Below are 144179 nucleotides of genomic sequence, written 5' to 3'. Positions count from 1 at the left end.
GTATGCCGGTGGGTGGGGGTGCAGGGAGACATGAGTGGGGGCCTGGTGGAGGGTGCCCCACAGTGCTGGGGGGTGGGGGTGCTGGGAGACATGTATTGGTGATCAGTAGTGCAGGGTGACATGTGGGTTGGCTGGGGGGCATGGCCATGGTGGATGGGTTGCCTGTGGGACATGAGCAGGGGTGCAGGGTAGTCCCCTGTGGTGTGGGCTGCCTGCAGGGGCCGTTGAGGGTGTAGCAGGAACACCTGGAAGGACCCACAAGGCCAAATCACGTGTAGCATTCCCCGGCACCACCGAAATACACGTACCCTGCTGAAATCGTGTGTGAATCTTCCAGCGCACCTCGGAATACACGTACCCTGCTGAAATCGCGTGTGGGACTTCCCGAGCACCCCGAAGTACACGTACCCAGGCCAATCGCGTGTGGAACTTCCCACGCATCCCGAAACACACGTACCCAGGCCAATCGCGTGTGTGGAACTTCCCACGCACCCGAAGTACACGTACCCAGGCCAATTGCGTGTAGAACTTCCTGCGCATCCCGAAACACATGTACCCAGGCCAATCGCGTGTGGAACTTTCCGCGCACCCCGAAACACACGTACCCAGGCTAATTGAGTGTGGAACTTCCCGTGCACCCCGAAGTACACGTACCCAGGCCAATCGCGTGTGGAACTTCCCGCGCACCCAGAAACACACGCACATGCTATTTTTCACACAGCGGGTGTCCGTGTTTGTCGGTACCCCTTTGCACCTCATTTGTCCTAGAGGGCCACTGTATGGACCATTCATCATGGCTGTATATGGGTGCTTTTTGTTAGCGCACATTTTGGCGCACATTTATTTCAGGCGCAGGGACGCTACCGCCTGCTTTCTTGTGGCGTACTTGTTTGGCCCTGTGCGCGTCTTTCACCGTGCGCTGGTTTGCCCTATTTGATTCCATGAATACGGGTTGTAGGCGAGCGTGTGGGCGTTATGCGCACTTGCCTCCTGTACTTCCCCGTGATGCCCATATTTTCACGCGTTGTTCCCCATTCGAGTGTTACGCCCCGTGTTCCGCCTACTTTTGTGATGTGCGCTGCGCTATGTGCGATTTCGCAGTGGCCGTGGCGCACGCTGTTGGATGACCTGTGCGCCGGCGTGCGCGGCGCACTTTTTCAGCGCACATCCAATGTTTTTCTCGCGCACGGACTTCCATGAATCGATGTGTGCTGGTTTCCCTGCGATTTTCGCACTTTTACTGCGATTCGGCCGTTTTGGCACCTCTGCGCGTGAATTTTCGGCACACATTAATTCCATTAATCGACACCTAACTGTTTGCCATTTTTCACTAATTAAGTTCAGATTACTCTTCTTATTTTATAAACAATTCAAACAACCCAGTTGATACTATATAAGAAAATGATATTTTTTCTTCTCTTCAAGCCCTCACAGCAACAAACAATTATGAAGAAATCTATTCAGATTCAAATGGAATGTTGTTGTTAAAAAACTGTTTAGATTAAGGATTCAAAGTTTACCTGGAAAAAGTTTACCGGGAAAATATACTTATATGCATGACATTATATAGCATGACATCTTTGTCGATATAAATGGTTTTGTACATTTTGTTATGGACATTGTTTTTCATCTGCTTTCTGTGAACACTTATTGGCAAATATACTGTAAATAGGCTTAACATCTTCATTATCTATTGTTCCTTGTCATTGATGGCATAGGAACCGTTTCAAATATGCATTAGAAATATGTTTGTTATCACAAAAAGGAATTGGTTTACTTTCAATAACAGACAATCCAGTAAGGAGACTCATGTTTATTTTTCAGTGGGAGCGTTAATCTCACTAGCAGAGTAGCAATAATTTGGGTTCACTGAGCGGAGCACACTACAATTCTCTATTGTTTTTAAAGTATGTTAAATCCATTCAAGTTTTATATCATGATTATAGTTTAGTAATAATAATATTCAGTATCCAAGATCCTTGAGATAGAGCGTATCCTACTTCCATAGTCTCTATTATGAAAAATGACAAACAACAAGGACTAAGGGCTATACACCTGAGCCAGCATTGATAAAACATTATCCATTGGCGATCCAATTACGCTACAGGTATGCATCTCCATTCCTTGAGTACAACAAAAAGACCAGGTTGTCAAGATAACCAAGTATTCAGCATAACAGTTGATTATGTAAATAATTCGCGATTCTATTGGCTTATGGTTGTACTTAGTATTGGGAAGATATGCTGAAACTCTGAACTAGCCCGTATAGGAGACCAACCAGAGGCAGACTATGAAGAAGCTACACAGGTGCTACACGTGGCACAGCAGCACAAGAGATATAAACAGCAGGGACCTCAGGCTATTCAGAAGATGCTTCAGTTGGAGGCCATGAACTAAAGTAACTGCACAAATCCCAGTCAGCACTGGAGTGTATGCAGTTGGAGACAGTAATTACCAGGATGCAAAGACTGAATAGATCCGGTTCACATAGAAGAGACTGCATTGGGAGCCATCATGTTATAGGATACTGTAGATGCTGCAGAGCCTCCAGCCAGAACATAGGAGCCCGCCGTGCAAATTCACTATTCAAACCCGTCCAAGTTCCCTATTCAGAGGAGCTCAAGAATGTATAATCACCTAAACACACTAGAGACACAGGCATGGTTTCTCAACATGTGCGCTAACTCTGCAAAACACTGAGATTCAACGCCAAGTAGATATCATATGTGGTCCTTCTCTTACATCATCATGTCCGAATAAATAGAAGGCCTCATTATCAATATGGGGTAACAGTAAAAATGCATGTTTTTTTTAGATACCTCCTATTTTTAAAACACCACTTTATTATGAGTTGAGATTGCATGAGATATTTTGGAGGTAAATCATAGAATTCGGCGCACAAGTGGTGCGCGCGGCTGGCGCACAGTGTGCGCGTGCGGCAGTCTGCGCCAGCTGCGTGCCCCAAAACCAATTTCAGCGCACAGCGTATTCATGGATCCTAACACCCATAACCAGCCGTGACGCAGAGTGGCGCAGCGACCCTGCATCAGCGCCAGTTACGCCCCCAACCCCACCCCATGCGCCATGAACAGCGCACAAATCCAGTACATGGGGCAAAAGTCAGTGGACCAGCATACAGCCCCCAACCACGAAATTGCATGTAAAACTCCCTGCGCACCCCTCGGAATACACGTACCCCGCTCGCGCTAGCGAAATCGCATGTAAAACTCCCCGCGCACCCTTAGGAATACATGTACCCCGTTTGCGCTAGAGTAATTGCCTGTAAAACTCCCCTCGCACCCCTCGGAATATACGTACCCCGCTCGCGCTAGCGAAATTGGCTGTAAATCTCCCCACGCACCCCTCGGAATACACGTACCCCGCTCGTGCTAGTGAAATCGTGTGTAAAACTCCCTGCGCACCCCTCGGAATACACGTACCCTGCTCGTGCTAGCGAAATCGCGTGTAAAATTCCCTGCGCACCCCTCGGAATACACGTACCCCACTCGCGCTAGCGAAATCGCGTGTAAAACTCCCCGCGCAGCCCTTGGAATACACGTCCCCCACTCGCGCCAGGTAAATAGCTTGTAAAAAGTCCCCCCTGTGGTGTGGGCTGCCTGTGGGGCATGGCCAGGGTGGATGGGCTGCCTGTGGTGCATGGTGAGGGTGGATGGGCAGCCTGCACAATTTTTGGGGGTGCGCAGGAGGTTTCACATGCAATAGGCCCTGTGCGAGCAGGGTACGTGTATTTGTGGGGTACGTGGGGAGTTTCACATGTGATAGGCCCTGTGCGAGCAGGGTATGTGTATTTGTGGGGTACGCGGGGAGTTTCACATGCGATAGGCCCCGTGCGAGCAGGGTACATGTATTTGTGGGGTACACAGGGAGTTTCACACGCGATAGGCCCTGTGCGAGCAGGGTACGTGTATTTGTGGGGTAAGCGGGGAGTTTCACACACGATTTGGCATTGTGGGCCCTCCCGGGCGTGCGGTTTCCCCCCTCCCCATGCCCTGCAGGCAGCCCACACCACAGGGGACTACCCTACAACCCCCACCATGCCCTGCAGTCAGCCCACATGGCACCATGCACTTGTGAGCACACTTGTGAGCCCCCGACTTATGTCCCCCACCCAGCTTTGATGGGCACCTGCCAGAAGGCCCCAACTCATATCCCCCTGCACCCCCACCCACCCTGCATTGACGGGAACCTGCCAGCAGGCCCCGACTCATGTCCCCCTGGACCCCCACCCACCCAGCATTGACTGGCACCTGCCAGCAGGCCCCGACTCATGTCCCCCTGCACCCCCACCCACCATTGACGGGCACCTGCCATCAGGCCCGACTCATGTCCCTCTGCACCCCCACCCACCCAGCATTGACAGGCACCTGCCAGCAGGCCCCGACTCATGTCCCCCTGCAACCCCACCCACCATTGACGGGCACCTGCCAGCAGGCCCTGACTCATGTCCCCCTGCATCCCCACCCACCATTGACGGGCACCTGCCATCAGTCCCGACTCATGTCCCCCTGCACCCCCACCCACCCAGCATTGACAGGCACCTGCCAGCAGGCCCCGACTCATGTCCCCCTGCACCCCCACCCACCATTGGCGGACACCTGCCATCAGGCCCGACTCATGTCCCCCTGCAGCCCCACCCACCCAGCATTGACAGTAACCTGCCAGCAGGCCCCAACTCATGTTCCCCTGCAACCCCACCCACCCAGCATTGACGAGCACCTGCCAGAAGGCCCTGACTCATGTCCCCCTGCACCCCCACCCAACCAGCAGTGACGGGCACGACTCATGTCACCCCCCCCAACACATCATCACGATCCACACTCATGGCCCTTATGGCCACCCAAATCCCACTACATGCCACCCCAGTCCAAACACCCAACCAAGTATTCCATCCACCCCACATTGAAATCCCAATCACATGATACATCCCAAATGGCAAGTGTGCACATTAATACATGTCTGTCACACACACACAATGGGTGTAAGTGAACGAGGAAACCCACATCGTGTCATGCATGAAACCAATGAGAGAATAACACACAAATGAAGTATGAAACCAAAACATATTAAATATAAAAGCAAGGCAATGAAAGAAAATCACACAATAGAAATAATAAACAAAAGGCTGCATGTCCAAAATAAATAAAAAAAATATATGAATGCAGAATCAAAATAAATCCAAATTAAAATGGCTCCAAAGGGTTTGTCCATCAAACCAAATCCAAAGAGAAAAAAAGATGAAAATCCATTGCTTGATGGTAAAAAAAGAAAATATTGAAGTCGAATCCAGTTTTCAACTATATACAATGTACAAATCCAGGGTCCATGATCCCAACAATCCAAATGAAACCTACGAAAAACCCTACCTAATAAACAACTATATACAAAAAGGTGGGGCATAGTCCATGCACCCCAAATGAAAGAAAAATAGAAAGGAAACCTAACACTAATTAACTATATACAATGGCGGTGGGCAAGTCCTACGGCTCACTTGTTGATTTCCCAGGCCAGGGCTTCATCAAACTCCTGTTCTACGGCCTAGAGGCGGGCCTGTTCCATGGCCCTGAGGTTTTGCAGGGATAAAGCCATGTCCACCTCCAACTCCCTGCAAATTTCCTCGAGGCACTCAGCCCGCCTCAGTGCCCTGCGCATGGAGTTCTCCGCCCTGACCATAGTGAGCCGTGCCTCTTCCGCCCGACGCTGCTCTGCATCTATCTGCTGGCTCAACTGCTGCCACACGGTAGACACTCCCAATCCAGGGTCATCCTGCCCTCTGGCCGATGCCTGCCCCTCTGATGTTGATGGCCCGAGCCATCATCGCTCCCACCTTGAGCCTGCTGCTGCCGTGCATGTGCCCTGCCGGTTGTTGCCTGCATGTCCTCCTCCTGCTGGGGTTCAGTGGTTGGGGTGGCCACCCCTGCTGGACCTCCGACTCCCGACTGTAGCAGGGATGTGTCCTCCACCAGCCTGGCCACTGGGTCAGGGGCAGCTCCACAGGGTGCCCAGGTGATACTTGGGCAGGAAGATGGCACGGAGGATGACTGGAGCATAGGGGGTTCAGTTGAGGAGGGGGTCGCTAGAAGCTCCAGCACACAGAAGAACCCAGCACTGGTGAACCTTCCCAGTAGGTTGACGCGGTCTGCAAGGCATCCAAAATGACGTGCATTGTCCTCACGAGAACCCTGCACGTCATCCCGAATGCCACATACACGCAACGCCACCCCAGCCAGGGCAGGCTCAACATGGTCCCGGATTTCCACGTCTGCAGGGAGAGGAAGGCCAGTTGTTGTGCGCGCATCCCCTCCCTGAAAACAGGTCTGGACGAAGGCATCCCTGCTGGTGCCGGATGATGCAGTCACAGGATCGGGGACAGGATTACACACAGGCACCTCCGCGGCCGCCTGTGCTGCCTCCTGTCCCTGCCCCTGGACTGCACCACCAGCACCAGTGGAATCCCCCCTCCAGACCCCATTCATGGGCCTTCCACAGCCTCCTGCTCAACCAAAGCCCCCACCAACCTGGATGACTCCATGCCATGTTCATCCATAGGCCCCTGTGGGGTCTCAGCTGCCCCTTCGGCTGCCGAGGAGTCCACCTCCGACCTCCGCCTCTTGGACTTACCCCCGGCAGCTGCGGCCGTGGACGCGGCACAAGACGCCTCACTCCCCGACGAGATGACAACATGGGAGGGGAGCTGGGCCTTGCGTCTCCGGCTGGCGGTGGGATCCCTGCTGTTGTGCTCCACAGCACCGTCTCCGTCCTCTTCATCAGTTGACGCTGCAGACAGGGAGAGATAGACCACAGGCATCAGGGCACTGTACAATGGTCTGATACACACATGACAGTTGCACATGAGTGGCAGTGTCAAACTTCCTACATGGCATCACACTCCCCAACACACATATCATTTGAACCCACACACATGCGCAAATTAACAGGAATGTTGTAGCAAGCAATACCAGCCATACACAGACAACAGCATGAGCATCCAAAGAACAGCCTGACGTCACATGCAACAGGGGGAGTGCCGAACACATGTACACACGCCACCAGACATACATGCATCTGTACATCTACCCCACCTGTCGCAGTGAAATCATCAACATCCATATCACAACTGCTAATCGGCCTATTACATGTTGCCATCACATGCATCCATGGTGTAACACAGTGGCACACATGTCTAATACACACACGCACATGTACATTGTGCACATACATGAAGGTGGAACCAGCATCCATGTGTCACACCACAACCATGTCACAGAACATACACAGAAATTCAAACATGTTGCCACCCACACATGCATTTGTGCACCATGCATTTCGAGACATACGCCACAGATGTGCCTCACACATGACTGGACTCACATGCGACAGGCTCATATCCCTGTACATACACATCCATACATGGGCCTTCCAAGACATATGTCCAACCTGCACACTCCTGCCACACCTCAACATGCACAGCATCCAATCAGTACGCATGAACACTTACCGCTCGACTCCGGATGGGTCTGCCTCTCAAGGATCTGGAAGTGGAGCGCTGGGCGTATGCGTTCGAGGACCCTCATCTGGATGTTGGTAAGGCGGACCCGGCACCCCTCTGCATGCACTGCCTTCAAGAGTCGCCGGGCCTTGCTGAGGGTCCTGGACCTGAAGTCCTCCCAGCGCTTCCGAACGTGTTGAATGTCACGGGCTGCCACCCCCTCCACGTTGATGGCAGCCACGGTGTCCATCCAGATCCTCTTCCGTCCTTCATTGTCGGCGCGTGAACTTCCAAAGAGGGCATCATACTGCCCCAGGACTTGCTCCACCAAAATGCCAACTTCATTGGCAGAGAAGCTGCCAGCCCTCGGCCTCTCTGCTGGGGGGTTGCCACTGGTGCCAGATGGTGTTGGGTCGGACATGGCAACCCCTGAGGCAGGTGTGGGTGGGCATCTGGGTCCTGGGTCTGGGCTGTGGAGCAATGGCATCCCAGTCGGGACTCTTCTGTTCCGGCAGGGGTGGTCACAGCAACTGGACCCCTGCAGATGGCTGACATGCAGGCACCAAATAACAGGGCACGTGGCCAGCAGGCAGGCAGGCAGGCAGCAGCAGATGGCAGGTGGGAGCATGCTCGGGGCTCTGGGGGGCAGGAAAATGGCCTTCTGGGCAGGAGCATGGTCTTCCGTGTGTTGTTGCGTGGCCAGCTTGATACGGAGTGAATTGGCACATGAAAAAATAGCACGTCAGCGTGTAATTTGAGGAAAGGCGGGTGTTCCCCTCATCACGGGTGCATAGTGATTCAGCACGTGAGAAAACAGCACGTCTGCGTGTGAAAGCGTGCAATCCGAGGAAAGGCCCTAAGTGCGAGAGAGAAGTCACTCATGCGGGCGTTTCCCTCAGCACGGGTTAAAGGTGAGCGGGGCCAGCAGTTCGCTGTACGTGCCTTTCATGGAGACCGATGTGTGTGTTGCTACTTAGTGTTGTTTCGAGCGCCATCACAACTTCACAGCAGATCAAGGACGTATGTCTTCTTTTGGCGGGGGTATTGGCTACGCGTGTTTTTCATTATCATGCTAGTCAGACGGTGAGTCGCGCACGCTATTTTTCCCCCTGCGGGCCCCCCTGTGTATCATGCACCGTTTTCGAGGTCATAGTAGCCTGCGTATCCCACGCGTATGCGTTTTTCGTGTTCCTGGGTGCCACCGCATGCTGTGGGAGGTTAATTCCACACACGTGGGCTACCGGGGGTTGCATGCACGGTTTTACAGCAGTTTTGGGGTGCCTGAGCGTTGCGTGACCCGTCACTTCATCACCGGGGTCACATACAGCCTTGCAGGTGCAGGGGTGCTGTTAACATCTTGTATCCCACCCATTCACCCCAATTGCCAAGGACAATTGGCGTGTACACCTCCCATTGGCACTACTACATCTGTGCCGGCACTACTCCATCTGTGCCATGGCTGGGAGGCCACGAAAGGGGAGGGGCTCCTCAGCTGGGTGTACTCCCTGTGACGGGCGTGGTCGGGGACGTGGGCGGGGTGACCAGGGAGTAGGGGGACTCCAGGGTGTCCAGGGTGGCTGCAGAGGGGGAAGAGGCAGGGGTGCGCCACTTCGGCACGATGTTGTGCCACGTGTTGGTGCAGTCATGCCACCACCCCCTGCGGCTCCGGAAGATGCAGTTCTTGCATCTGCCACTGGTGCCCATGTGACCCGGCAGTCCGTTTCATCAACTGCCACGGGCCCAAGGGTAGTGGTAGCTGCAGGTGCAGCTGTGGACACCACCACCCAGGCTCAGGGTCTGCCAGCGCAGGCTGCGTTGGCACCTGAAGAGTCCATGGAAGATTTCCAGGAGGTCAGGAGGCACACCGTAGGTGTACGCAGGGCTGCCCTGACCGAGGCACGTGTCCCTGGGGCAGTAATGTCATCTGCTGCCCCGACCAGCCGGGTGTTGGCAAGTGCATGGGCAGATGCAGCCGACACGACCCCGGTTGTGAGTCTACCATCCAGGACAGTCCCGGTCAATGACCCTGGAACAGCAAATGTTGCTGCAGAGGGTCCATTCCAGGGCACCCAACAGCCACTGACGCAAGTCAGGGCTTCCGTCCTTGTTCCACCTGCCACTCCCTCTGTTCAATCCACCAGCACCACTACCCATACTGATAAGGGAGGCATTTGCCAGCCAGGGTCCGCAGCACTGTCCAAGAGGAGGAAGGTTGCACCTGCAGTCGAGGCTGGGACCCCAGACAGAGCTCTGGCCTCCGGCATGTCGAGGAAGAAGCCTTTCTGCATGCAGGAACTGGACTTCCTTGTGGACTACGTGTGGGACCACAACCGTGATATGCTAGTGGGGTCGAATTGTCAAACTACGGCTGCCCATCGTATGTCCCCCTGGAAGCAAGTTGCGGATCATGTGAGTGCATTTGGCCATGAGGTGCGCACAGCACAAGAGTGCAAAAAGTGTTGGGATGACCTCAAACGCAGTATTAAGGCGAAGCATGCCTCTAATTACAACATGACTCTGGTGACGGGCAGTGGGCCACCACCTGAGAAGGAATACCTCACTTTGCATGAGTCAGTCGCTGCGGAGTTCATACCAGCAGGAATGGTCGAAGGAGTGGGAGAGATGCTGGACTTTGATGCCCCGTCCAGTGAGTGTTGTTGCATGTTTGTCGAGGACATGTGTGGTTTGTTTGTGTGATGTGTTGTGCTTGACTGCCACTATATGTCATGTGTACATGGTTCCCATGTGCAAGTCATGCAATGCTTCAATGATGCGTGCCTGCTGTGCAGGATGCTGGACATGTAGAGCAGACGGGGACTGTCCTCATGGCCACACTTGCACCCTACTCACATGCTACTCACCCGGCTGCCCCTCGGGTCCATGTTCCAGCTCACTGGCACTTTTACATGTAGCCTGGGGTGTCTTTCCTCTCAGCACTGGGACTATGCCATTGCATGACTGACGTGCATGTGTCTTCGGCCTGCATGCGGGTACTCCACGTAGCCATGCTCCCTTTCCCCTCCACCCCCCCTGCACCACAATTTCACCATGGCACTGTTGTGCATCATGTTGGCGTACTGCAATGGCCAGTTCAAGGCTCCTGTGTACATGCAAACTTCCACCAGCCAACCTGCCCAACACATGCAGTGGGGTACATCCTCTGTCCTTGATGCAGGGTGTCTCACTTGGACTCTGCAGATGGAAGATGCTCTGCAGGGACAAGAGTGCTCATTCATGCTCCATGTGCATTCCATGCATGCCCCTATGTGTCCTTGACAGGATGATCATAGTAGTACGTGTCCAGGTGGACCTACATTTCATGGCATTTGATCATCAATTCCATCCCCACTCTGGCTCAGGGCAGCATCACACACAGGTTTAGGGTGTCACAGTCTGTGTGGGGCACAGGCCTCACCCTGTTTCTGGCCCACTGACTCTGTTCAACTGGTGTAGTGGCTTCTGCACACATGGGTGTACTACTGAGGGTTCATCATCTGATGATGCAATTGACACTAGTCAACACTGTCTGGCAATACACAGGTCTCTGGTCACCCTTTCACTGCCATGTAATGCCTCCTACATTTTCACTTGGGGGGTTTGCCTGTAACCATGCAACCAATTGCATGCACATTGCACGTGATGCCTGAACTTGCCCTTGCACTTTCTACACGTGTATTGGTAGACTTCATAATGTACTTGTTCATGTGGATAGTGGGGCATGTACACATGTTCTGCACTGCATCAAGCCACTTCTGAGCCGGGTTACACCCTTCTACATAACTTCTCACTGATGCTATGTCAAAGTCACCTGGCAGTTATGAATGACTGTTTTGCATCCCTTCTCTCTCATGTATGCGACGGGCACAGGTGCATCCTGCGACACATGTACTCAGTGTTAGGACTACCTAGTGGGTGTTTAGATGAGTTTATTGGTCAATGTGCGGCCTATACCAACTGGCATAGGGAACTGATTGGATGTAGCCTGCCAATTGGGTTGTGATGACTGTGGATCATCCTTCAGGTGTGTATGTGTGCACTTCCACATACATCAAAGCAAGCAGCGTTATAGCTGCTTGCTTTGGTGTATTGGATGCTGGTCATGTTCACAATACAGGTGTATGGGGAAATGTGTGTTTTTGAACGCTTTCATGTGTACATATGTAAGCAGGTTCAACGTTGTGTGGTGCAACATTGCGAGTACTCACTTATGTGTTTGTGAAAGTGTCTATTTACACATGTGTCTTCCGCAGCTTAATTGTTGACTGACTAATATGATAGACGTTTATGCTGGTGAGATTTCTGCATTGCGCACGTTATGTGGAACTGGCATGATCCCAAAGATTCACTGTTGTGCAGTATGTGTATGCCCAGGCCCACTTAGCTACTATGGTGGGTCCTGGGCGTGTACATTTCCACAGGGAATGATGTAATAGGGCACATTCATAGCCCAATGTGGACAATCAGGCCCTGAGGGGTGTTGTGGAGGCCTCATGTCCTGCAGCTCGGATGGTACCGGGCGTTGTGGCCCCTCATGCCTGGTTGCAGGCCCTTGCTTTGCTTGTGACATTCACTATTTCTACATGGCCCATGCCACCCAGTACGGGGCGAGCTGCAGATGGATGTAGCTATATTGATGATGAAGCTTCAGTGATGCATGGCTACATGCATGTTACCTGTGTCATTGTGTGTTTGGATTCACTTGCAGCAGTGGTCAATTTGCAGTTCAGGCATGCTTATGGTGTGTTGCATCTCTTAGTTGCCATCTGTCTTTTCTGCCTGTGACATGTGCCAGACAGAGGTGGTGTCTGATGGAGTTCATATAGTACTTTTTGTAATAGTGTAGGCTTTGCTATTTACACACAACCATTTCTGCTTTTGGGATGTGTTTGCATATCATGGCCACTGGATGCATGCCAGGTTCTCATTTGTGTGTGACATGTCTGCTTCATGTGTTGGCTGTGTATGTGATGTCTATGTGTGTGTGTTTCATGTGCTTATGACATGTGTACTAATATTCATCTTTGTGTTCCAGACCATCTTGTCTAGGGCTGGCAATGAGTCTAGCTCGGATGATCACTCTGACGACAATGTCGAGTTGGATGTGCATCAGGTCCATTCGTCAGGGGTTAGTGATTCTGATGTGGACGCTCCTCTGTCCGTGACACCTGCACTGAGCGACCAGACGGTGGTGGGACCTCCGTCTGTGGTGGATGGGGACGCAGGGTCACCATCCACTCAAGTTGCTGATGTGCCTGGGGCATCAGGTCGATGGAGGAATGTAGTCCTGCAGCCATGGGCGGTGCCAACCCAACAAGGACGTCGGCTCCTTGGGCCCCGCAGGTGTCAAGCCCAGCAACGTGGTGGCCGTGCGCCACTGGGGTATACTGAGTGGGAGCAAGCCATGGTTGCCAATTCAGAACACCAGGGGGCAGCAATTGATAACATCGCTGAGAGCATGGAGCGTGTGGCTCAATCCGTGCTACCCCCTGCTAGGCAGGTGGAACTCCAGCAGCGGGCGGCACAGTCCACGGCCCGCTCGCTCAGCCTGGGCATGGAGGCCTCAGACAGGGCACGCTGGGCTGAAATGGTGTCTTTGCGTCATGCAAAGGCCATGAGGGTTGAGTATGATTCCCTCACTCAGATCTACTCTGGGTGTGCTCTTGATGTCCCAGAGGAAGCGGTCAGAGGAGAGGTTGGAACAGCTAGAGAGTACCATCTCGGCTGAGCTAAGTGCCTGCCGGGAGGTATACCAGTTGTCCAGCCAGGCCATGGGGGAAGAACTCTGTGTTACACGTGCTACCTTGCAAGAGAAAGCACGCGTATCTCGCGAGGTTCTACATGCTGACCTACATGTCATCGCCGCACAGAACCAGGCTCACCCGTCCCGCAGACTTGATGCCGACGAGGGGCAAGCTGCGCCTAGGCGTGGTCAGAGTACTGTGCCACGCCAACCTTTTCAGCCAGAGGTTGATTCGGACGACGAGATATCTCCCACACAGGTCGAGCTGTGCAGGCGTTGAGCCCATGGAGTATTTTTTTTGTCTCAACATCATTGCATGTGGGTCTTGAGGTGCACCCTGTACCTTCCCCCTCCTGGGTGCCTTCCGCCCGCCCCCAGGTCGTATGTAGGCATTTTAAATTTTTCTTCTTAGTTTAGTTAGTTAATATGGTTTTTGATAGTTAGTTTAATTAGGTAATGTAGGTTTTTTATAGTTAGTTTAATTAGTTAATATAGTTTAAAATTGTTTGTCTATTGTGAATTCATGTGACGGTCTGGTGCGTTGTGGCTTTTGAAAGCATCCACTGTCTGTTCCAGCTGGGTCCTTCAAGCTTTTCTCGTGTATGTGTTTGCAGCTTGGGGTCCTGACTCACATAGGCCACTCCTGCTTCCCTTATCCATGGGCTCGCAAGGATGGTTTGGTGTAACAAACATTTACACAAGGGCTTTGGACTGTCAATATCTGTGGCCTGTCTGCTGCTGTACTACTTGTGTTAACACCCCTAGTGGAGATGGTGGGTGTTTTATCAACGGCATGTCTGTAATCAATTTGTGTGGGTTCATGATTGATTTGTCCATTAATTGATCTAGATTGTGATGTATGTTTTTTTCTTTGCTGTATATATGCTTGATGCACTTCATGCTGTAGACAGTAGCCTGCACCCTTTGCTTGTCAAAGTCACACTGATGGTGGGAGGAGTTCTGATGTAGGTCTCTAACATGGCCCAGTGACAACCAGCATGAAGACACACACAGAGCAAACTTTCCAGCGTTAATTATATGTTTTATGCCCTTTCTGCAGGAGAATGAGCCTCCAGACCACCTTTGCCAGCAGACACAGGGCATAGTAGTACAGAAACCTGGCCACATTCAGTGGTGAAGACATGCAAATGTGTACGCAAGCAGTAGCACAGCGCTTGTGCTCAGACGTCCAATAGAAGCAGGCATGTTTCCAGGAGCTCCAAGGAAGGTGAGCAGCACAAGGAGGCCACACCACAGCCAACCTTCCACCAGGCCACTTGCACATGCATGCTAAGTAGCGCCACTGATGGGGAGCTTGGGCAGATATTGTTGTAGAAGCGCACAGTACAGCTAAAATGCGTTGGGGGACAAATGGCAAGTTGCTTTACAAGTTGTCAGGAGCACACACAGGGGCCGTCGCACATATCCTCCGGTCCCCCCTGCTCCATAGAAGCTGAGTTATTAGCGCAGTAGCGTTCCTATACAGATACTTATACAGCGCACAGGGACACCTAGTGAGGCACAGACTTGGGTGCAGTGCATATCATTTGCATGTGCTAATTGCCACTTGCACTGCATATTGTAATCCATGGCTGGCAGTACACAACTTCTACTGAAGTCGCACCTCGCTATACGTGTCTAGCAGCTCACCCAGGGACCATTCTATCATGTGTGATTCTTGAGGCATTGGTCTTCCATTTACCGCGCGCCCACGTGCGCCGGCCTTACTGCATTGACAGTGTATGAACCATCATGAGGGCAAGCTAACGTATACGTACATAGCACCAGACAAGAGTGTTTGTTTGTGTAGAAGTCGCTCACTTTGGGGCATGAATGGTGTTGTGTGTGTGTTGCAAACACACACAGATTAGTGATTCACGCTCTCTTTGCAGCATGGAACTGATCCTGTTACCGGACCTGAGAGTGCGCAGGCAGGAGGCCAGCACTCACCCCAGACATAAGTCTCTCTTTGTCTTGCATTTGACTCATTTAGTACAATGTGCATGTAGAACATGGTTTCTCTGATTGAGTATGTGTTATTGTCAATAGTTTTATTTTGTATTTTGCCTACTTTCCCTTGCCAATCCAACTCCCCTCTCCTGCCCCTCTTTCCGGTTATCCTGAATACCAATGCCTGTCCAACCAACGGATCCCTGACCCTCTTTCACCGCCGGGGTCTCGGAGGCCTGTATAAGTTTTACCTTGCAGGCGCCCAGACCACAGAGGGGGTGGTTGGTTCGTGCCACTCCTGCGCCAGTAGACCAGAGCTGTGACACTACCCATCAGTTGTTGCATCCTCATTGTACGTTGTTTCCAGAAAAAGGTACCCATCCTGTTGAACCATTGTTCAACTGTGCTACCTAGGTAGTTGTATCATTCTGCTTTTACATGTGCATGGTCTTATTTTTACACTTCAAGTAATCTACTGGAGACTCTTCCAGGGTTTTTTGGTGCCTAGAGCATTTTTCCATGGTTTTGGGGTTTGGGTCCTTTGATTTCTCTGCGATTTGGTATTTTTACCAGTCATGGAGGCCTCTGAGGGGGCTGCACCCTATTTACACGCAAGGTAGGACATGAAGACCAAGGGGTAGGGGGATCCTGTAGCCAGGTAGACTAAAAGGGAGAAGGCTACATACCCCAGACACAGTTGTTCAGAAGGTCATGGTGGTGTGTAAATGAGGGAGGGCCTTTTGTTGTTGGACAGTAAGCCTGGCCTACAGTGTTTGAGCACTCTCTGACAATGTCATTGTGGGGTACTATGTACATGATGTGTTGTGCTGGTCAATGGCTGTTCCTGTGTTGTATTTACTTTTCTGGTGTCAGGGGATTGTTGTGCTTTGACATGCTGGGGTGTACACATGGGCAGTGTTCACATGTGATGTGTACAGGACACTGAGGGTCACTTGATTTCACATGCATATATTGAGTGCATGTCTCTAATGACACACACAGTTGCACAATGCTCCACCACACTTACAACCACCCTTCCATGCCCACAGGTGCACACATATTGCTTCTTGGGCACGCTGTGTCCCTACAGCTCATGATCAATTACCATTTGGGAATCCTGTACATGCGTCAATAGGTTATTTTTTTTCTTTGTCCTTTTCATGTGATGCTCAAGGTGTACCCAACACAATGGATGCTCACTGTGCTCTGTGCTGATCAGTGTGTAGCAGGAGAGACACACAGAACATGGGTTGGGGAGTATCGATTTTGCCTTGCCTAATGTGAATGTGAACAGGCATTCAGTGCTGTGTTGGAGCTACCACTGGTGGAAAGCATTTGTGTATGACTTGGTATGTGTGGGAGGTTGTTGGTCAGTCATTTCATCTGATTCCGTGTCAGGCGTCATTTCCATTTCTCACATGTCACTCTGCATCTTGTTGGTCATGTGTTTGGCTTTTGCTGTTGCATGCCATGTCATGGTGTGGCAGACAAAGGTGATGTTGTTTGGGAGGGTTTGGGTGACATACCAGGGATCGTCATGGCCTGTTTTGTGTGGGGTGTGATACACATCTTGCATGTGTTCCTTTTGATCACACGGTATTGGGTATGTTTAAGTAGCTAGGGATGCACACAATGTAGCACTTCCATGGAAACATCCTCAGGATAGTAAGGTTGACTGTCTCTTTGTCATCATCGGTTGTGACCTGGTATGTGCCAGGCCTGTGTGCACTCCGCAGTGGTGGGAGTTTAGGTGAAAAATGGGGCCACAAGCTGGGTCCGGGCTGCCTCGCCACTTGCCCTTTCCCATCCCATGGGCACCACCTGTGCGTGTGGTTGGGGATGTGGGGGCACCACCATGTCCACCGGTATGCCCTGCCGTGTTACAACATTGTGCAGGACACATGCTGTCCTGCACACTACTGGGGGTGCATATAGTAGCTGGCCGCTAGAGCGGTCAACGGAGCGGAAGCGTGACTTGAGCACTCCCAATGTGCGCTCCACTATGCCTCTGGTTGCAATATGAGCAGCGTTGTATCTTACCTGGGGTGGTGTGGTGGGGTTCCGGATTGGCGTCATCATGTGATTGCTCAGAGGATAGGCACTGTCCCCTGGGAAGCTGATAATGGTTGTGATTAGTTGGGTTTGTGTATTTTTCTGTATGTGACATGCATGCATGTACACAGGCATTTGTATTCATCTAGGAGCCATGTGTCGCCATGCTTCCCAGCTGCCAGGGCCCGGCTCAGGGCGGACATTCTGTATATGAAACTGTCATGGGCTGAGCCAGGGTATTTTGCATAGACAGAGGTGATGATTCCCTTTGCATCGCATACAACCTGCACGTTGATGGAATGCCAGTGCTTGCGGTTTCAATAGATGTGCTCAGTGGCCCTAAGTGGACGTAGGGCCACATGGGTGCAATATATGGCACCAAGCACTTTGGGGAAGTGTGCCACCCTGTAGAAGCCCTGGACCATGGCCTGCCTTTCTGCGGGTGTTCTGGGCATGTATATGTGCCTGCGGACTGAGGGGCGCGCAGTCATGATTGCCAACACCTGGTGTAGGCAGCGTAACTGTGTGGGCTGTGAGACCACCCCACTATGGCAGTTGTCCGCTGAAATGACCAAGTGGCCAAAAAATGCAGGACATTGAGCACCTTCTCCAAGGGGCTCAATGCTTGGGAGTACAGGGTGGGTTATTTAAGTTCATCTTCCCACTCCCTGACCAGCTCTAGGATGATATGAGGTGGGAACCTATACCTGCCATAGACCTGGTTGTTATGCATCCCAAAAAGGCTGGTCCAGGGCAATAAAATGCAGGGCCTGGCTATTCTCCTCCTCCTGTGGTGTCCCACGATCAGTGCTGCAACAAATGGGGCATTCATCATAGCTGTGTATACGTCTTTGTTGTTGCGTGCACTTTTATACTGTGTGCGGGGACACTTCCACCTGCCTTCTTGTGGTGGACGTGTTCACGCCTGTGCGTGTCTTTTAGTGTGCGCGGGTTTCCTGTATTCGATTCCATGAATACGTGTTGTTCGCGTGCGTGTGGGTGTTCCGTGTATTTCCCTGCAGTACTTCCCCAGTTACGCCTTCTTTTTCACACGTTGTTCCCCATTCCGCGTGTTACGCCCCGTGTCCCTCCCCCTTTTTGGTGTGTGCGCTGACGTTGTGTGCTTTCGCTGTGCACGTAGCGCACGGCGTTGAGGGTGTTGCTGTGACGTGTGTGCCCGTGCGTGCCACGCACAGATTTGGCACACATCCTGCTGTAAACACGTGCAGGCCCTTCCATGAATCACATGCGTGCGCTTGCTTTTTCACGCTTGCGCCTAGATTTGCATGTTTATATTGAAAGTACTCTATTGGAAAATAAGGTTTATTTTGCCGGATGCAGTACTTTCTATGCTTCACATGCTGTAAACACCCCATGGAATTCCCAAATGTTAATTAAGTTGTGTTTTACAAATGGGAAGCATTTAAAGTAGCATGTTTTTATTGTGATTGACATACTCATATGCGGCCGGGTACAGTCTAATTCTGCAAGAGACCTCATAACCCGCAAAACCCTGTCATAAACCACTGACAGAGAAACCACTATAAACTTTTGGTCTGCAGTGCAGGAAAAAATAAAAGTAGATAGTAACATCCTGAGGTTGAAAACCTAAAATGAATCCAGCTAGCAGCAGGGGCATCGACCAGGTTATCGCCCCTTGCCAGGATTTTGGGCACAGGTTAGCACTGGTGAACACTGCAAATGCTCCCTGCAGTAGCTGGAGGCTGTTTCATTTTGCTTGTGTTGACGTCTTTTGGGTACCCAGGTGTCTGTGTTTTGTGAATGCTTGTTTTCTCTGTTTGTTGGTGTTTCTTCTTGTAGCTTGTCAATTATAGATAGTTCTTAAAGTTGTCATGTCACATGGTATCTTCTAAATATATTCTCAGGTGTTAAATTGCGTTGGGCTTGCAGATGCAATTTCTGGTACTGCTCAGTGGTAACCCATTTAGTGATTAGAGCAGTGATGTTTGCTGTTTCTTGGCTTTTATTTTTCTCGAAAATTGTTATGTCTACGTAAATAGATCTTTGTGTTTTTTGTTTCTTTATAATTCTTAATTGTTCTCCTGATATAGCAAAGGTAATCTCTTATCAAATGGCTAGTGCAGCAGTGCATGTGCTCGCATACGCATTCCCTTTCTTGGCGTTAGATGGCATGCTGCTGGTGCTCTCCATGACATGGGTGCCATCCACCAGCATTATTTGAATTCTGCTGCTTTTCCTGCATGAGGAATGACTAGATGTGCCCCCTTTCAGTGACTGGCGGTTCTGGTGGATCCAGCGGTCAGGGTGTTTACATTCTCCCATTCTCAGTGCCAGTGGCAATGGCCCTGGTAATAGTTTCAGTTTGCAGCCAGCAATGGTCAGGTCATTGCTGTAGCCAGCCTTCTAATCATAGACATTATTTGGCTTTTCTGACATTTGTTCTCTTGATGTCAGCAGGGGCATCTTAAGGAATTTTGGGGCCCTGGGCACAGACTCCATTGGAGCCTGCTCTGAACCATGAAAATCATGACATCCAGAATCTTTGCCCCCTCACCTCCATAACAACCACAACCCATAGATTGATATTCTGTCCTGCAGCAGTGACAATATGCATAGTGTGAGATACCAGAAGGTGTCTCACCCACTAGTCCCCAGAGATCTTTCATCAGGTGGCCAAGACACAGCCATCGCTTTTGGATCCAGTTTCAGGGGGTGGTCCAGTGCGGGAGGATCACCTGGGTGAGGGGTCTTCGGGGAGTGGGCGTCGGACGCTGGATGGTGAGACACAGTATTCCCTTCCCTGTAACACATTTACCCCATCCTAGTGTTAGGAAAGATTTACTTTATGACCAATTTTCCCTTCATTGATGCCCCCCCCAAACATTTTGCTTTTGATTGGCTATCCTATCCTGACTTTTTCCAGTGGAGCCCAGCCTTCAGCTAAACTCCCCAGGGCTTTCACTCACTTCTTATGCAGAAACAGACACATCCTTCAGACTGTCAGTACTGGGAAACAATGTTTCCCTTAGTCGTTGACTATATTGCCATTTCTTGGAAAATTTTGAACAGTGCACAATGTACCTTCCAGTACCGTGCGATGGGGTCCATTTTTGTTTTATGGCCCTAGACACCATCAAAGGATATTTTGTTGATTGTATGAGTGTGCTTGGGCCAAACTGGTGGCAGCAGTTACTTTTTATAATGTTTTACTTCTTTTTTACTGAATCTCACTGTGTTTACTGCGTTTGCTTCAAGACTGTGGCCAGGTCTGAAAATGGGCGAGCCACACAGTCTTTTGTTTTGTCCCATGGCCATTTTGTCCCTTGCCTTCACCCAGGTCGAGTTGGACATGCAGCCTCCCGAGAAAAAACAATCTCTTTCACTGGCTTCTGCCTGTCACGTGTGTGTGCGCCCAGGAAGCTAGTTGGGACTGTCTGGTTCCAATCCACCCTACTGGTGCCAGGATGTCTGGAGTGCCTGAATGACTGAGATCACTGTGGACTGTGATTGGTCCACAAATAGGATGCCTGCAAGAGAGCAGATCTTCGGTTGGAAGTCCTTGGTTTTGGCACAAAGCTAATCTTGGATAAGAGAAGGGGCTCTACATCCATTCCAGGTCGATCATGTGAGTTCTCACTGAACTATAGAAGGAGCCAAGTCTCCTGCATGAAGAAACTGACTTGTGAAATCACCAGAGATGCTTTGGAAGGTTTTCGCACCCTTCGCCCTCTGCTGTTCCGTTGGACACCTGCTTTATTCTTCGATCCAGAAGGCCTGGCAAGGCTCTTCACCCCTTTGGAGTAGTGGGAACAACTACTCGCTGAACCCCCTGCTTACCCACCGAATGAGCCTCTTCGGAAGTGTTTCTAGGCCATCCAGTGAACTGTCCAGCACTACCTCAGGGTATCCCGCAGAATCGCTGCCATCTCGAGTACAAATCCGAGACTTGGGAAATTGTTTGTTTGTGGTCCCATGCATGCTCTCATCAAATTCCCTAGTTTCTCTGGACCCCGAATTAGGAGAGTGAGTAATCTGTTTGTTATGATCACTGTAGATCGCTTGCTGTTCTGCTCCCCTGTGTCCTGACGATTGCTGATACAGAACATTCTTCATACCTCCTTTGTAAACTGAGAAAAGGCAACTGTTCCATCACAGACGATCGTTCTCCGCCTTAGCTGCAGCTGGAGCGCCGCGAAACTGCATGACCAGAACCTACTAGCAACCTTGACTAAACTGGCAAAGTTTGGTCCGGACTGTGCTGAGGGTCGGTGAGTACTTGCATCACTTACCGGTGGCCCCCTGGCACAACTGAACACTTTTTACGCACAAGTATTCCTTAAAGGTATTCGAACTTGGCTGGGTTAGCATGAGCTCCCTAGCTATTCTCGCCTTTTGAACACTGTTTTGCCACCAAGGCCAGGGCCTACTCGAATAGTGGGAACCAATTCCACATCACCTCAAGCCCCTTCCTGACTTGCTACAGCCCTCCCAAGAAGACACACTTTTTGCTTCACCTGCGCGATCGTGTGTTTTTACACACAACTGTACTGTTGAGCACAAGGCTTCACTCTTCTTAGGGCTGAACATAGTGTATATATTTTGTATAGTATAAGGATTTTGTGTGATAACTGCTTTCACATTACTAAAGTTACTTGTGTCTATTGGTCCGGCCGACAATAAATGTATAATTTTGATATACACTTGTCTAAGAGTAATTTGTGGTTCATTGCTGTGTGTGCTCATTGTGGGCTTCCGATCACTCTCACCCCTCCTGACACTTAGACTTGACCACCTGCCAAGCTTCCTAGATTGGTATGGCTTGTCAGATGTTTCCCCGTTTTCACTAAACCAAGGGTGGCCTCCTAAACTTCTGCCCACCAGGTCAGGGTTTAGAAATCCATCTTAAAACCTAACAAGTAGGATATTTAGGAACTCTACCCCCTGTCCCCTTTTACAACACAAACACTTTCACAAGGGCAGCCTGCTATGAGAGAAAACAGACTAACATCCGAGCAATATACCTGACGTGTCCCAATACTAGGGTCAGGCGAGGTCAAGCAAGTATTGACCATCACAGACCACAAGAGCACACTCTGAGTGAGGCAAAGCACACGAGGAACCAGCAGTCTTGAGACGGCAGCCCAACAAGAGAAGAAAGATGGCAAACCAGAAGGTGATTGCAGGGAGGGAGGTTCCCTTGACCTTTTCGACAAGGAACCATTACTTTCCAGAAACCTCGAGAATAGAAAGTGTAAGACCAGGAAAACAGATTGAAGGATACTGCATTGTGTATTGGATATACTCGGGGCCCTCCCGCATCAATAATCAAGGCGGAGAGAAGCACCAGCCAACGTGGTACCATAATTGGCTCCAAGAACAAAGCAACATCAGTGAAATCAACACAGCCGGTGAGTTGGGGATACCGATACAAGACCGGTCTGTGTTTAAGCCAAGGCTACAAGCAGCAACATTGTATTGCAAGCACTGGAATGAAGAGACGCAAGTAAAGTTGAACTGCAGATGAGTGATTGAACTTTAAAAGCAAGATACAATACCTTTGACAGGGTGGTCCGGCACTGCGTGGCTGCTCAATTGAAAGTCTCTGTAAGGTATCCAGATGAGAAGGGACAAAAGTGAAAGTGAGAAAAAGATTATTTCATGAAAAGAATGAGTAATTGTGAATCGAAGTGGTCCTACTACGGGTCAAGCAAAATCCTGTGCACAGTCGAAAGTCTTTGATTTTGATGAAGTAGAGAAAGCTTGGAAAAGTAGATAAATTTGGTCCGAGCCCAGCTGAGGGAGACCAATTGAAGGTTCTGTGTTAAAGTGGGTCTGAGCTTGACAAAGAGGGACCCGGGGTGAACAGCAAGTTGTATAAGTGAAATCCTTAGAAGAAAGGAACTTTAATGTTTGTCGTGTTGCATCAGGCCCTCTGAAATAAGAGACTTTGAATGGCAAAGGGACTTTGGCACAGAAGGCCCTGATGTTGAGGTTTGGAAATGCATCCTCGTGCTAGAGAAGCCAGAGAGTGTGCTAAAGGTTGAGTGTGCCGCCTTGTCCCGTGCTGAGAACGTGGAGAAGGGAAGCCAACAGCTCTAATATCCTGACATATAATTTCTTGAACACTTTTCTTTTGATATGATAAGATAGTTTATTTATATAGCACCTATACACAATGTGTTTCAAAGCGCTTCAAGGCAGGGGAGGGAACAAGGGAAAATACAATGACATTCTTACAGGCCATGAACACTAAGGATGTGAAATTAACTATCGTACTTGGCCTGACGACATTTCTGATAGTGCAAGAGCTAAGACATAGATAAGGAAGGGAGGGGGAGAGTGGGAAAGAAATGGAAACAGACAGGCGACTACCGTACTAGGCCTGACGACATTTCTGGTAAAGCTGGAGAAAAACAAAAGGTGAGAGAGAGGGGTGCAGAAAGGGAGGGGAGGAACAAAACAAGCGACTATCGTACTAGGCCTGACAACATTTCAGATAGTGCTGGGGGAGAACAAGTAAGGGGAAGGGGAAAGAGACAGATGATGTTACTATCATACTAGGTCCAGGGACAATTCTGATAGAGTAAGTGCATAGAAGAAAGTAAGGGGACGAGGGGAGGAGATAGGAGAAGGGAGAAAGGGAGAGGAGGAGAGAACAGAGAGTAAGCAGTCAAAAAGAGTGGAGAAGCAAGAGGGGAGAGCGAATACAATTGCAGAGGTCAGTAGTGACACATAATGTTGCGGGCCAGGATACAAGATGAAGATGGGAACAGGATGATTCAGAGCACCAAGAGTACAAGATACAAAGAAAGTCCAGCATGAGAGTTGAGAAAGGGTGAGCACTGTGAATCAATCAAGTACATAAAAGCCAAATCCAGTATTGGCCACAAGACGGTGATGGTTAAACCAGAATGTATCAGGACAGACTCCTGAAGAAGTAGGCTGGAGGGGTGAGGAGCAGGGTATCATAACTTTATATTCCACACTATTTGTATTTAGAAGTAAATATTTGCAATAGGTTTATTGGTTTAGGCCCTTTTATTTTTGACAGGCTCAACTAGGACTGCGTTATTAGCATTTGATGGTCGTGGCTTGCTCCCATCTTTAGATTTAGGATTATATAGGTGTTTTTCAAACCCAATTGAAGTTCAATAAACGTCCTTGAACTGTGATCACTTGTGTCTGTCTTACTGTTTGATACCATGCCTCCCTTACAATAGGTACTCCCTTCTGGTCACCTTACTCTTTTCAGACTTGCTGGAATCAGAATAATAAACAAGCAGCTTTTGAAGAGAAAAATGTTCAGTACACGACAGAAAGACTGTGTTCAAGAAAAGGTACACGAAACATTAGCAATAGCAGTCACATCAAAGGTGTATTAACAATAGCAGTCACAACAAAGGTGTAGTAACAATAGCAGTCACAACAAAGGTGTAGTTCAGATGCATGGAACAGATAAGTAGTCGTATGAAAAAAGGCACACATCCCAGCATTGGGAGAAGAGCGAAGATTCAGATAAGCACTCTCACTAAATGTAAAAGTGCTACAGCAGGTACACAGATTGCAAAGATTGTGGATATACATTAGAAGCTATGGTTTGCAAGTGGCATTGTTATTAGCCAATTACTTTGTGGTGTGTAATATATCAATGGTCACTATTAGTTTACACAATGCAACACTTTAGCCTGTTAAACCATGATTGAGACTTTTCTGAAGAGCATACCCTAAGAACTAAATTATTCTTAGGGGCTGACAATTTTCAAAGGTGCACAGGATGGCAATTTTGATAGGTTAGGAAAAAAAGAGATTAAATGAGTTGCCAGGACCACATATGTTGGTTAAGAGGTGAAGCTGAGATTTCAGCACAATCTGCAATATCTGCACTTGACCACATTGTTTCCCACATGTAGAAGCATGTTATGCAAAATGACAATGATTCGAGCTTCATTTTGACTATCACAAAGCACCACAATATTAAGTGATGATGGTGTCATCTGGGATTGTCGATTTTGTTCTGCAGTTTCAATATACCGAACTGGGTCAGGTGTGAGCCTGTGTCACACTGGTGCTAGATCGGTTGTGACATTTTTCTTAGTAACATTTTTCATTTTCCCCTGATTACGTGCCCACCAGAAGGATGTTCCCTAGACCACCATGGGCCCAGCCCGCAGCCTTTCACCATCTACTTATTGGCATGCAACATCGTCAATAATGGCCGCCAGCTTTTCCATCTGATTCCAGCCTCCTGTGATATTGAGTGAAAAGAGGCACGTCGCCTTATTTAGCCTCCCAATTGGGTGAGCACCTCAGCAAATACAGTGACCCGGCCGAGCCGTGAGGTGAAGCCGGGCCCGGTACTAAAGGCCAGCGTTTTCAAGGCCCTGTGTTTTCCCTGTCCTTACCCATTACCCGGGCCTTGCCTATGGCCACGACTGGCCTGCTGTGTTTCCTGCTGCCTAACCAGCATCTGCTTTGGGGCGCCTTGCTGTCTTCACAGGTAAGAGGCGTGTTCATTCTGTCCGCTCTTCTCTTTTGCCCACTGCGCTCTGATGAAGCGTGTCTCAATGCCCATGCTACTTACCTGCAAAGGTTTTCCTTCCATATGCCTTCATTCACCTCTGAGCTTACATCGCACCTTGCCTCCTGCGGTACACGACTCTGCTGCTACTGGCCTTACTGCCTCCCTCTCCGCACTCGCCTGAAACATTTCCTAAACTAAACGCGGATCGTCACGCATCCATGACTCTAACTTTGGCCGCTTTGCCGATCTGCAACTCACTCCCCTCGTATTGACAATGCTCTGTTTCCTTTGCCTGGCCGTCATTAGGAATGCCGAGATCTTCCGACGTATGTCTTTGACCACATCTAACGTTATATCCCGCCTGCTTGTAAGTTCCCCTTATGTTCTCTTACCTAGTTACTTGTTATACGAGGTCAGCTCGCTTAAGTATGGAGCACATGCTCTGCATCTACCGTGTCTACCATTTATACTCTGCTGCTCGTCCCCAATGCGAGAGGCGACCTTTCCTAAGCCTCTATCCTACTCACCTACTATGTCCCCCATATGTATCCTGATCTAGTTCCCCATAACAAGAGGGGAGCTTTCCCAAATATGCATATGATGCACTTATTATGTCCTTATATATACTCTGATGCAGTTCCCTGCAACAAGAGGTGAGCTTTCCCAAGTAGGTACTTTATGCCCCTATGCTGTTCTTCTTATGTACTCTGATGTAGTTCCACACAAAAAAGAGGAGAGGTTTCCCAAGTATGTATTTTATGCACCAACTATGCCCTTCTTATGTACTCTGTCGTAGTTGCTCACAAGAGGTGAGCTTTCCTACGTATGTATTCTCTCTGTATTATCCAGGCCTAATGTACGTCTGAACTGTAATTATTGTAACTTGGACAGCTCTTACTGTAACCATATTCTTAAGTTAAGCGCCTAGATGCCCCCGGCTTTGCACGCTATATAAATAAACAAACAAACAAACATTTACTATGTATACAGAGATTGGCATAGGTTTCTTTTTGTTTCATAGCATGATGATTGTATTAGTGAAGTTCAGCCTTTTATCAGTACAGTCACCCAACACATGTTTGGACCAAACAGGGGTCTTTTTCAAGGCTGTGGTGGGTGTACATGTAGTGCATCATCATCAATAATAGGATGATAACAAACCGTTAAGTATGAGTCAAAGCAAGTGATAAATACATCTAAGTTAAAAGTATCCAGTTGAGTGGTTTGGTGATATGTGAGAGATCGTACACCATGGTGGTATGTGAAGTAATGTGTGAGCATGTCATGCACATTGATTGTTTTGCACCAACATGCGTTATGGTGATTGCACGTGACATGGTGTATAGAGGACAAGTTTAAATATTCAGTTTGGTTATACATGTTTGTTTTGTGATTGTAGATTTACAAACATCGTTTATCAAAGCGTATTTCACTCATAACAATGACCGGTTGCACCAAGGAGAAGGTAAGAGGCTGGGAAAGAAGAGAGTGCTTTGTTAGAAACAAGTGGTAAGTCAATCAGGTCAGTGTGATATTGTGGGAATTGTAACATGGTCCTTACCGTGTGGGACTTTTGAGAGAGCGTAATCAATATTGAGACGGTGCTCCTGAATAGGGCATCTGGTTTAATGAAAGCCTGTAGGGTAAGCATATAATGTGTGTTGTTACCTGCAATAAATGGCATCATAATAAGCGACTCTTTGGTGGCCTGGCATGTCTGGTTTGAACTAAGGTGTGTGGTTGTTAGTCAGGGTGAGCACCAGGTGCTTTTTTTCAGGGTGGCTGTATCTAAGGATGTCATATCACAGGGGCTTGGGTTTGGTGATGACTTTCTAGTAGCAAGTGTGGGCGATTGCAAGGTATTGATGTGGTGGGCTGCTGGGCAGGTGGCCGAGCCGTGGTGAGCAGGATGGTTGGGATGGGGGTCTGCTGATGAATTAAAAGCCCTCAACAATCTGAAAGCAAACAGAAGCATCGTCATTAAGGAAGCTGACAAAGGTGGTAACATAGTTATCCTAGATAGAGACGACTATATCAAGATGGCGTTGAAGCACTTTGAAACACCAGGACACTATGAACAAATAGCTTTCAATCCTTCTAATACCACCATGACAAAAGCTAAGGAAATGATCAACAAATGGCACCATCGTGGTCTACTGACAGATGAGGAACTCAAATTCCTGAAACAGACCACCCTTGCATGCATATCATTTACTTTCTGCCCAAAGTGCATACAGAATTTACATTCATTCCAGAGGGAAAACCAATTCTGAGCGGGATTAGTTGGGTGTCTGAACACATTGCTAAATATATCAATAGCATCATCGAAACAGAGGTGCCCAACGCAGACAGTTACAGCCATGATAGTATTGATTTTCTGGACATCTAAATCATGGTTGATCAGGAAGGAATACACACAAGGATATAGCGGAAACCGACAGAGTTAAACTCGGTCCTCTTCGCTACCAGCTGCCACAGGAAATCCATTATACACAACATCCCAAAATGGGAATTCATATGAGCAAGACAGAACTGTAGAGAAGATCGTGCATACCAATCTGGATGCTCTTTGTAAAAATTAAGATTTAGAAACAGAAGGTACAAAGAAGAGACTATAGACAATGCATTAAGGACAGCTACTAGCCTCACTAGGGTATCACTCTTTACCCCTAAAATAAACCAAATAGAAAGGGACAACACAAGAAGAAATGTTACCCAATACAGCCGCCATAGCCAGGAACTCAAGAAAATCACATACTGGCCATAGATGGAGACATCCACAAATGTATAACCGACAAACCTGAATTCTCATTCACAAAGGCATCTCAGCAGCGCACTATAAAACATCCCGCTATGGGTTATTTTAGTATTGTAAAGAAAAGGGGAGTGACCGCTTTCAATCAGGCTGTCATGTCCCACCCCCCATTAGCCCTTCACACGGTGGGGCCCTGGGGCACATACCCCTTTTGCCCTACCTTAAATACATCTCTGGATGTCAGACCGTCCCAAGTAGAGAGGTGCTGGGTGGATGCTGTATTGAAAAGATAGAATGAAGCCAGTTGATGCGCATGAATTATTAGTATTCAGGACTTCATGACACTTGGACAACAGACAAGGACATATAAGTTAAGTTATTTTAGGGCTGTTTGGGGGAATTAAAAAAAAGTCATGTGGCTTAGTACTATTGCCTTGTTGACGTGTTAACCTATAGCTTTTGTGTATTATTATTAATTGTGTTTGCTTACTGGATATGATATGATACCTGATATAAATCTATATTATGTTGACTGATGATGATGGCTTGTTTAGAATCCACCTGTTCACTTACGCTGACTGTTTCACCATCTTGGCGATTGGCTATCAGAATCTTGGAAACCCATGTGGTTGGGCCTTGTACATTTGTAATCCTGGATGGCATGCAATGTCAACTGTGCTGCAATACAAGGCACACAAGCGAAAGAGAAAGATATAGGGAGGGAGAGAGAGAGATAGGAGTAAACCCTGGCAAAAGGGGCTCGGATGTGGAAAGAAGAGCAGGGCAGGGTGAGAAACCAACAGAGGACAAGGAGGAGAAAGTAGGTGCAATGGCAGAGAACAGAGTGGACATGGGAGAAAGTAGAGACGAGGTGGAGTTGAAAAGTGTGGTGTGAAGGAACGAGATACAAGAGAGGGTAGAGCAGAGGAACTAGAAGCTGAAGAGAGGGAGAACACAGGAGAAGGCGAAAAGAAGCAGATACATACTGTATATCAGGGGTGTTGCTATGTCTGGAAAAGATCCGGGTCTACGCTAATGTTGGGTCTGTCGGGACTCTGGGCTAGCTACACGGGTGTAGGAGACACATAAAATCTGGGGGGAGGGAGGGAGTTGACACCTTGGGGACTTTGCTTTCTTTTTTATTTATTGTGTTTTAGTCAAAGAACTCGACTTTTCATAAAATCACAATAGCAGTACACATTAAATTACATATATCACCAGTGTATAAAACAAGAGAAAAGAGGAAAAGAAAACAGAAGTGAATACCAGAGGCCATGAACAGCATGTACTTCAGTTAGAATCAAACTATTGGGGTAGGACTGAAGGCATCCCCTCGCCTGGCACAGTGTCTATTGGGTGTGGCACCAGGACATGCAGAGTGTACACTGTGTGTGTACAGATGTCTCAATGTACATCTTGCCTGACCTCGGGGAGGCCTTGCATCAGAATATTGAAGACTCTTCAGAGCTCTCACAATTCACATATTGCCTGGCCTGCAATATGTACTTGTCGCCTACTGGGCAATCCACCTCTGTCTTGACCTATATCAAATACTAGTATATATGTATTGAGACAGCCACCAGGCTCCCTCAATTTGCTTCTTTCCACACCTGTCTCCCAGTATAGAGACGTCTGCAGAGCTTTTGCAATACCGTTGTGTCCTGCCTTCAAGTGCATTCTGTTATCACAGTCGTGAGAGATCCACAGGGCTTACACAAAGGACCTCTTGGCTAACCTGCAGTATGCACTGGTGATCTGGTTGCTGACACATCAATAGAGCTCTGCCAATGCCCCTCTACCATGATTTCAAATACACCCAGTCATCCCAATGCTTTTCATTTTATTAGAGCGTTGCTGCTACACCAGCACGGGGCAACATTTGAAAGGCCCTGTGCTGGTGTGGCTATGCAACCCCAAATTTGGTGCCCCCTGCCGCCTTGAGGAGGGGGGAGTGTACACACATTCTGTTTTGCCCCCGGGCGCTGCCAGGGCTGAGGCCGTCCCTTGGCTACAGGATGTGTGGGGGTTTGTGTGGGTGTGTGCGTCTGAGTGCGTATGTGGTTCCAACCCCAGTAAGATAGTGGAAGGGTTCTTCTTTCCAGTATTCATATATTGGGACACATCAGTATGTTTTACCTGCTCTCAGCACTTCACATTTAAACAGCAACAACTGAGGGTTGAAAGGCACAATTAAAATGACTTGGTTAGAATGGCCTTTTCAGTGGATGCCAGAAGTAAAATGCCTTTAAATGGGCCAATCATTGGCTTGAAAATTAAGAATGGCTATACCTGAGCTCTGTTGGCTGTTGAGGAGCCCTGGGTTGTCATAAAAATTCCCAAGTGCTGATTTTAATGTCATGTTATCACCCTCTCAGCCACTTCTCCCCTCCTTCTTTCCCGCACTTGCACGATATGAATGACACAAGGCCCAGTAAGACTCTGGTTTTGTCCTCCCTCTGTCTTCCTTAACTTCTCTTGTTGTGCTAGTAGAAACACTTGGGTACAGGTGGGTAATAAATGACATATCAAATCCTATCATATCATACTTTAAAAGTATGAAAGCCTGAGCAATTTAAATCCTTACACGTGGCAGACTCCTCCCCAGCCCTTCCAGAGTTGTAGAGGTTCTGACTTGTAATATTAAATCCCACCTTTTATTATTTACCCATCTCAATTTTACTCACGTCCTCATCCTTAGAAGGAGGAAAATCGCAGTCAGGTATGCCCGATATGTGAATGATCCTGCCCCACACATACCGCTTTTAAAAGGTTGTGTCCTTTTATGAAATCTCCCGTATTTGACCCCTAGAGTTACACTTTCTAATTAATGAACTTCATTGTTAATGGAAAACAAAACCTCAGGCTCTACCTGCACCTCTCCCATGGCAAAACAGGTAATACCGACTTTTCACTTAAAAAAAGTGGCCTGGTGTATAACAATTACCACGCTTGGAGGATGTATAAAAGCTTTGTTCAAAACATTTGCCATGTTAACAGACTCACTTGTCCTTAGAAAATGAAAAAATGAAACCTTTAATATAACTTAATTTGGCCGTTACAGATGCCACAGCGTTGTTTAAGTCCTAATTGTCCGCATGAAAACTTTCATAGGATCTCTCCAGATTAGTCGAAGTGAAATTCAGGGCATACGACACTGGAGGGCTGTGTTTGCGGCAGCAGGAGAAGGGGGGGGGGGGCAGCTGCTTCTCTGTGCATGGGTACGTGGTGAGAATGTCTGAAGCATTTAATGGTGGGGAGTGGGACAGTCTTGTGGGTGGAATAATAGACAATGGAATTGGACCCAATGGTACATAATGAAATGAATTGTTGCTTGCTAATTTTATGTGGGCAGTAAGAGAAAGAATGCGATTATGCGACAGCAGGTTTACGTTCTTTATCCAAACAATTATGGTTCATAAATGAAACGGAGGCAGGGAGGGGCTGAGGCAGCCGTGGACACACCACACCGTACTGTGCCTACCCGAACAATCCCAAGAGGGAGATGCTGAACGCGCAGAAGTGCACTCACGTATCTTCTCCTTGAATGCAGCGCTGCGCTGCATCAACAACAAGATACATACACTGCATACAATACCAATGCAAACGGCTAATGGTTGCCTCCACTGAGGTTCCAAGGGAACCCTTAACCTATATACCATCACACCCTTACGCTATCCCCCCACACAATATTCATCACACACTAGTACTCACAACTCACTTACCTTAAATTAGCTCGAGTCGAGTCTTCCAGTCTCCCTCTGTTAGGGAGAATTCTCAGAAATGTGCTAATTCCCTTCTACCTTAGAGACCCCCAGCTCTTTTGCTGGACTTTAGGATTTTTTATTTTTATCTTGGAGAGAGTGAGACCTTTTCCCCACACTCTCATGTATTTTTCTGTGTTTTGAACACTGTGCTTCTTTTGGTTTTGGAGTCTGACAAACTCCATAGGCATCATCTTTTTACATTGTGACACACAACACCTTCAGTGCAGTGGCACGGGGAATTCTTTCAGATTTCCCAAAGGTTTAAATACCTTCTCTTGGTTAAAACTACTGTTTCCAAGAGCAGTGAAGTGAAATTGACTTTACTTTTGTATCTTTCTAGACCCAGCACACACTATTTTACAATAGGGTGCTGGAGGGGTTACTTAGTATCCTCTCTGTCTAATTTCTCATGTAACATTTTTATGTTACCCTTTCTACAGTGAATGGCTGATGGCAGTGGTTTATTTTTTAATACCATTAAGTGTTTCTACCACAGGCTGCAATTGTAGCTGCAGTAAAACACCCAAGGGTGCCCATTGTCACACCCTTCTTTCTTTCTCACCTGTTTTTCCTTGCTTGTGGTCTTCTTGGGAGCACCTTCCTTCTTCCTCACTGTTCGAGACTTGTACAGGTAGGGGCACGAGTCTTTGGATTCCAGCGTGAGGTAAGTCAACTGCCTTAAGCACGATAGCATTCAGTATCCAGGAATGTTCAGCGACGGGATCCAGGAAGGAGGAGGGGCAGGTGTCCTATGCTCAGAGAGTCCCCGGAAGACCGCGGCACCGAGCACAAGACAGGACCTGGGATAAGGGTTGATAAGGCTAGCAGAAGCAATGCAGGAATCAGGAGGGGGTTCCAGGAAGGAGAAAAAAGGGGTAAGGAACTGGAAAATAGTACGGGTCAAGGACACGATACACACACCTAACAACTCCAAGCAGTTGCGTTGAGACGCGCAGAGCCGCGGGGGGCATGTCTGTTTTCTAGGAAGCAGAGCGTTGCGCTTAAAGACTAGAGCGCAGCGTTTCTGGGCCGTCGGCCATGTTGGAAGAATCACTGACCCGATGTAGCGGTGCATCATGGACCACGAAGTCCAGAAGGGCCGGAATCGGTGGTTCATGACACCCATTTTAACAAAATGGCCCTGGTCTTCTTTTTTTGCCATTTCCTATTGGAAATGTCCTTCTTGAGATTCACTCTGCATGCCAAACCAGGTTTAGTCCCTGTTTCATTTTGTCTGTGGCGGGTTTCACTGGTGAATCCGGCCTCTGGCTCCAGCGTGTCTGGCAGGGTAGGAAGCGAGGGAGGTTCCTGAAATTCCCTGTGCTTAATCCCCTTGGTTACAGGAATGCACCCAAAGGTGATTGGGTGGCTGGCTGTCCTTGGAGGACAGCCACCCTGCTGTGTGAGTGACAGCTAGGCTACAAATGAATGGGAGAAACCTGCATAAAAGGCGAGGTCTTTTGCTTGGAAGGCAGACTCGACGACTGAACGAAGGAACCTGAAGAAGAACTTGGAAGAGACACCTTCTGAAACTCCTGGGCCGTTGGTTTGCCTGGTGAAGCCCTGCCGCAGTGCTGAAGCTCCGAATCTGCCTCGAGTAGAGAAGCCCTGCAAGGGCAACTTCTCCCCTTGGATTTGTGGGACCAATCAACCCCAAAGCGAACTTGTCTGGGCATCCTCTCGGAGCTGACTGTACTATCATTGATGCTGCAGGAACTGATTGCCAGGGAGAGGAACAGCAGAATCAAGTGTCTCATTTTTAAGTCAGACCCAAGCTAAAGGAAGTTCCTCTGGGCTCCCATGAAGCAGGAATGACCAAGCCTGAGCTACCTGAACAGAGTAGTGGACCCTAGATGCAAGGAAAGTCCTTAAGGTATCCGAGAACCAAAGTGGTGCTATTCGTGAGAAGTTGAAACCGTGAAGTGCGCTGATCTGAAGTTTGCCCATTGGTGCCGCTGACCTTCAAACCGTAGTGCAGGAGTCCCCAGATGTCCTCCCTATTGTCCCCATGACTGAGGCCAAGGAACAACAGGATCTGCCATACTAAAACAGGAACAGAAGTCAGCTGGAACCAATTTCTTCAGACCTAAGGTACTGTAACCTAAGAGGTACATACATCTTGTCGTGCAGCCTTACTAGCTCTCAGTTGAGACTTGTCTTGGTTGCTTTTTGCAGAGTTGGCTTGCAGCTTTGCCCTTCACAAGCCTCCCAGCTTGTGGCCCAACAGTGATTTGATTTTCTACAAAGATTTCTAAAACATTGTGAAAGACTTTTCACTTACCTTCAAGAAGTGCTTCAGCTCCCCAATACTTTCTGCTCAATTGACATTGGCTGTCCTGGCCCTTACCTCTGACTTTGTGCTTTAACTATCCCTCACACATTCTATAGCTTGTGTCGCTGGGAAAGGTTTCATTTACTTTGCATTGGGGGTTCAAAAGTACTTACCTGCTGAAGAAAATGTGTTAACCATTGTTTTATTACCTAATCTTTTGCCTTTTGACATCAAACTCAGTATTGCTCTAAATGTGCCAGTGACATATTTATGTCTACAGTGTCCTAGTTATTTAAGTCACCTCAGGGTGTAGGAAGTGTCAGTGTGCCATCCCAAATGGGTATCTACTGATTTAAAGTAACCGAGAGTGTGTATTTTGAAGTATATTTAAGTGTTACATATTTTTGCTCCTTTCTAAAGAAGGCTTATTCAACTGACTGTTAAATTAATAAATAATTGTTTAATCAAGAAACCTTGAGTGTAAGTGTTTATTTGGATAGTTGTCACTGTGAATCTCTATGTTACAACCCCACAGCTCATATTGACCCCTCTTGAGATAAACCTGGATGCTCAGTCACTCTACCAACTTGTGTAGTAAATGTTTATACCAAACGATGGGTTAACTATTGCCAAGAGGACAAGGCTGGTGCAGTCTCCCACAGGGTACGGCATACAATCTTGCCTAACACCCTCGCAAATCAGTCAAATGCCGTTGTCGCAGAGGCCGGCTCAGTCGCAGCATGCGTCGCTGCCTGGGTGCTCCACTTCGAGTTGACGATGATTAAGGCTGACTGGACAAACACAGGCTGCACAGCAGTGCACTGCACAGGGGCAAGTGCAGTTTTTTCCCCTGCCCGTGCACCAAATGTGCAGGTGTAATCATAATGTGAGCGTTTGTGCATATGGCAGCTTGATGTTTGATATACTTACACTTACAAAGCTTTAATGAACTATAACTTTTAATTAGCATTGAAGGGTGGATTTAATTTTCGCTTCTGTAAACACGTCCTACTGCAACTAGAGAAATCAGATTCCAGACTGGTTCATAGAACCTACCAACTCTTGTATCACAGGAAAATGCACAAAACATAGTTCCCAGTAAAAGGCTGTAGCAACTCATATGTCGGGAACTTGGCCATGTAAACACGCTGTGGGGTGTACCACACACATTCATGAAATGCCACTCACAGTCAAAAGTAGCAGAGTATTTGTTGTATCTCAGAAGTCTATACAGCCCCGCATACAATCATTGTGCGGAGAACATATATAGGCAGCAACTCAAGTCAGGTTACGTAAATATGTTTGAAAGACGGTTTACTTTGCACAGTGAATGCAGGTTCTTTCCAACATCACGTTAAATGCCTGTGCATCCCCATTGGTGTATTTGTTTCTCTCTTACGTTAAATTCCATGTTCCCCTGCTCAGGTGGCCATGCTGTGGGTGGTGGCCGTGAAATGTATGTGACTGAGACTGGCTGCAATTGTGTGAGGCCAGGAGAGAACAGAAATATAAAGAAGGAAACTCTGCGTTGAAACTGGCCAACGTTGTTGCTATGCTGCGCAGTGTTTCTTTACCAAACTCCATCGAAAAATAGAAAGAAAAAACTCCTTGTGAGGGTGTAGAAAGAGCATATCAGTTTGGTTGTATAGTTTCATGGAGCTGTTATGATGGGCTCTCATGCGAACGGAAACAACTGCTAATGGCTTCCAAAGCTGCTGGAAGATCGCTGCTAAGGCGCTAACCACGTCACCGACACCTGATAGAGAAGTGAGATTCATTGGTGCGCCGCAGTGAAGGGCAGAGTCTCAAGGTCATGTCAAAGAGAGACACTTTACAACATTTCCAACAGGTTGCACCAAGGAGTGGGAATATTCCAATGTGTGATTTCCATGCAGGATGCGTGTGGCTGAAGCTGTCATCTCTGAAGGAGAGAATTCCAATTTAGCAAAGCTGCACCGTCCGTGGAGGCAAGTCTGAGCTCTCTGCTCATACGGAACTTACCTTCTGGGGTCATCCAAGGATTTTTACACACTGCATGATGCAACTGGAATGACCGGACAGTGGCAGAGACACAGTGCACTGTGCATGACACAGACATATTCTGGGGGGGATAAATGCCATTAAATGCCCCCACTTAAAATTGTGGGGGGATTTGTCCCTCCTGCCCCCCCCCATGCCCTACGCCCATGGCTAGCTAGCCTTTTGGTTGTATCCCCTGAGCTTCTATCCAGGGCTACAACCAAAAGACCTGGGGCTATGGACCCCTCCTCCCAGCCACTCCCTAGCAATGCCTCTGCTTTATATTCAACTGCATGAGCGCTAGTACGCACATTGTAGCCAGATATTTGATAGTGTAGAGATTTCTGACTAAACAAAAGGGAGAAAGCAAGTGAAACTGCTTAGTTGATTAACTATTTAATCTGTAATTAGTTGATGCTTGGATAAGAAGTAATATTTTCAATATAAACCAGGAATGGGTGCACTTTAAAATATTAATGTAAAGAATTTGAGTGTATGAATTTACAACCAATCAAATATAAAACAATATAATAAATATTATAAGATACAACGATTTGATCAATATTAATGGATTTTATTACTTTACAATTATCACCTTAATTGGAATTCATCAATTTGGGAAACAATAATACACTCAATAACATAATTCTAACAGTCTTAACATCACATTTGCAACACACATTACACATAATTAAAAACATGTTGACAGCAAATTTACAAATGATAATTATGTATGATTCATTACATGTCCCTAAATATAATTGTGCATGATTAAAAAAAAATAACAATTGTGCACAATCCTTATAACACATTTTCGACACCAGCAACCCATTAATGAAAAATGGATTAATATTATGTAAACACACTACTAAGGTTATTCGAAATTGAGTTAATTTCAGAAATGTGTTTTTCTGCATTTGACTACTTATCAATTACTAATTGGATGATCAGTAAAAATCCTGTTTGTGTTCTTAATTACTAAGCGACAAACAAAACATAATGGCCCTCATTACGAGTTTGGGGGTAGCCATGCCCTTAATAAGGGCATGGCTACCCCCAAACTCGGTCCGGGTCCCGCAAAAGGGGACTTACAGGCCCATTCCGACCTCGGAGGGCCCGGTAATTCCCTTTCGCGGGACCGGACCCAGTACATCCCCATTCTTATTTGAGCCCCATAGGGCTCAATGGGAACGGGGAGGATGGTAACAATGGTCCCGTTAATAATGGGGCCGTTGCTGCCATCCGGTACTGCTCGCGGTTGCCGCTCTGCATGCCTGGTCTGACCAGGCGTTCCAGAGCGGCATCTGTGAGCATACTCTGAATGTTGCGGCGAGGTAACAACGACGCTGGTAGCACTACCGGCACCGTTGTTGCCTTACCGCAACACTCCTAATGAGGCCAATGAGTTATAGATGTGTAGCTATCAACAAAAGGGATACATTCCACCAAGGAATACCAAATGACATCTGATAGACAGCAAGAGAAAAGCTTGAGTTGTCTATAATGTCACTCTGAACCCCATTCTAACATGCCCCCCTTAGTTGAAAGCTACACATCTATCGTTTTAGGTATCCAGTGATTATAACAAATACAAAATAAAGAATGCATTTTTAACGAATAAAAACAATGAAAAATACTGAATTTCTTTTAAATATATGTGGGGGTGGGTAAGGGGTTAAATCGGGTGGGGAGGGGCTGGGTGGGTTTTAAACATGGGGAAATGGGGGAACAGGGGGCAAAAAAAACATTGTGTATTTTTCGTTGTTTTGGGTTCAGTAAAAATTCATTTTTCATTCATTCATTATAATCGCATGTAACCATTATTGTATGTTATGTATGGCCCCTTTGCACCCATTTTCTGACCACTGTGCTGTCCCTTATGGGCCAGCATTGCAGGGGTGCAGGCTGGAGGCATGAGGAACTATATACAACATTAGGGCTTCATTACGAGTAATTGCATTACTGCTCCTTTACCACCAACTTCCTGCCCTGCTAAATTCCAAGTTTGGGGGTAAAGTTGAGTAGGTACCTCCATCGCTTGCTGGAGGTTTTTCCTCCACTCAACCTTAACAAAATTGAGGATTTACTACAGGCACAATTACCGAAAGCAGTACAGTCTCCAAATCCCCACTGGAGTCCTGCGAACTCAAGGAATGATTTGATTTGATTTATTTATTTATAGAGCGCTTTACACCAAGGCGCTGTACAATGGAACAACAAAATACAAAGAACCAATGAGGATCAACAATGCCCTTCCACCGCTCATAATCAGGCAGTTTCACTGGACTTGCCAGTAGTGGAAATGATAACAACGTTTGGCAGTATTTTCATAGGAAATACAGTCAAACTTTTAATGAGGCCCCAGGTTCCCTCTTCCCAAAAAAAACATAAAAAGTTCAAATAAATGTCTGGTACAGGAAATACTGCATCGTTGTCCTCTTACTTCGGAACAGTTGATTATGACTTCCATAATGATATGCTATAACATCAGAGCCGGAGGATACAGCATTTGGACATTGAAATAGTTTGTAATGGCTACCTGTGAAAGCCATACACAAGAAAGGAATACATTCATCAATATATACAATCCTGAGTCAATCATTTTCATTGACATGTTTCTATGACCTCACAGACAAGCCTTCTTGTATCCCTTCCTTTTTTAAGACGCTTGCTGATGTGTCTTACTGTGGTGAGTGACCCAAAACTACAAAAACAAAATACATAAATCTGGCATATTGCCCTCATGGCCCCAACAGCTATAAACACATCGAAAGCCTAGTGCAGGTCTTCTGTAATTAAAATATGGAAGTGGTCCACAAACTTCCTTGAGATGCCAAGGAAACCCTCACTGACAGTGCTTTGCGTGGGCGTGAGCTGCATTAAAGCATTAACTGGTGTTGACACATCTCTTCCAACCAGGAGGTGTATAGAGTTGTGTGCCGCCGTTTGCGCGGGACATCCTTCTTGCACATCAGGGTGTGTTGGCATTCTGTGGCAGGGTATTGCTGGGACTATTAATTTGTCAGGAGTCTGGTCCACCTATGCCTATGGCTGTCCATTTCCACAACAAGATGTTTCAACATCAGCCTCAGTGGGTTTGCTGCAAAAGCACTTGGACCTCCTTCTGGTCTTCATCACCCTAAAGTGCTGTGATGTCAGGGATGTCTGATTCAATAGTGGCTGTCTGCTGTGCAGCATCTGTTTTGAAAATGGAATGGTAATTGTTTGGAGCCTTTGAGTTCGGGGGTGAACCATGAGTTTAGGTTTGCTTTAGGTTTGCCTTTTCACATTTTTAGAGGGACAATCATATCTAGTGCCGTGGTTAGGGTTTTATTGTAAAGGTCCACAAGATCTGATGGGTTGGATGAGGCTAGTGATGGATTGAGTAAGGGTTGGAGGAAGGGCAGGAGTTTGGCCATAGTGATATTCTTTTTGTTCCTAGTGGGCATGGGTGGAGCAATCACTGAAGGGTACAGTCTTGAAGATTAAAGGACAGTAAGGAGTGGTTGGTCCAGGATTGTGGTTCAATGGAAGTGATAGTCGTGGTACAGTTCATGTCCGCTACCCAATCAAGGATTCTTCCTTTGTCATGAATAGGGAGCAAGACTCTTTGAGTGAGGCCGAGTTCCATTAGGGAATTGGCTACAGCCACTGCAGGTTGGTCTGTGGGGTCACTGAAGCCTTAGTTGAAGTCGCCTAGTATGAGGATTTGGGACAAGGGTTTCGTGTTGGTTGCGAGAAGTGAGTTGATTTCCTCTTCAAATGAACCCAGGGGTCAGGGGGGTCTATATATAAGGTGCATTTTGATAGTTTGTGCATCTGTGAGGGGACGTTTCGCAGACATAAGTTTGCAGGATTTAATAGGGGTGCGTGAGACAGTTCTAAGTCCCAAAGTGGTTTTGGCTATGAGCGCCAACCCGCCTCCTCTGAAGGATTTTCGATCCGATCTGAGGACTGTGTAGTTGTTAGGGGTAGCTAAAAGGAGGGAAGGTCCAGCTGCAGCACATGTTACCATGTCTCTGTGATTGCAAGGAAGTCTAGGTTTTTTTCTAAAATTAGGTAGGGTTATTAATGAGAGCGGAGAGTTTAGGTTTGGCTGAGACCAGTCTGGTCTTCTTTGCATATTTGGTTTTAGTTTGAGCTACAAGTTGCAGGGGATTGTGGGATGGCGATGGGTCAGACGGTAGCTTGTAGCTTGTAGGATTTCCCGAGTCTGTTGTCGAGCCTAGCATTGCGGCTTGTAGTAGGACAAGGAAGAACGGGCCACGGAGGAGTAGGGGTTGTCGGGGGATAGGGAGCGATATCTGGATTGGAGGTCAAGGTGGTATGTGGAATATTAGTAGGCAGGTCAGGGTCATTGTTGGTAATGGTTGCTGTGGGCAATGTAGAAAATCTGGGCGGTAGCACGGAATACTTTGGATTGATAGTGGGCTTTTCAGAGGGGGAAGGAATGGGGTGGGTTTGATCTGTGTTCTCAGGCTCAAAGGGGGGAGGAAGTAGGTGGGTATGATGGGGTGATCAAACTTGGATTGCTTGGCCATGGTGGTACGGCACCTAGGTGTAGTTATATGCCAGTTGCCCCTAGAGGATGGACTTTCAGGTAAAGAGGAGCTGATACAAATGATAGTGACTAGGGTTAAAAGGCTAGCCAAGACTAGGTTTCTGTTAGAGACATGCATAGTCACAGGTGAGCCCTAAGTAGTCAGATAGTGGGATAATAGCCAAGTGGGCATGGGGTGACCACGTGCAGGTAGCTGCTATTGATTGTAGGAAGATACGGCAATGCAGAATTGGAGTGATTCAATTTAACAGTGGGCTAAAAAATCGAAAGGTGTAAACACAATCAGCAGAGTACAGTGTTAAAGTGAGCACCTAGAACATTCAATAATGTGCTTTATGGTAAAGGGCAGCAATAATCATCAGTAATCAGTCAACAATGATAATAACAATAGTACAAATAGAGGTTATAGTTAGCAATCTGCAACAGGGTAAGCCGGGTCTGAGCCGTGTTAGCTAGATACCAGCAGGAGAGAGATAGATGGCCGTGCCGTTTTGGAAGTTGGCCCGGTGTGACATGAAAGGCATGCCTACCATGGATCAGTAGATATAGACTATTTAGGCAGATACTGACAATGGTGACCCTTACTAGGCATCAACTGTAAGTAGGGTACAACATTTAAGGTGCGCAAGACTATTGTGTCAGATGCGGGGTCAGGCAGCGGCGTGGTGACTGTTGCCATTAAATACGTAGCTAAATAATTCTATGGAATATTTGCTCCAAAAATGTGACCCTCTGGAATCCTTTTCACTGGACATTGGCTCACATTGTCCCTTGGGCTACGATTACCGATGTATGCATGCATAGCTACTGAGTATCACTTTGCATTGCCCTATCGAAGTTGATGTCCATATGGCAATACATGCATGTAGGCTGATACATGACCACACGTGATGGACATGACTACAGGTTGTCATAGGGTCTGGGTCTGTGAGGTTTGTGGACTTCACATGAAGGGACAAAAAGTGGACTTCGTGGTTTTTACATGCTATGACATATGTGATATGGGGCAAACACATTGCATATGCCATGTGGCTGTCCAATCCTCTACACTTTGCCTTTACACATTATATACATATACAGAGAGAGAGAGAGACATGGTATTTTTGAAAGTCTCACCTCATGCAGTTTTTGATGTATCTGGTCCCTCATATTCCCTCTACAGCAATAGTGTGCAGTTGCTCATTAATGTCTCCTCTACCAGTGTTAGGTTGTTATCAGCTGGTGAGCTTCCCCTGTGCTAATGGCATGGGCATGGTGGTCTGCACAATTTTCTTTGGCCGACATCATTGTGTCGCCCACCACATTTCCTTGGGAGTGTTTGTAGCTAATTCGAGGACATTTATATTGGTGCTGGCTTTAGCCCACAATGCATTTCTGATGGATGTATAGCCTTTGGCCTTGCAGGCCGAAGAGTTTCTCTTTATGGTACATTATATAATGTATGGTACTGTCCAGCTCATCCTGATTGAAGTTCCTTGCCCTTGACCCATTGCCCCTTCCTGGCGACCCTTATTGTCTTGGATGCCTTCTATGTTGTGAGGATGCCTTTGGACAGTGATTTCTGCCTACTAACTTGGTGTGCGGGTGCAGTATGCTGTTTGGATGGTACTTCCTGCTTTGCATTCGTTTTTTAGGGTAGTTGTACTATTATGTGGTGCATCTGCTGTGATGGGCACATTTTGTATGTCAATGTATGTATGTAACTGCATTTGCGATTCTTTTATGCACAGCTGACAGATGTACATGGAACATGAGCATCACGAAAGATGCCCCAGTATTTGCCTGATTGTGCTGTGTACTTTGCATTTTTGTGTTTTTCTTTGATGCAGTGCAATCAGTGCATTTTCATGCTTTTGTATTTCTTGTTCAGATGCACAAGCTTTGGGAAATCTGTCTCATCAGGTTTTGAAAGTTCCTCCTCCAAAGTTCCATCAGTTAAAGTGCACCTGACAAAGGTTCTCAGGGGAATCGGGTACCACCCCATCACATACATTTTCTAACATACTGTCTATGAGATTCATCCTGCTTATTTCCTGCTGGTGGTCGGATATGACCACCTCCAAGTCTGCTTGTAGTTCCTGTAGATGCTTGTATGTCTCTGCGATGAACTATAGATAGACCTGTAGCTTTTGCCCTGACTTTAAGACAGAGCCACCTTGGGTTTGCAACCCAGTTTCCACAAGTGAGGCTAAGAACGCTTTATCACTTCTGACTGTTAGGGTCCTGATTTCCACCCTCTCTCCACAACTTCTCTTCTCTGCCTCTGGTCCTCCTTGATGCCGCACCACATGCTTGATCACCCTCCCACCATGGGTTAAACACCTTCAGTTCAGGGTCTGAACACAGGCCTGTACTTTAGGCCCAACCCGCCCTCTTGTTCACTCCTGCTCTTGCTGGCTTTCACCTTGCTAGTCTCCTGCATTGACTCTTGCCTTCTCGCTTCCACCTTCTCCTGATCTTCTGGTCCAACTTCCTCCTCATAGCCTTCAACCTCAATGTGATGACATCAAATTTTTGCAGATATTCACATTGACATGCTGACATTTTCTAAATAGTATTTTTTTATTAAACCACACACTATATTAGTCAAAAATAAAATTGAATAGGTCCATAAGGATATTTCGGCCAATAACACAATTGCATATTTGTATTGAAAAGGAACATTCCTAATGCCCACAAACTCCATATGTGTAAGGAAACAAATGTATATGAGTTGGGGTATTTCTTGTCCCATCTAATCTTGTAGATTTAAACTGAGTACAATCAAAATAATTTTAAATTGTTTGTATAGGAAGAAGCCATCATTCATTACAGCAGCATATTTCAGTAGGGTTTTAGTCAGAGGGATACGTTAGATTATGAAATTCAATGAGATATAGATACAGTGCATACCTTGAAATGTAGTTCTTTATCTTGTGCCCAATAAACATCCCTTACTTTTATTCTGTTGGGCTATTGTCCTAGATTTCCAGATTAGTATCAGGCATCACTTTTAATAGCAGCACTGTAAGTACATATACTTGTCAAGGAGAATGTCTCGCTTGTACTATGTATTTGTACATCTTAGAGTTGGTCTTCATGATGATTCCCGTTTGGTCCTGGTTGCTGATTGGTAACCGGTGTGTACTGAGTGCCAACTCCCCAATTTCCCAGAGGAATGAGAACTCAAGACCTAATTGGATCAACTGCCCATACCACAAAATGGCTTCCCCTGATTAATGTGGTACAGGCACAGTGCATACTGCTGGCTTTTGAAGCCTGAGATGATGGAACTGGATTCCAGCTGCAGGATGTGATTAATCGGACAGAAGCAGACAGACACTCAACTTGATTCAGGTAAGATAGGTGGCAGCTGAAGTAGGCCAGACTGGCTGGTCTGTAGAAAATAAGAAGGCTGTGAATTGTGGCCTGATCAGAATTTCACCAAAAATGAAAACTGACCCCATTTGCCAACAAGAGTGTGAGACTTGGGTGTGAGACTCTGGACTGAATCTGGTGTGAGTCAGTATTGTAAGTGCATAGAAACATACAAGACAAAAAGGGGGTCTGAATGTGTCATTACATAATAGCTGGTATTTTCAGTACCACCACACCATGGGAATATGAACTGTATTGCAGTGAAGCATAAACAAACAATGTACTAATCCTACTAATATTCCTAACCTATCCCATTACTAATATTAAAGGCAGGTCAGCCCATAGCCATGTGGTGCAAAATATTGATGACAAGCCGGCTCATTTTTAAAGAGAATAAATGTGCAGAATGGAAACTGCTTTCTTGCAAGGAATGTGGAGCCTGTTATCCTCAAAGCAAGCAAGCAAGCTCATTGGTCATTTTCAGAGCAGGAAACCAGCGTAGATATGTAACTTTTTCTTGCATCTGTATGCTGCTGCCCGATCATGCGCTTTCTGGAACATTCTAGTGGGTTGGTTACTGAACAAAGGGGGAGGGGGTTGATTGACATATGACATCACTGTCAGAGACAGTCATTCCTTATAATTTCTGTAGGCAAACATATTCATGGCTGGTCAAAGAAGGAGTGTAAAAGAGCTGTCTATCCGAGGGAAGGGTCTCTCTGGCTCTCTGGCTTTGGGTCAGTGTATGCTGCATTTGCTGAGAGTGTCTGCGCAGGCTGGCTTCATTGAGTTCATCCATGCCGAGTGGGGAGAGTGGCAGGTAAAGAAATTTCTGTGCGATGCATTGAACAGCTGAGCTGAGTGGGAGTCCGGGCTTTGCTGTATGGAGGGCACACAGAACCAAGCATATTGGTAAGATTCCAGTAAACTGAGGTCCGAGGTGAATGAAAGATTTTTTTTTAAAAGAATATTTTACAGGCAATTACAGTCTGAAGAATTTGAGCTAAACAAACAAATGTGGGTAGCTCATTTTCAGATGCCACGCAGATCAATTGCTATATTTCAGGGGCTTTTGATAAGTGCATTTTACAGACAGTCACAGCATAGAAAAGTGCGTTCACATTCTTTAAGGCAGGCAGCTATTATTCATGTGTTTTTCACCATTCATGTAATAAGCTACAGATGTAACAGAAGGTTTATTTAGTGCCACATTTGTGACAAATGTCAAGGTCAGTTATAGCAGTGTTCTGGTCATTTTGTTGCAAAGAAGGGTGTTTGAAGTTCATTGTGGAGGAAAGCTAATTTATCACAGAGGAAGCAATTGCAATTGAAATGTAATTGTGGCTATTTTATTTTCATTTTTGAATCACAGGGAATGTCAAGTGAAAACCCAGTGCATTGCACATGTTTTTGTACTTTGCATACATTCTAATTCCTTATAAAGCACAAGAAAAAAGGAAGTAAGTCAGCCTTATTCTGTTTATTATGTGTCCTAATTACTTCTGATAGCATACAGACATATGTGAAGCAGTTGGTAATTGCATCTTAACGCGGGTGATATTTTCCTTTTACTGCATGTGGTAAAATGCAAAACCACACTGGTCACTGTGAATGGGCTCATGTCCTAATGGGCTTGTTACATAGATGACAGTATTCAGGTGACATGGTAAGTATGTTCTGATATACCGACAAAGTGGTATTGTAAATAAAATACCACATAATACTGAAATTGTGCTCTAGTGTGCATCAGATCTGGTTGTTGGCTTACCCTTTATGTTTCCGATACAAGAATATTACCAGGTAGTCCTATATATTTTGGTCTCAGCAAAAATACCATGAAATACCCCAACATGCTCACCAAAATACCATGAAATACCCTAACAGGTCTCAGAGCCAGAAAAGGTACTGCAAGGCCAGAGAGGACAGCCGAAAAGGAAACTGGGAGGAGGTAGGCTGGGGCAGGTGGAAAGTTTCTAACAGGGACTGCAGGACTCAAGAAAAAGGAATAAAAGCAGGAGTGCTTCATGGACTAATAATGAAAGCTGCAGTCAACTAGATAAGAGAACAAAATAAACTATACATTGGAAGCTTTATTAACTGTAGTACTATACATTGTGCTTATGTTATCTATAGTGTTTGTAAAGAAAACATGTGGTTATTACCACTCGATAGAAAATCACATCAATGACAAACACAAAGAAATTACATTTCAGGGCCTGCTAGAAAAAAAAACACAAGAAAGAAGAGACTATCTAGAATGCACACACAGGCAGTGCGAAACAAATTGGATCTTTAAAATGCATGTCACGGAAGAAGGTCTAAATGATGGAAATGAGATGCCTGATTTTATATGATATTGACCACTTGATAACACTAAGAGATAGATTTTCAAAAATAAGCGAAAATGGAACAAGTGCAGATGATGTGCTTTTTTTAATTTACCCTCATTGCTTAAATGTAGAGGTCATCTTATTCTCAAAGATGACTGTGCATTTCAGGAGAGGCTGGATAATGGTGCAAAGATGCAGTGTCCAGCTCCCTTGCATACATTAATGTTGGGAGCGTGTAACCATGTGGTTACTGGGAGTGCATTTCACTAAGGCTGGCCATTAAATGGTTCACCTCAGTGAAATGCTAAAATAAAATAAAGAAGCATATCCATCTCTGTTCGGGGTATAGAAATGCAAGTGTGACAGCCGCCGTTTATACCTCAGCTGGCAAACTTTACAAAAAATCAGACATGACCCTGCCATGATTTGTGACTCCCCCTGCGTCTGCTTCAAAAGGCGCAGGGGGATGACTTCATTTTTGACTATTTAAAAGCACATCCCGGGTGGCCACCAGGGGGCGCACGGATGAGCAATACCTCCATGTGAGCTCTCGCCCTATGGGTCCATGAAGTGAATTGAGCCCCCACTTATGACTCCCCCCGTACATACCAACCAGTGGATGGCTGTGTGAAGTGCCCCCCCCATCAAGCGAAAACCCGACCAAAAACAGATGAGATTTCACAGAGAAAAGACCGACTGTCTGCAGTCACCCCTTCCGCCACGCACGCAGGAACGAGAGGCAAGCAGCTCATCAAAGGAACACTGAGGAGCCCAGTTCCCGGCCACAAGCCCTGGCAGACGTGCGGGCTGCCCAGCAACAGCCCCAATGGAGGAGATGCTGGTGACACCTGAGGAGGCTCCGTGGGAGTGGGGCCCGGCGTCCCACCCAGATGCAAAGATGACTCGAGTAAGTTAGCGAAACCCCCTCCCAAGTAACACCCGATAGCGCAACGATAGCAGGACCCACATTTGGGCCGTAAACAAAGAGCGCTCTCTCTTCCAAAAAATAAATAGACCCGCAGCGGGGCCACCCCGCCCTTTCACCGAACAAGTGCGCACGGGCCCACGAGAAGGTCTCTCTGCACGCTCCACATCCCCAACAAGGCAGAACACACACAGCCCTGGAACAAGGTAGCGGCGCTCTGGGAACCGACCCTGTCCCCAAGTAAAACGAGCAGAGGGCTGCCACGGACATGACGAGGGTGATCTAACACCCTTAAGGAGCACCTCATCCCTGCTCGCAATCCCACAATCTACGGGCCCCTGATTATGAAAGCGTGCCCTGCTAGGAACCCACACATTCCGAAAAGGCCTCTGAACTCAAGAGGCCCACCGAAATAAAACAAACCCATGCACAACGCGAGAAGGCACTGGAACAGTAAGCACCACAAGCCTCGGAAAGCCGTATAGTGAAAAGAACATTACCCAGGGACGCCCGCACACCAGGAACCACCAATAAAGTTGCTGGCCCCCCTCAGCCCCCGGCATAAGGTGCCAACAACAGACTGACGACCCCCGCAATTCCTGCCGGGCACCAGAACACTCGAGGACATAGAAACACCCTCCTTACCTACCGGGCTGGGCACCTCTCCACAAGGGTACTCCACAACGATGCCTGCCCTCACCCAGTCAGCCTAAACACCACAACAGGCAGCCCTGAACCCCGGCACACATATAACCAGTGGGCCGCCAATACTACCTCCGCAAAGTGAGTCAACAAAGTTCACGATGAACAAGGAAGGTAGATCACTACCGCATTTAAGGTTATTTTGAGGGTTGGGCCCCCAAACACGGGGCGTGTGCCCTCCTCTGAAAGAAATACAGTGTCAGGATCCTCCCATGCTGGAAAGGTAGTCCATTGGCCTCCGGCTAGACCAAGATAAGCAGTAGCAGACTGCAGCGATGAAGAGCAGCAGAGCAACCACGTGCTCCCTGTGAAATTGAGATCACGCTGAACACAACAAAGATACCAGTCACACGCAAACTCATCAGTGGCCTCGCACAAGACACCTTAAACATCGGTGCACTCCTGGAATCACACTGAAGCCATCAACAAGTAAATAATCACACAGAGGGTAGGGCCCCTGGAACAGGGCGAGTGTCTCCTCCAGTCCCATAGATGCAACATGCACACTTACAACCAGAGGCCCGCCATTACTGCCTCTGCAAAGTGCGCCAACGAGGTCCACGGTAAACAAGGAAGAGAGATCACCACGGCACTAAAGGATATTTAGATGGTTGGGTACCCAAACACAGGGCATGAAACCCTCCTCTGAAAGGAATACAGCGTCAGGATCTGCCCGTTGTGGAAAGGTAGTTCAGCGGCCTCCAACTAGACTAAGACAAGCAGCAGCAAACAGCAGTGATGAAGAGCACAAGAGTATCCATGTGCTCTCTGCGAAATTGGGACCGTGCTGAACACACCAGAGACATCAGTCAAACACACATTCACCAGCGGCTCCGTACAAGGCACCTTAAACACTGATACTCTCCTGGAACCACACTCGGGCCATCAATAGTGAATATTCACCAAAAACGAATGGCACAAATAAAGGGACCATGGACACCTCTCGGCTGGATGAAGCAGCAACAAAGGGAGACATTGCTGCCCTCCTAAACAAGATAAAGACCATGTGAACCAACTTATGTGGAAATATAGACAAGATAACGATGGACAACATCGAAGAAAGACTAGAAGAACAATCAAGCCTCCATAAATACCCTCAAAGCGCAAATGGACCTCAGGATATGAGAGATTGAGAAGCGAGAGGAGGAATTCTGACTAAAAATTGACGACTTGGAAAATTGGGAGAGGCGAAACAATTTATGGTTTTTTGGCATTCCGGAACACGAAGGAGAAACCGAAGAAGACCTCAAAAAAACAATTCATGACATCATCAAAATTCTGACGGCAGACGAAGACATCGATGAGCCTAAAATGGAGAGAATACACAGAGCTGGGGCCCCCCCTGGTGGCACGAGATCGGTCCTTGCCAGATTCCACCGATATGAGGACAGAACCAGGGTACTAGAGAAAGCCAGATCGGAGGCCCCCCTCACCCTTGGTGGAGCCCAGATAACCATCTTCTAGGACCTATCCTCGCTCACCCTAGCACTGAGACACCTCTGTAACCCACTAAGGAAATGGCTTAAAGACCTGGGCACAAGATATAGGTGGGGATACCCTTTCTCCCTCACCTTTGAGCACGGAAGCAGAAAGGTAATACTACGGTCGGAAGAAGAAATCCACGACTGCATTGCAGATCTTCTCAGAACGTGACCAAAGGAAGGAGATCGAGAGGGACCCAAACAGAATAGTATGCAATGGGAACTCCAGGGACCGAGAAGAAAAAGAGTGAAGGGCCCGAGAAAGTACAGACGTGACAATAATACACCAGACCGTGACAAATGAAAGACCACCCCGGCGATCTGAAACCAAAAGACAGGAAACCAAGTACTGCACCGGGGATGACCGTCGGGACCCAGGCAACCCACACATTCTCAACCTGGGGCCAGTCCCATAGACGAGCTCCCCATCTAGGGGAGAGAAGGAACAGTCAGCTGATGACGAACCCCGCTAACCGCATGTATCAATACATTTCCTTACCTTGAAAGTTAATGTTGAATTATAAGTGTTGCGGGGGATGAGGGGGGTCAGGCGAGGGGCTCAAAATGTTAGATCGATTATTTGTATGAATAGGACCATGCGGTAACGGTCCCCACCGGTGGTCCGACACAGGACTGACAGCATCTACCCAGTCCGGATCGGACGCCACCAAGTCAATATGCACGCCCTTGACGATATGTGGAAAGATGAATAAAGGGGACAAAGGGCAGGGGGCATTGTGTTACCTCAGAAGCGGGGAGGGAAGGGGAGGGGAAAAAACACCAAAGCTCAAGACGGCTAGGCGCTTTCGACAGGACACTCCAAGTTCGTTGGCATCCTGTGACAAAAGAAGGAACCCAGTAGACAAACCAAGAAAACATGTGAATGGATGTTAATCGCAACACATAAAGCAACAGGCCTGCTACAATTAAAATGGGGACACTGAACACCAAGGGACTGAATTACCCCACCAAAAGGTCACTAGTGACTAGAGAATTCAAGAGGGCAATGCTCGACATACTCTTCCTGCAAGAAACTAGATACATTAAAGGGGAAGAAAGAAGAGTCCTGTACGCCATGACAGACTCTTCTGAATACTGGGGCTCAAGCCCCCTTAGGAAAGTAGGCGTTGGTATCCTCATTAGCAAAGGACTACAATTCGAAGTCCAGAAAACTTGGGCAGACGTAACCGGAAGAGCACTCGTACCGGTCGGCAAGATACAAGGCACCACCATCACCCTTGCAAGCATATATTCCCCCAATTCTGGCCAGTCCCGGTTCCTACAACATATAGTGCCCAAAGTCATGATTGAAGCAGAGGGCGAAGTGATCATAGGAGGCGACCTCAACATGTGGGTTGACCCCACCCTAGACAGACAAGCCGGAAACCCACAGGTGAGCATCCCACCAGAAGCCGGCCACACAGCAACAGTCGAAATGATGGACACTTACAAACTCAAAGATGCCTGGCGCCACATGAATCCGCACCAAACGAGATTCACATTCTACTCAGCACCACATGCCAAATACACCAGAATCAACTACATATACCTCACAACAGAGCTAACTGAGGCGATGTTGAAAATATCCCCTATAACATAGTCAGACATGGTCAGACCACGACATGGTCACGGTCACCCTCAGTCGGTTAGCGCTCCCTCGCAGAAGTTCGAAATGGCATTGCAATGAAACACTCTGGAAGGATCCGCTATTCCGAGAGCACCTTGAGAAGGAGATCAACCGATACTTTGAACAGAATAACACAGGCGAGATCTCAGTTAACACGGTGTGGGACGCCGGGAAAGCCACGTGGAGAGGAATACTAATCAGAGAAGGAGCAGCACGAAAAAGAGAGCGCCAGCTCATCGAAAATAACCTCAGAACCGAAATAACCCAACTGGACCGTAGTGCCCAATCAACGGCACAGATAGAAACCAAAAGATAGAGCAGGCCGCTAGCAAGAGAGAGGAACTGTGGCAACTGGAAACAGACCAAATTGTGCACAAACTCCAATATCTCAAATAGAAACAATATGAGAAAGGGGACAAAGCAGACGCTCTGCTCGCAGCAAGGCTTTGTGGGCAACGCAAAGCGAGATGGGTGTCAACCATAGAAAACGAGAAAGACCTCCACACAGCCCACCCCGCCGATATCCCCGAAGCATTCGCCAACTTCTACGAGAAACTGTACACCTCAGACAAACCTTCATCGTAACACTCCTCCCATTTATGGTAGAACTCTTCAACCACATACTCCAAACGGGTCTCGCCCCTGAAACCTTTTATCCGAGGCACTGATAACGGTCATCCCCAAAGAAGGAAAAGACCCCAATCAATGGACATCCTACTGCCCCACATCCCTCCTCAATACAGACGCCAAGATCTACATGGGTCCTCACAGCCGGATTGGAGACGCATATGCCTGCCATAATCCACAATGACCAGGTGGGATCCATACTTGGCAGACAAGGAGCAGGCTCCCCCCGTAAAACCCTCCACCTCATACATGAAGCCAAGAAAATGCCTAACACACCTGCACTATTCTCGATCGATGCAGAGAAGGCGTTCGATAGAGTTGAATGGCACTTCCTAGAAGCAACCCTGAGGAAAATAGGTCTCGGCCCTGCTCTCCGTCGTGGAATCAAGACCGTATACACATCGCCCCGAGCATCGGTCGCAGTAAACTCCCATTACTCCCGCTGGTTCCCTCTGCGCAGAGGAACGAGACAGGGATGCCCCCTCTCTGCAATATTATTCGCGCTATCACTGGAACCACTGGCGCAAACGCTCAGAACAAATGAAGGAGTGAAGGGGCTTCATGTGAACGGAAGGGAGTACAAGTTGGCCCTGTATGCAGATGATATCCTACTTCATGTGCAAAATCATGTGTAAACTCTGATGAAAACAATCCCCGAAGCAATTTGACTTATCGAACAATATGGCGCACTGTCTGGCTTTAAAATTGACAGAACCAAATCCATCCTCTTTCCCCTACGAGAACCCACCACGAGCCAAAAAGCAGAACTCGAACAACTTGGCCTCATCATTGGAGGACCCACACTCCGATATCTGGGCGTCAATCTGACGAGGGACATCGCAGACATATACGAAGCCAACCTCCCCCAACTTCTCACTGCCTTCAAAGCAGACCTCGCTAAATGGCGATCCCTCACTATCTCCTGGATGGGATGCTTAAACGCCATCCACGCTTCTCGTACCCCTTCCAAGTGCTTCCAGTAACAATCCCATCCAATACTGGGGACGATATAGAACATATGGAAGGAGGGAAAAGGGATGAAGGGTGTAACTACATGGCCATCCCCTCTGAGTCACCTCGGGGCCCCAGGGATCAGGGAGGAAATCCCTGAACACTCTAGGTACCAAACCTGGTTCGACGCAGGACTTGAAAGGGTCGGACAACTATGGAGAGAAGACAAATTCATAGCAATCGCAGACCTGGATGACGCCCTCCAACTACACCCAATCCTGATTTTTCTCTACCTACGCTTGAAGGGCGTATTATCAAAGCGGGAATGGAAAACCAGGAAACTCATCCCCTTCGAACACATCCTCGATACGACTTACGCGAATAAAGCCCTGATTGCACGTATGTGCGGTGCCCTGATCAGTACAGACCAAAAATCGAACCTCTGCCTCAAAGAGAAATGGGAAAAAGATTTCAACAGAGAATTTGACCAACAAGCATGGGCCACAATCTGCAAAACACCATCACGAATATCGATTGCCGCACATTACAAACTACATGCAATTAAATGATTCCACAGATGGGAGTACGACCCCCACAGACTATCGAAAATGTATCAGACCAACAGCCCAAAATGCTGGAGACAATGTGGAATGGAAGCCAACTATTGGCACATGTGGTGGGACTGCCCCAAAGTCCGTATATATCGGAACAAAGTGCTTAGCTGGATCAAACAAATAGACGGCATTGAGAGGGAACCATCCCCCCTCCTGACCCTATTTGGACTAGAAAGAGAAGACAACAAACTAAGCAGGATAAAGGGACTGGCGTCCCCACTGTTACTAGCTGCGAGAGCCGCTTTAGTCATCAAATGGAAATCCACACGTCTTCCAGTCAAAAAAGAATGGACCTCCATTGTGGTAAACATATATACGATGGAGAAAATCACGGCGACCCTCCATGGAAAGGCGGCGCGCCATGAAGAAATCTGGTGTGACTTTGCTAACGTACACATCCCAAGCCAAAGACGACAACCACCCAGCGACCCAGAACCCTTGTAAAGAATACACAAAGATGAGAAACCGACCCCAGCTAGCAAACCACAAGTTAAAAGGCCTGTCGCATGACATGAACACACACAACTCAACTGAACTAAGCGTCCCCACATGCACCAACTAGAGACTAGGTTCTTGTCAACGAACCGAATAAATACGCCAGACCGTCTTGGGGAGGGAGGGAGGTAAAGGGATCAACATTAACCTCAGTCGAAGGGGAAGGGGAAATTACTCTTGTTCATACTAATGTTCTTGTTTAACTTCAATAACATAAGTGTATCATTGTGAATGTAACATGAACGTACACATGTATATCACCCTTATTCAGTAAAATCAATAAAATTTGAATTTAATAAAAACAAAAAAAAAAGCACATCCGATTTGTGAATTCAAAATGCATTTTTAAATTCCCAGAAACACCCCTGTATTTGTGAAAATGTGCAAAGAGGGGGAGAGGGCATATAAAAGAGCACATCGAACAGCTGTTAGAGTATCAATTTGATGTTATAGGGTGTAATGGTTTAATACACTCTTTTTTCACATTTCACATTTATTCCTCAAAGTGCTGTTTTAATATGTATGTATGTATGTCAGCCGTTTTCGATTGGAAATGTTTGGAAGTTTGTAGTGCTTTCACAGGTGGAATGGGGGCACGGACTCGGGTTGCCATTGCATCCTCTGCAACCAGGCTGGCAGAAAAACTTTGGATTCTTGCCGAATAGCAGGTCGGTACCACAGGAATCCATCATAAATTCCTCCCACATGCGCAACCTGCAGGCTTTTACATTTCTCTGGGCTGCAAAGTGCAAAAAGGCGCGTTGACCTGCTTGAACGAGGCTCACCACTGTTTGTGCACTTCATAGTGTACGAAAATTGCCCATGCGGATGTGGTCTCAATACTTGAAATGAAATGAGACCTTTTGTGCGTGTGCATATTTCTCATGTGAATTTCATTAAATCTGTGAATATCAGTGTTCCATTCTGGCCTCCCACTGCATGTTACAGTCTGTACCCTGACCCTATGTTTCCTCCTCCCTGTATCCCTGCGGGTGCGACAGAAGGGCCCCACCTTAGGCACACATTTAGTCTGATTTAACAAAGCAAAGAAAATACTACACTCACGTCATTGATGCTTATGAATAATACATCTATTCAGAGGGAAAGTAGGTGGAATACGAGGTTATCTAGTCCATGAATGATGCTTAAAAAGGCTGTGTCTGGGTGTGAATAATGCAAGGAAGGCGGAGCTGCCCCAGTGTCTGTCCCGGCAAGTGACTGAAACCCGGGGCTGAAACCCGGGGCTGTGCAGGCATCTTCCATTGCTAAACACTGACAGAGGAGCACCTATTTCGTGAGAGTTTACAGGTAAATAGGTCACCTATTGCTGCTTTATTATCTGGAGGGTTAATGGTTAAATATTAAGAGATGGAAGAGGGCTGCTTTTCGTGCATTTACAAAAGGGTGCATTGATTAATCCAAGTGGGTCATTTAGTTTAAGGTGTAAAGTGAATTGCACTGAAGTTGACACGAATTCTTTGGACTTCATAAGGGAAAAAAATGAAATGCCTCCCTCCATATGATAGGTTATTTATAACGCGCTTAATACCCAGAGGTTTTAAAGCGCGACCCAGTTGCTTTGTATCGTTTTGCTTCCAACACGAGCACGTTGCTGCTGAGCTAGCCTCCCGAGACGAGATGCACTCCGAGAGGCATTTGCTAAACCCAGTGGTGTTCCACTGGGCATGTAAGGGCCCAGGACTGACAAGGCACACGGCAGTATGACCTGTCTGCACTTCTGTAGTTCTGCCGCTTCCTTTCTGATCTTCTGATGTCATCTTCCTTTGCCGGTTGGCACTCGACTTTATTGCCAGAGATACACATTTTAAAAAACGGTGGACATTCCGAAACACTGGCGATGAGCAATCCCTGAAGGGGACCACACATGACAGATAGACTGACCAACAATTACAGTGGGTCACAACCAGTGCCGCTGCTACTTGAATGTGTTTCCAAAGGGTATTATGTTCAATATAGATATATGCAAATTGCTGAATACAGGTTTTGCAGATAAGTAGTAGTTTCCACCTTTTGTCTAAATCTGCGGTGAGTGGCATGCGTGTGCTGGTACGAAGTTGTATTGAGTGCACACCAAAGTTAATTGTATAATGAGGCGATCATTCTGTGGGGTAACTCCCAATAATCAGACCAAGAAAATACAACCCGCTAGGGAAGAAGACTAGGTGCACCTGCTTTTGAGAAAGACGAGAGTTCTGTTTTTGTGTTTGTTTCCTTATTCTAATATATTTTCCGCAATCTGAATCATTTAGGAGGGGTGGTGGTCGGGATATGCATCCCAACATTTTCTGCCATGGTGGGCGGACTCTGGCAGTAACGACCTGGCTGTCTGAGTATGCTCCGTCCCTAGTAAGGGTAGTAGAAGACCAATACCACCATGGCCAGCCTTCCCTGGCATGTATTATCACTTTAAAAGGAAGAATGATGAGGTACAAGAAAACATTAAGATGCTAAAGAAAGAAAGTTTTGAGCCTGGAATGGAAAATAGTCAGGGAAGAGCATTGGACGAGGTGGGTGGGAGCAGGGGGGAGCATTGCTCCTCTACTTTTTTATTTAAGTTTTACAGTTCCTATACTATTATTTTAAAAAGAAACCGTTCTGGAATTGTTTTGTTTTAAAATAAAAATGTAGGAATAACTTGACCCTTAAACAGCAGGCGCATTCGCCTCTGCGTTTGCCTTACTGCGATTGGAGCCTGGGACCTGCTGGATCTTAGAACTGTGGGGTTGCTGGTATTTTTCCGGTGGCCTGCTTGGAACAAAGCCCATTCCCAAACCCCATCCTAACCCTGCTCCCTCAGTAATCACTTTTTTATTTTCCATTTAAGCAACTTAAAGTGAAAATATTGCAGGCATGGCTGTATGTGTAGTTAATGGGTAGGTGGGAGGTTGGCATTAATCTTTTTGTGGGTGATTAGACATGATTAGAAAGGGGAGGTTGCATGAAGCTGCATGCTGTGGTGAACAATGAAAAAGGTAATGGCGGTCATTTCAAATGTATTTTACATTATCTTTCACTGTGTTTCTTTCAGCCTTTACACATTGGCGGGGGTGTAATGGAGGCAAGGAGGGACCCAGGTAGGGGATTTGTATTGCGCGCGGGAGATGGTAGTTGTGGGGAGCGTGGGCGGGCCTGCAGGGAATATAGTGCTACTACTTCTTTTTGTGCATTTCGACCACTTGGGCAGAGAGTTCTAGTACTTGGAACCAAGAGTGAAAAAGATTGAAAACGGGACGGGGAGCAGGTAGGCTTGAGACAGCTCGGATAAAGAGGGATTGAGAGCGGAGAGAATAAGGAGGGGGAGTAAAACAAGTATATTAGAGATAAGGAGGTTAGAGGCCACGAAGATATTTGAGAATGACTTAGAGAAAATTAAAGAGGCGGCGAGATTCGGACGTGTGGGCTTTGTAAAATTCCTCATATTTAGGGGAGCCGACTTATGAATTTTACAGGGGTCGGGGGGGCGGGTGTATGTTTGTGCCAAATATATGGCAAATATAGAGAGAAGTGACATCACAGGCAGTTATATGACCGCATTTGCACATAGTAGCCAAGAGAAGAGAGCCTAATACATGGATGCTGCAAACATATGACTTCATATGCTGGAGCTGGTGCCTCCCGCGCAGACAATCCATGCCTCTGCACAGCCCTGCTGGTAACCCCCACCCCCACATAAATGATGCTATAGCACTGAGTGTAGGTAATGTCATTTGATAACAAAAATTATGGGATGGAGAGTTGGCTCCCCTAAAGGCAGTGTGCCACGCTGCAGCACATCTTATTACGGGTGGGTGGAAATTTGACTAAATCCTGCACAAACTACATTGGCTTCCCCCCAGGCCAGGATATTGTTAAAGACTGCCTGTATCATCTACAAAGCAGTCACAAATGGCGCACCAGGGTACCCAGCATCTTAGCGCCACATACATGGTGGCACGCGTTTCTCGTGCAGCAAATCGAGCAACCGTCTTGAATCATAACTCATCGTCAAAGAGTTGACCCACAAACCATTCTTCTCTTGTCAGACTCAGCCTATGGAACTCAATCCCAGTAGTGACTCGGATGCCTGCACAATTCTCGAATTTGTGGAAATCTCTAAAAATGTTGCTTTTTCAACAGCACCTGGCCAAGGACAAATCCCAATGGACGCACATGCAGATGCACAAAACCGCACTACTGTTAACACACTGTAGATTTCTCTGCTGCTCTCAAGCTAGGTCCACACTTTAACAAATACAATAAAGAAAATAAAAATAAATGAATGCACCTATGACTGTGAAATACACTCCTCTACCTGGGCGCTAAAGGACCGATTTATACATTAGAGTCAGGAATGCGCTCGTGACTTATGTATCTAAGCGGGCTGTCCAAAACATTTTGAGCCACTGCACAGTCCTCAAGAAAAGTGCAGGCCATCTTAGTTTCTTAAAGTGGCGCAAGGAAAAAGGCACCTCCTCTGCACTTTTTACTTGCACCACTTTATGAAAATCTGGCCCAAAGTCTTTTGAGGTCAGAGATTTCAACACTTATTTTTACTTAATAAAACACAGAAGAAAGCTGAGATTAATCTTTTCCTCATCAGATAATACATTATTATTCATGCTGCATACAGATCTGTATGTAACAAAGTAAAATGGAAAGAAATAGAAGTATATGCATTGAACATACAATATTGCAAAGTGTGTTTTCTATTGAAAGAAACATGCCAAAGGCTAATCCCATTAATAGACAAAGTGCATACATGAAATAGTTCAGGCTAACAGAAAAACATACAGTTACACGAGGTACTGTTTTGTGTTTGGGCTAAGTTCAAAAAAGTATGAACGTTTTTTAGAGATCCAGAAAAGCAATTTTAACTGTGAGAGAATAATGTATATTGTTAAATGATTTATATCTCTCAAGTGCTGTACAGAGAACATATTTACATACAATTATCACCCAACCGTAGATGGTACTCATTTATTGTCAACCTCTGAAGAATTAAAGGCTGAGTTGCCCTTACCAGGATTCAAACCTGCAAATCACACTCCGATTGCAGCCGAGAGCGCTCAACCAGCTGAGCCATTTTATGTGGACACCACAGTCCAAACTATATGCTGTTTAGCCAACCTGCACTCTTTCAGCCGCTGCAAAGAAGCCCCTTGTCTAACACCCCCTCCTTTACCCTTCACAAAGATAGTAGGATGCAACTGTCAGGGCAGCAGATGGATCGCCTGTTTTTTAAAGGCTGGGAACGACATGGTGACTTAACCTGTGGCTCTAGGATGCACTTAAAAATGAAAATTGCCAACAGTTACCCATGCTGGCAATCTACCTGTAAGTCACAGCTCTGATATGTGTGGGGGGACACATCCTAATGTATCCCCCCACTCAGAAATGTGGAGGGGATATGGCCCCCTCATCCCCCCTGGTTCCTACGCCCATGTGGAGAACCACTTGTCCCAGTTATCCCTATGATGGTCAGTAGTAAAAAAAGTATAACGGGGGATATGTACCTCTTCCTCGTCATACATTTCTGGCTATAGGGTCATCAGAAATGACTGCCACCACCACCCTGGGGGGCAATAAAGCCACATGCTAACATGAAAAATCCTTTTAGCAGCATGTTAAGCCAAAGAATATAATTGTGGCTTTAATTTTTACATCCCAAATGGTAAACTGTAAATCCCAGAATGCAAGATAATGTCAATCTGAAAAATCTAATTAAGCCCACTATACTTTCAGTGGTTTTAAGGCATGTAATAAAAGAAGTTGTCTAATAAACTATTAGGGAGAATTCTCATAAACGGCTGATTTCCCTTACCTAAAGAGTCCCTGTGGGATTTATTTTTTTCACCTGGTAAGAGTGTGAGCCTTTTTTCCCACTCTTACATTTGTTTTGCTGTGTGTGTTTTCACTTTTTGTGTGATCTTGGGCACTGGAGCCTCACCTACTCCATGTCTCATATTTTTTATGTGTGTTACATAGCACCTTCAGTGCAGTGACACAGGGTTGTCTTTAAGACTTCCCCCTGACTCCATTTTCTGGGGCTGACTACTGTCCCTCAGAAAAGGTAAAGTTGCCATTAACTTTATTTTAGTCACTTTAAAACACAGACCCAGTACACCCCATCTTACATGGAGTATTGGAAAGGGTTAACTCTTATCCCTTTTTGTCTGTGTCTCTTGGAGCCTTGTTTTGCTCCCTTTACATTAAGACTTGGCTGGTGGCAGTGGTAACTACCCTATCTTTTCTACCGTGATTATCTTATATAAACCTGGTATTGTTTTAGGCTATTATATTAGCCTCCAACATGAACCCGCTTGACCGAATACATTTTATTTTGGCTCAGACTGGGTTTATTTGCCATTTCTTTTTGTTAAAGTCTTCCTTGTGTTTTTCTCTGCCTGCCAAACTGGGGATGATTCCTTTGTTCGCTGTCTTTTTGCAGGCTTCTGCACAGAAGCCCTCCTTAAGGCGCCTGAAAGTCTAGGTAGGCAGGATGTGAGGGAGGGATCTTTGGACCCCTGCCATGGCTTCCCTTGGTAACGCAAGTCGCACTCCTGTTTCATTGGCTGAGGGGACTGTCCTTGCCAGGACAGCCACCCTGATCTGTGATTGACAGCCAGGCTCTATGAATGGGGGAACACTGCATAAAAAGCAGGTCTCTGGGACTGGAAAGGCAGAGTCTCCACTGGAATGAAAGAACCAATGAGGAGCTGGTAGAAGAGAACCCCTACAATGACTGAACCGCCTGGTGAATCCCTGCTGCAGGTCCGAATCTTAAGCATCCGACGACAGAGAAGATTCTCCAGGAAACTTCTTCCCTTGAGCTGGTGGGACCAACCAGTTCACCCACAAGCCAGGACCCCTCCTCTGATTGAATTCACTGTACAGAGCTACAGTGGGCTGGATAGCCAGGAAGGTCGGACCCTGCTTTCATTTTAAGGAGTGTACCTTTTATTTGTTGTTTTGCTCTGCTGCTGGCTTCTTCCCTCGGTGACGCATGACCCTCCAGTCTTCCTACTTCATGTCAGTCCGACAGTCCCTTCAGGAACCGTGAGCCTGCAGGAACCACCAGGAACGTCCACCTCAGCTACAGCTCCCTCTCCGTTTTAAGGTACTGTGCAAATCTGGTTGTCCGTTTCGTTCAACCGCGGTGAAAGTGTTTGAAATCTTTCTCCAATCCGAGGGTTTGTCCTTCTCTTCTCCTTGACCTAACTTTTATATCAACCAACCTCATCCGGAATCTGTTCCAAGAACTTTACCGCAAACTACCCTGAACTGTGTGATCTTGAGCAAAAGACTTTTGACCCATTGACTTTGGCCATAAGCCTTTCTATATGATGCTATCACTGTAGTTCCTCTTGTTCAATTGTCCTGAGTACTTACCTGTTGGCGTGACTTAATTTCTATTAACTTTGTCTATCCCTCCCTTTTAAATTGCTGGAGTGACATTTTGCTCCCACTTCATTTTGTGAGCTTAACTTGTCTGGAATTTATGGGAAGTGGTGTGGTGTATTAAAAGTGTGATTTTTAAACTGCTTATAATAGTGTAATGTTATACAACTGAAGAGTGAAATAAATGTATATTATTTTACTTGAAAACCTTGAGTCAGTGTTTGCCTGAATCATAGTAATGGCTGTCCTTTGAGTAACTATTTGATACTGCTCACTTACTCTTGAGATAAGTCTGGCTGCTTCGCTACTGCTACCACTTTAACTGTGTAGTATAGGCTTGTACCAAACGTGACATTGTATTATCACTTGTAGTCTTAATTGTATGTGGTGTTCCCAAAGGGTACTGCATATAATTCTGCCTAACATAAACAAAGATATGCAGATTCTTTGCAACAAACCTCCTGCTCGTTCTTAATCATGATGTTCAAAACATTTCATTAGTGACATAAAGCGACTTTATTTTTGCGCATCTCAAGATTGTCTTTAAATGGGTGTTTTGTGTTGCTCACTTTAGCTAAGGTTACGTATACAGTTATGAAGCACTTTACTAAATGTCCAAATGGTAAAAAAAATACACACAAGCTACTAATGGACAAAGAGACAAGAAAATAGAGAGAGGCTGGCCGCATCTGGAGGGCAAGAGGGGGGTGAAAATGATTCCAGTGCATGAGGAGTTAAGCAACCGTGCGAGGGTTACAGGTATGGAATGGGCAGGGGTTGAAAATATGGCTTGTTGACTGTGATGGACCCATCACCCTGGAGTGATGATACCACCTACACAAGAAGGGCAAACAACATTAATGAAGCAAGCAGGAGGAGAGACGAGAGAAGAGAAAAAATAGGAAAAAGAAAGAGTGAGGGCGAGAGACAGAGAGGGAGCTCTAGCTATGGGGGAACTCACAAGGCAACCTGAATGGAGCAGTGGTGGTAGTAACAAAGGACACTGCAGAGAGGTGAGGCTCGGTCCCAACCAGATTCCGAATCTAGAATCTAGGGCAGTGGCACCAATTTCAGAGTGGCAAAGGGCCGATCATTGGAGCCAACCAACACCCGCCTGTCGTAGCGCAGGACTCAAGAGCTCCGTATAATCCGGGCCGTGAATGGTTCAGGCTGGCTGGGCTGAGCACGCTGTCTGTCACTGTCTCTGACATCACATGTGCGTCGGGACTCGGAAATATTCTAGCAGTAGCAGCTTGGGCCAGAGCAAACTCTGCCTCCAGTCCCAGGATCGCCTACTGCAGAAGTCAGCCCAAGACCTCATAGCCTTGCTGCGCTCGCATTGCAATTTGCAAAGTCAGTGCACTGCACATGTGCACTACAAAAACCTCCTTATACCATTCAAACAAGGTATTGGACCATTCACAGTGTCTTCAGAGCATGTTCAAACGTCTTATTGAGCATATGGCAGTGGCACCGAGGATCTCTTCTTATATGAGGGACTGCTTTGCTATTTCCTTTTAACTCTGCCTGTGCCAAAGTCACTGTTATTTGTGTGCGCAAGTGTATAGCTAGCTATTGCCCCAAAATTCTAAATACCTAATACATTGGATCAGACATAAATAACGGTGTGCTGTGAGGGTCAGGATGGCTGCCTCACCATTTTGGACAATGCTCGTACAGTGCGTGATACACTTTATCTGCCAGTGGTTATTACATTATGCATGCAAGTTGCTGCTAGAGCATAAGCAGAATTCTTAAATTCCAGACGCTCCTCAAGACCTTCCTCTTCACCTCCTCCTTCCCTTCTCACTTTTCTGCTAATCGCACAGTTGCTGTGATTGGTGTCTGGGACCGTTATGCATCCTCGGGCCCCTGACCTCCCACACCCAATCGCCCCAGCTCCTATCTTTGCTCAGCACTTGCCCTGGCCCTTGCCCTGGCACTCCCTCTGCCCTGAGGATTGCACTTATTGTTCCATGTAGCACTCAACAACCAAGCACTTCATCTGTGGCTCACCCATGAGCCCGGACCCCCCCAGCACTTACTCCTTCTGCCCTTTTCCTTGCTGCACTTGCACGTTCTGAATACTCACAAGGCATAGTCCTTACCTCCTTTTACCTCCATTGCTCTTAATTATTGTGTTTTGATATGTTTTTCACTCCCTTGTCCCCCCCTCGCCCTGTGAAACAGTATATTACTTGCTGTATAAGCACCTAACAAGCAAACAATAAACACATTTGTTGTACTGCTCTTAACTGGGCCTCATACACACCCAAAGACATATCACACTGGAGCCAGGGTTGTTTATGACCTTCACTTTATTCCTCCTTCCAGTAACTGACTTCCCTCTTCCCTTGCCCCTCCCTTTCCTCCCGCTTCCCGCTCCCTCTCATAGTCTCGGGCTTCCATCTTAAAGGGGCTCTGTCCTTTTCCACTCACAACACCTCCCCCTTGCTTAACATGAGACTTCCCGGGTTACATTTGCTCGATAAACCGTTGGGATCTCTTTGTGGTTCGATGGGGCCTGCCTGGTTGCTCGTGGGTCTCCTCTGCACTCTCTCGTTGTGGTGTTTCATGAATCTCTGCTCTCTCTTGTTCCTCCATCTCAATCGATTCCCCTTTCGTTGGTTCATGCTCTTCAAAGTATAACTCGTGTAGGAGGGAGTCCTTTGGTGTCATTTTGCCATAGTTCCTTGTCATGGTTGTCACTTGTTCTTCGTCCCTTGTTGCTAGGATAGGATCTGTTCGATTAGTCTGTCCTTTGGCTTTGCTTGCCTCTCCTGCGTCTTGCTCATGTACGTGGTCCTTTTTGTGGGTCACTTCGAATGGCCTATAGTGAATGCTGATGAGTGCGTACTGTAGTGCTGTCCGGTAGCTGAGACGGCTCTGCCCTATGGCAGGACTCGGTATCATGCGGATGGCGTCAGGCACTCTGCGGTCTCCTTGGGTTGGGTAGCGTTGTGACTGTCCTTTTTGCTGTACTGTCTGTGCTGGCCTCCATTGGACAGCATGGCTTTGGGGTTTGTCTAGGGGTTGTTCTTCTGCCCCTGTATGTTGTAGTTGCCTTGTGCCGACGTTTCCTGTGGTTTCCACATTCCCCTGCCCGGTACGACGTCCCGAAGGGTACTGGGTGCGAGTGAGGCTCATAGTCCTCTCGCAGGGCGGGTGAGGTTTGTGTGCCAAGTGCCAGTCCATCCTCTTTTGGATGGGTCAACTCAGGGTGTAGGGGGTGTCCATGCCTGTGACGTCTAGGTGGGCTGGTGTTCACGACCTCTGTGTCTTTCCTAATGTCTGACCTTGCCATTGGTGGACTCGAGTATCTTGCCTGGGCTGGTGGTGTGGGTTGGCATGCAGCGCTTGTGGGTGTTCCTGTTCTGCATTTTGCTTGAAGGTGACCTTCCTGACCACAGCGCCAGCATATTCGTCCAAGGGCTGAGTATGGTTGTCTGTGCGCGTGTTTCCAGCCCCTCCTGTGGCATTGCTCTCTGCTCGGGCTTTGTTGCCGGTGTCTTCTGAGTTTTTGCCGTGTCCAGGGTCGAGTGGCCTTTGAGTGTTGCGGTTGTCCTTCTGTGAGGGCCGCGATGGCGTTGCGTTCAACTTTATTTTCAATGGCGGCTGCCTGTGCATCAACTCTCTCATATGTTTTTGCCAGATTGAGTATTTTCGCAAGTGTTAGGGGCTTTTTGAGAAGGAGTTTTCTGAGCGTTGGCGAGGTGCACCCTTCTATGATCCTCAGTCTTATAGCTTCTTCATCATTGAAGTTGGCAAAGTCGCAGTTCACTATCTTCTGCTGGAGACGTAAGACAAACCCTCCAATGGATTTGTGTGGACGCTGCCTGTGTTGGTTGAATTCAAGGCGTTCGTAGTCTTTATTGGAGCCTACTATCAGCTTGTCGTTGACTGCATTGAGAAGGCGTGGGTATGTGGTCTTGTCTGTTGCTGGAATTGTCTTGATGATATCCTTTACTTCTTTTCCTGCCAGGTTCTTGAATATGCTGAATTTGTTTGGGGGTCTTGGTTCCCGATTGCACCTAGAAAGTCTTCAAACTCTTCGACCCAGTCTTCCACCTTGTTCCTTGGTCATGGTGCAGGTTCAGGGCGAATGGGCTGGTCCGTCTCATGAGGCTGGCGAGGAGTGTGGTGCTTGAATTTTCTAAGGTGTGTGTTCCTGGGTCAGGTGCTTGCGATTGGTCGTCCATGTTGGCCGGTGTTCGTGGTGTCTCTCTCCTCGAGATTGTAGGAGCTGTGTCTAGGCGTGGTGTGGCTGCGTTTTGTTGCTTCGATTTATTTCTGAGGTCTGGTGAGGCCAAGGTGCCGTGGTGGTGTTGCTAGTGGTGGTAGGCCACGAGTCTTGGGCTTCTGCAAGTTGGCAGGGGGTCTTGTCTTGGAGTGCCACTCTGCTAGTCTTTGTGGTGGAGGGGGCCTTTGTGTTGCCAATTGCTGGAGTGCGCACCGAGTTAGTTTTCCGTATGGCGGATGAGCTTATCCGCCTTTGCTGGCCTGGTTTGTGGGCATTTGGGGTAGGAGTAGTGGCTGAGGGCTTCTGTGGCACGCTGCTCCGTGGCAGTGATCATGGGTCCTTTGAAGTGGCCAATGTGTGCTGGCGCCCTCATGGGGTGTTGGCAGCTTCCAACATGGGGACACACTGTGTCTTTGCGGCGGTGTCTGGGACGTGCTGGGTTGGTATTGTTCCGCTTTGTGGGAGTACTTGCAATGTCACTCGCTTCAGTTGACCCGAGCAGCGTGGGGTCACCGTAGTGGTGGTCTGTGGTTATCCCTCTGTAGGCCTGAGGATTGGTGCCACCTGGTCTTTGCCCAATGTTTATGTGGCCTTTATCCGGTGGGCTCGAGGGGTGGGTAGCTCTACTGGTCTTCGTGGTGAAAGGGTTACCTCTTGTGCAGCGGGATACCTATCTAGTGATGTCAGGTTTGTGCACATATTCTTCAGTTTCCATATGCTCGCATGCAAGCGTGTTGTGCATGTGGGTTGCTTCAAGGCCGTGGCAGTGGGGGAGGGGGTCCTTACCGGCTCCCAGCCGTGCTGCTCATTGCTCCCATCGTCAGGGTGGCCTCCGTCACTTGCAGCATCTGGCCTCAGCTCATCGGGTCCTTCCGTGGGTCGCGGGGTTCGTTGGGCACTTCGTCTCCTTGGCGGAGTCCTCCTGCTCACTGGATCTTCCCGCGTGCAGCTGTGCACCGCTGGGCTCCTTCACTGCTGCCCGGGTCACAGGCACTCTTTTCTGTGAGTCTCCTAAAGTCCTCTTCTGCCGGGCACACCAGTGCTTCTCCGTCGGGGCACATCTCCTTTCGCTGCTGGGCTGGGCCTGTCAGCCGCTCCTCGCCCTCCTTCGCGGCACCATTGCACACCGTGTCACATCCACACAAGAGCTGGGCTCTTCCGTGCTCTGGCACGAACTGCTGGGCGCTTCGCTGCCGGACACCCCGCCGGTTTCCTTGTTGCTGGGCTTGCCTCTATGTCCCTCTTCATTCACGGCACATCTCCTATGGCCGGTCCGCTGGGTCCTTCTGCTTTCTTCTCTCCTTATTGTTGCTGGGCTCACGGGCCCTCTTCATGGGTTCTTCTTCACTGCGGGGCACACAGGCCCTCCTCCGGAGCTCCTCACAGGTCTTCTTCTGTTGTGGGCGCACTGGCCCTCCGTCGCCTCTGTTGCTGGGCGCACGGGCCCCTCCTCACTGCGGGCGCGCAGGCCCTTGGTAGCTGCTGGGCACACGGGCCCCTCGTTGCTGCTGGACGCTCAGGCCCTCTGCTGGGCTCACAGGCCCTCCTTCGTTGCTGGGCGCACGGGCCCCTCTTCATTGCGGGCGCAGGCCCTTGGTCACTGCTGGGCACAGGGGCCCCTCGTTACTGCTGGGCACACGGGCCCCTCACCACTGCTGGGCACACAGGCCCTGCCTGGTGCAGAGCATGGGCTCTCATCGGCCTCGTCACCAGTTATTGTACTCCTCTTAACTGGGCCTCATGCACACCCAAAGACATATCACACCGGAGCCAGGGTTGTTCATGACCTTCACTTTATTGCACCTTACAGTGACTGTGTTTCCTCTTCCCTTGCCCCTCCCTTTCCTCCCGCTTCCCGCTCCCTCTCACAGTCTTGGGCTTCCCTCTTAAAGGGGCTCTGTCCTTTTCCACTCGCAACAACATTAATTAATGATTTAATTAATTAAACACAAGGAGCAGAACAGCCAATCGCTTGGCTGGGAATGCAGCCCTGAACTATGGATGCAGGGGCTCTTTCAAAACAGACAATGGAGCGGGGAAGGGACGGGAGGTGAGATTACGGTTCGAGAACTTCGAGCTCTGCCACAAAATGATGCTGCAATAACTAGCTGGACCCAGTCATCAAAGAAACCCCCCGTGGCCTGCTGTGGGTGTCTCAAAAACGCATGGGGCTGGCTGTGCGAAATGTGCATATGGCATTCTAGCTACACATGTGGGGCGACAAGTAGGCAATCCTGCCGTGTATTATAAACCCCAACCTCCATATTGCAATACTGAAGCCCTCCTCCACCCCCACACCTCCACACTCCCCTGCCCCCTTTGTCAGGCAGGCCCTCACTGGTAACTAAGGTGAGGAAGGGCGTCTGCGTCGCTGCGCTTTTATCTGCCGGTTTAGTTCTTGGAAGGTGGACGGGATGAATTTGATCGTGCCATTTTGATTGGCCTTTACTTCCTTGACATCGGAACAGAAGGGAAACACATCTCCCTTTTGCGGTGGGCTAATTTCATTTGTATCTGACATGTTTGCCTGCTTTCTGTTCTCACGCGAAACCCTATTGGGCCGAAGGCCGGAGTTTGTTCTGCCCTCTAACTAGTAGCAATTCAATTTCCATTCTGCTCCCAGACACCCATAGCCTCTGCAGCTCCAGAAGAGACACAGTGAGTTAGCATTCCCCCTGGCCCCCAGTCCCTGCTATCGTTCAATGCCCCTTTTTGTGAATTATTTGCATTCTGGAGCCAAGATTTTTATTACACATCTTATACACTTTAGTAAGAAAGACCATCCTTTATCTTACTTTGTTTGAAACGGCAGACCTCCTTAAATATGTATGCCCACTTCCAGAGTGTGACCCACCTCAAACACGGGTGTGCTTTTTCATATTGAGTCCAATACTCTGCGGCTTTCTTTGAAAACTTTATTTTCAGTAGGCAGCAAACGGACGCGTTCATAGTTAGCGAAACTATTCTCACTCTAATAGTTGATCCTGCTTTGCACAATTACTCTGGTGCGTCTTTACAGTATAGCGTTTGCCATACATTGCAGACAACAAATAAAGACATATTTCTTTCTAAATAATACATGTATTTATTGCGGTCTTGGAAAGCGTTTAGAGCAACACAGAAACCAGAGGAAAACATCTTACCACCCGCACAAGAAGAGACAACAAGGTTAATGAAGCAAGCAGGTGGAGAGACGAGAGAGGAAAAAAGATGGGAGAAAGATGAACGAGCGAGGGAGAGAGAGAGAGAGAGAGAGAGAGAGAGAGAGAGAGAGAGAGAGAGAAGGCTCTAGGCTAGCTGTGACGGGGAACCCACGATGAAGGATACCTGAATGGAGTAGTGACGTGGCGGTCACACATGACCATGCAGAGAGGTGAGGCTCGGTCCCAACCAGATTCCGAATCCAGTCCAGGTCAGTGGCACCAATTTCAGAGTGCCAACCAACACCCGCCTGGCTGTCACAGCGCAGGACTCAGAGCACCAAATAATCCGGCCCGTGAATGGCTGGCTGGGCCAACTAACTGTCTACGACTGTATCTGTCTCCGATTTACCACGTACGTCATCCGGACTCGGGAATGTTCTAGCAGTAGCAGCCTGGGCCCGGGAAAACTCTGCCCAGGCTCGCCGACTTCAGAAGCCAGCCAGCCCAATACCTCACAGCCTTGCTGCGCTCGCATTGCAATTTGCAAAGTCAGTGCACTGCACTGCACACTTGCAAAAGCCTCTCGATACCGCCCGCAAACAAGGTAACGGACGCTTAATGATGCCGATTATCATGAAATAGTTCATGAGCGGAGCTACTATGTCACGGACCGGGCCCAAGAGAGACATACTGCGTATTCTCTCCAGCGTAGCCCTGCAGGGGGCTCACCCCCGAACTAATTCTCCTGGCGGATGCCCGGGCCCCAGAGCACCCGCCTACTCTGTGCCCCTGATAAGAACACAATGCAAACAATAATAGTCTTAATGACAAACTCCTGAAAGATGTCCTACCAATCTACAGATGACACAGCAATCAGACATTAAATCATGACTCATGGAAAGCAAAGCATTTCACATCATTGCAAATGATAATCATAAGATCGAACACATACAAGGCACATAGTTCAAAGAAGAAATAAGACACACACATGCACTGATCTGAAAAGCATTGAACATCTGCACACGTTCCGTTACATTCACAGCGGAGGCAAACCAATTACAACAAAGCTATACACATGTACTCCTCTTAACAAAGCACAAGCCAGACACATACAAAAAGACAGAATAGTGATGCATAAGGCAAATAGTGTTTTACTGCACCAGTAAACGTTTAAGTGCCACGAATGAGCCAAAAGCAACAGACGGATGCCACATACCCCTTCCCAACAGCCCTGAGAATTTCTCACATGAAGCTGCTGTCGTTCAACCCTCGGTGTCTTTGGGAGACTGGAGTTTAAGAGGACATAGAAGGGCAGCTCAGGAGCTTAGTCCAAGGGAGCAGCCAGTGTGCCCTGCCCAGCAGAAGACCTTCAGTCTGACATGAAGGGTCTGCTTCAGGTGATAACGTTTCAGTCATCATCCAGTGATTTTAACAAATGAAAAATAACGAATTGAATTTTTTTAATGAATTTGTTAAAACGACAAATATGTGGTTGGGAATGGGAATAGTAGTTTTTTGGGTGGGGGAAAAGTATTTATAAAAAAAAAACAGGCAGGTTTAGGGGGTAGCCCCCCCAAAAATAATGAAATAAAATGTATTTTTGTACGTGTTTTGGGTTTGTTAAAAATTAATTTGTTGTTTTGTGATTCGTTATAATCACACGTGACCGTTTCTGGCATCAGGACTCTCCACACAGTAGATTTCCACTACAACCTGAATGAGTGTATATCTCCCTTGAAGGTCTGCACAGGCGGGCATCAGCAGCCCAAGAGACAGGCGCCATCTATGAGCTTTGCTGTGAGCTTGCTCTTTTCCACTGTCATTGAAAGGATGGTTTGCTTGAGGCAACTGGAAGATATGTGATTGCTCATTTGCATCGGGCTTTCCTTCTGCTAATTGTCACATGAAATTTATTTGGCAAGTCACTTTAAAGAAAATAAAAATGCAAACATGGTGTGGGTCAGACTTTTTGTCCGACATGCAAGGAGACAGCCATAGTTCTGCTTCTCCTATTCAGCATCAACAAGTTTCATTAATGTCTGAACTCTTCGCCGTAGCAGTTTAGGATCTCTTCACCATAGACCAGCACTTCAGAGTCTGGCAAGTCATTTACCAAAATAAATTTCTTCACTAAACTAGAGAAGACAGCTTCTTTGTTTGTTTGTTTATTGATTTGTAGGGTGCACCGAACCCTTCGGTAACTGGGCGCAACAAGGTACAAAGGATACTTAAAAGCTTAGTTACACAGTACAAAAAATGCAAGCAGGTACAGAGAGGTAGAGCAGTAGGTTACATAGGCAGATACATAATAGGCAGAGCAGTATTTTACATAGGCAGATACATAATAGTTACACAGAGGTAGAACAGTAGATTGCATGGGATGATGTAGCAGGGTTTAGTCCGAGGGGGTTATACATCATTGGAGCGTAGCCAGTTAAGGGTGTTGTGCCTAAAGCTGAGGTAGGACTGGTCAGTTCCGAGGTTTAGTGGTAGTGCGTTCCAGGACTGAGTGGCTTTTACCAGGAAGCTGCTTCCACCAGATTTTTTAAGCTAAAATCTGGGTATCTCTAGGCAGTGGGAATTGGCTGCTCTGACTGGGCAGGTCGAGGTTCTCTTAACCATTCTCTCAGTTAGGTAGGGGGAGCTGCGTTGTTGAGACACTTGAATGTCAGTGAGACTGTTTTGAGTACATTCCTGTCGCTTATCTTTAGCCAGAGGTGTTCTCTTCTCACTATGGATACCTGTTCTCTGTTAGATATGTTCAGGGGGATTCTGAGGGCATTATTCTGTAGCATTTGAATTTTGTCAGTGATATATTTGTTGGCTCCTAGGTAAAGGACGTTGCAGTAATCCAATTTTGACAGTATTAGGGCATTGGCGAGGATGATGCAGCGTGCTTTTGTTAGAAAGGGTCTGCAGGCCCTGATGAGCTTACAGATGCCATGGAATTTACCTGTTTCCTTCGGGTTAAGGTGGAATCAAGGTAGAAACCTAGCGTTTTCACCTCTTTAACTACTTTAATTATGTTGCCATCTATGTTGAATGCAGAATAGTTGAAGTTAAGTTTTTTTAGGTTGGCATCGGATCCCAGAATCAGGATCTCTGTTTTGTCGTCATTCAGGCAGAGGCCATGAGATAACATCCATGCCTGAATGAGGAGGTATATCTCATTTACCAAGGCCGTATCAGTGTCAAAATGGCCCAAAAGGGGAATGAAGATCTGGGTGTCATCTGCATAATTAGTGTAGGTGATGCCCAGTCTGTCCAATTTGTCAAATAGGGCCCTGGTAAATATGTTATACATGGTTGGCCAGACGCATGAGCCTTGCGGAATGCCACAAGTGGTCTGGGTTGGGTCCTCCGAAGCCAATGTGGAGAAAACTCTCATAGTTCTATTATCTAAGAAGGACTGGACCCAGGCAATTGCATCTCTCGAGAAGTGGGCTGCCGACGCTAAGTGTTTGCAAAGGACTGCATGGTCCACTAGGTCGAAGGCCGCCGACAAGTCAAGGAGGAGCAGCATAGCAGTTTTTCCTTTGTCCTTGAGCTCATCAATTTAAGTTTTTAGGTCGATTAATGCCATTTCTGTGCCATGTTGTGGCCTAAATCTGGATTGGCGGGAGCCTAGAAGGTGGTTTTCTTCAAGATAATTCTGAATTTGTAGATAGACTACTCTGTCTATTATTTAGAGGAGGAAAGGTACCGCAGTAATGGGCCTGTAATTTGTGGGAATGGAAGGGTCTAGGGTCTATTTCTTAAGCAGAGGTAGAACCCATGACTGTTTTAAGTTGCTCCGGACAGTGTTGGTCATGAAGGAGGCATTCATTAGCTTAAAGATGAAAGGCACTAAGTCTCTTGCAGCATCTTTGATTAGTTGGGCGGGACAGTTATCGCCCTGGCAGTTGGATGGCTTCAGGGATGCAATCATTTTCTCTGTTTCCTGAATGGGAACTTTGTAGAATCTGAAATGGGCTGGAGTGCTGGTGGCTGTAGTGGGACTGGTAGGTTGCGTCTCAGTGGTGGTCATGGAGGCAATTTTTTTTGGCAATTTTGTTTTGAAGTGAAGTTATTTTGTTAGATAGGGCATTCGGAATGCTAGTGCACCATTGTTTGTCTTTAGGTACATTGTCAAGTGCGGGTATGAGGGATTCTAATTCCCGAAGGATCACAAAAAGTTCCTTGGTGTTGGAGCTGGCATAGGAAATTCTTTCATTGAAGAGATTTTTTTGGTACGAATAATTTCTTTTTTGTAGCTGCTAGCAAAGTGAGTTAGTTGCAGTTTGTTTTCGTCCGAGGGTGTGTGTCACCACCGTGATTCTAATTTTCTTTTTTGAAGTCTTAGTTCTTTGAGGTGGGGGGAAACTAGGCATTGAGGGGTGCCTTCTGTTTGCTTTTGCATAGTTTGAGTGGCGCAATGATGTCGAGGGCCCTAGTCATAGTGTTATTGTATGCCTCAACAAGGAAGTTGGGGTCAGAGTTGCTTGGGAGAGCGTTAAGGGACGGGAGGAGATGAGGTAGAAGTTTGTCAGGCATAATGTTTTTTTTTTTATCTGGTGGGGAGAGCCAGGACTTTGACTTTGGATACTTGTTTATCTATTGCTATGGAGAAGTCAATTAGGTGGTGGTCAGTCCACAGTTGTGGGGTTATTTTAGTGATAGTGGTTGTACAGTTTAGGTCGGCTACCCAGTCTAGGGTCCTTCCTTTAACGTGCGTCGGGGTGAGGACTTTTTGTGTAAGTCCATGTTCTGAGAGCATGGCTGCTATGGCATTGGGCCTGTTTATCCACTGGGTCGTTAAATCCCAGGATGAAGTCACCCAGGATTAATATTTGCGAGGAGTCTTTCGTGTTGTTGGCCAAGAGACTGGATAAATCCTCCTCAAAGCCACTGTGTTGAAAAATAATATCAGATCCATTTTAGTGCCTCTCAGCTAAGAGACATGCTCATTGCAACTAGTGGGCTGTGATGCAAGTGGGTGTGGTGCACTCGACAGGAAATAAACACAGCTTGGACGTGCACTTTCCTGCATTTGGATCGTGCGTCCAGGCTGTGTTTTTTTTCCTTCCCACCAGACCCTGCCGACCAGCGTGGAGCCTGGCCCAGGTCATTGATTACTTTTCCCCTAAATGGGGACTAGAGTTTTGCTGGGCCACCACATCCACCAAGGTGGCTAGGTGGGGGAGGGAGCAGGAGATGGGAAAGCTCCGGATCATGGCTTTACCGGTCACCCTGCAACCCTCTCCCCTGTGTATCCATCTTGAAGGCTGCAGAAGCGTGGACCAGAGCACTGCTTTGCTGGTCCCACTGCATTCCTTTCCCCCCATGAATCCATCTTGAAGTCTGCGGGGGAGAAAAGGGAGAGCACAGACCATACCACCACTTTGCTGGTCCTCCTACGCCCATCTTTCCCCATTGACCCATGTTGTAGGCCACGGGGGGAGAAGAGAGTCAGCAGGGACTGGAATATTGCATTTATTTTGACTTTTTTCTTTTGCTGGTGGCCCTTTACCCCTCTTCCTCCACACGAGAGCCATGCGGTGAGAGGAGGGAGTGGGGAACAGAGCATTGCTTTGCTGTTTCTCCCTGTACCCCTCTCTCCAAACAGACCCACCTTGGGCTATGGGAGAAGATGGGGGAGTGGGGACCAAAGCCTGTTTTCTTTTTTTCACACTTATTTATTTGTTTGATAATTTTCCTGCACACCTCTCCCCCCCACTGATCCACCTTGGACACTGTGGGGAGAGGGGGAGTGGGGACCAGAGCACAGCTTTGCTGGTCCCTCATGTTCCCCTAACCCACCCCCCCGGACCAACCTTGGAGGTCATGTAGGTGAGGGGGGAGTTGGGACCAGAGCATTGCTTTCTTTTTATATTTTTACTTTGTCTGTTTGCAAGTCCCCCTGCACACCTCTCCTCTCCCATCGACCCACCTTGGAAGCCATAGGAAGAGAGCAGGGGAGTTAGGACCAGGGCACTGCTTTACTAGCACCCCTGCACCTCTCTCCCCCCACGGAGCCACTTTGGATGCTGCGGGGAAAGGAGCGCAAGCAGGGACCAGGGCACTTGCTTGCCGCTACCTCTGTGCCCCACTATCCCATGGACCCACCTTGCAAGCCACAGTGGAGAAGGGGGAGTGGGGAGAGGAGCTCTGCTTTGCTGCCCCTTCCCCCTGGACCTCTCTCCCCCCACCGGAGCCACCTTTGATGCGTTGGTGAGAGAAGAGCGCAAGCAATGACCAGAGCATTGTTTTGCTGGTCAGCCTGTGCAACCCGCTCTCCCCACAGACACACCTTGGAGGCCACATGGGCGCTTGGGGACCAGAGAATTGCTTTGCGCGCCCCCGTGCCCCTCACCCCCATATAGTTCTGTATCTTGCAGACAATTCTAACAATTAAGCCAAGGAAATAAGAGCACATGTAATGGGCATTTTACTTTCCACAAAGGGACACAAAGCTGTCTCAAATTGGTGTGGAGCAGCGCTGTTCAAAGTTGCTTGCTTGAGGCAGGCAATCGCCTTAAGGAAGAACCATCTGAACGCTTCCATAAAGAATTGTTTCCTTACTCCACACTGACCCTTTTAACAGCCACACTGGCAAACAAGTCAACTCTGCCAATAAGCCTCTTTGTCTGAAGGAGTCCGTTTGTGATATGCTGCACAAAAAGCTGGCATTTTGTCACATATGAATCACTTTTGCACATTATGTATGATCCTTATGTTTGGAGGTGTACTAGCTATGTCCTAATTCTTCTTTATTAACATTCTCAAATACTGCACATTAATGCTACATATGTGTGCTTGTAAGACACCAGTTGGCCCGGGGAGCCAAAATAAGCTCCTTGTAGCTGTTGGGGGAGTCTGTGTGCTAACTGGGAGAGTGTACTGTGCAAAATAATAGGCCAGTAAAAAGAGTGCCATCTGGCAGTGGTGTGTGGTTTCCCAGTATTATTGTTAACGTCACAGCAATAGGTTTGTTTGTTTGTTTGTTTTATTTGCTTATATAGCACACCAAACCCAAAGGTATCTGGGCGCTTTACTTAGGTACAAAGTTACAGTGATACAGAAACAGACGACAATACAGTGTGTAAACAATAAAATACAGAGTGTATGGAAAGGTATACAGGAATATACAAGATGCAGAGAATATACAAAGTTTACAAGTTCAAGACATAGTTGAGATAGAAGCTAGCAGCAGGTCCAGGCGGCCTGTGGACAGATTGTACCTAGACTATGGGCATAGTCCATAGGGAGGCTTGATCAATGTCACGTTATTGATCAGAGGTCCTTAGTTTGATTGCGAGAACAGCCATGTTTTTACTTTGTTTCGGACAGAAAGGACGATCGGTTCGGATCTTAATGCAGTAGGTAACTTGTTCCAAGTATTAGCCGCAAGCACCAGGAAGCTGGAGCCTCCTGCTTTGCTAAATTTGTATTTCGGGATGTTGAGACAGTGGGCATAGTTGGTTTTAGTAGGTTTAGTAGATTCTTTTCTGGAGAATTTGTTAATCAAATATTTAGGGGCTGAGTTGTTAAGGCACTTGTGGGTGATCATGAGAGTTCAAAAGGTGATCCTATCTTGGATAGGGAGCTAGTTAGTGTTTCGTCGAGTTTGTGATATGTGGTTGGCTCGACGGATATTGAGGGCACATCTGAGCACATTATTTTGCAAAACGTGTAGCTTGTAGAGATTATTCTGGCTGGTACCCAAATAGAGAGTATTACAATAGTCCAATTTGGACAGTATGAGAGTTCTTGCGAGGGTGATGCAGCTGCTGGGAGTCAAGAAAGGTCTGCAGGCGTTTATGAGTTTTGCTGTGTAGGCTGTTGAGGATGAGGTGGCATTGATTTGCCTTTGAAGGGTTAAGGCAGAGTCTAGATAGAAGCCTAAGGTTTTTGCTTCTTTGTCAACTTTAATGAGGTTGCCATCAATGTTGAAGGAGGAGTATTTTGTGCCTAACTTGTTAAGTCTTAACTGAGAGCTAATGAGTAGGAGCTCAGTTTTGTCGTCGTTAAGACAAAGGCCGTGATTTGCCAGCCATGCCTGTATTTTGCTGAAAATTTCGTTTAGGTAAGTGGAGTCTGATTGGTAGTCGCCTGACAGAGTGATACGTTGTTGCGTATCATCCGTATAATTTGTATATAATATGCCTAGCTCATCTAGATGGTCAAATAGGAGTTTAGTGAACATATTGTAGAGGGTGAGGGATACACAAGAGCCCTGTGGGACTCAACATATGATAGGGGAGGGGGCGGCTGAAGCGGTAGGAGAGAAAACCCTCATGGATCTGTCTGCCAAATAGGAATTAACCCAGGCTGCAGCTTTACTGGAGAAGGAGGCAGCTGTGGTGAGGTGGTTGGTTAGGATTTTATGGTCGACTAAATCCAGTCCATTAGTCCATTAGTCCATTAGTAGGAGAAGAGCAGGTTTTCCATTGTCCCTAGCCTCGTCCATTTGGATTTTCAGATCCAAGAGGGCTGTTTCTGTCCCATGCTTTGGTCTGAAACCCGATTGTGTGAGGCCTAGGAGATTGTTTGTCTCAAGATGATTTTGGATCTGGATATATGCGGCCTTATCCAACATTTTTAGGAGAAAAGGCACAGTGTTGATTGGCCTGAAATTGGTGGGGATATTTGGATCAAGGTTAGGTTTTTTGATGAGGGGCATGACCCAAGCGTCTTTGAGATTTTTAGGAACAGTGCAGGAGGCAAAGGATGCATTTATAAAGGAGGTGATAAAAGGCGCAAATTATTTTGCTCCTTCTTTTATGATGGAGGCTGGGCAGATGTCACCTTAGCACCTAGATGGTTTAAGACTTCTAATGATAGACTCAACCTCTAATACGGTGACGGGGGTGAATTCGAATGCTTTGATTAGTTTGGAATGTGAAGCAGGTTGGTAGCTCGGATCGGTCTGATTAGTTTTGGCAGTAGTTGATAGGCTAGAACTTTTAGCTTCGATTTTTGATTGCAGTAATGTGATTTTATTGAGTAGGGCCTTTTGGATGCTCGTACACCAGAGGTCATCTTTTTTGCAAGAGTCAGGCGGGGTGCAGGGAGATTCAAGTTCTTTAAGGATGGTAAAGAGCTCCTTTGAGCTAGATTTGTCGTTGGAGATTCTAGTGTTGTAGTTTTTCCTTTTTGTTTCTAAGATGGCCTTTTTATAGGTATTCGAGGTATATATGAATGTATCCTTATTCTGCTTAGAGGTTATTTTTTTCCAGGACGCCCCTGCATCTCTTTTGGCTTTGCGTAACGTTTTTAATTCTGAGGTGAAACATTTATTAAGGTGTGCTAGGGGTTTAGCTTCCTTAATTTGAGTGGGGCTAGTTGGTCAAGGGCCTTCAGTATATTTTGGTTATATAGTTCTAACATAGTGGAGGGGTCTGAGTCAGGTGGTAGCTGTTGGTGGGCGATAGGTTGAAATTAATTAAATTATTCAAAGGAGATGACATTGTGTTCTGACCATGCACATGGTGAGTTGGCGAGGATTTTAGTATTGCAGTTAAAGTCTGCTACCCAATCTAGAATTCTGCCTTTGCAGTGTGTAGGGTCGGCAATCCGCAGCGGGAAACCTAATTCTGAGATGGTATTTTGGATAACTGAGGCATTGGTGTCTAAATTGTCATATAGTCCGAGGTTTAAATCGCCTAAGAGCAGGATTTGTGAGCTTGGTTTTGGGTTTAGGGAGAGGAGGCCGGTTATGTCTTCCTCGAAGGAGGATAGTGGGCTCGGGGGTCTGTATAGGGTGTGAATAAGGAGTGTCCACTCTGATGAAAGAGGAGGTTTCACTGAGAGGAGATCTCCAGAAGGGAAGCTGGTGTTGTCCGCTTCTCTGATGGCCAGGGTGTTTTTGGCAATGATGGCTACCCCATCACAGCTCTTAGTAGTTCTATCGGATCTGATGATGTTATATTCGTCAGGGACTGCTAGCATGAGAGCTGGACCTGCAGCGGGGTGGAGCCATGTATCAGTGACCGCTATAAAATCTAGGTTGTTGACGGTGATGAGATCAGAGATATCTAGGGCATGAGCAATTAATGATCTTGCGTTGATAAGGGCCCCCTTTATGGTGGCAGCTTCAGGTTGGGGAAGTAGTATAGGGGCATTAGGCGTGAGCGTAGCTGGAGGGGGTAGTAGAGGAATGTGAGGATATTTGGTGGCAATGCTGGAGGCATTGACCCTAAGGGTCTTGTATCGGGCACAGAACTTGGTTACAGTTGTAAAACGAGAACCAAGTCTTTTGTTTCTGTAGGCAGTGGAGCATGGTGAGATCAGGGTGTTGAGAACGGCATGCATGTAGGGGCAGTGGATCGGAGGGAGGTGAGAAAGCAAGTTGTGGTGCAAGACGTCTAGGTCCTGTTGAGCTATAACAGGCGTTTGCCTACAACTCCTTAATATATCTATGGTAGTAATAGAATACAAAAAGATCAGAGGCCCGAAATGGAGGATACTCAAGTACATATAGTGGGCACTCCACAGGGTCGCCATAGGGATGGAGGAGCACTAGTTCTTGATGAGGTGCTGACTTAATGAATATAAGGTAGTGTGGAGTATACAATACCAAGGTTATACACCGTTTTGAGGCCAGCTGAGTACAATTCACAGTCGCAAGGCAGGCTAACAGCGATATACATATGCAACATACAGTAGTGGTGTAGGCTAAATATGGTATTCAGGATTGACATGCAGTAATAGGGCAGGCTGGGTGTAGCAACCAGACATAGCACGCAAAATCAAATCAAGCTAAATATGGCATTTAGGACTGGTACACAGTATCACGGTAGACTAGATATGGCTTTTGGGATAGCACACAGTATCAGCTAGGCTAAGTGTGGCAAACAGGCATGGCTGGCAATCAGGAATTGCGCACACTATCGACGTAGGCTAGATGGGGCGTTCTGTGATAGCACACAGTATCAGGCAGGCTAGATGAGGCATACAGGAGAAGCACTTGGCCACAGGGCAACCAAGAATAGCACATAATATAGCCCACAATTTTAGGGAGGTAAGATGTGGCATACAGGCGTAGATCACAGTATCAAAGCAAGCAAGATATGAAAATCAAGGATGACACACCGTATCGGGGCAGACTAGGTGTGGCAATCAGGAAAAACACGCACTATCAGCGCAGGCTAGGTGAGGCGTTCTAAGTTTGCATACGATATCAAGCATGCCAGATATGGTATACAAGATGACGCATAATGGCAGGTGGCTAGAAGTGGCATAGGGGAGCAACACATCATATTACGGCAGACTGAATGTGTCATACAATGTTGGAACAGGCAGGATGTGCTATCAGGCACGGTATAGCTCTCAAAGTTATGGCATACTACGTAATGGTATACGGTAGGATTAGCCAGTGATACAGTCGCTTTCATTTGCCTATGTATGAGTGTTAAGAATACAATAAACTGGTCAAACAACGTTGTGAGACAATAGTAGCAAGTTTACATGTTTAAGGTGCTACTGCGAATCAAGACATGGCATTCGCATGGTCTGATGCAGAGCAGGCGGCGTGTAGATACGCCTATGGACTTTAGTGTCAGGTATTGCATGGCAAGCTTACTGCAGCCTGACCGGGTAGGTGTAGGTCTATGATTAATATTTTTTAATGGTCTTGTTAAATTCCAGGAGCACCAATTGGCTCTATCATCCCAGTTAAGAAAGCAGACAAAGTCCCCAGGAGCAGTGACACCATCAAAAATCCTGTCATTTTGTAGAAGGACTTGCCCAAGGTAAGGATGCCTTTTTGTGTGTGTTTATTCTTTTTACGTGGGCGGAGAAGACCTGGCAATTCTAAAAGTCTGCTTCGGAGTCACAGCTATGGATTTTAAACCCATTTCATAGGCTTTCCCTTTCTCATGTCCAGTGGGAGTGGAGGTGGGTGGTGATAATGTTACTGTCATGTGGAAGTTGGATTTACAGTGCGCTGTGTATTGACTCCCGGTTCCTCAATGTTAGGTCCTGCATGCTGGGTGATGCCTCACTCACAGGAGCTGGATTTGGCTCACGCTCATGTAGACCCGTGTATCTTTGATAAAGTCTTCGTTTTCATTGCAGCAGCATCACTCCACACGTCAGCGAAGCAACCCAACTATCTGTGTCTGAGAAACAGAAATCCAGGGAAACACTTGATTCAGTCACGCAGGCAGGTAACTATTTGTTTGTTGCTATGTATCACTGTTGACTAGTAGTGCTGAAGGTTTACATTGGCCCTGTGCAATGTGAATTCAGATGTGGTTTCCTGCGGCCTCCCATGACCCGGTCTGGCACCTCACTTTAAAAAGAAATCCAAGCTAGGGCTTGATGACCCAAATGTGGAGTCTTCGGAGGCTTTTATTTTCAAGCATATGACGCAATCGTTTTTTTCAAGCTTTGCACATTGTTCATGTTAAAGCTTTGCATGTGGTGTTTGCCAGTAATCATTTTTGGGGCACTTTTAATTTTTGAAAACTGTCGTGGTCTAACATATATAAAACATGACGTACACCCAAATGGGGGTATGCAATATTTTCACAGATTCAGGGCACTTTCTGAGATGGACCGTTTCCTAGTGCCCCACGATGGTAGGGAACTGAAACAAAAAGCAGAAGAAGAGCTGGATACAGAGAAACAAAAGGGCATAGCCCAGAAATATGATGACTCTTATTTGGACTTTGGGTTCACAAGGATCGCTGTTGGTGGAGAAGTTAGGCCACAGTGCGTGGTTTGTAGCGTTACATTAGCAAACAACAGCCTGCAGCTAACAACATGAAGGAGTCATTTGGAAACCAAACTTGTTGATCTGTCAAAAAGGACAGGTATTTCTCTGTATGACAGTTGCACGGCATAACACAACAAAAAGGCACAATTAAGTATGTGGCTCTGGGCCTGCAAATGCTTTGAAAGCTCCTTGCCATATTGCATACTATTTGGGGAAAAACAAAAAGCCTTTCACACGTGCCAAGAAAATGATTCTCCCAACAATTCTTGCTGTGAACTGGGTAATGGTTGGTGACAGTGCAGCAGAGAAATGCAAGACTATCCCACTGTCAGAGACCACCATTTCCTCCGATATCAGCACAAAATTAATATCATGGTTGAAACGCAGTCAGTTTGCCCAATAGTTGATTGCAGGCATTGACATTTCAAAAGAAGTTCATTTTACTGCTTATGTAAGATATTGCATTCATTTTGGAGGATTTCTTATTTTGTGCACCAATCCAGGGCAGAGTTACCACATCTGAACTCTCTGACATTCTTAACAACTTTCTAAGTTTCCACAGCTTAACGTGGGATGTCTGTGATGGTATTTGCATGGATGGTGCACCTTTAATGATTGGTGCTAGGGCAGCGGTAAAAGCAAAAGTGTTAGCAGTGGGTACACATATTGAGTGGACACACTGCATGATACACCACGGAGCATTGGCTGTGCTAAGTATGGGCATGAATTCACAGAAGTGCTGACCTCTGTTGTAAAGATTGCATATTTGCATGGTGAATATTTTGAGTGAAGGAAGTATGTCCTCAAATTAGTGCAAGAGGCTGGGCATAGTGACAGAACCCACAATAATTAAGGGGCTTTCAGGGAGGGGATCCCCCTTGAGAACATTTTCTGAAATAATGTGCTGAAATTATGCATTCTGCAGCACAATATTTGACACATATTAGGTAAACTATGTACTGTTTGCACTCAAGTAACGCATGGAAAAATCCAGTTATACCATTTTCATGAGGCCGCATTAAAAACCTATCTATGTCAGTAGTGGACACTGCAAATTGCTTACATGAGACTGCATCCACAACCTATCTTTGCAAGTAATGTACACTATAAATCACATAACTGACTGGCATAGACAGGCTGTGGCAGCAGCTTCATGTATGTGATTTAAAGTGACCATTACTGGCATAGATAAATTGTGGCAGAAGCTTCATGGATTTCATTTAAAGTGAACATTAACTTTAAATCAATTCTATGAAGCTGCTGACAGGCCCTATCTATGCCAGTAAAAATGTAGGGCATAGATAGGTTGTGGCAGCATCATCTTGGATGTGATGTAAGGTTAACAGTCACTTTAAATCACGTGCATGGAGCTGCTGCCATAGCATATCTATACCAATATTACTGGCATCCTTACTAACATAGATACAGTGCGGAAGCAGCTTCCTTCATGCAAGTGATTTAAGTGTGTACCTCTATTCTCAGTCCTAAGACCTGGTAGATAATTCTAGTGGGACCAAGAGTATTGTAATTTCTATGGCCAATTCTGTTGTTGGTTTATATCCCAAGCCTCAATTGGTGCCATCTAGAAGCCATTTGACGGCCCCCAATACTGATCCCAGACGTCATTTTAATCAATTCACTTTATACATGACAAAAGTCCCGAAATAACCTATGAATGCTAAAGAACACCTGGAATCATCAACAAGGAAAGTAATTCACTGGCTACGCCATACTAGAAGCTATTTGTCAGTGATTTGTTCAGATATATCTAGTGCCATCAGATGTAGTGACCCTTCTAATTCCAGCTTTGACTTTGTTAAAATGACCTTTGTCTCAAACAATTTGGTCCAGGGTCTACTCTCCATAGAATACCGTACATTACCTCCAGTTAATACAAAGATTAGTCTGCGACCATACCCCCCAATATCTCTGAATTCAGATTATGGGGATCTAATTGATTTGGCCTCTGAGGTCTTGGAGTGTCTTGTAAGCAATTGGAACTGAAATTCCCAGATTTGCTAGGCATAGTGTTAGAGGTCAAGGGGGGTCTAATCCTATATGTGTTGAGTGTGCACTTGAGACAAAATCAGAGTGCTATTGCCCAACTGAAATTAGCCCTAAATACCATTTCTGAAAACCTATAGGATGTTGGTTTACTGAGGACTCACCGGTGCATGCCAACTTTTTGTACACACAATAGAAGTAGTCAAATAGACTATACAATGGTATAAACCAATCATTGCAGTAAAATTGAGTTCTTCAAAATCCTAGAGCATGCAGATAGTGTTCATTATCTGTTAATTGTGTCATTCTGCCATGAACTAATCTGGACAAGCGAGAACAACCAAGCCCTACCATATGATAGCGCTTGCAACACAACAAAGGTAATGACTCGGAGATGGCCTTCTCTGATTAATAGTTTTCTTGCATCAGTATACAAGGCATTTCTGCCTGTGTAATTAGAGTATTCTAAATTTGATACAACTTACATACTGATTTTTACAATCTTTTGACGGAGTCGCTGATTCCCTTTGTCACAAGACTATCTTGCACCAGCCTGACTGCAAACCACAAGAAATGTGGTTGGTTTGATCAGGAGTGTAGATATGCAAAGGTTGCTCCGGTAAAGGCACTTAAGCACAAGGAGTGCAGTGAGACGGGAATTATAACCAGTTTAAGGCATGACTGCTAGACCATTCTGCTAAAAAAGAAAGCCGAACATAAGGAGACTGTTTGGAAGTCAGCTGCAGTATCATACAACAGCAAGGAGTTCTGGCACCTAGTGAAAGCTAATACTAAGCTGGAAATGGAACCTCTTTCAAATAAAAGTCCTCCAAAGCATGGTTCAATATCCTCCGGTCTCTTTATTCCCAAGATAATCCATCATTACAGAATGGGAAAGACTTGAGAGTTTCTGCTTCGGAGATGGTCCAAAGATCACTGCTCGTAGGTGCCTTGACAATTCCTATTTTTCCTTTTGAAGTGAAGCAGGAAGTTCTTGAACAGCGAAGTGGCAGAGCCCCAGGTCCTGATTTTGTTCCGTCTGACTTGTTCAAAAATGATCTTGTCATATGGATTCCTTTCCTTCCCAAGATTTTAAATGGTGTTTTCACTACAAATATGCCTCTGCAAAGCTGGAAGGAGGCGATTATCATCCCTATCTACAAGAAAGCAGATAAGGATCAACCATCCAACAACAGACCAATCTTGCTGATTGATTCCTGTGGCGAAAATGTATTCTAGAATTATTTTACATTGCCTTGAAGACTTGGCGGCCAACTTAAATATTCTTTCTCCTGCCCAGGGCTCAGGTAGGCTTTAGACCAGGGGTCTCAACATTAGACGAAGCAATGAAATTGGATCTAAAATTACAAAAATATATGTGTCTGGATTCTCAACATATATATATATGTATATTCAATGAAAAAAAATAGTTATGGGGACGTTATGGTTAAGTTGCACTAATAAAAACCTATGAAATTCAATTAAAAAATGTTGTTACAGAGACGTTATGGTTACAGGTAAAACCGAAAAACCTCAGAAATTCGCCAGTTATGGTAAGCTAAGCAACCATAACTCGCGCCACCACCGTGCACTGCTAAGAAGACCCAGGACATCAAAGATGACATCCCAAACGTCATTGATGACATCACATGTGAAATTAATTTTGATATAAAATCCCTACAAGGGGTTTTGTTTATTAAGTTGGTAAGATGTCAGGGGTGATTGTGTAATGTTAAACATGTAGTAACTAGCTAACAATTCAAGAGTTACTACACACTTGTGCTAGTACAAACAATTCATATGCATACAAATCAGAGGCACATACAGGGAAACTAAAGTAAGGAAGAAAGAAACAGTATCATCAGAAAATGTTAATAGCATTAAAGTTTATCTTCATGTATACACATGAATTGTGTGTTTTGGGCCTGCTATTGCCCCATTTATGTGTACCATGAGCTGAGACCAAACCCTAAGGAAAGTACTTTAAAAACATATGACAAAGTTAACGTCAAGATATACAGCACCTTTTAAATTTTAATATTCTGAATGCCAGTGAACAAAACCACCTGGCCTAGATATTTCAATGAACAAAAATAAGTGAACCAGCTATGTGATGTCATTAGTGATGTCCTCTTTGATGTCCTAGGTGTTAGTCTTAGCAGTGCCCGATGGTGGTGTGAATTATGGTTGCTTAGTTTACCATAACTGGCGGTTTTACCTGTAACCATAACGTCCCTGTAACAACGTTTTTCCATTGAATTTCATAGGTTTTTACTAGTGCAACTTAACGATAAAGTTCCTTTAACAAAGTTTTTTCATTGAATTTCATAGGTTTGTATTAGTGCAACTTAACCATAAAGTTCCTTTAACAAAGTTTTTTCATTGAAGTGTATGGGTTTTTATTGGTGCAACTCAAACATAACGTCCCGTTAACAAAGTTTTTGCATTGAATTTCATAGGTTTTTATTAGTGAAACTGAACCATAAAGTCCCTTTGACAATGTTTTTTCATTGAATTGTATAGGTTTTTATTGGTGCAACTTAACCATAGCATCTGTTTAAAAATGTTTTTTTCAGAGAATTTCATGGGTTTTTACCAGTGCATGCTATTTTCTTACAATTTACTATTATCATACTTACCCCAATATTGCAACTCTTGTGTCCAATTTACAACATTTCTCCTTAAAACTCTGCCATTTCCCACCTGCTAGCATCATTTTTAACACTTTTATACTTTTTCCATTGTTTTTGCTTCATCGATGTTCGCGAACTTCTGACGTCACTGTGGACCTTCCGGACAGTGCCACGTGACCATACATAGACTCAATATGTTTTTCCAACATTTCCATTAGCATTTTGTGTTATGCTAATGGGAATAATTTGGCGCTCATCCTCCGTTCCAGGGACTGTAACGGGGGATAACGGCCCGGCAGCCCAAGTTATTGGCCCAAGCGAAGTGTGTCTGTGTGCGCCCTGATGTTTGCGGGCTTCGGCACCTTATAAATAAATAAATAAATAACGAGGGCTCCGGACCATTAGTCTCCATTGCAGCCCCTGCAATGGTGGATAAAGGCCATTTGCACCCCTGGTTTCCAAAGCGAGAACCCGGGGAGCTAAAAAATAGATTTTTCTTCCTACAGCCAAATCCTTTTCCAAGATGCCCACCATGTAAAGAGAAGGTGGGGCTCAGTACATAGCCCCTCTTCCCTTTCCATGGAAGCCTGCCAAAGGCAGTCAGAACCCTATGACCATATTACAACAAGCTAATTTTTTTCCCCTTTCAAACTTATCCTACCTTCGAATAACTTTATAACATAGCTGGTCCCAGGTGGACATGGGGACTTTAACACAATTTTTTATTGCTCGCGGTCAAGGTCAGTAGCAAGATTGTGTGGGTCATGACTTTATACCATGACCCGGACAATCTGGCTACTGCCCATGGTTACAGGCTATACCTCAGTCACCAAAGGTACATCACTATTTTGTGTACCTATATTATGACACTTGTCAAAAAATAAAGTGAAGTGTGTCTGTGTGCGCCCTGATGCCCGAAGGCTTTGGCATGTTATAAATAAATAAATAAATAAACAAATAAACAAATACCGAGGTCTTTGGACCATTATCCTCCATTGCAGCCCGTGCAATGGGGGATAAAGGCCATTAGCACCCCTGGTTCCCAAAACGGGAACCCAATGTGCTAAAAAATAGATTTTCGCAGAAAACATGGTTTTGTTGGCTAAAACTCTGGTTTACAACATCAACTCTATGGGCTTCATTACAAGTGCGGCGGTAAGGGGTTAACGGCGCCGGTAAGGATGCCGGTGCCGTTAACCCCTTACCGTTGCATTACGAGGTCCCGTAGCGGGTCCCGCTAAGGGCGGATGGTTTTACCAGCCACCCTTAGCGGGAACCGCTAAAGGACCAGGGAGCTAATAACGGGCCCGTTATTAACGGGCCCGTTATTAGCTCCCGCCCCATTCCCATTGAGCCCTATGGGGGCTCGAATGGGAATGGGGATGGGTTTTTTGAATGAGGAATTACTGAGTCCTCCAAGGTTGGAAAGGCCCAGTAATTCTTCATTCAAGGAACCCGGACCCAGACCGATTTTGGAGGCAGCCATGGCGCTAATAGAACCATGGCTACCTCCAAACTCGTAATGAGGCACTATGTGTTTGAGGCCTTATATAACAGCAAAGGCCACCGTATTAACTTAAACAAAACCATGATATGGACTCCTTTTTGGAGTTGTTTTTGCACAGTAGCAAACTTTTACCTGAATAACCATCTTCTGGAAAATGTTGATTCATGACACCTGATGGCTTCCTGGTTGCCGCCCTTTTTCCCTTCTGAAGGAGCTGTCCAGGCCTAAGCCCCGCCCACCTGGTGCCTTCCTGGTTGCCTCTCTTTTTCCCTATTTAAGGAGCTCTCCAACCTCTTTTTCTTTGCAAATGGGGACCAGGTGCAAGTGGATCTAGGTCACCTGGCCTAAACCCTGCCCAGCTGGTGCCTTCCTGGTTGCCGCTCTTTGTCCCTACTTAAGGAGCCCTCCTCGTATAAGCCCCACTCACCTGGTGTCTTCCTGGTTGCCGCTCTTTTTCCCAACTTAAGGAGCCCTCCTTGCCTAAGCCCTGCCCACCTGGTGCCTTCCTGGTTGCCGCTTTTTTTTCCGCCTTAAGGAGCCCTCCAGCCTCTTTTCCTTTGCAGATGGGGAGCAGGTGTTAGTGGATCTAGGTCACCTGGCCTAAACACCACCCACCTGGCGCCTTCCTGGTTGCTGCTCTTTTTCTCTACTGAAGGAGCCCTCCAGCCTCTGTTCCTTGGAAGATGGGGAGCAGGTGCAAGTGGATATAGGTCACCTGGCCTAAACCCCACCCACGTGGTGCCTTTCTGGTTGCCCCTCTTTTTCCCTATTTGAGGAGCCCTCATGGCCTAAGACCCGCCCACCCGGTTGCTGCTCTTTTTCCCTACTGAAGAGCCCTCCAGCCTCTTTTCCTTTGCAGATGGGGAGCAGTTGCAAGTGGATATAAGTCACCTGGCCTAAAGCCCACCCACGTGGTTCCTTCCTGGTTGCCACTCTTTTTCCCTATGTAAGGAGCCCTCCTTGCCTAAGCCCTGACCAAGTGGTGCCTTGCTGGTTGCTGCTATTTTTCCCGATGTAAGGAGCCCTCCTAGCCTAAGCCCCACCCACGTGATGCCTTGCTGGTTGACGCTCTTTTTCCCTACTTAAGGAGCCCTCATGACCTAAGCCCCGCCCACCTGGTGCCTTCCTGGTTGCTGCTTTTTTCCCTACTGAAGGAACCCTCCAGCCTCTTTTCCTTTGCAGATTGGGAGCAGGTGCAGGTGGATCTAAGTCACCTGGTTTAAACCCCGCCCACCTGGTGCTTTGCTGGTAGCTGCTCTTTTTCCCTACTGAAGGAGACCTCCAGCCTCTTTTCGTTTGCAAATGGGGAGCAGGTGCAAGTGGATCTAGGTCACCTGGCTTAAACCCCGCCCACCTGGTGCCTTCCTGGTTGCCGCTCTTTGTCCCTACTTAAGGAGCCCCCCTGGCCTAAGCCCCACCCACCTGGCGCATTCCTGGTTGCCGTTCTTTTTCCCTACTTAAGGACCCCTTGTGGCCTAAACCCCGCCCACCTGGTGCCTTCCTGGTTGTTGCTCTTTTTCCCTACTGAAGGAACCTTCCAGCCTCTTTTCCTTTGCAGATGGCGAGCAGGTGCAAGCGGATATAGGTCACCTGGTCTAAAACCCACCGATGTGGTGCCTTCCTGGTTGCCACTCTTTTTCCCTATGTAAGAATCCCTCCTGGCCTAGGCCCAGCCCACGTGGTGCCTTGCTGGTTGCTGCTATTGTTTCCTATGTAAGGAGCCCTCCAAGCCTAAGCCCTGCCCACGTGGTGCCTTGCTGGTTGCTGCTATTTTTCCCTACTTAAGGAGCCCTCATAGCCTAAGCCCCACCTACCTGGTGCCTTCCTAGTTGCTGCTTTTTTCCCTACTCAAGGAACCCTCCAGCCTCTTTTGCTTTGCAGATGGGGAGCAGGTGGAAGTGGATATAGGTCACCCTGCCTAAACCCCACCCACGTGGTGCCTTCTGGTTGCCACTCTTTTTCCTTATGTAAGGAGCCCTCCTGGCCTAGGCCCCGCCCACGTGGTGCCTTCCTGGTTGCCGCTCATTTCCCTACTTAGGGAGCCCTCCAGCCTCTTTTCCTTTGCAGATCGGGAGCAGGTGCAAGTGGATCTCAGTCACCTGGCCTAAACCCCGCCCACCTGGTGCCTTGCTGGTTGCTGCTCTTTTTCCCTACTGAAGGAGACCTCCACCCTCTTTTGCTTTGCAGATGGGGAGCAGGTGCAAGTGGATATAGGTCACCTGGCCTAAACCCCACCAATGTGGTGCCTTCCTGGTTGCCACTCTTTTTCCCTATGTAAGGAGCCCTCCTGGCCTAAGGCCCGTCCATGTGGTTGTCAAATCCTGAGGGCCACGTGGATTAGTATACCTCCGTCCCCAAGCACCAGTCAGAGAGGGGCAAAGTACTCGCTGACCGGTTATTGGAGCCACAGGTGGGGAAAACAGGAAACTCCAGGTCCCGGGTGGCTGCAAAGAAAATACCAGGTTAGCTAATGGCTACACGGTATTCACAACAAGCATAAACAAATAATAAGAAAAACCTACCCTGGAGGTAAATGATGAGTGACTTGAATCTAAGTAAGTTTCCCTAAGGGTCAGATGAGTAGTGCAGAGGGGATAACGGGACCACAGGATCTAAAGGGAGAGGAGAGGGCTTGATTGTAGGTGCACAGTTCTTGACAAAGTTCCAAGAGGTAACTGAAGGTTTATCAAGCGCCAAATCCAAAGGTCAATCCACAAACAATCCAGGAAAACAGTTCAAAGTTCAGATAATCCAAAGTTCCAAGAGGTAACTGAAGGTTTTTCAAGCGCCAAATCCAAAGGTCCATCCACAAACAATCCAGGAAAACAGTTCAAAGTTTAGATAATCCAGTAATACAGGTCAGAAGAAATCCAAGCGGCAAAATTTGAGGGTAATCCAGAAGAAAAACGAAGTCCAAAATCCAAGAAATACGATAAGCATGAAGTTCAAAACACAGGAAATCGCTAAACGCTGAGAGATCAGCTGAGAAGCAATGTGTGCAAAGGCCAAGCCCCTTTTATTGCAGTCTTCCTGATTCGTTGGCCAATCGGGGACGGTTTCCTGGTCACATGATCTTTCACTTGGTCACATGATCCATTTTCCTGGTCATGTGATCTTTCACTTGGTCACATGATCCATTTTCCTGGTCACGTGATCTTTCACTTGGTCACATGATCCAGTGGTTCATTTGATGCCTGTTTCCTGGAAGCCATGTCACATGACCCCTTCTCCGTGACGAATCGCGTCAAGCGGGGGACCGCAGTATGGAGTGGTGATCTCCTCTGCGCTTGCAATCTCCAAGGCAATCCCCACTGCAGGCATGGAAATCGACGCCATGGATGCCTCAGAGTGTAGCGTCCCACTAACGATCGAGCAGAAGTGATCGCGGGAGGGGTCCATGTTTCTCTCCGCCGCCTGCATATCACCCGGTCGTGATTGGGTGAGTCTGAAAGCATGACAGAACCCCCCCTCAAAGGCACACGTCCTCGTGGGCTGTGGGGGTTGTTCTTATGAAACCGGGCAACTAGAAGTGGGGCATGTACTTGATCAGCAGGTTCCCACGATCTTTCTTCCGGGCCGTAACCCAGCCAGTCCACTAGATAATAAAGACGGCCCTTCGTGAGACGGGATCCAAGAATATCATTGACCTCGTACTCTTCAGAAGTACCTTTCATTACAGGGGAAGGAGGTAGAATGATACGAGTGGAGAGAGGACATGGTTTGAGAAGGGAAGTGTGGAACACAGGATGTATTCGCCAAGTGGTTGGCAGGGAAACCTTGTAGGCTACTGGATTGATGACTTTGGTAATACGATACGGCCCCACGAAGCGAGGAAGCAGTTTACGACATCCGGGTACAGGTAGGTGTCTGGTGGAAAGCCATACCCGATCCCCAACTGCATAAGTGGGGGCTGTAGTCCGTTTCTTATCAGCAGCCCGACACATAGAAAGAAGCCTGTGCTTCCTGAAGATGTAATATGACCTGGCCATGGATGTCTTTAAGATGCTGTACACATGAGGAAACAGAAGGAGAGAGTAGGGGAGGTACACCTGGAATAGGAAGTGTGCGAGGATGCTGCCCATACAAGGAATAAAAAGGTGAATAGCCTGTGGATAAGTGGGGTGCATTATTGTAAGCAAATTCAGCTACATGCAGTAGTTTGTGCCAGGATTGTTGATGTTGTAAGGAGAGACAACAGAGATATTGCTCCATGGTTTGGTTGACACGTTCGGTCTGCCCGTCAGTTTCGGGATGGTAGGAGGACGAGAAGCGTATGTCAATACCTAGTTGTCTCGTAAGGGACTGCCAAAATCGGGAAGTAAACTGGGAGCCCCTATCAGAAATGACAATAGCAGGTAACCCAAAAAAACAAAAGACATGGCGGAAGAAGAGGTCAGCCAGGGCAGGTGCTGTAGGTTTACCGGTGCAGGGAATGAATCGGGCCATCTTCGTGAAGGAATCAATCACTACCCAAATAGTATCAAACCCACTAACTTTAGGTAAGTCAGTGACGAAATCCATCGTAGTTGTATGCCAGGGTTTAACTGGGAGATGCAATGGTTGTAATAGGCCTAGAGGACGACCTTTTCTGTTTTTGCATTGGGCACAAATCGAAAAGGAAGACACATAAGCCATTGTATCTCTGTTCATGGAAGGCCACCAACACCAACGTTGGAGCAAGGCCAGTGTGCGCTTCTGGCCGGGATGACCATTTATGGGAGCATCATGAGACCATTCTAATGCGATAGAGCGAGTATCTGGTGTTGGTAAGTATAATCTGCCCTGTATATATGGTAGGCCTTCATACAATTCTATCTCCCACTCCTGTAGTTGTTCTGGATGTAACTTGACCATTGTCGAACTAAGGCTAGTAAGTCTTTAGTTGGCGTACAGAGACAGATGATGTGTTTGCTGTCCAGAAGTGTCTCCGGAAAGACAGGCAAAGAGACGCCCCCAGGAATGCGGGAGAGAGCGTCCGCTTTGCCGTGGGCTATGCCCGGTCAGTGCTTAATGACAAAGTCATATGCTGCAAAGAATAAATGCCAGCGGACTTGGTGGCTATTGGTGCACTTGAATGTGGCCAAATCCTGAAGATTGCGATGGTCAGTATAAACCGTGACCTGATGTTTTGCCCCAAGTAAATGGTGACGCCAGACTTGGAAGGCATCTTTAATGGAGAGAAGTTCTTTCTCTTTGACTGTGTAATGGATTTCAGCCTGTGTGAATTTTCGAGAATGAAAGGCAACCGGATGTAGGAGACCTGTGGAGGGGCATGATTGAGACAAGACAGCTCCCAGAGCATAGGAAGAGGCATCGGCTTCAAGAATAAAGGGGAGATCTGGATTGGGATGCTGTAAAATAGGGGCTGTGGTAAAAGCCGTTTTGAGAGCTGAAAAAGCATCTTGTTGAGAAGAGGACCAAACAAACGGGGTACGGGGGCTAGTGAGTTGAGTTAATGGGGAAGCCAAGGCTGAAAACCCTGCTATGAATCGCCTGTAGAAGTTGGCGAAGCCAAGGAATGACTGCACTTCTTTGACATTTTGTGGAATGGACTGCACGGATCTTGGTTGAATTCATAGCCAAACCGCCAGACGTGATGTGAAAACCTAGGAAGTCTACTTCCTTGGCGTGAAATAGGCATTTTTCTGGTTTAGCGTAAAGGGAGTGTGTGCGCAGCCGATTCAGGACTTCTCGTACATGAGTGACGTGATCTTGGTGTGATTGAGAAAATACCAAAATATCATCCAGATATACCACCACGTAGTTATCTATGATGTCGTGGAATATCTCATTCATAAACCTCTGGAAGGTTGCGGGTGCGTTACATAGCCCAAAGGGCATGACGGTATATTCGAAGAGGCCGTATTTGGTACAAAAAGCTGTTTTCCATTCATCCCCTTTTCGGATGCGTATGAGATTATACGCTCCACGCAGATCGAGCTTGGTAAAAATAGTGGCATGTGTGAGACGATCTAGCAGTGGAGTGATAAGGGGTATGGGGTATCTATTCTTGATCGTGATGTTGTTCAAACGGCGATAATCAATGCAGGGGCGAAGATCGCCTTCCCTCTTGGGTACAAAGAAAATAGGACTAGCTGCAGGAGACTGTGAGGGTCTGATGTGGCCTAAACGTAAAGAATGTTGTATGTACTCTTTAAGAATCAGGTCTTCAGATGCTGAAAGGGAGTATATGCGTCCGTGGGGCACAGGGACCCCTGGTTCCAGATCTATCGGACAATCAAAGGGACGATGCGGGGGTAAGTGTTCAGATGATTTTTTATCAAACACTTCCAAGAAGTCATGATATTGTGAGGGTATCTGGGCCGAAACCGAACCTACCACATGCCTAGGAGGGTCAACCTTCATCTGTGATTCTTGTAAAGATAAATGAGCTAATGCCCCGAGCGCTTGTGCTGGCGTTGTTGCCTGCTCTGGGGATAACAAACAATGTTCCTGACAATACAAGGATTCGAAAGAAATGGAGCTCAAGGACCAGTTAATAAGTGGATTATGTGTGCGTAACCAGGGGATACCAAGGATAATACCGTATTGAGGGGTAGTTATCAAGTCAAAACTAAGGGTTTCCTGGTGTGTGTCCTGCAATATGAGAGTTATGGGTGCTGTCTGTTGCCTGATAGGGCCCGAAATCAACGGAGAACCATCAACCCGCTTGTACAGGTTCTGGATGTTTTTTATTTTGTAAAGGGAGATTTAGGGACGCGGCCAAAGCACTGTCAACGTAGTTACCTGTTGCCCCTGAATCGATGACCAAGTGTACTTGGCGTTTAACATTGTCAGAAGAAAACAAAAGTGCCGGAAGAAACAAAGGCCGGGTTGAATCCGACAATGAAGGGGGTATGAACGATTGTACTGGTAGGCTCGTCCGCGCCCCCTTATCTAAGGACGAGCCTTCAGAAAACCCGTTGTCTTTTGTTTGGGTCTTCGGGGACATTCCTTGACAAAATGACCTGACACTCCGCAGTAAAAACAAGCATTAGCCTGTCTGCGTCGTTCTCTCTGTAAGGGTGAAATGGGACTGCGTATTCCCCCTATTTGCATGGGTTTGCTTGTTTGTTCTGTAGAGTTCGAGTTTAGGGAAAATACCGGATTCGTTCTCTTTGTTTCAGTCTTTCTTTCTTTGAACCGGGCATCAACTTGTAAGACCAAGTCAACCAATTCAGGGTATTGAGTAGGCAGGGTCGGACTGGCCCTTTCGGTCTTTCGGCCTGTGGCCGAACGACTTTGGGGTCCCCTGAGGCCGGTTTTCCGGCAGCCACCTCTGGGCCGTTTTTTTTTTTTAAAAAAGTGTCTTTTTTTTTTATTGGCAGGCCGGGCCAGCGGCCCCCCGGGCCCGGCCTAGTGTGTGTGTGTGTGCGCTGCAGTGTGCCGAGCCGCGGCGTCGCGGGTATTCGCGGCCTGCGGCCAAATCAGGGGATGGCCGGATGGGGGGGGGGGGCGGGGCTGGAGGAGTGAGTCACCTCGCCTGCCCTGGGCTGGGCGAGCCAGCCAGTCAGTGGAGGGCAGGAGGCGGGAGCCAGGAGGGGGAGTGAGAGTCTGCTCTGCTCTGCACAATCATCATAGCAAGGTAACACTAGTCAGTTACCTTGCTTTGATGAGTGCATCTGCATCATGCATGCATCATAATTTATGATGCATGCAGATGCAGATGCAGATGCATGTGCATAATTCACAGTGCCACTGCAGGGGGCCGGTGCGCCTCGCGTCAGCTCACGGGCCTCTGGCCTGCGGCTGCGGCGGGCGCGGCCACAGAGAGAACTACTTGTTTAGTTGTTTAATCTGTGGTGGGACTCGGGAGCCGGAGGGAGGCACGCTGAAGCAATTGCAAACACAAAGCAATTGTAACACCTGCCTCCCTCCTCCCCTCCGAGTCCTCCTGACCCTGGGGGGTGCAGCCTGCCTGCAGGCTGACTGAGGGCTCCGCTGAGCTGGGGCCGAGCCTGGCACTGTAAAACACAGTGACACATTTCACACTTGCTTTCAACTTTGCTGCAGGAAGTAAGTAACACTTCTTTGCAAAGTTGAAAGCAACTGTCTTCAAATTGTGCGCCTTCAAATCGTGCGAAATCGCCAATGCATACATTATGCTACTGGCTGGGCTGCTGCTATATGAGCCCCAGTGCCCCACAAGCACACACCGTCTGCAGTTGACCTCGAGACCGACAGTGCCAGTGCCCACAGCCACAGCCCACACAGGACAGGAGGACCACAGCAGCACTGAGGCGGCCGGCCAGCAGACAGACAGTGGAGTGCCCAGTGCCAGTGCCGGCCACACAGACAGCAAGCAGCAGCCCAGCCAACAGCCAGCCAACTGAGGTAAGGACTGGACTGGAGTGGGACTACTGTGAGCATTGAGCAACGTAAACATTAGGGCAGAGTCTAACAAGTGCCTGTGTGTCTCAGCCACACCGTCCCTTTTCAGGGGCTTTCCCTGCCATGCCATGCCATGTGAGTGTGCCTGGGGTGGGGGTGGGGGGTGCATGCAGGTCTGCTGTGAAGTGATATACATTTCATACAAGAATGGATCACCATATGTATCATTAATATCAGCGCATATGGGCCAATTTACCAAATTACTGTGAATGCAAGCAGATCTCCAAGGCCAAATGATAATGTTGTGTTATTATATAGCACTTACTTGTAAGAGCTTCATATAGACCAAATATACCTACAAAGTCACCCAACCTGTGTTGTACTCACTTAATTAACCTCAGCAGGATAAAAGGCTGAGTTGACCTGACCTCTCTCTCTGGTAGCTGAACCTGCAACCTGCAGAGCACACGCACATTGCAGCAGTGAGCGCTGAACCCAGTGAGTTATTTTACTGGCTATAGCTATCAGAAAACTAGCCACTTAAGAAACACAGAGCCACGCCGTTAATGACCCTGGCAACTGCTCAATTATTGGTGCAGAACCGCGATGCTTCAAGGGGATATCACTGCTCTACTTTGTTTCTTCAAAACGTTTCTCAGAGCCTAAATACTGAAGAGCTAAGTGCCTGACCACTAATCTCATTTTAATGAGGGGGGCATGGAGGACAGAGCGCCTTGCTGATGGCTTGCAGTTGTTTAGCATTGACCCTGCGAGCACCATATAGGCAGGGGTGCAATTTAAGTGCAAGCACTCAACGACATTCATTTAGCCTAGCGGTTGAATTTAGTAGCTATGGCCGCTGACTGGCGCCTCATTAGGCACCGTTAAGGGCACAGCAGCGTACAACCAGTTAATCTGTAAAGCAGTACGTTTTCTGCCACCCGTTAGTCTGCCATTCTGGTTGAGGCTTTGCGGGCAGAGTTTGCAAGTACATCCACCAGCTATAGACGGATCGAGATTGTAGCCTGTCTGAAACATCGGAATGTATAGGGTGTCACATGACCTGGGCCAAATAAACAGAAAGAAGCATGTGATATGCAGCCGCTGACGTGCCAACGGGCTGCGACTCGATTACAAATGCATGCCGATGTGCCCCGTTCCAGGCGGAGATGCTAGTCCAGTGGTTAAGTTAACTTTGAATTTTGGGTCTTTTAGTCCTGGGTTTATAATGAAGAAATCAGGGACTCTCAGCCACATGGTGCTGACCACAGCCCAGGAGCCCCAATTTTAAATTAGGGGTAGCAAGGGAGACCACAGGGGTAGCAAGGGAGGCTTAAGGGGTCACCAGGCAGACCCCTGGCAACCCCTACATGAGTTGACATCCCTGCCAGATGTGGTTTGATTTACAAATACGCGTTTCATAAAATGTGTATGCAATGGTCACCATATGTGCAGTGAGATACATAATTGTGTCGGCTGACGCCTCACGTTCGGTTTAGCTATATTTTATTTTATTTTGCACAATGTTTAATTCCAGTGTCCTCCATAATACAAATAGAGTTTGGTTGTGCCGTTGACCAGGGCAATGATGTGTATTATTACATAGCACTTCATGCCGGACACCTCCCTGCTAAGGTGAGAGGCACTGCTGCTGCCCACTTGCTGCCTCTATACACCGTCCCTTTCCAGGGGCTTTCCCTGCCATGCCATGCCATGTGAGTGTGCCTGGGGTGGGGGTGCATGCAGGTCTGCTGTGAAGTGATATACATTTCATACAAGAATGGATCACCATATGTATCATTAATATCAGCGCATATGGGCCAATTTGCCAAATTACTGTGAATGCAAGCAGATGTCCAAGGCCAAATGATAATGTTGTGTTATTATATAGCACTTACTTGTAAGAGCTTCATATAGACCAAATATACCTACAAAGTCACCCAACCTGTGTTGGTACTCACTTATCGACCTCAGGAGGATAAAAGGCTGAGTTGACCTGACCTCTCTCTCTGGGAGCTGAACCTGCAACCTGCAGAGCACACGCACATTGCAGCAGTGAGCGCTGAACCCACTGAGCTATCTTACTGGCTATAGCTATCAGAAAACTAGCCACTTAAGAAACACAGAGCCACATGCTGCTGACCACAGCCCAGGAGCCCCAATTTTAAATTAGGGGTAGCAAGGGAGACCACAGGGGTAGCAAGGGAGGCTTCAGGGGTCACCAGGCAGACCCCTGGCAACCCCTACATGAGTTGACATCCCTGCCAGATGTGGTTTGATTTACAAATACGCGTTTCATAAAATGTGTATGCAATGGTCACCATATGTGCAGTGAGATACATAATTGTGTCGGCTGACGCCTCACGTTCGGTTTAGCTATATTTTATTTTATTTTGCACAATGTTTAATTCCAGTGTCCTCCATAATACAAATAGAGTTCGGTTGTGCCGTTGACCAGGGCAATGATGTGTATTATTACATAGCACTTAATGCCGGACACCTCCCTGCTAAGGTGAGAGGCACTGCTGCTGCCCACTTGCTGCCTCTGATCCTGGGTTTACCGTGCAGGTCTGCTGTCCCAGTGATGCGCACACACACTCGGCACTCGCACATCCCGCAGACCCATCCCTCTTCATTACCCTCGTGCCACGGAGATTAATGCATAATAGCGGCCTCCGGTTTGGACACAGAGAATCAAAGCAATTGGAGAACCAATTCATGACTTCCAACATGTTGGTCAATGGTCAGTTGCCAATCCCTGGCAAAATGGCACTCTAGTAGGCCACTAGCACTCCCTAAATGATGTGCATCTACGCTGTTTAATAATTATTAGATACTGATGTGCATTATGACAGACAGTGAAGCCCTCTGCAGAAAGGCAACTAACCTCTCTGTGGCACCAAAGGCAAACGTTATCATGCGATCACATGGATCCCATTAACTCAGTAGAACAAGACATAACACAGGTTTCTGATTGGCTTATGAATCCCAAATGCAGGAATGATGTGATGCACCCCCGCTTGAGCAGCTCGTACTGCCCCAGTGTGGTGTGGTCGTGCGGCTGCATCTGCTTGCTGGGTGCCAGCTCCAAGCAACTTGTTTTTCAAACACATTGCAACGCATAACGCCCAGATCTATAGCTTAATATTTAGCCTGGGATTCGCAAACCTTTCTTTAGTCACCAATCCATTATATGTGTAGGCGTAAGCAGGCAGCGCATTCCTTTCAATGGTGCATGACGTCACCTGAAGTGCCGGATGGGGCTCCCCCAGACCCTTGGGCTCGCCCCATACTCTGAGCCCCCTTTCTCAAACCCTTTCCTTCCCTCGGTTCACGCGTGTATACCTTCTGTAGACAGTAGACCCCTGCAGCCTGACAGGGGGTGGTACCTCTGCCCCAGGGGCTCTCCCCGACACCGGAGCCCCCCTTTCCTCCTTGTTCCCTTCCCCCTCTCTCTCTATTACCCTCTCACCGAACAAACGAGTCGAATCTTCCCGAGTCGGGTAATTCCCCAGTCCTGGTCCCAATTCCAGCTCAAGTCTTTCCATCTTTCCTTCTTCTTTGACCAAAGGCTTTCTGTCCATTTGTTTTAAAATGTTCAATATTCTTCCTTTTCTCTCATCAAATGTTACTCAGTTTCCTCTGCACACCTGCCTTTTATAGTTTCCATCGTCTTTTAATTTCTCTCTCTTCAGACTCACCTTTTTTTGTCCTTAAGCTATCTTGCAAACTTCTGTTTCCATTTATTTTTCGAATTTTACCTTCTCTTTTGTGTTAATATTTATCAATTTCAAACTATTTTCCTACCCTGCTAAGTCACCAAGTGTTTGTTTCTGATTTCATTTTCCTTTCATTGTGTATATCCCTACTCCATAGTCCAAACTTATTTTTCTTTAGACCCCACCCTTACTGTACACTTCCTCTGCCTGCATACACCCACTCTCTTTTTGCCTCCTGCCTGAGTACCAAAAGCATACCTGTGTTCTTCCCCAGCCCCCACCAGGGCCCATCAATCGCTCTTTTTGCACTTGTTTGCCCATCTAGAACTTACCCTCCTCCCTAGGCTGCATCTCAGGTTCTGCCCTTATTGGCCTGCCTTGCCCCAGCCCAACTCCCCAGGCTCCATCTCTCCTCCTGCCCTTGTTGGTCTCTCTCGTGCCCCAGGGCAGGCTCTATCTCTGTGCACCTCAAATGTTGTGTATGTTTGTGTGTGTCCAGCATGGACTCTGCTATGTTTACACTCTGTTTCCATCATGTGACAAGCTGTTTCTGTAATTCTGCGCCACATTGTAAGTTTGGCGGTATCAACTATGGTAATACCGCTCAACTGAATTCCTCTTACTGCATGCGGCTACGATAATACTACAACTGATTTAGGGTTGGTGCAGTACAAGTTATTGCCCGCTTTTGAGGCCAATTGAACTGCATTGGGGACATGTGGTAATACTGCATGGGGCAAGACCTCCATTGAAGATGAGGCAACAAGCAGGCAGCATATGCATGGGCTGCAAAGGCCATTATTGTGTGTTTCAGCAAGATAGGCGCTACTCTGGAATGCCACCTGTTACCACCATACTTATAGTGAGGCCGACAGTGGCAAACTGGCCCATAAGGAACTTGGGAACACTCCAGAGGGGCCTATGCCTCTGGGGACCTGTCTGGGGCTGATCCAGTTACAAGCTTTATTTTTCCACCATCCGACAAGTATGTCATAATTTTTTCACTGGTCTATTGCAAGACTGAGCTCAGCTGTTCTTGGTGAGGGCAGCAGTCAGAATTAGGTGGCACAGCCATGGGCCAATGTATTGCCCTACTGCCATGCTTTCATGCTTAGTCTCCCTACCTTTCCGCATCAGTTTCCAGTGTTACATGCCTTTCGAAACGGAGCCTATAGTATGGACATTGTGAGCTAAGGGGGGTGGGGTGGGGCTGGGCATGTTGAAGGCTATAGCTGTACCAGTTCCGGTATTGAGTGCGAGGAGTTTGGGTTGTAAAAGCTACTGGACGTGAGCAGTAGCTCGCTGTCCCTGTTAATGGAAATGGTGTTACCTTGCGCTATCTATTGCCTGACATATGTGGGAATTTGCTCCTCTACCTGTTACTAAATGGGTGCAGCAACGTTCACAGAGAATGATCAGGAGCCGATTGTGTTTGAACTAGCTTTACCATAGCTGGGAGCAGGCTGTACCAGTTATGCTGTACGGCTCCTTGGGCATCAGAGCTGGTTGTATTTGTTGGGCAATGTGGGCATGAGCGAAATGTAACCGTATCCGTTTTGGAAGCTGGCTGTACCTGTTCATTGGCATGAATAGTTAGGTAAAGAGTATTGCATGCTGCTACATTGCTCTCAAAGCATTTAGGCTTCCTTGATAGAGATGGATTGTGGCCCTGCCCATGGTAAAACATGACTTTTTTTTCTGTGGGTAGGGGTTGCAACTGGGGGAAAAGATGAGGGAAAAAGTGTCAGTACTGAAAAGTCAGTTGAGCTGGGAGCAGCCTCGGACTGGCCTGTAGGACTATAGGCCCAGGGCCAACCAAAAACACAAAATGCTGGTGTGGGACCGTTTTATTGGCCAAAGTGGGACCCTTGTTGGCCCATGTGGGCCAGTTTGATGAGTTAATTCACACTGCGACTGGTAGTTTTGACCAGTGTTGCTTGATGAATAAATATTCTTTAAAATATACAATTTGCATGTCACTTTATCAAAAAGCTCTGCCTGGGTACTATTCAAACAGTATCACAAAAGGAATGAAAAGCCATTTGCAACTGCGGGCCACTTTATCTTTGGTGCCTGAGATAATTGCATGGCCCAGTCTGACCCCGGATGATAGCTAGCCTTTGTTGCTGACTGTGTGCAGTTCGGAAGCACCCCACAGTGTCTTTGTCGAGGGCATAGGGGCATTGGTATCCCGAAAGGGGCCACTTTTTTTGAGGCGAGGGGTGGGCCACTTTTTTGAGGCGAGGTGTGGGCCACTTTTTTTTTGTTGTCCGGGCCTATTTCTTGTCCCAGTCCGACCCTGTGAGTAGGTAAGGTAGGTATGACGGACAGGGCGTCCTTCAAACGCTCGCTGAGACCTTTATAGAACACAACTGCCTTTTTTTCTTCTGGCCAGGCAGTTTCGACAGACAGTTGGTTGAAGCGTGTTATGTATTCTATTAATGTGGTTTTTCCTTGGGTCAAATCTAGGAATTCAAGGTCCCGTGTCTGCGCTTTATGTCGTGTGTCAAAAACCTTAGTCATTTCTGCCACTAATCTATCGAAATCATACAAAACGGGACTATTATTCTCCAACAGGGGATTCGCCCACGTAGCGGCAATGGCGCTTAAATGAGACAAAGTGAAGGCTGCCTTAGTAGTCGAATCAGGGAAGGCCTGTGGTCGACATAAAAAATGTAGCTTACACTGATTTAGGAAAGTGTGAAATTTACGTGGGTCACCCTGGAATTTCTCGGGGGCCGCCAAAGGAAATGGAGTGGGGACGTAGACTGGGGCTGGTGCCACTGCCCCTACAGGTGGTGCAGCCTGTTCGGGTGCATCTCCAAACTCCTCATCTGGTGGTAAGGCGTGTCTTTCACTTTGTATGGCATCTAACCGCTGATGAATAGCCGTGTTAGCGGCTGTCATGTCAGCCCTTAAGTCAGTGATTGCTTGTACAAGCGCAGCCACCGGATCCCCGGCGGAGGTATCCATAATCCAGTGGTATACAGCTTCTCAGTCTGTCGAATCCTGAGGGCCACCTGGATTAGTATACCTCCGTCCCCAAGCACCAGTCAGAGAGGGGCAAAGTACTCGCTGACCGGTTATTGGAGCCACAGGTGGGGAAAACAGGAAACTCCAGGTCCCGGGTGGCTGCAAAGAAAATACCAGGTTAGCTAATGGCTACACGGTATTCACAACAAGCATAAACAAATAATAAGAAAAACCTACCCTGGAGGTAAATGATGAGTGACTTGAATCTAAGTGAGTTTTCCCCAAGGGTCAGATGAGTAGTGCAGAGGGGATAACGGGACCACGGGATCTAAAGGGTGAGGAGAGGGCTTGATTGTAGGTGCACAGTTCTTGACAAAGTTCCAAGAGGTAACTGAAGGTTTATCAAGCGCCAAATCCAAAGGTCAATCCACAAACAATCCAGGAAAACAGTTCAAAGTTCAGATAATCCAAAGTTCCAAGAGGTAACTGAAGGTTTATCAAGCGCCAAATCCAAAGGTCCATCCACAAACAATCCAGGAAAACAGTTCAAAGTTCAGATAATCCAGTAATACAGGTCAGAAGAAATCCAAGCGCCAAAATTTGAGGGTAATCCAGAAGAAAAACGAAGTCCAAAATCCAAGAAATTCGATAAGCATGAAGTTCAAAACACAGGAAATCGCTAAACGCCGAGGGATCAGCTGAGGAGCAATGTGTGCAAAGGCCAAGCCCCTTTTATTGCAGTCTTCCTGATTCGTTGGCCAATCGGGGACGGGTTTCATGGTCACATGATCTTTCACTTGGTCACATGATCCATTTTCCTGGTCACGTGATCTTTCACTTGGTCACATGATCCATTTTCCTGGTCACGTGATCTTTCAATTGGTCACATGATCCAGTGGTTCATTTGATGCCTGTTTCCTGGAAGCCATGTCACATGACCCCTTCTCAGTGACGAATCGCGTCGAGCGGGGGACCGCAGTATGGAGTGGTGATCTCCTCCGCGCTTGCAATCTCCAAGGCAATCCCCACTGCAGGCGTGGAAATCGACGCCAGGGATGCCTCAGAGTGTAGCGTCCCACTAACGATCGAGCAGAAGTGATCGCTGGAGGGGTCCATGTTTCTCTCCGCCGCCTGCATATCACCCGGTCGTGATTGGGTGAGTCTGAAAGCATGACAGTGGTGCCTTCCTCGTTGCCGCTCTTTTCCCCTACTTAGGGAGCCCTCCAGCCTCTTTTCCTTGGCAGATCGAGAGCAGGTGCAAGTGGATCTAGGTCACCTGGCCTAAACCCTGCCCACCGGCTGCCTTCCTGGTTGCTGCTCTTTTCCCCTATTGAAGGAGCCCTCCAGCCTTTTTTCCTTTGCAGATGCGTAGCATGTGCAAGTGGATCTAGGCCACCTGGCTTAAACCCCGCCCACCTGGTGCCTTCCTTGTTGCTGCTCTTTTTCCATACTTAAGGAGCACTCCTGGCCTAAGCCCCGCCCACCTAGTGCCTTCCTGGTTGCCGCTCTTTTTCCCTACTTAAGGAGCCCTCCTGGCCTAAGCCCCGCCCACCTAGTGCCTTGCTGGTTGCTGCTATCTTTCCCTATGTAAGGAGCCCTTCTGGGCTAAGCCCCGCCCACGTGATGCCATACTCGTTGGTGCTCTTTTTCCCTACTTAAGGAGCCATCCTGCCCTTAGCCCTGCCCACCTTGTGCTTCCTGGTTGCCACTCTTTTTCCCTACATAAGGAGCCTTCCTGGCCTAAGCCCCACCCACCTGGTGCTTTCCTGGTTACCATCTTTTTCCCTATTGAAGTAGGCCACCTGGCCTAATCCCCGCCCACCTGGTGCCTTCCTGGTTGATGCTCTTTTCCCCTACTTAAGGAGCCCTCCAGCCTCTTTTCCTTTGCAGATGGGGAGCAGGTGAAAGTGGATCTAGGCCACCTGGTCTAAACCCCGCCCACCTGTTCCCTTCCTGGTTGCTGCTATATTTCCCTATGCAAGGAGCCCTCCTGGGCTAAGCCCTGCCCACGTGGTCTCTTCCTGGTTGTTGCTCTTTTTCCCTACTTAAGGAGCCATCCTGGCCTTAGCCCTGCCACCTTGTGCTTCCTGGTTCCAGCCCTTTTTCCATACTTAAGGAGTCCTCCAGCCTCTTTTCCTTTGCAGATGGGGAGCAGGTGCAAGTGGATCTAGGTCACCTGGCCTAAACCCCGCACACCTTGTGCCTTCCTGGTTGCTGCTCTTTTTCCCTACTCAAGGAGCCCTCCAGACTCTTTTCCTTTGAAGATGGGGAGCAGGTGCAAATGGATCTAGGTCACCTGGCCAAAACCCCGCCCATCTAGTGCCTTCCTGGTTGCTGCTCTTTTTCCCTATTGAAGGAGCCCTCCAGCCTCTTTTCCTTTGCAGATGCATAACAGGTGCAAGTGGATCTAGGTCACCTCACTTAAGCCCCGCCCGCCTGGTGCCTTCCTTGTTGCTGCTCTTTTTCCCAACTTAAGGAGCCCTCCTTGCCTAAGCCCTGCCCACCTGGTGCCTTCCTGTTTGCCGCTCTTTTCCCCTACTTAAGGTGCCCTCTATCCTCTTTTCCATTGCAAATGGGGAGCAGGTGCAAGTGGATCTAGGTTACCTGGCCTAAACCCCACCCACCTGGTGCCTTCCTGGTTGTCACTCTTTTTCCCTACTTAAGGAGCCCTACAGCCTCTTTTCCTTTGCAGATGGGGAGCAGGTGCAAGTGGATCTACGTCTCCTGGCCTAACACCCGCCCACCTGGTGCCTCCCTGGTTGCGGCTCTTTTTCTCTACTTAAGAAGCCCTCCAGCCTTTTTTCCTTTGCAGATGGGGAGCAGGTGCAAGTGGATCTAGGTCTCGTGGCCTAACTCCGCCCACCTGGCACCTTCCTGGTTGCCGCTCTTTTTCCCTACTTAAGGAGCCCTCCTGGCCTACAACCCGCCAACCTGGTCCCTTCCTGTTTGCCGCTCTTTTTCCCTACTTAAGGAATCCTCGAACCTCTTTTTTCCTTTACAGATGGGGAGCAGGTGTTAGTGGATCTAGGTGACCTGGCCTAAACACCGCCCACCTGGCGCCTTCCTGGTTGCTGCTCTTTTTCTCTACTGAAGGAGCCCTCCAGCCTCTGTTCCTTGGAAGATGGGGAGCAGGTGCAAGTGGATATAGGTCACCTGGCCTAAACCCCACCCACCTGTTGCCTTCCTGGTTGCCCCTCTTTTTCCCAACTTGAGGAGCCCTCATGGCCTAAGACCCGCCCACCTGGTTGCTGCTCTTTTTCCCTACTGAAGGAGCCCGCCAGCCTCTTTTCCTTTGCAGATGGGGAAAAGGCGCTGGTGGATATAGGCCACCTGGCCTAAACCCCACTCATGTGGTTCTTTCCTGGTTGCCACTCTTTTTCCCTATGTAAGGAGCCCTCCTTGCCTAAGCCCTGCCCACGTGGGGCCTTGCTGGTTGCTGCTCTTTTTCCCGATGTAAGGAGCCCTCCTAGCCTAAACCCCACCCATGTAGTGCCTTGCTTGTTGCCGCTCTTTTAACCTACTTAAGAAGCCCTCATGGCCGAAGCCCCGAGCACCTGGTGCCTTCCTGATTGCTGCTTTTTTCCCTACTGAAGGAGCCCTCCAGCCTCTGTTCCTTGGAAGATGGGGAGCAGGTGCAAGTGGATATAGGTCACCTGGCCTAAACCCCACCCACCTGTTGCCTTCCTGGTTGCCCCTCTTTTTCCCAACTTAAGGAGCCCTCATGGCCTAAGACCCGCCCACCTGGTTGCTGCTCTTTTTCCCTACTGAAGGAGCCCGCCAGCCTCTTTTCCTTTGCAGATGGGGAAAAGGCGCTAGTGGATATAGGTCACCTGGCCTAAACTCCACTCATGTGGTTCTTTCCTGGATGCCACTCTTTTTCCCTATGTAAGGAGCCCTCCTTGCCTAAGCCCTGCCCACGTGGTGCCTTGCTGGTTGCTGCTCTTTTTCCCGATGTAAGGAGCCCTCCTAGCCTAAACCCCACCCATGTAGTGCCTTGCTGGTTGCCGCTCTTTTAACCTACTTAAGAAGCCCTCATGGCCGAAGCCCCGAGCACCTGGTGCCTTCCTGATTGCTGCTTTTTTCCCTACTGAAGGAGCCCTCCAGCCTCTGTTCCTTGGAAGATGGGGAGCAGGTGCAAGTGGATAAAGGTCACCTGGCCTAAACCCCACCCACCTGTTGCCTTCCTGGTTGCCCCTCTTTTTCCCTACTTGAGGAGCCCTCATGGCCTAAGACCCGCCCACCTGGTTGCTGCTCTTTTTCCCTACTGAAGGAGCCCGCCAGCCTCTTTTCCTTTGCAGATGGGGACAATGCGCTAGTGGATATAGGTCACCTGGCCTAAACCCCACTCATGTGGTTCTTTCCTGGTTGCCACTCTTTTCCCCTATGTAAGGAGCCCTCCTTGCCTAAGCCCTGCCCACGTGGTGCCTTGCTGGTTGCTGCTCTTTTCCCGATGTAAGGAGCCCTCCTAGCCTAAGCCCCACCCATGTAGTGCCTTCCTGGTTGCCGCTCTTTTAACCTACTTAAGAAGCCCTCATGGCCGAAGCCCCGAGCACCTGGTGCCTTCCTGGTTGCTGCTTTTTTCCCGACTGAAGGAACCCTCCAGCCTCTTTTCCTTTGCAGATGGGGAGAAGGTGCAAGTGGATATAGGTCACCTGGCCTAAACCCCACCCACGTGGTACCTTCCTGGTTGCCACTCTTTTATCTATGTAAGAAGCCCTCCTGGCCTAGGCCCCGCCCACATGGTGCCTTACTTTTTGCCGCTCATTTTCCCACTTATGGAGACCTCCAGCTTCTTTTCATTTGCAGATCGGGAGCAGGTGCAAGTGGATCTAAGTCATCTGGCCTAAACCCCGCCCGACTGGTGCCTTGCTGGTTGCTGCTCTTTTTCCCTACTGAAGGAGACCTCAATCCTCTTTTCATTTGCAAATGGGGAGCAGGTGCAAGTGGATCTAGGTCACCTGGCCTAAACCCCGCCCACCTGGTGCTTTCCTGGTTGCTGCTCTTTGTCCCTACTTAAGGAACCCTCCTGGCCTATGCCCCGGCCACCTGGTGCCTTTCTGGTTGCCACTCTTTTTCCCTACTTAAGGAGCCCTTGTGGCCTAAGCTCCACCCACCTAGTGCCTTCCTGGTTGTTGCTCTTTTTCCCTACTGAAGGAGCCCTCCACCCTCTTTTCCTTTGCAGATGCGGAGCAGGTACAAGTGGATATAGGTCACCTGGCCTAAACCCCACCAATGTGGTACTTTCCTGGTTGCTACTCTTTTCCACTATGTAAGGAGCCCTCCTGGCCTAAGGCCCGTCCATGTGGTGCCTTCCTTGGTGCCGCTCTTTTTCCCTACTAAGGGAGCCCTCCAGCCTCTTTTCCTTGGCAGATCCAGAGCAGGTGCAAGTGGATCTAGGTTATCTGGCTTAAACCCCGCCCACCTGGTGACTTCCTTGTTGCTGGTCTTTTTCCCTACTTAAGGAGCCCTCCTGGCCTAAGACCCGCCCACCTGGTGCCTTCCTGGTTGTGGCTGTTTTTCCCTACTTAAGGAGCCCTCCTGGCATAAGTCCCACCGACCTGGTGCCTTCCTGGTTGTGGCTCTTTTTCCCTACTTAAGGAGCCCTCCTGGCCTAAGCCCCACCCACCTGGTGCCTTGCTGGTTGCTGCTATTTTTCCCTACGTAAGGAGCCCTCCTGGGCTAAGCCCCACACACGTAATGCCATCCTGGTTGACCCTCTTTTTCCCTACTGAAGTAGGGCACCTGGCCTAATCCCCGCCCATCTAGTGCCTTCCTGGTTGACGCTCTTTTTCCCTACTTAAGGAGCCCTCCAGCCTCTTTTCCTTTGCAGATATGGAGCAGGTGAAAGTGGATCTAGGTCACCTGGACTAAACCCCGCCCACCTGGTGCCTTCCTGGTTGCTGCTATATTTCCCTATGTAAGGAGCCCTCCTGGGCTAAACTCTGCCCACGTGGTGCCTTCCTTGTTGCTGCTCTTTTTCCCTACTTAAGGAGCAATTCTTGCCTAAGCCCGGCCCACCTTGTGCTTCCTGGTTGCCGCTCTTTTTCCCTACTTAAGGAGTCCTCCAGCTTCTTTTCCCTTGCAAGTGGGGAGCAGGTGCAAGTGGATCTAGGTCACCTGGCCTAAACCCAGGCCACCTGGTGCCTTGCTGGTTGCCGCTCTTTTTCCCCAATTAAGGAGCCCTCTTGGCCTAAGCCCGCCCACCTGGTGGCTTCCTGGTTGCTCCTCTTTTTCCCTACTTAAGGAGCCCTCCTGGCATAAGCCCCGCACACCTGGTATCTTCCTGGTTGCCGCTCTTATTCCCTAATTGAGGATTCCCTCCAGCCTCTTTACCTTTGCAGACCAGGAGCACGTGCAACTTAATTTAGGTCACCTGGCCTAAACCCTGCCCAGCTGGTGCCTTCCTGGTTGCCGCTCTTTGTCCCTACTGAAGGAGCCCCCTCGTATAAGCCCCGCCCACCTGGTGCCTTCCTGGTTGCCACTCTTTTTCCCAATTTAAGGAGCCCTCCTGGCCCAAGCCCTACCCACCTGGTGACCTTCCTGGTTGCCGCTCTTTTTCCCTCCTTAAGGAGCCCTCCAGCCTCTTTTTCTTTGCAGATGGGGAGCAGGTGTTAGTGGTTCTAGGTCACCTGGCCTAAACTCCACCCACGTTGCGCCTTCCTGGTTGCCCCTCTTTTTCCTACTTGAGGAGCCCTCATGGCCTAACACCCGCCCACCTGGTTGCTGCTCTTTTTCCCTACTGAGGGAGCCCTCCAGCCTCTTTTCCTTTGCAGATGGGGAGCAGGTGCAAGTGGATATAGGTCACCTGGCCTAAACCCCACCCATGTGGTTCCTTTTTGGTTGCCACTCTTTTTCCCTAAGTAAGGAGCCCTCCTTGCCTAAGCCCTGCCCACGTGGTGCCTTGCTGGTTGCTGCTATTTTTCCCTACATAAGGAGCCCTCATGGCCTAGGCCCCGCCCACCTGGTGCCTTCCTGGTTGCTGCTTTTTTTCCCTACTGAAGGAACCCTCCAGCCTCTTTTCCCTTTGCAGATGGGGAGCAGGTGCAAGTGGATCTAGGTCACCTGGCCTAAACCCCGCCCACCTGGTGCCTTCCTGGTTGCTGCTCTTTTTCCCTATTGAAGGAGCCCTCCAGCCTCTTTTCCTTTGCAGTTGCGGAGCAGGTGCAAGTGAATCTCGGTCACCTGGTTTAAGCCCCGCCCACTTGGTGCCTTCCTTGTTTGCTGCTCTTTTTCCCTACTTAAGGAGCCCTTGTGGCCTAAGCCCCGCCCACCATGTGCCTTCCTGGTTGCCACTCTTTTTCCCTACTTGAGGAGCCCTCCAGCCTCTTTTCCTTTGCAGGCAAGTGAATTTAGGTCACCTGGCCTAAACCCTGCCGAGCTGGTGCCTTCCTGGTTGCCGCTCTTTGTCCCTACTTAAGGAGCCCTCCTCGTATAAGCCCCACCCACCTGGTGTCTTCCTGGTTGCTGCTTTTTTTCCCTCCTTAAGGAGCCCTCCAGCTTCTTTTCCTTTGCAGATGGGGAGAAGGTGTTAGTGGATATAGGTCACCTGGCCTAAACCCCACCCACGTGGTTCCTTCCTGGTTGCCACTCTTTTTCGCTATGTAAGGAGCCCCCCTTGCCTAAGCCCTGCCCACGTGGTGCCTTGCTGGTTGCTGCTATTTTTCCCGATGTAAGGAGCCCTCCTAGCCTAAGCCCCACTCACGTGGTGTCTTGCTGGTTGACACTCTTTTTCCCTACTTAAGGAGCCCTCATGGCCTAAGCCCTGCCCACCTGGTGCCTTCCTGGTTGCTGCTTTTTTCCCTACTGAATGAACCCTCCAGCTTCTTTTCCTTTGCAGATGGGGAGCAGGTGCAAGTGGATCTAGGTCACCTGGCCTAAACCCTGCCCACCTGGTGCCTTGCTGGTTGCTGCTCTTTTTCCCTACTGAAGGAGACCTCCAGCCTCTTTTCCTTTGCAAATGGGGAGCAGGTGCAAGTGGATCTATGTCACCTGGCCTAAACCCTGCCCACCTGGTGCCTTCCTGGTTGCCGCTCTTTGTCCCTACTTAAGGAGCCCTTGTGGCCTAAACCCCGCCGACCGGGTGCCTTCTGGTTGTTGCTCTTTTTCCCTACTAAAGGAACCCTCCAGCCTCTTTTCCTTTCCAAATGGGGAGCAGGTGCAAGTGGATCTAGGTCACCTGGCCTAAACCCTGCCCACCTGGAGCCTTCCTGGTTGCCGCTCTTTGTCCCTACTTAAGGAGACACCCTGGCCTAAGCCCCGCCCACCTGGTGCCTTCCTGGTTGGCGCTCTTTTTCCCTACTTAAGGAGCCCTTGTGGCCTAAGCCCCGCCCACCTGGTGCCTTCCTGGTTGTTGCTCTTTTTCCCTACTGAAGGAACCCTCCAGCCTCTTTTCCTTTGCAGATGGGGAGCAGGTGCAAGTGGATATAGGTCACCTGCTCTAAACCCCACCCACGTGGTGCCTTCCTGGTTGCCACTCTTTTTCCCTATGTAAGGATCCGTCCTGGCCTAGGCCCCGCCCACGTGATGCCTTGCTGGATGCTGCTATGTTTCCCTATGTAAGGAGCCCTCCTAGCCTAAGCCCTGCCCATGTGGTGCCTTGCTGGTTGCTGCTATTTTTCCCTACTTAAGGATCCCTCATGGCCTAAGCCCTGCCCACCTGGTGCCTTCCTGGTTGCTGCTTTTTTCCCTACTGAAGGAACCCTCCAGCCTCTTTTCCTTTGCAGATGGGGAGCAGGTGCAAGTGGATCTAGGTCACCTGGCCTAAACCCTGCCCACCTGGTGCCTTGCTGGTTGCTGCTCTTTTTCCCTACTGAAGGAGACCTCCAGCCTCTTTTCCTTTGCAAATGGGGAGCAGGTGCAAGTGGATCTATGTCACCTGGCCTAAACCCTGCCCACCTGGTGCCTTCCTGGTTGCCGCTCTTTGTCCCTACTTAAGGAGCCCTTGTGGCCTAAACCCCGCCGACCTGGTGCCTTCTGGTTGTTGCTCTTTTTCCCTACTAAAGGAACCCTCCAGCCTCTTTTCCTTTCCAAATGGGGAGCAGGTGCAAGTGGATCTAGGTCACCTGGCCTAAACCCTGCCCACCTGGAGCCTTCCTGGTTGCCGCTCTTTGTCCCTACTTAATGAGACACCCTGGCCTAAGCCCCGCCCACCTGGTGCCTTCCTGGTTGGCGCTCTTTTTCCCTACTTAAGGAGCCCTTGTGGCCTAAGCCCCGCCCACCTGGTGCCTTCCTGGTTGTTGCTCTTTTTCCCTACTGAAGGAACCCTCCAGCCTCTTTTCCTTTGCAGATGGGGAGCAGGTGCAAGTGGATATAGGTCACCTGCTCTAAACCCCACCCACGTGGTGCCTTCCTGGTTGCCACTCTTTTTCCCTATGTAAGGATCCGTCCTGGCCTAGGCCCCGCCCACGTGATGCCTTGCTGGATGCTGCTATGTTTCCCTATGTAAGGAGCCCTCCTAGCCTAAGCCCTGCCCATGTGGTGCCTTGCTGGTTGCTGCTATTTTTCCCTACTTAAGGATCCCTCATGGCCTAAGCCCTGCCCACCTGGTGCCTTCCTGGTTGCTGCTTTTCCCTACTCAAGGAACCCTCCAGCCTCTTTTGCTTTGCAGATGGGGAGCAGGTGCAAGTGGATATAGGTAACCTGGCCTAAACCCCACCCACGTGGGGCCTTCCTAGTTGCCACTCTTTTTCCCTATGTAAGGACCCCTCCTGCCCTAGGCCCCACCCAGGTGGTGCCTTCCAGGTTGCTGCTTTTCCCTACTCAAGGAACCCTCCAGCCTCTTTTGCTTTGCAGATGGGGACCAGGTGCAAGTGGATATAGGTCACCTGGCCTAAACCCTACCCACCTGGTGCCTTCCTGGGTGCTGCTCTTTTTCCCTACTTAAGGTGCCCTCCAGCCTCTTTTCCTTTGCAAATGGGGAGTAGGTGCAAGTGGATCTAGGTCACCTGCCCTAAACCCGCACATCTGGTGCCTTCCTGGTTGCCACTCTTTTTCCCTACTTAAGGAGCCCTCCTGGCCTAAACCCCACCCACCTGGTGCCTTCATGGTTGCTGCTCTTTTCCCCTACTTAAAGAAACCCTCAAGCCTCTTTTCCTTTGTAGATGGGGAGCAGGTGCAAATGGATCTAGGTCACCTGGCCTAAACCCCGCCCACGTGGTGCCTTCCTTGTTGCTGCTCTTTTTCCCTACTTAAAGAGCCCTCCTGGCCTAAGACCCGCCCACCTGATGCCTTCCTGGTTGCCGCTCTTTTTTCCCTCTTAAGGTGCCCTCCAGCCTCTTTTCCATTGCAAATGTGGAGCAGGTGCAAGTGGATCTAGGTTACCTGGCCTAAATCCCGCCCACCTGGTACCTTCCCCGTTGCCCCTTTTTTCCCTACTTAAGGAACCCTTCTGGCCTAAGCCCCGCCCACCTGGTGCCTTGCTGGTTGCTGCTCTTTTTCCCTACTGAAGGAGACCTCCAGCCTCTTTTCCTTTGCAGATGGGGAGCAGGTGCAAGTGGATCTATGTCACCTGGCCTAAACCCTGCCCACCTGGTGCCTTCCTGGTTGCCGCTCTTTGTCCCTACTTAAGGAGCCCTCCTGGCCTAAGTTCCGCCCAGCTGGTGCCTGTTATGGAGAATTCTCTGTTTAGGCTGAATTTCCTAACCTAGTGAGTCCCCTAGCAGCTTTGCTGGATTTCTGGAGTTTGTTTTTTGCTCTCCTACCAAGAGTGAGACTCTTTTTCCCACTCTTGGACATGATTCATTGTGTTCCTTTGACTGTTAATGTGCTTTGTGGGCTATGGGGCCCTTTACTCCATAGGGTCTCATGTGTTTTTTTACTATGTGTGTTACACAGCACCATCCGTGCAGTGACACAGGGGTGTCATAGTGACACCCCACCATAGACTCCATACCCTGGGATTGACTACTGTCTCCCAGGGCATGTAAAGTCACCATTGGCTTTACTAGTCCAAATTTATGAACAGAAACCAGTACAAACCATCATATTGTGGACGTACTGGTCAGGGCAATTCGATTGCCCCGGGGTCTGTTAGTCGAGGGGGCATGTCTCCGTCCCCCCTGATCGAGTTTTGGCTGGTGGGAGTGGATACTACTTTTTATATTCGACCGCGAATATATCCCTATGGGATTTTCCCATTGTTCGAGGCTACCAACTTTAATTATTTAATTCTCATAGCCTCGAACATACCGCGGGTTTATTTATTTAATATTAATTCGCCGGTTGGTATTTTTTGCCAGGACTCGATTCTAAAATGGCGTATGTGTTCTCTTCTGTGACTCCATCCCAAGTCGAGCCCTTTGTTCCACTTTTGGCGGGCTTCTCCACAGAAGCCTCCAAAAGTGGTGCCACTCTGTCTGGGTACCACAGGGGTTGTGGGAGGGGGTTTAGGCACCCTGGACTGAGTTACCTTGGTAACTCAAATTGCACTCTTGTGTGATTGGTCCAAGTGGAGAGCCGGCCGGCTCACCACTTAGCATGTTTGAGTGACAGCTAGGCTGAGTGAATGGGGGTGTGCTGCATAAAAGCAGGGCTTTGGGGACTGGAACTTCAGAAGTCGGCACACGACCTGAGAATCCGACGAGGGAGAAGCTGAGCCGCCTGCTACGATGTCACCACCAGTGGAGCCCTGCAGAACCGACTCACCACTTCCCGACGACAGAGAAGATTTCCCGGCTGGAGAGTCTTCTTCCCCTGACTGGTAGGCACAACCAGTTTACCTTCTTTTTCTCGCATCCCAGGATGTCTTGTGGTCGAATTGCCCGTGCCAAGCACCCCGGCAACCGGATAGCCACTTAACACTGGACTGCGAACCAAAGGACCGCTCCTTTTTACTGAGAACTCTGCGGCTGGTTTCTTCCCTGGCAGTGCAACCGACACCTGTCTTCCTCCCCGACGAGATCCTCTCTTCCCCCGGACGAAGCACCGATTTGCATCCGCTGCCAGAAACAACTGCCCCTGCTGGAGCATTCTTACCACTTTAAGGTACCGTGTCCGCCAGGCCTTCCTTTCTAAAGATTGCTACAAGGTAATAATAATCCCTTAACCTTCTGGACTGGGCTGGCCGCCTTGACCATCTATCTGGTCCCTTTCTTTTGGTCCAACTCTTTCTGAACCTTTTCGAGACTTTTGTTCACTTTTCAACCGTGTGACCTTGGACACATTTCGTTCTGATCCTCTTAAAGTGTATCCGGCCTTCTGTACTCTAACTTCACGGTTTTACTTTGCCTTCCTCTCTTGTTGTGTTCTTGTGAAAGTGTTGGGATCTGTTTCAAATTATACTCTGCTTTTCTCTCCCTTTTAAAACGAATTATTAGAGTGCCATCTGCGTTAAGCGCTCACCACTGTCTGAAAATAAGTGGGGCTTTTACTTTAGACTTGTCTAATATTCTTTTAAGGGAGTGTATATATTTTAGTGACCGTGTTTTTGAACTGCTTAATATTAGTGCCTGTGTGTTTTACTAGATGTGGTTTTAAATAAATAATTATATCTCTTTTACACCAAGCTCTGGTCAGTGTTTGCTTGTTCTACTGTGTTCTTTTGACCTAGTGTGAATACTCTGTACACTGCCTAACTCTTCTTGAGGGACGTCTGACTGCTCAGCCACAGCTACCAAGTGAATCTGTGTGGTACAGACTGCTACCAAATGGGTTTACTGCCAAACATCTGTAGTCTTAAATCTTTTGCAGTGGTCCCAGAGGGAACTGCACAGGTTTCTGCCTAACAGTGCCTTCTTGGTTGCCGCTCTTTTTCCTTCCTTAAGGAGCCCTCCAGCCTCTTTTCCTTTGCAGATGGAGAGCTGGTGCAAGTGGATCGAGGTCACCTGGTCTAAACCCCACAGACCTGGTGCCTTCCTGGTTGCTGCTCTTTTTCCCTACTTACGGAGCCCTCCTGGCCTAAGCCTCGTCTACTTGGTGCCTTCCTGGTTGCCACTCTTTTTCCCTATTTAAGGATCCCTCCAGCCTCTTTTCCTTTGCAGATGCAGAGCAGGTGCAAGTGGATCTAGGTCACCTGGCTTAAACCCCACCCACCTGGTGCCTTCCTTGATGCTGCTCTTTTTCCTTACTTAAGTAGGGAAAAAGAGCGGCAACCAGGAAGGTACCAGGGGGGAAGGCCTTGGCCCAGGAGGGCTCCTTAAGTAAGGAAAAAGAGCAGCATCAAGGAAGGCACCAGGTGGGTGGGGTTTAAGCCAGGTGACCTAGATCCACTTGCACCTGCTCTGCATCTGCAAAGGAAAAGAGGCTGGAGGGCTCCTTAAATAGGGAAAAAGAGTGGCAACCAGGAAGGCACCAAGTAGACGAGGCTTAGGCCAGGAGGGCCTGGGAAAAGCCCCGCCCACCTGGTGCCTTCCTGGTTGCCACTCTTTTTCCCTACTTAAGGTGCCCTCAAGCCTCTTTTCCTTTGCAAATAGGGAGTAGGTGCAAGTGGATCTAGGTCATCTTGCCTAAACCCTGCCCACCTGGTGCCTTCCTCTTTTTCCCTACTTAAGGTGCTCTCCAGCCTCTTTTCCTTTGCAAATGGGGAGTAGGTGCAAGTGGATCTAGGTCACCTGGCCTAAACCCCTCCCACCTGGTGCCTTCCTGGTTGCTGCTCTTTTTCCCTACTTAAGGAGCCCTCCTGGCCTAAGCCCCGTCCACCTGGTGCCTTCCTGGTTGCAGCTCCTTTTCCCTACTTAAGAAGCCCTCCTGGGCTAAGCCCCGCCCACCTTGTGCATTCCTGGTTGCTGCTCTTTTTCCCTACTTAAGGAGCCCTCCTGGCAAAAGCCCCGCCCACGTGGTGCCTTCCTGGTCGCCGCTCTTTTTCCCTGCTTAAGGTGCCCTCCAGCCTCTTTTCCTTTGCAAATGGGGAGTAGGTGCAAGTGGATCTAGGTCACCTGGCCTAAACCCTGCCCACCTGGTGCCTTCCTGGTTGCTGCTCTTTTTCCCTACTTAAGGTGTCCTCCAGCCTCTTTTCCGTTGCAAATGGGGAGTAGGTGCAAGTGGATCTAGGTCACCTGGCCTAAACACCGCCCACCTGGTGCCTTCCTGTTTGCTGCTCTTTTTCCCTACATAAGGAGCCCTCCTGGCCTAAGCCCCGTCCACCTGGTGCCTTCCTGGTTGCCGCTCCTTTTCCCTAATTAAGGAGCCCTCCTGGTCTAAGCCCCGCCCACCTTGTGCATTCCTGGTTGATGCTCTTTTTCCCTACTTAAGGAGCCCCCCAGCCTCTTTTCCTTTGCAGACGGGGAGCAGGTGCAAGTGAATTTAGGTCACTCAGCATAAACCTCGCCCACCTGTTGCCTTCCTGGTTGCTGCTCTTTTTACCTACTGGTGCCCTCCAGCCTCTTTTCCTTTGCAGATGGGGAGCAGGTGCAAGTGGATTTAGGTCACCTGGCCTACGAAGCACCCGACTTCTTAGCCCTTCCTCTTCCTTTCTGCTCTTAACTATTAGATCAAGGACGTCTCTCGCCCAGGCGTCCGAAGCGAAGGGAAGCCAAAGAAAAGGGCAATTTCTCATTGGACTTGTTCAGACCAGGAGGACCCAGGACCCAAACCCCTGCCCACACAACAGGTAGGCAAGCAGCAACATGTGTTTACTCCCTCTGTCCCCACAGGCCGTCCCCACCATCATCAGGCCACGCCAACGTCAACTTCTCTGTCGCACAGTAAGTTTTGCATTTGTAAAAAGTTATATTTTCATGCTGCAGCATGTGTATGCAGTTCGCTCGCAGCCGCTGTTCCACCCTGACTGCGTGGTCCCTCACAATTCCCTATCGCGTGTGCCTCGCACCCCCTGATCAAGCTTCCTACACCCACCTGCCCCCTTTGCTCTTCCTCATTGACTGCCCTGTTTTGCATTGTATTGCTTTGTGTTCTGCTGCCTTCTTCTTTCTTCTATGTTTACATTTGTCGAGTGCTTTGCTCTTTTTTATATTGGTCTGTGTTCTGCTGTGCTCCACCCTCCTCTAGGTTCTCTGTTTAATGACTGCTCTGTTCCTGAAGCCCTGGTAACCTGATTTGCTTACCGGACTGCCTTGTTTTCTGTCTGCTCTTCCATATGAGTTCTTGTCTACTAAGTCAATTGTCCACTATTGTCTTGTCTCTATCTGTCTTGTCTGCTTGCACCCTTCCTTGTGTCCTCCCCTAGTTTCTCCCCCCCAGCTTTCCCCTCCACCGCTCTTCCTCTCTCCTCTTCCCCCACCTACTCTATGGTGCTCTCTGTTTCTCCTATCTTTTCAAACTGCTTCTCTATCGACCATCTTGCTCTCCTCACTAAGTCTGGCAGGAAGAAGTTCAAAAAGGATATCCTGGTCTCCAACCCAGGACTCTCTATCGCTGACACCTATACCAGTGCTTCTTATAGACATACCCTCACCGACATCCTTTTCGTCATTCCCTCGCCTGACCTATGGACTTTTTACATGGTTTCTGTGCTCTCTCCTTTCTCTTTTTCTCCCATTAAAGGTGTCACCCAGTGGTAGGCCCTCCTGGCCCCCTTCCACTCCTCTAAGGTCATTCATTTTTACCTGAATGGCACTGTCTTGGTCCAAGGGCCTCAGGACAACCTTCTCCTCTTTGATAGACGCTTCCCGTGCCTCATCAATTTCCTTTCTTCTCATGCTGTCGCTTCTCTCCCTTCTTCAGCTTCCTTGCCTCTCCCCTCTGCCTCCTTCTTGGCTACCTTGCCCTCTCCTCCTTCCTCTTCTGCCCCCCGTCAGGCTTCTTCTACACTTCCGCAGGGCATAAGTTTGATTTGTACCCCTACTCAGAAGTCTTTTAAGGTTGGCAACTTTCTCCAGATTGCCATTCTCAACTCTCGCTCAGCTGTTAAACACTCATCTGACATCTGCAGCCTCCTGGAAGAACTTGATCTCGATGTCCTCGGTCTCACTGAGACATGGTTCATGGCAAGCTCTGTCACAAGCTTTGACACTTTCCTCCCTGATGGCTACAAGATCCTCTCCGTGCCCAGAGCCAACTATTCCGGAGGGGGCGTAGCCTTGACCTTCCTGGAGTGGATTCCTGCCTCTGTCATTCCTATGCAGGCTTACTCTTCTTTCGAAAGCCTTGTCTGTAAGCTCTCTATCTCTCCCCTGGCCACTCTCTTACCGTGGCTACTATCTATCGGCCACCTGCTCAGATCACCTCCTTCCTCTCTGATTGACACTCCGAGGTCCAACTTGGGTCCTTTCTTTCCTCACTTTCTACCTGTGGTGTTCCCAGCGGTCTAACCTCTCTCCCTGGCTGCTCAACCAATACATGGCACCTTTCCCCCGCCACATTGCCGCTCTCTGCTCGAACTTTCAATGCTATGCGAATGACACTCAGCTCGTTTTCAAGGTACCCTCTTCCACCTCTTCTCCTTCCCTCATCTCTGACTGTCTGTCTGCTATCCAGGAGTGGTGTGCTGCCAACGATCTCTGCCTTTATGCCAGTAAGACAGAGATTCTCCTCATCAGCACACCTACACCATCCTTTCCTGGCACTCACTGGCCGGCCTCCCTTGGCCCTCTTCCTGCTCCCACCTGTGAGGCTATGAACCTTGGGGTCATCTTCGACTGCACAATCTCCTTCTCTCCTCACATCTCTGATGTCTCTAAGAAGTCAAACTACCAACTGCACCTCCTCAGAGATTTTCTTCCTTTCCTCTGCTTCCCCCAGAAGCTCACTGTCTCCAGAGCTCTTGTTCTCTCTAGGTTGGACTACTGCAACAGCCTCTTTCTAAATCTGCCTGCTTCTACTCTCTGCCCTATGCAACTCATCCAGAACAGGACTGCAAGACTTGTCCTTGGCCTCAAGCCCAGGGATCGTATCTCTCCAGTACTGAAATCTCTTCATTGGCTCCCAGTGGCTACAAGGATTAAGTTCAAGACCCAGGCCTTCTGGGGCCTGGGTCCTCAATACCTCCAACTCTCTCTTCGGAAATACCTTCCTACTCAAGCTCTTTGCTCCTCCACCTGCAACTCCATCCGGGTCAGTCGCTTCTCCACGCAACGAGTTGGTAATAGATCTCTTTCTTCGGCTGGGGCCTCCCTCTGGAACAGCCTTCCTGCCTCTCGGAAACTCGAGGAGTTCTGGAAGCACCTCAAGACCTTCCTCTTTGCTTCGGCCTTCTCTTTTCCTCTTCCCTGCTGATTTCCTGTCTGATACTGCACTGGTCACCTGGCTACCCTTTCATTTTGGGCCCAGGTCCCTACCCACCCAGTTGCACACCTGCACTGCCTCCCAGCAACCCTTGCACTTGGGTCTGTATCTGCAACCCTACAGTCCCCCACCTGCTCTTTTGGACACCTGCTGTCTGCACTTACCCTTGCACCTGCCACATGCTGGACGCACTTCTTGTTATGGTTTTGATCCCATGTACAGCATTTCTACTCCCCTTTCCCCTGGCACTTTTCCCCTCCCCCTCTCCTGCACTTGCAGGATCTCAATGTCACTTGGCCTAATAAGATTGTTGTCTCTGTCCTCCCTCTGTTTCCCCCTTCTTTGCCTCGTCGCACCTTGAAACACTTGTGTATTGGCGCGTTACAAATGCCATATCATATCATTTGGCTACCTAGGGTTGACCTTGTCCAACAATCTGAAATGGACAAAACAAATCGAGAAGAGCACTATTCTTTCTTTGTTCTATACAGAAACCTCAGCCAATCACGACCTATGAGGTTTCGAGAAGAGAGTTTAATTAATCGCCTCTAGAATCGGAGCCGGCTGTTTTCTCAGTGCGGCTTGATTCTGTTTGTCCGGTGCACGTGACCGTGCTTCTCTCTGGGTGCCTTCCTCTAGCTTCTTGGTGGAGCGAAGGCTGTGGAAGGAAGGCGGTGGCGGCGAGTCGCTGTGGGAGCTCAGCTGGGTTTGGGGTTCTCTCCCGGCTGGTCAGCCTTTTGAAGAAACAGAGTAAGAAAAACGGAGAAGCAGAGGAGCTCCTAGATTCCGCTTAGAAGCACACATGCATTATAAGCGATTTTGGCACAGCTCTGACCCTGTGGGATACATGTGGGAACCAGTTTTACCTAAGGTAAATCACAGTAAACCGCAGTAATTTAAACGCACTCTTAGATATAGACTCAATTTCCTTCAAGAGTCCGGGGGGTGCTGTTGCTGTTGCGGTTATTGTTCTACTGCCGAGTCAGCCACAAGTGTCACAAGTGCCTTAAAAAAAAAGGGTCTGCCATATATCTAAGGTGCCTGCTATAAGAGGCTGCACTTGGAATGGGGCCCTGAAGAGTGACGCTAGTGCAGCTTGCTCAGTTTTGGCATTTTTGTCTCTCTTGGGCCAGAGTTTGGGCGCTTTATTGCTACTCGATTGGTATACTAATTGCCTTATAACTGGCCAGCTTATGTGTTTGTCCTGAAAGGTCCAATTTGCTGGTTTTTTACTGTTATTTAGGATTAGATTCAAAGACCACAGGCAGAGGGCCTGCGATCTGACTCTGGTGTGGGTACCAACTCTGCCACCAATTGTGCAGCTGTTATTTAAGTTTTCTGAGTGATAAGGGCTACTTTTTTACCAACACTTAGACTTGGGGACTGCGGGCCAGTGGCCTTTGACCCAAGTCCAATGTATGTCCTGCGAAGCTCCGTACAGGGAACTCAAAACAGCCAGAATACTCAGTCTAACATGACTGGAGGAGTAGGGAAGACGAAAGGCCTGGAGAGGGCGGGACAAAGTTCAAGTTTCTTCAAGCCCTATAAGTCAGATGGAGGGATTTTTCTGCCTCCACCGAGTATCTATCCAGCTGATGATCAGCCTCCTACTGGGTCAGGCATGCGTAAACACCCAGAAGTTCCAGGGTATCAGGGGAGTCGACCCCACTAAATCATCCTATACGTTGGCTCTTTCAAGGAAATTTGGATTACACTTTAAGGGCGACCACCATGAAAAAGGTAATTACTAATCATCTGGCCACTTCAATAAAGCCACCTTTGATATATGCTACTAATGAAATGTCAACTCAAGGGGAGAAGCCAGTCCAGGCGATGAACCTCGAAAATTCACTCTACTATTAACCTCAGTGAGCCGAGAGATGAGGATATGTTGACAGTGGAAATGGAAGGTTCAGGTAATCTGCCGATGGAAGGACTGACTAGTGGTGAAGGAACAGAGCTGACATGTGGAAAAGATTTCTCTCCAAAAGAAAGTATACATTTGTCAACTAAGGTGCTGCCAAAAAATTCTGTTCAACCAGTAAAAGCACCATAAGAACTGATAGCCCCAATTATAATGGCCTTAAATTTTGTTTTAACATCTCTGGTCAATGTTTTTGAAAACTTAAAGATGGAGGTCCAATAACACACAGGCATCTTATTGGAGGTCTCTAAAGATCTGGAATTGAATGAAATAGCCATGGTGGCCTTAAAATCGGCTATCAATGAGTCGACGGGGGAATCCATGAGAGATCTCCAAAAAGAAGTTAAAACTCAATCAGTAAAAATGGATCAGCTCACAGTTCTATGTGGAGATCTTATGAAGATGTTGATGACCATGTCGGAGTAATTCGATCCCACTAATCGATTGCATGAGGACCGAAAGCAAGGCTCCTCTCAAAAGACCTCTACAGAATCCCTAATACAAGATACTCCCCTGTCTGTGTCATTAAAGGAGGAGTTTTTGAGATTGGCCCTCATGGCGGATAATGAAGTTCCGCTGGAAGAAGTGGAACAGGAGCAGATAATAAATATCTCATCAGCTAACTCCGATGTGATTGTCCCCCGGAGAAGGAAACTGAATGGAAAGACAAAAAAGAAAAGAAAAAGAAGGGCTGGCACAGCATTAGAGGTTGGTTATCAGCCAAATACGAAAGCCAAGCAAAACAAGAAGCACCAGTCATTAGAAGCAAATCAATTCCTGAAAAAGTTAAAAAAGGGACTGAAAAGGGATGAAAAGCTCCAGATAGAGGGTGTACACAAAAATGATCATGGGGACAAGACTCCCAAATCAAAAAGTCAAAAAAACAAAAAGAAAACAGGGCCCATTGGAGAAAGAAGAAATAATGGGAAAACTAACAGAGGGAAGTCAAACAGAGATGATTGAGTCCCCAAAGAAAATTGCCCCCTTTTTCCTATTAGCCAAACGTAATAGCAAACCCACTAACACCTTATTAAAAATAGCTCCGATTTTTTGAAGAAATCGAAAAGTGATGCTCAAGGGGAGGTCCCTGCCTCTAAGAATGAAATGGCTCAAGTGAATACAGGAGTATTAAATAATCTGGGGGGGCGAAGGATCCCCTGATATAATTACCGAAAGAAAGGAAGACCTACAGATACCTGCACAATTGGCAATAGGAAAAGGGGAAAGTAATCTCCCAGGAGGTAATTCCGAAAAAATAACAATAGGACAAGGGGACCTCATAGTGATCTCAATCAATATAATCAAACAAACTTGTGTAGAGTTTTTCTCTCGAGAAAACCATCAATAACGCAACACAAAATGCCCTTGAATCGGTCAACAATTTTATGGGAAATGAAGGCAGTTCCTGCCTTAAAGTACTTTACATCATCTGATATTGAGGTGGTGAGTTTTCCTTTCGGGTCTGACACAAGCATTGCCGAAATAACTCTGAAATCAAGTTTGGGTATGGACTTGATCCTGGGGGAGACAACGGCGTGGGACCAAAGAGGTTTGAAGATTTCCATGGTATGTCCTGTACCAGATACTGTTAACCCAGACTATTCAGAGAGACTGGAAAAATTAGCAAGACCCAATAGTAAAGAAGGCAATTTTGTAAACACAGCGAATATGTGGGAAATGATTCCTGAGATAATCTCACAGGTTTGCCTTAGAATGGGCGTTTCCCAGCAGAAGCTCTAGTGAAGAAGCAGAAGAAGCAGATAAAGGTACTCTCCTTCTCCCAAGAGCCAAGGAAATCACAAATCTTTAATACAGCGGACCTGATATTATTCCAAGAGACTTGGTTAACATGTGGGGTGGGGATAGAGGGTTTCGCTATTTTTCAGCAATTGGCCTTAGGTTCAGAAGGGGGGAGACCTATGGGGGGTCTCCTTGTGGCCTGTAGCAATGAGCTCTTTATCTCATCTAAATTAATATCCAATCTAAGACAAGGCATCTTATTGGTGAGAGTGACAAAAAGAGGTGTCAATGTGGGAAAGAGTTGGATTATTGGAAACCTATATTGGAATCTTAATGTTACTTCCTTATTTGATTTCCTGCATGACCTCTCAGATGCCCTGTTAGAATGCACATCACAGTTTTCCGGCAGATGATTTGATTATTGCTGGCGATCTAAACGCACAATGCATCTCCACCGTGGATGTAATTTGGGGTAAAACCCAACATAAAACCAGTAATGGAAAAATATGGGTGGATTTTATGTCTGAGTGGGGTCTCCAGATGTTTAATGGCAATATTGAGGGGGACATCCCTAACGTTCCGTCCTGGCGCAGAGGCAATGCTTTTTCTACTATCGACTATCTCTTTGCTTCTAGATCTATCTTTGAAAGTTGCACTGATTTCTGCTTGGGGGAGGGAAATATTGATGACCATGTAATGTTAAAGGCAACATTGGAATATGAGGGGGATCCCGGGGTAGTGTTTTATGGTCAGGAATTGTCAACCAATGGCACTGGTAATGCCGTAAGGAGATTCGAGAAGGGGGGTAGAATCTTAAATCATGAACTGAGGGAACGGGTTTCCCAACTCTCAGACCATCAACTAGCGAAATTCTGTAACCCTGGTGGTTTCTCTTTGTTTCTATCTAATGAGGCCCCCTCTGAGTCTAGCCACTTGAAACAGCATAAGATTCATAAACACACTTTCAATGTTGAAATAATAGTGAAAAAGAAGAACTTAGATTCCAAAGAGCGAAGCTAAAGAGATCCTCTCCAGCTGTGGGATTATATGAGGAGGGTATTAGACTCCTTAATAATAACTATAGGAATTGGCTAAGAGCACATAGGCACCTTATGCTTCAGCAAGACAGTGAGAGAATGCTCTCTGCGCTATTGTCCAGAAACTCAAGAAATTTCTGGGCAATGGTCAGGATGAAGGAACTTTACCAGGACCAGAAACAGGATTCTGTTATTCAAGAACAAGCCTGGAATGAACATTCTACCAGGGTCTATGATTTGTCGAACTCAGTAGATAGGAAGACAAATACTGTGATCAAGTGGTCCATTGATTTTACCGCTAGTGATCTTGAACAACTGATAAGGAAATCCTCAACTTCAAGAGCGGCGGGACCTAATCGTCTAAGCAATTCTATCCTCAAAATGGACCCACTCTTGTGGGCGAGGGTTTTGAAAAAATTATTTGACAACATAATTACCTTAAAGAGCGTCCCAGATTCATGGAAAAATTCCATAGTAATACCGATTTACAAAAAGGGGGATAGACTCTGGCAGCAAATTATCATTCAATTTCTCTCTTGGACGCGGACAGTAAAATCTTCTCAGGTTTAATTTTGGGGGAATTAGAAGCCTGGGCAAAAATTAAAGTTATCATCCCTAGGAACCAATCGGGCTTTAGGAAGGGTCTATCGACATCTCTCAATGGGCTAGTATTGAGTTGCCTGGGCTCACCCTTGCTTCAGGGGGGGGGAGTCCCCCTCTTTGGGACATGGATAGAACTTTCCCAGGCCTTTGACACAATTGATAGGAATCTCCTGTGGAAAAAGTTAGATGCATGGGGGATTTCCCCGAGCTTATTATCTATCCTGAGGGAATTACATCACAACAACTTGATGAGAGTGAGGCTTAGTAGATCAGGCCTCTTGTCAAATGTGATCAGGATAGAAAGAGCAGCCCGTCAGGGTTGCTTATTAGCTCCCTTCCTGTTCATTCTCTTTAAGGCGGACCTAGCAGGATGGTTGGAGGAAACAGGTCTAATTTCACCCTTGCTGGGAAGAAAATAAATCAATTGGTTGGCCTACGCAGACGACGTTGTAGTCCTAGATTATTCGCAAGTAGGGCTGCAGCGTCTTCTGTGTGCCTTGGAAAATTATGCGCGCAAGAATAATCTAACTATCAATCCGACAAAGTCCAAGATATTAATATTTAAACATCCTAAAAAGGCAGTTAAGAACTATTACTGGAATCTGGACCTGTTGCGTGTAGAGACTGTTCCGGAGCTGACTTATCTGGGTGCAACACTCAGTTCTCAGTCCTCAACGAAAGGTAGTCTTCTACAAATAGTTGAGCAAAAATTGCTAAAGTTGGGAGCTCAAATGAAGAAAATCAAATCCCAATATTGTAAATTATCTATATTACGGCTTGTTAGATTCTATATTGGGAAGGTAGTCCCGATAGTGTTGTTTGGTTTGGACTACAATTCTTTAGCCATGGATATTGCGTGGGATAGAATTGAAGCCAAGTTGTGGAAATGAACCTTAGGTCTACCAGATTGTGTGCCAATAACCGCCTTACGATATGAGCTAGGCCTGTCATCACTTAGATCATGGTTGGAATGGAAGTGGATGACACTTTATGGATTAGTATTAGCTCCACCCGAGAATTCGCTCTTTGAGGTAGTTGGACAAGAGATGCTTCTTGATAAAAATGGTTCTTACTTAAATTTAAGCAAAGATGTTCCGAAATCTTGGCCGGATCTGAGTGTGATGTTGACCTTCTCCTCCAGAATCCAGTAAGGGTGAAGGAAAAGATGAGGCAGTTTGACTGGATAGACACCATAGACAGTATGAGGAAGGCAAAGAGATCTGCCTCCTTAACATCGATTAATAAGCGTCTGTCCGTGGTACCTGCCTATCTATCAAAGTCACCAGATTCATCCTTTAGAATATCCTTTCTGAGATTTCGATTAAATCTGCTTCCCACGCGGGAGATACTGGCAACCAGAGATGGGGAGGGTAATATCGTACCGGCCTGTGATTAATGTGATGGCAATGAGGTCCAGACGACCAAACATTTACTGTCTAAATGCCCGGGTTCTTGAAGTCTGAGAGTTAGAAGATTTGGCAGGTTTGTCTATCACGAATCCTGGTTGAATACTGATGAATTCTGGGTTAGACTATCATCAGTTTATGAGTCTGGTCTATCACTAGAGGTTATTAGAATCTTGAGGGAACTTGGATTGATCAGTGGTGGAGATCGACAGGGGAGAGAGGGAAGTGCTTAGATCTTTGCCATGGTTTGTACGCAGTTTGATTTTTGTAATTTTAATTTTAATATGTATTTGCTGAGTTTTCCGTGTTTTTTTGTACTAATGATTGCCCTTTCTCTTTTTATTTCTTTTCTTAGTGATTAGGCTCCAACCTTATTTGAATAAGCGAAAATGTTTTTGTTGGAACTGTTTTAACTGATCTAATTTTATTCCTCTGTTTTTTTTTACTATTTGATATGTGTTTAAAGTCAAATTTTTGGCTATTCCACAATAAATAAAACAAAAAAAAGAAGAGCACTATGATTTGCATGCTGCACTGTGGCGTGAATGCAGGCATTGTATCTCGTCATGAGGGAAACACAGATTCAGTTCCCCTCAACATATACAGGGCCGAGGCAATTACAGCTGTTGTTTATGGTGCTGAATCATGGGGCCTTACCCTTGATAAAGACCTTGAGAGGTCGAAACACGTTTCGACTAAATACCAAAACCATGCAAATAAAATGCACACAACCCACTGCAAAGAAGGATGTAAAGAGTTAACACTTATTTTTAAAGCGCAAGGTACCTGGGCACACACACGTTCAAATCCTAAACTCGAGGTGTGGACAGGGGTGTTGCTAGGTCTGGAAAAGATTTGGGGCTATGCTAATTTTGGGTCTGTCAGGACTGGGGGCTAGCTAGCCTTTTTAGTTGTAACCCCTCAGCTTCTATCCGGGTCCACAACCAAAAGACCTGGGGCTATAGCCCCCTCAGCCCCCCTCTATCAACGCCTCTGGGTGTGGACAACACCTCATCTACCCGTGACCTTACAACCAAACTAACCCAATCAAATCAGAAATCCTCAAGTGCGTGTAAATTGAGTCAAACTCTAGTGCCCAAACGTCTCTTCTAAGTCACTGCAGTGGTTTAAGCATGTCAAGTCTATGCTAACAAATATTTTTCTTGCGGACTTGTGGGCTGATCCTACTAGGTTTGGCACTATGTACTATGTATTAAGAACCATTTGAATGAGTGGGTGCTGGAAAAGACTAGTGCAATTTTTCTTGATTGGAAATTGGCAGCTAATTACATCAAAGACAGGATAAACTTGGACATGGAACCCATTCTTGACTTTCGATTAAGTTCCAAGGCGAAAAGTATTCTCACTAGGTTCTACCGCTTGACCAGATTACAGACAAATGGGGCAAGACATCATCACCATCATGTCCTTTCTGTGCTAACATGATTGAATATGAAATACACTTCATTTTTTGGTGCCATGCATACGCCCTTGAGAGGTCCCAATGGCTTAAACCTATGTGTACCCAGTTGCATCTAAGAACAGTTAGTTCTGCTCTTGATGTTATGAAATGATGCTCTACTTACTCAGTTTCCGTGATATGATATATGATATGGCATTTATAAGGTGCATATGCACAAGTGTTTCAAGGCGGGACGAGGCAAGGGAGGGGAAAACAGTGGAAGACAGACAACGATCCTACTAGGCCAGGTGTCATTCAGATCGCGCAAGTGCGAGGGTAGGGAGAAAGGGAAGAGTGCCAGGGGAAGGGAAAGGGGAAAGTGCAGTACATGGGAAAGAAGAATAAATACGATAAATAAAACGGCCTGATGGTGCCAAGTGCAAGGTAAGAGCAGACATAAGTGCTGGTAAGGGGACTGAAGGGATACATAACCATTCCCCAAGTGCAGGGGGTTGCCAGGGAGGCAGGGCAGGTGAGCAAAAGGCAGGACCTGGCCCCAAGATCAGAAAGGGCGGCCAGGTAACCAGTGCAGAATCGGCAGGGAATTTCAGCAGGGGAGAGAGGCAGAGAAAGCAGAAGCAAAGAGGAAGGTTTTGAGGCGTTTCCGGAACCAGAGATGGTTCTCCTCAAGTTTCAGGGAGGCAGGAAGGCTGTTCCAGAGGGAGGCCCCAGCCGAGGAGAGAGATCAACCACCAACTAGTTGCTTGGAGAAGCAGCTAACCCTGAGGGAGTTGGAGGCAGATGAGTGAAGAGCGTGAGAAGGAAGGTATTTGGGAAGAGAGTTGAAGGTATTGCGGTCCCAGGCCCCAGAAGGCCTTGTGGATAATGCAGAGGGTTTTGAACTTAATCCTTGCAGCCACTGGGGGCCAGTGCAGAGATTTCAGTCCTGGAGAGATACGATCCCTGGGTTTGAGGCCAAGGACAAGTCTTGCAGTCCTGTTTTGGATAAGTTGCAGAGGGCGCAAAGTAGAGGCAGGCAGATTTAGATAGAGGCTGTTGCAATAGTCCGGCTTAGAGAGAACCAGGGCTCTGGAGACGGTGAGCTTCTGGGGGAAGGAGAGGAGAGGAAGAATACCTCTGAGGAGGTGCAGCTTGTAGTTTGACTTCTTAGAGACATCGGAGATGTGAGGAGAGAAGGAGAGTGTGGAGTCGAAGATGACCCCGATGTTTTTAGCCTTGCAGGTGGGAGCAGGAAGAGGGCCAAGGGAGGCCGGCCAGAGAGCTGAAGGGAAGGAGGGAGAGGGGGTGCCGATGAGTGGAATCTCGGTCTTACTGGCATTAAGGCAGAGGTCGTTGGCGGCACACCACTACTGGATAGCAGACAGACAGAGATCAGGGAAGGAGAGGAGGAGGCCGAGGGTAGCCTGAAAATGAGCTGGATATCATCCGCATAGCACTGAAAATTGGGGCAGAGAGCGGCGATGCAGTGGCCAAGGAGTGCCAGGTATTGGTTGAACAACCAAGGAGAGAGATTGGAACCCTGGGGGATGCCACAGGTAGAGAAAAAGATATCGGAGAGGAAGGACCCAAGTTGGACCTGGGAGGGTCAGTCGGAGAGGAAAGAAGTCAGCCATGCCAGAGCCTGTCCAGTGATACCCAGGTTATCACAGAAACGGATGAGCAGGATGGCGTGGTTGACAGTGTCAAAGGCAGAAGAGTGATCAAGCAAGATAAGGACACACAGGGTGTTGGAGTGAAGGTTGGAGAGAAGGTCTTCACGGATGTTCAGGAGAGCAGTTTCCGTGCTTCTGGTAGCCCTGAAGCCAGACTGATGGTCATGAAGACAACCAACAGATTCGGTGTGGAGATTAAGATGGGAGATGGCCAGTTTATCCAGGAGTTTGCCCAGGAAGGGAGTGATGGAGATTGGGCGATAGTTAGCCAGGCAGGAGGGGTCAGCAGAGGGTCTCTTAAGAAGAGGGTGCACAAGGGAATGCTTCAGGGGGGATGAGAAGACTCCAGTGGCGAAGGAGTGATTGCAGAAATCAGCAAGGCAGGAGCCAGGGAGTCAATGTGGTCCTTGATAGTTTTGGAGGAATAGGGGTGAACCTGTTTTTACGAGGCTTTCATAGATCGGACTTGTTGAGAAACCTTGTCTGCAGAAAAAAGGGGAAAGAAGAGAGGGAGGGAGGGGGGGTGGCAGCAGAAGGGCCAGTGGAAGAGCAGGGGATAGAGGGAGTTGATGGGAGGAGAGTGAGGACAGGATGTCCTGAGTTTTGGAAATTAAGTGAGAAGCCAGTGCCGTGCAGAGGGACTGGGAGGGGACAGGAGAGGTAGAGACTGCAGCAGGATTGGCCAGTTCCTTGCAGATTTTAAAGAGTTCAGCTGAGTTGTTAGATGCCGCAGCGATCCGGGCTTGGATATGGGCTCTCTTCTTGGTGAGAGCGGAGAGCCGGTATTGCCGTTGCAGCAGGCGGCAGGCCAGTTTGTCAGAGGATGAACATGAAGCACGCCATTTCCTCTCAGACACCCTGCACTTGCGCTTAAGGGTGACGAGATCGGAGTCATACCAGGAGTTACACTTAGGGCAAGGATATCAAGAGTGTCAGATATAGCAGAGTGGAGCATGGAGAGGGCTGTGTCAGGGTGGGAGTCAGCCAAAGGGAGAGGAGGGGGTGAGAAGGTGGCGGCGAAAACCTCAACAGACACGCGCTTCATGGGTCAGATGACCGCGAAGGTGGGTGGCAGTGATGAAGGTGGCTTGGCCTGAGGGGTAGGGAGGGTGAGGTGGGAGGATAGGAGAAAGTCATCACTCCAGGAGAGAGGAGTGGAGAGGAGGACAGAGAGGGTTAGGTCAGAGGAGATCAGAGCATCAAGAGTGTGCCCTGCAGAATGAGTCAGGCCGGAGGGGATAATGGTTAGTGAAAGAGAGTCTCAGAGGTCACAAAAGTGTCCAGAGGGGGGACAGGAGGCATCCCAGTGGACGTTGAAGTCTCCAAGAAGGAGGAGTTGAGTGGTTGAGGCCAAGAGAGAGGAGGAGAGGTCCGCCTACTTGGAGAGGAAGGAGGAAATCTGACCAGGTGGTTGATAGATAGTAGCCACCGTAAGAGAATGGCTAGGAGAGAGAGAGAGCTGGCAGACAAGGCATTCAAAAGAGGAGTAGGTCTGCGTAGGAGTGACAGAGGCAGGAATCCACTCAGGGAAGATAAGGGCAACACCCCCACCAGAGCGGTTGGGCCTGGGCACAGAGAGGATCTTGTAGCCGTCAGGTAGAAGCATGACAAAGCTAGCGACAGAGCTGGTCGTGAACCAGTTCTCAGTGAGACCGAGGACATTGAAGTCAAGTTCTTCGAGAAGGCAGCAGATGTCAGAGGAATGTTTGACAGCAGAACGAGAGTTGAGTGTGGCAATGTGGAGAAGGTTGCCATCCTTGAAGGACTTCTGGGGAGAGGTACAGATCAGGGGTACACCCTGCAGAGGTGTAGAAGGAGCCCGAGAGGGGGCAGAGAGGGAGGGAGAAGGCAAAGTAGCCGAGGAAAGGGGAGGGCGGACAGCTAGAGAAGAAAGGAAGTTGATGAGGTGTGGGAAGCGTCTATCAAAGAGGTGAAGGTTGGCCTGAGGGCCTTGGACCAAGACGGTCCCATTAGAGTAAACATTAATGATGACCTTGGAGGAGTGGAAGAAGGCCAAGAGGACATCCCAACGGGTGCCACCATTAATGGGAGAAGAGGAGAAGAGGAGAAAGGAGCGAGCACAGAGACCATATGAAGGGTCCATAGGTCAGGTGAAGGCACAACAAAGAGGATGTCGGTGAGAGTTTCCTTGGAGGAGGCACTGGTGTAGGTGTCAGCGATAGGGAGGCCTGGATGGAGACCATGATGTCCTTTTTAAAAAATGTCTTAGCAGATTTAGTGAGGAGAGCAGGATAGTCAATAGAGAAGCAATTAGAGAAGATAGGAGATATAGAGAGCACCAATTGGCGGTTTCCAACTTTTTAATCTTGCTCTTAAGAAAATATGTTTTTTTTAAATTAACTTGGATTTCTCCTTCGCCACCCTCTAACGTGACTTTGCTCCTTTCACTTTATCCTCACCATCTCCTTACCTGCATGTTTTCCTCCCTTTCCTCCTCACCGCCTCCTGTATGAGTCTTCTGACTTGCCTCCTTCAGATGCTTCTATCCATCATGTTCCTCTTTGTGGCTTCTCATCTTTTGCTCGCTCAGGCTCCTCAAAATCACCATTATTCTATATGTCACTTCCAGCCCATCATGAACACAGGTGTCACCATCATATGTTGGAGAACAAGGAGGCAGATTGTTGTGTGCCTCACCAGACCAAACATGTAATACATATGTGCCTTCCCCTTTTTCAGATTCCAGGTAGGAAGGAAACAGTTCATTGTCCATCTCTACCCCTGCATCAAAAGCTCTACAGCTGCTGATGGGCAGAACTGTTGGCCTGCGACCCTGCCTAACAACATTTTAAAAAGCAACCCCCAAAACATTCTGACATCCACAACAAACTGGCTTCATAAAACAAAATGGCCTCCCATAGTAAAGAAAGGAAATAAGATTTGCCTAAAGGTTTTCTCACAAAACACAATCCTCCAACCTAGCAAGAAAAATGCGTTGCTGCCAAATCTCTCTCTAAAATGTCCACATCTCCTCCTACTATAGTGTGGATTAACCTTGCTCCATTTGTCTGCAGCTAAGTTCAGTTCATAAAGTAAATGGGAAGTTGCTGGTTCCTTCCATAGGGGACAGCACTTACTTTCCACTGAAGAATGTGTCCGTATCCTTGCGAGACTAGCTCAATGCCTCATGAACATCATGATGTCAGCGAAATCCCTGCTTGAGGTCCGAAACCAGGCCCTGAATTCCCAATAACACCAGAAATGTTCAAGCATCACAATTTTTGTAGCTTCCCGCGGATTCAACCAAACTCTGTGTTTGAGCCTGTGGTGCCTCGAAAATCTGTTTTTGGGAGGTGTGTTGAGCTTCAAGTCTATAGCAATGACTATATTGCAAAAAAACATTTCATAACAACTCTCAAGAAAAGCATCCTTGTATTTAGGAGTATCAGATGGCAGGAGATTTTAGTGCCTCTGGCAAATTCACAAAAACGATATGAAATACCTACTAATGTTCAATAAAACCTCAGCTTGTCAAGAATATTTAATTATTCACAAATATGATTGTCATTTTACACAATTTGCAAATTCCTAACATTTCACATGTGTATATAATAAGCAGTGATACACTGTTTGCAATGCCTCTAATGTGACAGCAGCAACACATCTCCTGGCTGACTGAACAGAAGTCCAGTAAAAACATATATTTTCCTTTTCAGACAACAACATGAACAAATTGGAATATTTCGAGAGAATTTGTTACGGAGGATCGACTGAAAAAGCTGACCTGGACACTTTGACAGCTATATTCCAGCATCATATCAGGGCAATTCCATTCGAAAATGTCAATATCTATTTCGGCAAACCTGTGTCCCTGGATTTACAAACAATATTTGAAAAACTTGTGAGGAAGAAGCAAGGCGGATGTTGCTGGGAACACAATTATCTGTTCTTGTGGGTTGTTAAAGAAATGGGTTACAATGTCACACTCATTGGAAGCAATTTTTACATCCCAGAGATGGAAATGTACAGTATAAATATTTCTCACCCGATGCTGGCAGCGGTTATTGATGCCAAGACCTACATATTTGATGCCGGTTCAGCTCTAGCCTATCAAATGTGGCAACCAATTGAGGTGGTTTCTGGGAAGGAAGATCACCAGATTCCGGGTACGTTTTGCCTCACAGAGAAAAAGGGATTTTGGTACCTGGACAAAATAAAAAATTACCAGCACAAACTCCATATGCTGAATTCTGGCTGTAAAGGAGAAAGAAAGACCATGCACATTCTGTTCTTCACCCTTCGGCCCCGCAGCATGGAGTACTTCCAGCCCATCTGCACGTACCTCCAGACCCATGAGGACGCCATGATTTCGAATGTTCTCACCCTTTCCCTTCAGCTGAAGGATGGCTACATTGGTTTATTTGACCGCAAATTGACCAAGGTGACATACAACTACAAGGAGGATTCAGACCTCGTGGAGGCCATTCCTCTGAAAGAAGAAGAGCTCGAGAAACATATAGTAGAAACATTCACTATAAACTTAGAGAAGAATGTTCCCATTGTATTGTGTACAAGGAAATAAAACGGGGTTATCTAGTTTAGACAATCAAATGAAATGATTTGGCATTAGGAGGTGGGGGCCAGGCAGTATTTCACCCATCCTGTCCAACCAGGCATCAGGGAAATGCAGCCTTGCAACCGAGCCGTTCATGCTGTAACATCTTGTTCTTGACTTGGTCCCTGAAACAACTATTGGACAATAAGAGGTACATTACCTTTTACAAAGCGCTGATAAAAGCAACACCCGTCAGATTATTTGTGCAAAGAAACCTGCTGTGCCGCAAAATCGTACGTCAATAAAACAGCAGACACCTTAGTCTCCAATTGAAAATGATGCCAGCTTCAGTGGTTTTTGAATAAGTGGGTGCTCTCTGCACATATTCCAGGTATTGTCATTGTGTGCCCGACTGCTCTCATTAATGAAGATATTAGGATTATTTGATCAGATACCAATGTAATGTGCCAGCAAGAACCCCCATTTGCCACCTATTGTCGTCATATGTTGAGACATCAATGCCTTTTTCCGGTGTTGACTTTGAATGTGCAGGTAACGAGGGCATTTGTCATCTATTCAAACACCATCTGCCAGGTAATGCCATCATATGCTAAGGTGCAGTTTGCCAAGTTTAGCCATCATAGGACCGAATGCATCTCCTATTTGCCAAGTTTTTGCATTTCATGCAGAGGGAGCTACTTCCACGAGCAATCTATTACTATAATATCACTAGATGGTCACATCATTTGCGAGGTGTTGCCATCATATGCCAGACTCTCACACCACTTGCCAGATCGTGCCATCATATACCCAGGTACTGACATCATTTGTCTGGCATTAGCATTATGTGTCCAGGTACTAAAGCTGTTGACAGCAAGTGGCTTCAGATGGCTCCGTGGCCACATGGTATAACAGGCATTAATGTCATTGCTCCATTATTTTGCTGGTTTTGGAATCACAGGTCTATGCAGTTTCATCATTTATGCATAGTGTAACAGGCATTTTATGTCTAGGTACTCACACCAAATGGCACTGCATGTTCAGGTACTCACATCAAATGGCACAGCATGTTCATGTACTCACACCAAATGGCACTACATGTTCAGCTACTCACACCAAATGGCACTGTATGTCCAGGTACTCACACCAAATGGCACTGCATGTTCAGGTACTCACACCAAATGGCACTGCATGTTCAGGTACTCACACCAAATGGCACTGTATGTCCAGGTACTCACACCAAATGGTACTGCATGTTCAGGTACTCACACCAAATGGCAATGTATGTCCAGGTACTCACACCAAATGGTACTGCATGTTCAGCTACTCACACCAAATGGCAATGTATGTTCAGGTACTCACACCAAATGGCAATGTATGTTCAGGTACTCACATCAAATGTACTCATCTTGAAATGGAATCAATAGGATCTCAAAGCATAAGGAGAGATTTGCTACTGTATGACACAGGTACTCACAACAGATGCCAGATTTGGCCCTATGCCAATTTAACCCCTTCATTTCCAGGCACAGATATTTTATGTATAGCTCATATACTCACACAAATAGCTGACCACTCGCCAGTGGTTGCCATCAAATGTCCCAGTACTCTCACCATATGCCAATGTGTGCCATCAAATGTCAAGTTGTGTCTTTAAATGCCCATTGTTCACATGATATACTGCAGAACCTTAACCGCCAGTCTCTGCTATCTTAATACGCAGATGTGGTGGAGGGTGCTGATTATGCAGGAGAGCAGCGACATGAGTCTTTTCTGCTATTAACAGGCCCTGTATAGGTGCCAATCAGTGAAGCGCCTGGCATTCCAGCTTCCTTCTGCCTGCCCCCCAGCCCCAATTCTGTGTTCTGCTGTCCTCCTCCTCCACCACTCTGGTGCAGGGGTGGACTGGCCGATAGAGAACTTGGAGATTTCCCAGTAGGCCTCTGCACCCTGGGCCTCTTTTGTGTGGTAACCTATTTTATTTCCACATTTTCTATTAGGATGAGAGTTGGACTTGCTGGAAATGTGTAATATGGGGCCAGTGTGAACATTATTTCCTACGCCTCTTTTGGTTCCCACTCCACCCTTGATCTGATGATAGTGTGAGCCTGAGTGGAGTGCAAGGAACAGGCAACAGGAGCCCTGAGCCTCTTTCTACTGTTGGCCAAACTCTACTTACAGACAGACAAGCTTTTGGTTTTCTCTCCGAGAAGACATAGGGGAAACCGCCTGCATGAACACCCGTGCGTGGCTTAGTGTTACAGAGGGAGGACTGTGAATTGCGGCCGAGAAGACCTGAGGTGCAGAGTTACACGTAAAATAACAAATGGTGCTTTGCTCGGTGGATCCCCCAGTGCTCTAGGTTTGGCCCCTTTCAGCTATATGAAAACTCAGGAGCAAAACTCTTTGATTCCATCTTTGTATGTTCCTTGGATATCATGCAGGCATGTTGCAAAAGTATTTTTTATATCAGGGTGGGCTGGCTAGGGCTGATGGGAGCTGTAGTCCAAAAGATCTGGAGTGCCAAAGATTGCAGACGCTTGGATTGTTGGCGGTGAGAGATGGGAGAGAGGTCACATGAATCATTGGCCAAGGACAATGTACTGTAGTTGTATTTGGGTAGGTGGTGAGAGTTGGGGGATCAGGAATATCACACAGCACTTTTTTTAAAAAGGTACATCATTATGATAGTAGTACCCTGTCATTTTGATATTGCTTTTATGCATTTATATTGTACCAATGCATAGTATTGTATTATAACTCTATACATGATGAATGCTATGCCTGATGACGAGCAGTCGATCATAGATATCCCTTGAGATGGCATCCGTCATTCCTGATTGAGAAGGTCATCAGGCTTGTTTCTTTTCAACAATTTGCTCTAAATTCCATTTGCTCCTTTTAGCAAAACCCAAACTAAAACGGGCACATGCCTTGTGCCACAGATCCGCATGGGTCAAATAAGTGTATGGAGACCTAGAAGGCAACAAACATGTAATTTCTTTCTACCCTAAAATAAAGTACTAGACAGACACAATGATGAAGCTTCCACACAAAGTACTAATGCAGGACGGTGGCAAAATAGTAACATCAGAGGGCTTTTTGTAACAAGGAATGAGTTGTTTTCTCGTCAGTAACCATCAATAGTGTATTATTCAGCCAGAAGCCATTACACACAAATCTGTACAAAGCACATTCATTACAATCCAGGGCAAACAAGAAACTGAACACGTCCCTTTACTGTGCACACACATCTTAAAACTCCTCTCAGGCAGGGGTGCTGCTAGGTCTGGAAAAGATCCGGGGCTAGGCTAATTTTGGGACTGTTGGGACTGGCTAACCTTTTTGGTTGTAACATCTCAGCTTCTATCCAGGGCTACAACCAAAAGACCCAGGTCTATAGCCCCCTCAGCCCACCCTAGCAACGCAGGTTACAAAAGACAGGTTACAGAGTGGCCATAAGTATCAGCATGGCCATGGGCAGTCAATAGGTAGGTACATAACTAAACAACCCCCACAAGGTATGTGTCCCTCCTGTCGGGGTGATTATCCCGGGGCCGTGCGCGGACCTCCGGGCTGGGGAGGCCCCAACTTCTCCCGTGTCCCCAAAAAGAATATGAGACACACACAAGGAGCAAGGCTGAGACTGCTGTTTATTATAACGGCAGGGATGGGTTTCTCGTATGCATCCGAGAAAGCGAACATCTACCTCTCAGAGGGGCTCGCAGGCCCTTTTACTACAGTATGACGCGCTACCCGCGTCACCTTGGAAAGTTAGCACAAAACCTATCGCCACTCGGGATTGGTTCTCCGAGTGGTAGGGTTAGTATAGTTAGCATATAGGAAAGTACGTTATTGGAAGGAACCAGATCAGGTGGTATGCTTGGGCTGTCCCTAACATTTGTTACTTTAGAATTGCAACAAGGGGATCCTTAGTGATTGGCTATGAGTAATGGCGTCAGTAATGACCCCCCTGTGTTCTGATTGGTTCTCCCGCAAGCTCCCAAGCCTGGGACCATCGTCGTTCCCAGCTCGCGGTGTACCTGTCATTAGCAACAATGTGCAACCATGTGTTCATGCGGAAAACGGACGGGTATGCTCATAAGCGGGTCGTTCCCACCGATGTAGGTGTCCATCTTGCCGCTTCGTTGTTGCACCCTGTGTTCCAAACATGAGACCCTGGCGGCTTCTCTGTCTCGTAGGCTTGGCACCTTGTCAGTTCAGCTTGGTCACGTGTAGAGAGACCGTAGCTGGAGCAGAATTATGAGCATTTGATTTTGTATTCGGTGTCTGGGGGCTTGGCATTTGCAGGTGTAACCTTGGCGCTGGGCTCTCGGCATGCGAGTTGCAACATCGTGGCCTTGGCTGTGGGCCCTCGTTAGGGGCTTGTTCTGCATGGTCAGCACTTGTATTTCGTTCTGAGAGGGTTTTCGTTTGCGAGGCTCTGACCTGGGGACTCTTGCTCGCGGCCTACTCGGGCCTACTTCATGGGTGGCGGTACATAATCCATAGTATGGTGGTCGCGGAATAACAAATCATCATATGCAGCACTAGATATACATGATAGCGTCTCATAGAGATAGGTGGCGAGGAAGCATCAGCAAGCCTATACACGAGCTCTTCAGGCGTGTTGCATTTCTGCGGTGGTGTAGAAGGCTTATGTGAAAAATAAAAACGATGCACGTCCGTGGGTGTGACAGACTGCTACATCATAGCACTGAGTATGTTCTTCGTATAGATTGGTGTATGAGTGACCAGTGTGCATGGTGGCACGTGTGTTCTTGTATGTTGGCTATGTCGTTATGGCATCTCTAACGATGTGGATACTTGTGGTCGTTGTTCTAGTCGAGTTCATCCATGCCGCAGGTGTCGGCTTCAGCCGGGCGGGCTGGTGTTAAACATGCTGGTGGGCATACTCCTCTTATGTGTAAGTTTCTGAACCAGGGTATTTTGTCATCTGGTAAATAGGCGAACTCGTCTCGTGGAGGGTGTCTGGGCCGTGATCGCCTAGGCCATGGTCTGGATGAGATTGGGGGGAGGGTATGATCCCATTCTCCCACTTCAGTCCCCCCTCTGGTCGACTTGTCGACCACAAAGTCATCCTTTTCCTTATCTCCTTTCACTGTCCATATTTTAGTTATTCCAGCCAAGTTCCCATAGTGGTTTACATGATCTTCAAATGACCAGTACATGTAAAAGCAGGTGCCGCCGGGTTTGCATTCTACCCATCTTCCGACATAGCTCCTCGGGTTCCTTAGGTTCTCCACCTTCAGATATGATGGATCCTTGTGATTATCGATAATCTGTTTGCGCAGCCTCTCTCTTTCTTGTATTATCATATCCGTGTGTTGGATGTCATCAGCCGGTAGTAAGGCGTGCATGCCGGCCATCTCCATCATTTCATCCATTGTGCCCGCTTTTCTACCTTTCCAAAACTTTATCACAATCAACAGAGCTGCAACCAATATTATTACTCCTACTATTAGTTTCAGGCCATCTGACAGCCATGAAGGCATCCATGACCATAGGAAGGAAAGCCAGCTGTTGCCATTCTCAACTACTTTACTTTCTTCCACCATTTTGGAGTGCATCAGGGCAAGTTGGGATACTGCTTCAGTAAGTGTTCCATTGTCTGCGTCATTAGCTGGGATGAATGTGCAAAATGATTGTCCAATTTTCATGCAAACCCCTCCTTCCATTGCAGTGAGGAGATCCAGCACATACCTGTTTTGTAGTGCTACCATTCTCACTGCTCGTAGTTCTTCTTTGATTGCGTTGAATCCGTTGACAGTCGAATTTATTGTCATCATCAGCTCCCACCGTGTTAACTGAAGCCATTTCGCATTTGCGTACGCCTGTAGTCCTGGGTGTATTATTGATGAGAAGAACATTGCTGCTCTACTGAATAGTCTATGTTCTGGTGGAATGGAGGTGAGTGCTGTTTCTGACCGTCCCCACAGATAGTTTCCCGTAAGCGTTTCCCCTTTTTGCTCTTGATAAGACATTATTGTTGTCGTTCTCGTCGCTTACTGCAATCTCCACCAATCTCCTCTTTCTCTTGTTTCCTTCGTCCATCTTGGGGAAATTAGCCATGTTGACATGTTTCTGAGGCACGACCAGGGATGGCACGTCGATGTGCACCATAGTGCATATTCCATTCCATGAGGAGGGCAATGTATGGTATGCCTTGTCACCGCAGGCCCAATAGTGATCCATTCTAACCGCGGTGCCAGCACCCCCCTCAGGTATCTCCACTGTGTCTTTACAATTGGTATTGTATCCTACATCCACATCCCCTTTGTGTTGGTAGCACAATGCGGGTGCAGTCAGTGGTGGTATTCTTACTGGGTCTTCGTCCTTCTCCATCCACGTCAGCATCGGTACCCCACGTCGTCCAACATCTGTCATTGTGCTCCTATATAGTGGTAATATTTTCTCTTGTTATCATGTTGCTCCCAACTACTCCTATTTCCCATTCATTGTTCATATATATTTTTCCAGTTATTGTTATCAGAGGCCTTTCCCAACACCCTTGTTCTCCAGGAATTTCAGTTGCATACGAATCGCACGGCAGGTAGCCCAGCGTAACCTTCTTCGTTTCTCCTTTGTCAGGCCATCCGTCATGTACCTGAAGGCTACAGCATGTAGGCTTTTTTGTGGTAGCTCAAATATGTTTTGAGGAAATTATTTTCATATGGATATGTGTCCCTTGTTTTCCATTGAATTCTCACCACTGTCCCTTGGAACCGTCCTTTCGTCTGGAATAGTGCTAAATAGATTAGACATAGCACCGTTTTTGCTGGTACTTCGGTAGTTACAAATGTTCTTGATGTGCTCATAGCATATGGAATCAATGAGCACACGTAGCAGTTGTCCTCCGTTGTCTGCTTACCAATTTTGGTCATGTGCTTATACCACATTTTGTTTGAGACGTGTGCTGAATCTGTAAGATATGTGTCAATTCCCATCTGTGTATGTGCTGCGTTTAACTCTAGTTCCCTTATCTCTAGTACTACTTGTACCACCTGATAATGTACCTGTTGCAGCCGTGGGAGGGGGTAGGTTAGTTTTGGGTGCAGCCATAGTATTTAAAGCATAGTTTTTCTGCCAGACAGAGGCAGCCAATAGACCAGTGATCATCAACACTCCTAAGATCTTTATTACAGTCACTAATATCACTGGCACTTTGCTGCGGTCCTGCAGGTTATTCTTGCGACGTTAAAGGTGCCCGCCTGAAAATTCTGAAGGTTTGCGTTATTGTGATTAGTACTTTTTAATTAAGCTCTCCCTATCAGGTAATCGTTCATTGCCCAGGCGAAAAGCTCTTCCCACATTAATCTCAGGGACCTATCTGTCAGAGCTGGTAGGTGCTCGTGGAGATGGGGAAATGATTGTTCTATGTCCAAAACGAATGCGGTGTAATACACACGTATCCTTTTTCTTTTCAGATACCTCGGTCTTCTTATATGGTATTCAAATTGGTGTGATAGGGCTTCAGGGTTGTTATCATCTGTGGGTAGCATTTACTGGGCAGAACACCACGTTAGTTATGGAACTTTCTAAACAATACAGTAATATACGGTACCTGCATGTGCAAGAAAAAAGAAAAAAAAGAGAACATACAAGTGTTTATATTAGTGTGTGCAACATTGTCCTTTACTCAGTGGTGGAATGGGCAGGGCGGGGTTAAGCAGATGTTTGTTTGCTTCGAGACCTTGTAACCATGGGATGGGCTATGGGTGATTGTCCCAAATCTATTGGTGAGTCTGTGGCTAGGGGAAGGTCAGGGGTAGTGTCACAATAGTCCTCCTTGGCTGTTGCTGTTTCTTTGTCTGACAATGGTGCTGCTGATGCTGTCGTCTGCGCAGTGGCCCTATCGTGAACGCGAGGGCTGGTCTGGCCGTTGTAGGGCTTAACGTCGTGAAGGTGGGTCCAGGTGTTTTTATCAGCCAATTTTACTGCTCGAGGAGCTACTGCTTCCACTAAGTGAGGCCCCGTGAAACGTGGGTTGTACCACTTGCGATTAAAGTTGCGGAGGAGCACACTATCACCTTCCGCGATATTACACACTCTTTGCTGTTCTTGTTCTTCAGTTGTTTCTTCCTGTTGGGTGCTCTTCGACCTGCCCCGCGTGCGCTCAAGCTGTTGAGAGATAAAGGCGACACTAGTAATTAAAGAAGACACATATTGATACATTTCATCACCAAAAACATTTGCAGTACTGTCATAGTCAGTGAATGCCCTTGATGCTGGCATTAATGGGAGGCGCATTTGACGACCAGTTACCACCTCATGGGGAGTGAGGTGGTGGTCGGACCCTGGTCTGTTCCTCAGTTCAAATAGGTCCAAGGGGAGACAGTACAACCAGCTCTTCTTGGTTGTCTGCTGAATCTTCGCTATTTCTTCCTTTAGGAGGCCGTTCAGGCATTCAGACACGCCATTGGCTTGCAGATGATATTCACATGCAAACTTGTGTTTGATGCCCAGAAGTGCAGTGATGTGTTGAAACATTTCGTTTCCAAAGTGCGGACCATTATCTGACCGTAGCACTTCGTAGACGCCCCACCTAGGGAAAACCTCTCTAACTAAGAATTTGGCAGCTCTAAAAGCATCCGCGTGTGTGCAGGGCCCAGCTTCAATCCACCTCGAAATTGGGCATACTACAACAATCATGTACCTGTGTCCTTGACATACATTGATCATATCAACGTAGTCAATATGGAGGTGTAGGAAGGGTCCTTCTGGCCGGGGTACAGTACCTTTTATCACTTGCAGCGTGTGACCGGCCGTAAACTGTTAGCATGTTAAGCATTTGCTGATGAAGTTTGCAACATGTGAATTTAACTCGGTACAAAACCAGTCTTCCTTAATTTGTGCTGCAATTATTTCCTTTCCTGTATGTGCTGGATAATGTAGCTGAGTTAGGGCTGTGCTTAACAGTGCTAGCGGCATAACTACCTTTCCAGTGTTTTTTTGACGCCATAGTGCATCTGTGGGGGACATTGTACACCCTCTTTTTACCCACAGCTCCTTTTCCGTCATTGGTGCAGCAGCCTGCAATTCCATAATCTGTGTTGCAGGGAGATGGGTGTACCCATCCTTTAAGAACATTTGCCTTGCTATCGACCTACCTCTTCCTCTCTCTGCTTCTGGGGGAATCAACATCTCACCAAAATACGCAGCATGTTTTGCATGTGCGTCTGCTACTTCATTACCTTTCGAGATAAGATCATCACCATTGGTGTGTGCCTGACACTTAACAAATGCTACTTCTTGGGGGTCATTAATTACTTCTATTAATTCGGCCAGTAGTAGGACATGCTGTACTGGGGAACCATCAGCTCTTCTAAAACCCCTTCTCTGCCATTTAATTAATCCCGAGTGCATGGTTGATATTACATATGCACTGTCGGAGTATATAGTAACCCTTTTGTCAAAACTTTCTTTTAGTGCTAAAATCAGTGCCACCAATTCTGCTGCCTGAGCCGAATAATGCTGTGGCAGTTGGACACATTTCACTGGGACATACATCAAATCCTCCATCATTCTAACCACTACTGCTCCCGTCCTCCTTACCCCGTCTGTCTGGTCAATAGTTGATGACCCATCAATGTACATTATCTCAACCCCTTTTAGGGCATCCTCCTCAACCTTCCTTGTGCAGGAGTACATTTCAATTGTCTGTGTGCAATCATGGGCATAATCACCTTCTTCAATTACTTCTGCTATGAACCTGGCTGGATTTACAGTACTACACCTGACAATGGTCAATTCTGGTCTGGATAGGATTATTTCGTAACCTGGGGCCCTCTGCGTGGTCAGTGTATATTTGGGCTTGTTTAAAATGGCGAACAGTGCATGTTCCACAAATAGTGTGGTG

General features: G+C 47.6%; 1 protein-coding gene across 6 annotated transcripts; it reads left to right on the top strand.

Moving 5' to 3' along the window:
* The first annotated feature begins 55375 nt into the window (after positions 1 to 55375).
* LOC138527438 (arylamine N-acetyltransferase, pineal gland isozyme NAT-3-like) lies at positions 55376 to 134638 on the top strand. 6 transcript variants are annotated; one of them, XM_069638615.1, is made up of 5 exons: positions 55378 to 55540; positions 57282 to 57327; positions 80642 to 80745; positions 81074 to 81162; positions 133461 to 134638. In XM_069638615.1, the coding sequence occupies exon 5, from the start codon at positions 133469 to 133471 to the stop codon at positions 134324 to 134326; it is 858 nt and encodes a 285-aa protein (XP_069494716.1). In that variant the 5' UTR covers positions 55378 to 55540; positions 57282 to 57327; positions 80642 to 80745; positions 81074 to 81162; positions 133461 to 133468; the 3' UTR covers positions 134327 to 134638. The 6 variants fall into 6 exon arrangements, with proteins under 6 accessions (XP_069494707.1, XP_069494716.1, XP_069494681.1 ...); XM_069638580.1 differs by having other exon boundaries at positions 81071 to 81162; XM_069638606.1 differs by lacking the exon at positions 57282 to 57327 and having other exon boundaries at positions 55376 to 55540; positions 81071 to 81158.
* Positions 134639 to 144179: the final 9541 nt, after the last annotated feature.

This window comes from Ambystoma mexicanum, chromosome 1q (assembly GCF_040938575.1).
Source record: "Ambystoma mexicanum isolate Mex_15411 chromosome 1q, UKY_AmexF1_1, whole genome shotgun sequence".
In the NCBI taxonomy this organism is placed as follows: domain Eukaryota; kingdom Metazoa; phylum Chordata; class Amphibia; order Caudata; family Ambystomatidae; genus Ambystoma; species Ambystoma mexicanum.
Note: the sequence above shows the minus strand (reverse complement) of the source record. Positions and strands in the feature narration are given on the sequence as shown.

What these genes read in the sequence shown, in the direction of transcription:
- LOC138527438 (XM_069638606.1), top strand. Translation starts at nt 133,469, where the DNA reads ATGAACAAATTGGAATATTTCGAGAGAATTTGTTACGGAGGATCGACT.